Here is a 144,179-nt window from a genome sequence, read left to right on the forward strand (position 1 = left end):
GTCCCATAAACACAAATACTGGGATCAGTAAACAGATTGCAGCTCTGTTTACAGTGGAATGAAACGCTGCCCAGTCCGTTCTCTGGCTCATAACAACATAATGATGGTGTTTATGCGCAAGGCCTACATCTGCCTTACAAAATGTACCAAAGGTGGAATTATACTCTGATTTGTCACAGAGTTCATGTCTGTATTATATAATTTGAATGTAGAGGCTTGGACCTGAATGTACTATGTTCTTCATTTTTATCTTGATTAACGTCAGTAATTAATTCCTGCGTTCAGTCCGTCTAAGAACTGACAAGTACGAGGTGATGTGAGGAAAACATTTTACTTTTTGCAAATAAAAAATGAATTGTAATTGTGTGTAAATTACTATATGCAAGGATATAGAAAAAAATAAAGAACACATCTTTTGGTCGTATAAATGCAGCTAGTGATGATTAAGTTGAAATGTCCACCACAAACCAAAAAGCTGTGATCACAAACGACCAAAGGACTGCTAGAGTAGTAAGAAAGACTCAAAGTCCTTGTATGTGTACACATACTTAAAAAAATATATTGACCATGTGGAAGCTGAATTGGGAACACTTAAAATGATGTAACCGAGTGACATTTAACTTAGAGTGCAATATTTACTAACTGTTTACCTGTATAAGAAGTACTCCATAGATTGTAGTATAGTTAAGATGTGAGGTTAAGAGGAATAATATAACAATATTGGTCAGAATTGATTTAAGTATTTCTTACTACCAGGCTTGGCATGGCTTTTTGCTTGGTTTGCTCAGTTTTGGATGCTAGTAAATTGTTTTTAAAGTTAGTTAACCTTAACCAAAACGACTTTAACATACATACACACACTCATCATAAGGTGTTGAATATTGAACATGATTGCACGTAATGACATTAGGCTCATAGTAGATAGAGTTTAGTCGCCTCACAGCCGAAGGGGATTTCCAGCTCGACTCTTGTCATTCTATTCTCCCCGTCTGGTCGTTTCCCTTCAATAACTCCCTGTGCCACTCCCTCCAGACCTGCAGTGAAAGCCTGTTCCTCATCACCTGACTGCCCCACCCCGCTCACCTGTTCCCTCCTCCCACACCATGCCTTGCAGTGGAAACAACATATTAGCCCGTTTACACCTGTTCCCTATCAGGTTATATTATTTGTGTTCCATTGCATAGTTCGGGCTTGACTCTTCTCACCTTGGCACCAGGTCCCTTTTGGTTAATCTATGTTTGCTTTCTACTATAAATAGCACCGCTGGAACATCTGGCCCAGAGTCAATTGTAACAATTTGGATGCTTCATGCAGGATGTCATTTGATGGTGGTCAAGAAATGATTTCCTTTGACCAATCAGTGGTCTACGTGCCTGAAAAGCAAAAGGTACTATCCACAACTTTGCTGATGGAGTGAGTTGGGTTGAGCAGAGCCGCTTCGTGCAGTGGAAACAGAGCCTTGGCGTCTCTCTGATTTCCTAAAGTCTGCTTATTTTTGACAATGAGTAAAGACTAACTTTGGATATCTGCTTGTTCTCTGAGTCATGTAAACCTCAAATCATGTAAAATTGCTATTTTGATGTTCTCCCCTTGTCTGTACTCAGGTCAAATTATTTGAATGATATTGCTGTGGGGTAGAAAAATGGATATTTGTGATCATGGAAAGGATATCTCTTGTTATTTTCCCATATCTAAAAGCTCTTGATTCCGATTGAGGCTTGTAGATACTACCATCCCTTCATTAGGTGCTTCTGAAAACCATAAAGTGTTTTTATTTCAGACATCCTGAGAAACAATTCTAATCTTCATAAACACCGCCACCTGATGGAAGACCCGGACATTGCACTTTCAAATGACTTGAAACTGTGTTTTAAAAAAATCATGTATACTTTGAAAAAAGAAAGAAATTATTGGCCATTTTAATACTGCATTACATTTATTTAGAGAAAGTAGTACAATACAAAAAAGAAGTTCCTCTCTTCCATCCATATAATGTTTCATTTATAAACATGCATCACCTCAGGATGTAATAGGAGTCTATTGGGGAATTGATATCGCCAACATCAGTTCCCTTATAATAGGCCTTCTTTTAATTATAATACATGCGATACTATATAGGTTAATGAATCATTCCTGAATATGTATGATGTATTTAAAATGTCTTCAATTTAGAAAGTATTTTTTAAAGCAAAATTAGGCCTACTTCTCTAGTATATTTTTTTCTGATTACTTATTACAAGAGCGTTTAACATTAAAATGTGATCATTTGGAACGAGAGTATACAGAAACCTCCACGGTGCTTCAAACGAATCAGAAACGGAAAACATAACAACTCTAAAGGATGTTATAGGCGGTGACAACTACGTTTCCCATGATCCACTTCGGGGGAGCGACCGTAAACAAGAGGAAGCGGAAACAAAAGCAGTTTCACAAAAACCCAAACACGTCCCCGGCTGTCGAACTACTCTGGGAATAACCAAACAGCCATTGACTTCGTCCGCAACACCATAGCGGTTCAAGTGAAGAGCGTGAGCACGTGAGCTGAGGAGAAACCCGCACCTCCACCATGGCGCTGAAGAGAATACAGAAGGTAACTGTGACGGGCACTTCTGGCTGCCCGCTAACTGCAGCTGGCCCACCGGAGGCTAACCTAAGAGTTAATTTCCACAAAATATCTTCTTAACAACGAGTGTGACGCTCCCCCCACATTAATGTTACTCGTGGCTAACTTTTTGACGTTTTTGGACATAATTTGTACGTTGACACCTCCACCGGAAAGAAAACAGCGGCGAATGACAACTTCAAAGTTTGCTGCTAGCTCGCAAACCGCCTCCGCTAGCGCGGTGACAGACCTGGCAACCTGGCGCGGGCTCTGCGGCGCCTTGTCTTTCACTTGTTCAACAACCGGACAACAGCCCTGTCCTCGTATTTGTACGTGTGCTAGTCCTCGTGGCGGTAGACAAGTACTGCAGTGACCAGGAAAGTTACTTGTCGGCTCATAATATTGTTCGACTCTCGTCGTGTCTGTTACAGCCCCGCTAGTTGGCGTCAGGTCGTGCTGTCAGGCGAACGTGGAGGCTGAAACATTTTTGCCCACCACATCCAGACCTCTTTGCATCCTTATCCCAGTTGATTGTAATTAGGGGCATAACAATTTAACTTCCAGAATATTTACAACCATTCTTAACATATTTGCTATCTTGATTTATAAATGCTTAGTATTGGACTATTAACTATACACCTTACTTTGTATTTCCATTGAGGAATACCATAAGATGTGTTGGAGAGCACCAGTAAAGCTACTTGACCTTCAGTTTTCTTGCGTCAATTGTCTGCTGCTATTTGATGTATGTTGTACACATGACATTTGGTCTTTAGTTTGATAGTTTATGTGAAATAAAAACCAAACTGTGAGGATAAATATAATCAGCATCAGCCATAAAGAGAGCGGGGTCACATACAGAGGCTCAAACTTCAATCCTTCACAAAAATACCAGGAGAACACATCCCATTGGTGCTCACCAAGTCTGATTCTATGTGATCTTAAGTTTTCACTAAAGCAAAGCGTGCCCGTTTAGCCGAGTAATTGACTTGTGTCACATATTTCTGCTGCATTGAACAGGAGCTGCATGACCTACAGAGAGACCCTCCAGCACAGTGCTCCGCTGGACCAGTGGGTGACGACTGTGAGTATCGTTACACATGCACAATTTGTGTTAGAATTTCTCGTGCATCACATGAGCGATCACCTACTGTTTTTCACACTGAATGTCTTTGAACCATGATGCGTCCAATCACCGAGGCACATATTAAAGTACATTTGAGCCATGATACAACCTCTTGGCTTTGGGGGAAAAAGGGAGTCGTCCGTGACTGCGACTCCTTAAACTCAAATAACCCCATTGAGTACCTTCAGAATAAACAGGAATTACAATTCAAGTTCAAATCTTTTAAATGCAGCAACAACTTGGTCCAAACTTAAACAGGACTTAAAATGTCTTCATATAGTTTAATGGAATTGAATAGATTGGCCCCATTGTCATTAATAGCCCATCCAGCTATTTGAGTCCGTATTTGCCTGATATCCGATATATCGGTGTTCCCCTCAGGTTGGGGGACACCATTGGATTAGTTACATTTTAAATAATCCAGTGTGAAGGCGGCTCGCCCTGAGGTCATAGACAACTTTGTCCCAAGATCACTAACCTTTATGGTAGACCAGCTATTGTAATTGTAGTTGCACGTCGATTTTTACTCCACTTTAACTCTCAGACCCCTAGGGATAATTTTTAGTCAATTTTTTTTAAGTTGACATAATTTCTTGAATTGACCTTTTTTAAAAGAAAAAGAAGAAAACAACTTGACTCAAATGGCGTCATATACGGTACACCCCGGTGAAAATTAGATTCCGCCCGATCCCGGCACACAGGATTTCAAATTCACTGTCAGGCTGACATCTCTAAATGTCACAGTAGGACGAAGATTCTACAGATTATTTTTTTTTCAAAATCTTAAAGCTAAAAGAAAGTTGAAAAACCCATTAGTTGGTTTTATATGACCTGATCACCAATGGATACAAGCTTATGATGAACACATGTCTGTGACTTGCACTGCTGATATGTGTCTGTGTGTCTCTCTTTCTCCCTGAATTGCTTTTAGTGTTTCATTGGCAGGCGACCATAATGGGTCCGGTAAGTATGCCACCATCACTTAAGGCTTTCAGTCCTCTTAGACAGACTAGTAGACTAGTATTGACCTCTTAGTAGCTCTTAGTACACCATGATGTTACAGACAGGATATACTATAATCTAGAATATGTGTGTGTGTGTGTGTATGTATGTATGTGTGTATATATATATATATATATATATATATATATATATATATATATATATATATATATATATATATATATATATATATATATATATACATATTTTGTTTGTTTGTTGAGTGCACAGTGAATGTAAGCATGTAAACGAACAAAACACCTTCAAGCCTCCCAAACTGATTCTGCATAGGGATTAATGCTGCTGTGTAACAGTCTGGCTATCAAATTAGCTACATAACTGGTTTACCCATCACTGGAATTGATCACCGTAACTACTGGGATCTCAGAACATGATAACAAATACAATCCCAATATTGTGATTAGTAACACTGTCTAGATTCTCAAAAACACTCAGTTTGAATAGTTAAAGATTTGTGGCTCAGATTGCTCAAAAAAGTCGTGCTATGGTTTGGTTGTTACAGGTGATCAATGGAATTCCAGATCACACCTTCTGATTGCACTGAAACAAGAACGACTTTCTTTCACTTGGTGTGTTCTTTAAACGATGACAGTTTTCCAAAATTTTGAATAAATAAAAATATCACACCACATTCTGTTGCTTACAGAATCGAGTCAGAACCCACAGCCTTGGTCATCAGACAGATTATCTGAACCACCATCTAAAGTCCTTCTGTTTTTACTGATTCCAGCACCCACTTGTTGCCCATGTCCCGGCATCGTGGTCTCATTGTTTGTTGTTGGGTCGAGGCCTTATAGCGGCACTAGCTGGCCACAATGTAAACCTGTTGTGTGCTGAATGTTATTTGGGTCCTGCTAAAATGTTTTACTGTCTTTTTGTCAGGGGGACAGTCCTTATCAAGGAGGAGTTTTCTTTCTCACAATCCACTTCCCTACTGACTACCCATTCAAGCCACCAAAGGTAAGAGCTAGTTGTGTCTGTATTTAGGTTGTTTTGCTGCAGGAACCCTCTGATCCTGTAATCGTCTCCTGCCTCAGACGTTTGGTCAGGGATCACACCCGACAAGTTGTACATTCCATGATGGCAACACTCAAGCAGAGCAGGGTTTCCTTCAATCCATCATGAATCAGCTTGAAGGGTATTATCGAGAGAGTAAAAGATATGGATGCTCTCAGACCTTGAACATTCTGGAATAGGCCTATAAGAAAAGTGTGTCCCAGTGCCATACCACAGACAGATTCTCAGCAGGTCTGGCATATGCACACTACTCTCCCACACTTGGACCCAATACACTTTTGAGAATGCATCTTGGCCTATCGGATAATATATGGACAGCACTTGTGATCCGATCATTCAACCATTTGCAGAAGTGGACTGGGATGCGTTCGATGTCTTTTGAAGTGTGACCGGTCCTGAAACACAAACGCTGGTGGCAGGGGACCTGAAATGTCTACCTGCCACGTCTAACATTTTGCGTGTGTGTGCGTGTTCACAGGTAGCGTTTACAACTAAGATTTATCACCCAAATATCAACAGCAATGGGAGCATCTGTTTGGACATTCTACGGTCACAGTGGTCTCCAGCACTTACGGTGTCTAAAGGTAAGTACAGTCTCTTTGTGGGTGTGTCAACCTAATGGCAACACTACTCAATTTGAAAACAACCCTTCTCCTTCATCAACACAAGACTTTTCATAGACTCTTCTTTGCTTTCTGTTTCTTTTGTGGAAATTATTAATGAATGCAGTGCTGTTCAGAATTGAGACCTTTAGTTTGGTACAGTCCCCAGTCCATGCTGACAGGGTGCACAGGACATGGACCCCATCCCTCCTGGTGACTGAAATAGGGGTCTGTCTGGGGTAGGCTCATTTTTAAACAGCCTTTCTCTACGTGTCGACTAATGTGATCTTTTACATTCCTCTTCATTTCAGTTTTATTGTCCATATGTTCATTGCTTTGTGATCCAAACCCAGACGACCCTTTAGTTCCAGACATAGCACATATGTACAAGAACGACAAAGACAAGTAAGTACATGCTCTCAGGCTCAGATGTTGTCCACTTGTATAAATGTGCACCCAAGTTATCATCCACTAACTCCACTCTTCTTTTCTCTCCTCAGATACAACAAACTAGCAAAAGACTGGACCCAAAAGTATGCCATGTAAAAAGAAGAAAAAAAGATGAAGAAAAAACATGCTGAGAATCTTTCTTTTTCCTTCCTTTTTTGAAGTCACAACACACTGTAAATTATAGTAAGGAATCATTAGGTAATCGTGGGTAACTTCCATCAAACTGAACTGTCATTAACATAATTAATTGTCTGGCATTTACATTCTTTGTTCTTTTGAAAGGAAGCAGAGTTTTACCAGAGCAGAAGAGAAAGATTGCCTGTGATCATTTCACAGAGGCCGTGACATTTAAAAGTTTGGCATTGTTGTTTTTTTGCATCAAGGACATTTTATTTCTCACACAAGTTTATTACAAGTTGCTTTGCAGCATTTTTGAAGTAAAACTAGTGGATTGTAGGACATAATGTATGCCGCTCAACGACGAGCCTTTTGGCCGGAGGAGCCGACAGCGGCAGGGCGGCAAACATGTTAGACGAGCCGATCCCGGAGTCCCTGCTGCGCCCACCGGCAGCCAGCAAGGAGCACACCGAGCCGTGGAGTTGTGGGAGGGGGATGCCAAATATGTAAGCCCCTCATTCTGACATACGTCATGTAGTCAGTCGGTGAAGGAGTTTTGTTTTTTTATTTATTTTTTTAATTTATTTTTTGCGTCTTGTAGCAGATGAAGTGAAATGAAACAACGTACGGTTGCAGTTACCCTGAAAATGGGAGCAATGACAAGTAACATAATACTGTCTTTTTCCTATTATTATTGTTGCTATTATTATTATTATTATTATTATTGTGAATAATAATAATAATTGTATTGTATTAAAATCCTCTGGGATATTTCATTTAATTTGGATTTATCACAATGTAAATCTGTCATTAAAATGATGTGCTCTTTCCCCCTGAGAATAGCAGTAATGGCTTTACAAAGGCACACAGATCAGATTTTGAACCCATTCAAGCCTGTACCTAAAGAGTGAAATGTGTCCTTCTGTTTGACCTATTGATCTATCTTTGCTATTGAAATGATGAAAATCCAATGTTCTGCTTCTGTGTACAGAAGCCAGTGTGGCACCTTTTGTACTAAATTAAAAGAACGGTACAGTTTTTATCAACAAGGTTAATGTTGTGTGGAGGGCAGTTTGTCTTTGGTGATCTTGTTTTGTTCATATGTTAAGGCATATCAGAATCAATATGCTGACATGATATACTGGACATATCAGGGCTTTGCCTCGTCAATATTCTGGCAAAGCCTTTGCTCAAAATAGGGAAAAAGAAAGTTTTTCATGTGTGACAGTACAGGCTCTGAGAACAGAAACATGTCAGTCAGAGCTGTGAGCATTACCAACACAATGTGGTGGAAGACTAATACCCATATGAAGGTCAGTGAGTTCAGAAACATACAATTTATATTACAGCCTATTCAATTGTCTCTCAAAAATAAATGCATCCATGCACTGCACAAGCTCTGACTTAGTGGACTTTGATGTAATTATATAACTACAGCCAATCAGTACTGAAGTACTGGTTGAATAGTTTTTGTGTATTGAGAATGATATATTACAGACAATTGAGTGGATACCCTTCCCATTATGTAAGGGTGCAAGTGCATAACTACTTGTGTTTTGTAACACTAATAAAGCCCAAGCTGACATGCATGCATTGAAACAATATCCCCAACAAAAAAACATATCACAATGGCATGCACGGTGATTGATCTAAATCTCAGGAAACAACGGATCTGCTCAATTTGGCGAGTGTCAGGCTATTGTTGGCATGATGATTATTGTTTCGTTTTAGACATTTAGGGATATAAATCTTTATGCACAAAATGAGAAGATTTGAAATAAAGAAATCAAGAAACATATGTCCTATATATTAAGTACATATTACATAATATTTCTAAATTTTAATGGACTACATAACCCAAGAAAACACGGGTGTTTGTAACGTGCTAAGTTCACGCGACGTCTTGCTAAAACCACGCCCATCTGAGTGTTTGACCTGTTTCCCACAATCCACCGGGGGACACTGAAGGCGCCTTTTGCAGCCTGCAGACCAAACATATCAACAAGGAGGAGGGGAAGAAGAGTCTCGGTTTCTACTAAATGCGTGAATAAATAACACGCTGCTTTTGTGGGACAGTACGCGCGTCTCTCAGTCCTCTTGTTTAACGTCCTTTAACCTTTATCACCGCCGACATGGCTCCGTTCAGCCTGGTGACAGCGAGCGTTAGCTGGCTGGCTAAGTCCTTCAGTGCTCTCTCCAGCACAAGCACCCTGGCGAGGTAGCTACCGTAAAGTTCCTTTACCGTCTCAGAAAGCTAGCATTAGCTTGCTCTCTGCACTTTGTATGGCCTGTTAGCACGTTTTGTTATCATGAGAAGTTAGGTTTTACTTTAACGGAAAGTGTTTGAAAGGCTATCCTAGCATTAGTTGAGGTTAATAGCAGGCTACGTATGTTAATGTTGGGGTTTACTTTAAGCCGCGCGAACCAACGTTCGCCTGCCCCCGTGACCCTCAGACAACAGGCGTTAAGTTATACTAGGATTAGGACTTGTCAGAATTGTCTGCGCATTATATCATATTTATTTATTCACATCGATATGTGTGTTTGTGTGCAATTGCATGCTTTAGGTATACCAGTGTCCTCCCAGCTGCATACATCAACCCAGTGAGATGTCTGACCTCTCAGGCCAGCGGGGCCCCGAAGAGACCAATGAATGCATACCTGCGATATGCTGTGCAGCAGCGGCCGGTCATCCTCAGATACAACCCAGGTAGATCTGCAACACCTCGTGCCTGCTCGTAGGACTGTAAGCTTGGGAATAGCTTCAGTATTTGTTTGTTGGGAGTCAATGTGCAGATTTTGACTTTGGGTTTTGGATTTTTGTTGTCGTCTTTTACCCTTTGGAATAACAAACATGCATAAAATACATCTAACATTTGGGAAATTGTGTTTTATTCAATAATAATATAAATGATACTGTAGAATAACAGCATCCTTAAAAATGAACGTCTTTAAATAGACTGAAAGATGCACGTTGCAGCACTATGACAGAGTCCTTCCCGAGTCATGTCCCAGACACGAGACAAGCTAGAACTCCCCGCCCCCATTGTTTGTGAGTGATGGGGCATCATCCACACGAGGTGTAAACACAGCACTCCTGAATGTGTTTAAAGACTAAAGTCCATGCTGCCTGTCAACCGAGTTAATGCACATCTTTGATATTGGTGAGCTAAAGTCAGTGAAATGTCTCTCCAGAGCACGTGGCTGGGGATCAGTCTGAAGTTTTCCGTTGCAAGTCAAGGGTTCAAATGCTGCAGTTCTATTGTTAATAAATGTCTTTATTGTTGTCCTCAGAATTGAAAACAATAGATATCACCAGTCAAATTGCCCAGCAGTGGAGAACAATGGACCCAAAACAGAAAGAGGTATTCCTTTACTTTCTTTTCTGTGTTAAATAGTATAAACTGAATGTGTCTTCATGTTTTTAATAGTGTAGTAAGGCAATGGCTGCAAGTGTCAAATCCTCTCTCATTCCTTCTATTACGTATCTTCTGTATTTTTACAGTCTCTCCACATGTGGGTTCTGTCAGTCTGTTGTGACTAAAGTTTTGCTTGGTCTCCTTCACCCTTGTAGCCTTTTCAGGAAGCCTTTGCGCAGGCCAGGGAGCAGTATAAGGTGGACTACCAGCGCTACAAGGCCCAGCTGAGCCCAGCACAGGTTCAGCAGCAAGTCCTGGAGAAGACGCAAAGGTTGGCCAAGAGAAAGGCCATCCGCAAGAAAAGGGTAGAGACATGCAACGTCGTCAAGAGCTTCAAGAAACTTTTTTATTAGACATTATTGTAAAACTATTTAGAAGTTTTGACAAGTCCTAAACCTTTTGATATCGTCTGTTCAACAATACGTTTGCCTTCTCTGTGCTTTGTGTAATCCAGGAGAATACCACCATGGGGAAGCCCAAACGTCCTCGCAGTCCGTGGAACATTTTCATGTCGGAGCACTTTGGGGAGGCCACAGGAACCACCGCGCCGGTCAGTAACCACAGCTTCATGACATGTCCTCTAAAGAAACAGTGATGGCACATGATCAGAGGGAATAATATTGATGCATGGACTGTTGTTACACTTTGTACTTTAATTACAGAGAATTTGTTGTATTTGACCTTTATCTACTTGGAGAAAAACAGTTTGTACTTGTAAAATAATACTTAAATATTCTCTTCACTATATAAATGCACCATGGCTGCTAATTTACATAAAGGTTTATTGATCGGCTATATTGTAAATGAAGGGGAGAGACATAATGCTATGATATGCAGCAACGGTCCCCAGCTGGAAGGACAAGCAGCTGGGACACATGTTTATGTGCTTGAATTACAATATTGACCATTGCTGAGCACAACAGTTACTGATGTGTTTCTGTGGTTCATTCAGGTAAAGCTGAAGTCCCTGTATGAGGACTGGAAGAAGCTGTCCAGTCATCAGAAACAGGTTGGCAAAGCAACCATTAGGTCTCCTTTATTCTTAACAGTTTAAGCCCTTCATGTTGTCGCCGCTGTGTGTAAAACAAGAGATTCAGTGGTCATTGTCCATGTCGCAGGTCTACACGCAGCTGGCACAGGACGACAAAATCCGCTACAAGAATGAGATTACGGCGTGGGAAAACCACATGATTGAGATCGGACGAGAGGACCTGATCCGAGAGCGGACTCTGTCCTCCAAGATAAAAACTACTGCAAAAAAGTGGGCGGCCAAGGCAAACATGGCTAAAGTTTCATTTCAGACATTTAGGGATATAAAGCTTTCTGCACAAAATGAGAAGATTTGAAAGAAGACATATCAAGAAACGTCTGTTTTATATATTAGGTGCAGCACAACATCATCCGAGAAGATTTTATACAATGTCAAACTGTAAATTAAAGCTGTGAGCGGGTCCTCCCTCCACAGCACGTCGGGGACGCCTGCGGTTTGCCGGCTCGCCCGGCGCCATCGAGCCGAAGTGCCAGATTGAAGCGTTCAAATCCTATCCGGCAACTACGTCTTTCCCTTTAAGTGTGTGCTTAGTGCCTCAAAAGCACCTTCGCTTTTGACCGCGAAGGATGGATTGCCACGGCAACAGCATTACACAAAACAATAAAAACTTTGTGGGATGTCATCACAAAAGTCCTATGTGTACAAGTAATTTGATGTCAATCTGATTGTGACCTACTAGATAAGCAAAGTATAGAACATTTTACTTCCTGTTACCACTAGGTGGTGTATGACTAAAATAAAAAATTAGACTGCACATGTATTCAGGCCTGGCGTCTCAGACATTTAATCTGGAAAGGATCTAATGATGTGGAGTCGAGTTTCATCGGTGTATACGGTCATGGCGAAGGATCAAATTTGCGTGATGCTCCACCGTTCAATGGATACTTACAATCTTTAAGGTTATGCATTATTAATGTCTTAAGTCTCTTCTGACACATTTTGAGAGGGATCTGAATCTGTGAGGAGAGCGTACAAGTAGAAAACGTGTTACTTCCTGTTGCCACTAGGTGGTGCTATAACTAGGATTTAAAATTACCATTTGGATATCTTCAGGGTCTGGAGGTCATGACATGAGAAATATGGAGCAGATTGCATAATGTACGGGTGAGTTATAACTTCTTCCATTTTTATGTAAAATGACGTCTCTTTGGCGCTGCTCTGCGCTCACATAGTTCAATATTTTGAAAATCCTTTCATAACTTTTCCCTGCATTGGTGTCAACATCATATTCCCCAAATGTGAAATCAATCACGTTTAATCTCTTGGAGAAGTTTGTTAAATTATGACCCCTGGGAAACGAGAATGCCAAAATTGAGCGATTCACTACAGCACCCCCTAATGTTTAAATATTCTGAAAAAAAATGTGTACGGTAAGGGACACTTTTTTGACATATGCTATAAAGTTTGTGAGGATAGGCCAAGTGATTTGGAAGTTATGGGTAGCTTGACGTATTAAGGCCACGCCCCTAAGAGGTTAGTTGGTTTATATCTTCTAAACGCAATGAGATGTCAAAAAAGTTTAGGATGTCGTTTGATCACATTGAACCAGTAATGATCCACAGAAAGTTTCATAACAATCGGACCGAGCGTTTAGGAGAAGTTGGGAAAAAAGTGTGTTTCACACAACTCAAAATGGTGGAAAATCTAAGTAGGCGGAGCTTAATACTACGATTGACTTTTTTTGTAGAGAAGTCCCACCCGGACATGTGTGCAAAATTTCAAGTCAGTCAATTGGTGGAAAAAGATTGGTGTGTACATTTTGAAGAATTTACATTTAGCCCAAGCACCTGGTTTGTCTATGCAATGACAAACAATGAAAATGCGAAAATTGAGCAATTCACTACAGAGCCCCTTAGTGTTTAAAAATTCTGATAAAATGTGGGTACGTTAAGGGACACTATGTTGACATATGCTATAAAGTTTGTGAGGATCGGCCAAGTTAGTTGGACGTTATGGGTATTGATGTATTGAGCCACGCCCCCTAAGAGGTTAATTGGTTATATCTTCTAAACGCAATGAGATATCATGAAAGTTTAAAATATTGTTTGATCACGTTGACCCAACAATGAGCCACAGAAAGTTTTGTAAGAATCGGACCGGTCGTTTAGGAGGAGTTGGAAAAAAAGTGTTTTTCACAAAATTCAAAATGGCGGAAAATTAAGTAGGCGGAGCTTAAGGGTCCTATTCTGGTTTTTGTAGAGCAGGTCCACCTGGACATGTGTGCCAAATTTCAAGTCAATCAGACATAGGTTGCGAAAATGGATAGCTTTTACATCCAAAGGGGGCGCTAGCCAGCTAATTTTTGCAACTTTTTTCTGACACCCCAACCGGATTGGCATTTTCACCAATTTAGAGAGGTGTGGAAATTTTGAATGGTGGACGCTTATTCCAAGGACCTCATTTGTCCATGCAATGAGGAACAATAATAAGAAAAAGATGAACAAAATTAAACATTTCAGTTTCAATAAGTCCTCCGCTCTGACATATTCAGTGCTCGGGCCCTAAATTTATCAAAATTTTAATGGACTATGTAGTGGCCAATTGTCCCGTAAATAAAAAGAAAAATAAAAAATAAAATCAAAAAGCCACTGATGCACCATAGGTATAAGTAAATTACGCAGCTTAAAATAACGCAGGGTCCATGTGGGAGTTCCAGTTTTACTGATGTTTTATTGTAACTTAAACAAACAAAATAACTTCCCATGCTGCCTACCCTGTCCTGACCTGTCGTCGTGGCTGTTGTCGCTGTTGGCTGGCTGGTAAAAAGTCATAGGCCTACCCAGGTGCATCACGGTCCTATACCGGTCTACTCCTTTATATAATTGGGTGCCCATAGCAATTAACCAATTAACAAACTAGAAGACTAAGTAAACTAGCATGGAAAAAACTATCCTAATACGTCAACTAAATCTAATCTAAATAATCAAACGACTACAATTAAACAATATTACTTGAATAATATTATAATATATGTACGTGAATAAAATAAACTTATAATATGAGTAAATAGCTCCTACAGACTACATAACACAAGAAAACACGGGTGTTTGTAACGTGCTAAGTTCACGCGACGTCTTGCTAAAACCACGCCCATCTGAGTGTTTGACCTTTTTCCCACAATCCACCGGGGGGACACTGAAGGCGCCTTTTGCAGCCTGCAGACCATACATATCAACAAGGAGGAGGGGAAGAAGAGTCTCGGCTTCTACTAAATGCGTGAATAAATAACACGCTGCTTTTGTGGGACAGTACGCGCGTCTCTCAGTCCTCTTGTTTAACGTCCTTTAACCTTTATCACCGCCGACATGGCTCCGTTCAGCCTGGTGACAGCGAGCGTTAGCTGGCTGGCTAAGTCCTTCAGTGCTCTCCCCAGCACAAGCACCCTGGCGAGGTAGCTACCGTAAAGTTCCTTTACCGTCTCAGAAAGCTAGCATTAGCTTGCTCTCTGCACTTTGCATGGCCTGTTAGCACGTTTTTTATCATTAGAAGTTAGATTTTACTTTAACGGAAAGTGTTTAAAAAGGCTATCCTAGCATTAGTTAAGGTTAATAGCAGGCTACGTATGTTAATGTTGAGGTTTACTTAACTTTTTTGCGTTAGGTTATTCGAGTACAGTATTAGGACTGTTGTTGAACTAGTAACCTCTCTCTCTCTGACTTCAATAAAAAACTCCCATGTATTGCGGTGTCAGACCTTGATGTGAGCAGCTTTTAGGTGATCATATCCAACAGGAATATAGTGATAAAGACGACTCTGGTTAAGTCTCATTCAAAATGGATTAATTCCCCTGAAAGCAATGCACGTGCGGTTAGTTGAGGTTGCAGCTGGACAGAGGCTTTTTTAAGGGAGTTTTAGACCTCTTACGGTTTAATGCTGCTTTTTTAAAATTGTGTTATGACTTAAAGCCCTAACATGCAGATGGTCCACGACTAAGCAATAATTTACGTGAATAATAATAAAGTTACTCTTTTTACATTAATAAATGTCACAGCAAAGTCTCATTTAAGAAGTTTTTTTTGTCAAACTGCTATACTAATTGCCCAATCACATATACCATTCGTTCAAGGTAGTGTGTTCTGTGCCTCTTAAGTTTAAATGACCAGGTTCTTGAGTTGAGTTTGGTGTAAAGTTCACTCCATTAAAAATGTCAGAATTGTCTGCGCATTATATCATATTTATTTACATCTATTTGTGTGCAATTGCATGCTTTAGGTATACCAGTGTCCTCCCAGCTTCATACATCAACCCAGTGAGATGTCTGACCTCTCAGGCCAGCGGGGCCCCGAAGAGACCAATGAATGCATACCTGCGATATGCTGTGCAGCAGCGGCCGGTCATCTTCAGATACAACCCAGGTAGATCTGCAACACCTTGTGCCTGCTCGTAGGACTGTAAGCTTGAGAATGGCTTCAGTATTCGTTTGATGGGTGTAAATCTGCAGATTTTGACTTTGGGTTTTGGATTTTTGTTGTCTTTTACCCTTTGGAATAACAAACATACATAAAATACATCTAACATTTGGGAAATTGTGTTTTATTCAATAATAATATAAATGATACTGTAGAATAACAGCATCCTTAAAAATGAACGTCTTTAAATAGACTGAAAGATGCACGTTGCAGCACTATGACAGAGTCCTTCCCGAGTCATGTCCCAGACACGAGACAAGCTAGAACTCCCCGCCCCCATTGTTTGTGAGTGATGGGGCATCATCCACACGAGGTGTAAACACAGCACTCCTGAATGTGTTTAAAGACTAAAGTCCATGCTGCCTGTCAACCGAGTTAATGCACATCTTTGATATTGGTGAGCTAAAGTCAGTGAAATGTCTCTTCAGAGCTCGTGGCTGGGGATCAGTCTGAAGTTTTCCGTTGCAAGTCAAGGGTTCAAATGCTGCAGTTCTATTGTTAATACATGTCTTTTTATTGTTGTCCTCAGAATTAAAAGGAGTAGATGTCACCAGGCAAATCGCCCAGCAGTGGAGAACAATGGACCCAAAACAGAAACAGGTATTCCTTTAATTTCTTTTCTGTGTTAAATAGTATAAACTGAATGTGTCTTCATGTTTTTAATAGTGTAGTAAGGCAATGGCTGCAAGTGTCAAATCCTCTCATTCCTTCTATTACGTATCTTCTGTATTTTTACAGTCTCTCCACATGTGGGTTCTGTCAGTCTGTTGTGACTAAAGTTTTGCTCGGTCTCCTTCACCCTTGTAGCCTTTTCAGGAAGCCTTTGTGCAGGCCAGGGAGCAGTATAAGGTGGACCACCAGCGCTACAAGGCCCAGCTGAGCCCAGCACAGGTCCAGCAGCAAGTCCTGGAGAGGAAGCAGAGGTTGGCCAAGAGAAAGGCCATCCGCAAGAAAAGGGTAGAGACACTAGACATGCAATGTCGTCAAGAGCTTCAAGAAACTTTTTTATTAGACATTATTGTAAAACTATTTAGAAGTTTTGACAAGTCCTAAACCTTTTGATATCGGCTGTTCAACAATACGTTTGCCTTCTCTGTGCTTTGTGTAATCCAGGAGAATACCACCATGGGGAAGCCCAAACGTCCTCGCACTCCGTGGAACATTTTCATGTCGGAGCACTTTGAGGAGGCCAAAGGAACCACAGCGCCGGTCAGTAACCACAGCTTCATGACATGTCCTCTAGAGAAACAGTGATGGCACATGATCAGAGGGAATAATATTGATGCATGGACTGTTATTACACTTTATACTTTAATTAACAGAGAATGTGTTGTATTTGACCTTTATCTACTGGGAGAAAAACAGTTTGTACTTGTAAAATAATACTTAAATATTCTCTTTACTATATAAATGCACCATGGCTGCTAATTTCCATAGAGGTTTTTTGATCGGCTAAATGAAGGGGAGAGACATAATGCTATGATATGCAGCAACGGTCCCCAGCTGGAAGGACAAGCAGCTGGGACACATGTTTATGTGCTTGAATTATAATATTGACCAATGCTGAGCACAACAGTTACTGATGTGTTTCTGTTTCTGTGGTTCATTCAGGTAAAGCTGAAGTCCCTGCATGAGGACTGGAAGAAGCTGTCCAGTCATCAGAAACAGGTTGGCAAAGCAACCATTACGTCTCCTTTATTCTTAACAGTTTAAGCCCTTCATGTTGTCGCCGTTGTGTGTAAAACAAGAGATTCAGTGGTCATTGTCCATGTCGCAGGTCTACACGCAGCTGGCACAGGACGACAAAATCCGCTACAAGAATGAGATTACGGCGTGGGAAAACCACATGATCGAGATCGGACGAGAGGACCTGATCCGAGAGCGGACTCTGTCCTCCAAGATAAAAACTACTGCAAAAAAGTTGCCGACCGGGGCGAAGACGGCTAAAGCTAAAGTTGCAAAGAAGCCCTCTGGACTGGGGAAAAAGAAAACAACCAGGACGATCATAAAGCGCAGCGCCGTGAAAACTGTGAGCAAGTCATAAACTTGATGTCAGAAGTATACACACTGTTCCTACTCTACTCTCGGCAATCTTTTAAATGCTTCATTGTCCCGAGTGTACCCGCAATATTCTGGAGTATAGGTCACTGTTGCGATCCCGAAATCAACCACACATTTCTATTTTTGGTATCTCATAGAGTATTGTCTAAAAAAAAAGTCTTCTTAGTTTGCCTTGTCAGCAAATCTGTGTAAAGTGTCTAAATAGTGATCATGTGGCTGGTAGCCCCCTCCTGAAGGCATACATCTTCATAAGCCCGCCAATTAATACTTGGTTGTATTTTGTATTTTCATTGGATTTGTTGGCAATAAGAACTGAAAGCACAGCAGCCTGAAGCTGTGGGAGGGTTGACAGAGACGTCCTCTAAAGTCCAGCCTGCACTCTGGCTCCATGACTGACCTGACAACCTCAAACTGTGAATTACTGCAGTAACATTATTGACTGACTCTTTTTTTTTTTTTTTTTAAACAAATTAGTTATGAAGTTCTAAATTATGCATTGTTCCAGTCCAGCTTTATACGTTAAGTTTTCTGTTTGTTTCGTTAACCTGTTTAAAAAAAGCAGGTTTTTTTGGTAACAGCTTCTTCATCCAGGTGATTATGTGTCATAACTTTCTGCTCATCAGGGTCCTGAAGTCTCCAATCCTTCTGGCCTCCATTTTGATTGAACAGCTACTCTGTGTTGACGGTTGCTTTCTGCTTGTAGAAAGCATGTATAGAGCGACCAGCGTGCTGTGTATTTACTGAATAAAGATGTACATACACTTTTCTACAAAAGGAACTTTGCTGGTGACTGAAATACACTAAGACATCATTTGAAGAACACGCAGTCTGAACACAACGGCATGCTCTAAACGCTCCGGGCTCACTTTGTTTCTGCTATATCATGAAGTAGGATTTTTTTTACTGAAATTCAATCAACGCTCATCTCACATTATCACAGTCGCGGTCTGTGGTGTTGGCCATTAGGCCAGCTGTAATCGCAGCAAAAAAAAAAGTGTCACAGACCGACACACTCATACAGTCCGCTCCACCACGAGCATACGGGGCGAGGGGCCTGACCCGCGGACCTGCGAGGTGCGCGTTACGCACGCAGCCCCTCACTTTTATTGCGCAATTGGTTTTCAGAGACCCTTTGACTCGCGCGTGCGTTAAACTCCTTGGTCTGTGTTTCAAGACTGGTCGGGTGGGTTGCCGATATTGTCGCAGACCCCAGACGCCCTTCACGTGGGCCGGTCCCCACCCCGGGAAGCGGCGACGTCCGGGCGACCTGAAGCACGCGACCGGAGCCGGCGTGCCACCTTCGGCCTGAGCCTTTCAAGCCTACATAGAGCCGAATGTACAAAGCTGTAACATAACCAGTATTTCACTCACCAGACATACACAAACCTCTGTGGGAAAGGGGTCATCAGTAAGTCCTGAGATTCTAGCTTCTAGGTTTTGGCAGGGCCCCTTGTTGAAGTTTTCTGCAGCACCTGGCACAAAAATAAATGAAGCAAAAAGTGAAATTCTCTACATAAACTGGAGAGAGCCAGTGGAACACCTAGGCCCCAACAGAAAACAAGATCAAATCAAAATCTTACGAGTGCAAATAGGCAAGGAAATGGTTCGCTTAGAAGCAGCGCTAAGATACGAGTGTTTCCCAGACGCGCTCTTAACTGCCTTCTTAAGATCTCGCCAAAGAAGCTTCCTAAGACGCTCTTAGTGGGAGCTGTCCACCGCCGTGGTGATGAAACTAAATCAATCGATGCCAGGTTAATCGATCACCCACCACTTTATCAGCGCATAAACCACACACAACACGCTGTGGTCCCCACACACAGGTGCAATTACGGTAAGCGCGCGCGTGTGCGTGTGCGTGTGTGTGTGTGTGTGTGTGTGTGTGTGTGCCATCCACGACACCAATCACCCGGGATCTCAGCCATGGCATGAAATCCACGGTGGACCTGGTGGACCTCGTCCCGTGTGGTGGCATTCTGATGTGTGTCCGCATGGCGCAGGAGGATCGGTGTCACGCTGCCGCACTGCGTGAACCCGATGTCTTGCTGAGGCCGGTGCCGTCCCCCACCACCTCCAGGGAGCTCCCCATGCGTAAAGACCAGGCTGAGGGCAACACTGCAGCGGGTTGGCCTCTGGATGTGTGGCGACACTAGTGTGACGAGGCGTTGGATCTCCACACGGGGAAGCCGGTACTTGGACTGGACGGCCCGGTCCGACAGCACAGGGCGACGCTGTTGGTTAGCAGAGAGGTGATGCTGTATTGCAGCCGTGGTGTCTCTCACGTGGACTTCAGCAACGCCTTTAGACGTGGAGCCTCTCTTGATGAGGTTCAGCAGAGTTCAGTTCCACCTGTCAGTTTCCCTGATATCTACAGAATACCACAGGGTTGTTGATGTTTTTATAGCTAACGTAAACTCATATGCAGATGCAGAATGTGTGTGAAAACGCAATGAGTGATAGTAATGCTGATTCATTTTATTTATGTAGCTACAGGAACACAGGGGAAATTCTTTATTTTTATATGTTTTTTTTTTGTCTATTATTTTTTCTTGCGTCAGTGTCCTGCAGCTGTGTGCGCACATTCCTCATTACGCATGGTTTTAGTATCCTTTGAATGTTATAATAAATAAATAAATAAATAAAGATATAACTTTCCCTGACGCGGCTGCAGTGAGCATTTGTCGCTAAGAAGGCTGTTAAGAGTGGGTCAGACTGATCTTACGTTTCCTTCTTAGTTAAAGAGCGTCTTAAGCTAAGAACGACTCTGGGAAACGCGTCCTTCTTTCACAGCGCTCTTAAGACGCTCCTAAGACGCTCTTAGCGCTTAAGAGCGTCTTAACGAATCTGGGAAACGCGGCCAAAGACATCTATCAGCTGAGGTAATGAAATGGTGGGCTATCATTAACTGTGTAAAGGAGAGTCTATGGAAAGCAAGAAATGGGTTTTGAAAAAAATATTGCATGCCAGATGGAATTGTTACAAAGTCTCTGTTGAACATCTTTACTGATTGTATGTTAAAAGACAGGTCAACAAAAGAAAAGAAACATATCGCAGTGGAGAGTCCCTCACTCCCGCTATACTTGACCTTTTTTGAGAATGTATAATTTGTTGAAGTGGGAAAGATGATTTGGGAAAATATTGTGCACAATGTGTAATGGAAACCTGAAAAATGTTTTTGTTTTGTTTTTTCTTGAATGAACCTTGAAAATGTAACATGTACTGGACTCAATGAACGTCCAAAAAAAAAAAAAAGTAATTGACTCGGAGCATGAAGCTCTGATCCAGAGCCATGAGCGGACGTAGAAAAGATTTCGGCATTAGGTGGAAGTTTGGAACGGGATATGAAGTGAACATTAATACTTCTGTGTCAGTGTTTACTGTCAACTCCAACATCGGCATCGAACATTGACACTGAAAATACTTTGTCAAAGTTGGCTTAATACAACAAAAGTTACAAATTCCAGCTGTACATCAGAATTTGTATTACTATTTTTTATTAAAACAGAAATTCTTTGACCAAGATATCAAGGTTACAAAAATATAAAATGAAGCATGAGACAACAGATACAAAATATTAAATATATCTCAGGAATAGCAATTACACAACTCTGAAAGTTCTTTCCATGACTTAAAACGGGGAAAGCTGTTCTACCACGTTCTACGTTCTAGTGAGCCAACATGGCGGTGCCATCAGAGCAGTCCAGGAATGTCCGTCTACTGTGCACCACTTTGTCCATGGAACAAAACCCACATGGCGAGGGGCGGGTCTCAGGGAATGAATTAAGGAGCAGGGAGCTCATGGTCGGACTGCTGCACCGTCACGTACGACAAGCGAGTCGCCAAAGAACCGGTCCGTCAGAAGTAGAGTCGCTCGGTGGTTTTGATGGACGTTCCGATGTCTGGAACGTCCCCTAACTGGTTCCCAGTCATCAGAGAAATCAAAGCATAGACGTGATGAAAACAGGTTACTGAGCGACTGTGACTCAGTGGTGAGCAGGGTTGTCCTTTAATCAGAGGATCGGCGGTTCAATCCCCGTCTCTGATGTCGATGTGTCCCTGGGTACTTAACCCAACTTGCTCCTGTAGCTGCTTGTGGTGTGTGAATGTTGGCTACTCCTGATAGGCAGGTGGAAACGTAGCTCCTCCCATCAGTGTATGAATGATGTGGACTAGAAAAGCGCTCCACAAGTACAAGTCCATTACTGAGGGTAACGTATTGCTGCCTACATCAGATCAGCGGCCCCACAAAGAGTCGTTGAACTCTGCCGGGCCCCTGCTCAGTGGAGGAGGGGTCAGTGTCCTTGCTGCTGCGCTGCAGTCTGTCTCAGTAAAGCCTGGAAGTCAGGAGACAAGACCAGCTTGTGGTGGACGTTTCCCAACACCTTCATGTCTCCGGTCCGACCGTCAGACAGACGCACGGACACCAGTTGCTGCAGACAGAAAGGGGGACTTAATATTGTCGTGTAAAAAAAAAGAAGTGATTGGCTCACATGTTCTGGTCGTGTGATGATGAAGTACGGGAGAGAAATATACAACAGATAGATTGCTTTTTGCAACCAAACTTTGTATTGATTAAAATGTAAATGCTGCAATTTATTTGTGTTTAGATAGAATCAGTTGCTTGCTACGGTCTCTTCACAATAAAGGCTTAGAATGGTTACTTCAATGTTTCCTCCTACAAAATAAAAGGATAATGATTTAACTGAAATGTAGAAGTACAAATTTAAACAGTCAACTGTCTGCACACACACATGCACGCATGCACACACATCTACACACACACACATGCACACACACGCACACACACAAACAACCACACACACACGCCTACCTGCAGGAAGGAGAACGCAGTTCCCTCAGAGACGTCCATGACGATGTGACCCAGCTTCAGCTCCACCTTTCCTGACTTCCTGATCTGCAATTTACCCAGAAACCCCTCTGGGAGTTGTGAGAGCACAGGGCAGCCCTCCTGAGGACAGGCAGAGACACACACTGTGAGTGTTAGCACCGGTAACTGGCGTATACCAGCATTATGATGAGAGTCAAGCACCAAAAACCTCTGCAGCACATGTTCAGAACCACTTTAACTGGTGAAATCACTTGAGCGCTCTGAACACTTTAATTCATCTCCTGGTGCAATATCCATTATGTTTAAGTACTTTATACACATTTTTATTTCATTTGTATATTTAATATTTTTCTACTGTTAATTTTGTTTTATTACCGTTCTACTGTTTATTTACATTACTTGATTTTTTGATCTGTATTCACTTGTGAGCAGTGCTGCTGTAATCCTGTAATTTCCCCCCTGAGGGACTAATAAAGGATTATTTTATCTTATTCTCTCTACATATACTAGTGCTATTGTGGATTATTTTTGACTGTTTTACTACTGTTTACTTCTATTTATTACTCGTTTCACATTTTATTACCACCTCTTGCTGCTGTAATCCTGCTATTTCCCCAGTGCGGCGGGACTAATTGTATTTTATCTTAAACCTGGACTAGGACCATGCATGGTGATAACCAAAAGAATACATACACCACAAAATGCAGCGGCGTAAGCACAAGTGTGCTTAATATGGAATAGACGCAACGCACCACACATTGGGAAAAGCGACCCCAAACACGTTGCAGACGAAACTCACGTGTGCTTGTAGATGTGCAGGCCGCTTGTCTTCCTTCTTGGCAGCTTTCTCTGAGGAGGGGTCGGCCCTCTGTGCAGCATCTCTGCCCGGCATCGTGTCGGGCAGCTGCATGAAGAAGAGCTCCTCTCTGCCGGACAGGCTGAGGTCTCGCAGCAGCTCCACCAGGGACGGCTGCTCCGGTCTGGACGGCTCCGCTCGGCTGAGGCCCGGCGGCCTGAACGGAGGCGGGTTCTCCGGACCTGCCAACGCAAGAACCACAAACAAATTCAGCACTAAACGGGTTCAAAATGTCGACACGAGTGTCCCGATGAAATGAGCTCCCTGTTAAAATGCAACGGGACCCCGTGAGAAGCGGGGCAAAGAGCAGCAGTCCGATGGGGTTTCCTCACATGTTGCGGCGGCTGCCAGTGTTTGACTCAGAGGCAGCTGGATGGGCTTCAGCTTGGCATCGTTCCTCAGACCTGGGTCATCTATGAACTGTGGGTGCAATGTAGAACATTAGTCATCAGAGCCCATAATGAAACAGGCTGATTGTTAGCACGCTGGCAGACAGCGTGGATTTAAACTCTCTGGCTCACCGTCATTACAAACTAAACATTGTGCACAACCACGCAGCTATGAGACGCGACGGTAGCTACTGGGAAACTGCATTCTCATTGCACACCAGACAGGAAACAGATGGATTTCAACTGCTTATAAAAAAACATCCTCAACTTCTCCTCTGCCCTCCATGTCGAGGAAAAGATATTACCGTGAATGTCAATGTGTATCAAGCCGATGCTGAATAAGAAACAATGATTCTCAAATAAAAGACTGAGGAAAAAGGTTGTTTGGGATCTCTGCTCTATTGCATGTTATGATGTTGGAAGTTATATATTATTCTTATATTACCAACGGATCAAATGTCGACCTTTAATGTGAAAGGTGTCACTGGACTCGTAGCCAGATCCTGTTGTCAGATTCGTGGAGATTCAACCAAAGCTACAAGGAGAAGCTACAATGTTTGCAGTTATTTGTATTCTATTGTGTGTGTGTGTGTGTGTGTGTGTATATATATATATATATATGTTATATATATTTTTTATTTTTATTTTGTATATATCTGTTATCCCTGTTCCTAAAGTTTATTTTGTGTGTTTAGTTTATTCCATTTGGTGTCTATAAAGTGTTGGGCGCTACTCCGACAATAAATTTCCCCATTGGGATTAATAAAGTATATATCTATCTTGGACTCACCAGCATCAGGTGAACACAAGGAATGCTAATGTTGCTCTGCTAACCTCACAGCAACAACAACCTACAGGTAGTAACATGTCATGCGTTTCCAGCTTGTTGTGCTGCCCCCATGTGGCCGAGACAAATAAATGCAGCTTTAAAAGGGCAGGTTTACAATTGTTCTGGTGCGTCCTAAAACAACAATCAGGTTCCCACATGACCATCGGAACAGTTCCTAAATAAAATCATTGTTGCGCTTGTTCATACTGGCAGTGAAAAGATGGCCGACGCCATCTTGATGCATGAGTTCTTCATGTGCATGCTGAAAACAAACTAACTGCAGCCACGGCACATGTCCATGCATCAGACTGGTGGAGCAACTAAAGAGTCTATAAGAGAGGCAGACCAGCTCTTTATGCGTGCTGTGATCTTCTCCCACATTACATCCTGTTGGACAGGCTGGTCACCACTCTGCAACATTGACAGCCCTACAAACACACTAAGAACTCTGACGTCACCATTGTCATATGGTTCAAAAGTACAATCTGTTTCATTTGGATATTTTTTGGCAGACGCTTGGCCCGTCTTTAAGGTCCTTGCACCTCCCACACTGAGTCAGTTCATAATGCAGTCAGGTGGTACATCGGAGGGGACTGTGTTGAACCATACAGAACAATCCTCCTGTGGAGTTAAGAGAAGCACTCGACTTTGAAACATAAACTAAAGAGACGACAGAGCTGCTAAAAGTAATCAGACTACCTGGTCCTCTCTGGCACTGACGTCATATGCTCATAGATTTTACAAATCTGCTACTTTTGTTAAGTATTTATCTATTTTATTGTATTGTTGTGCAGTAACGTGTTGTTTATATCAGGCCACTAAATGAATTGTAATAAACTACACAGAGACTACAGACAAAAATGAGCAAAAATGACCAATCGCTTGGCCACCTGAAGCGTTTGTGCCTTAATGCTCATGGACTTCAGGAGAGCGAAGAGTTTTCAGCAGCTGGGAGTGTCCCTGGTTAAGACTTGACATCATCCAGTTTGATTGGTCAACTTTCCTAGAGTTCACTGATCATTGAATCATAACTTTTTTTGAGCTTTATGTATCTACAGTAGGGGTGTCACAATACCAAAAATTCAGTAGTCGGTGCCAATACCAGTAAAATAACACGATTGTCAATACCAAATACGATACCACGATAAAAAAAAAAAGATATTTGAAAAACACGCCACACGTTTGCTACACTACACTTCACTGAAAGTTTTAGTTTACTTTCCAGATTTAGAATTAGCTAAGGAGTGAGTCCTCCCGCCTCATTTTCATCTTTGTTGAGAGTTGCACATGCCCAGAACTGATGATGACAAGTCGCGTTGGGACATCTCTGTTTTCTGAATGTAAACGTCGACTGGACCACTGCAGCGTATACTGCCCCATTCTGGTGACCTCCCTGATCTATAGGAAAATAAGTAGTAACACAAAGAGGATATTCTGGACAAACAGACTCGCTTGTGAAGATTCCTAATTGATTTGACAAACTGAAGCCTCATACAGACCTCAGCGCTTTCGTAAGACATGTCTCTTCTTCATATTGGTGCCTGACCAGACTTTTAAAACAGACTTGAAAAGTTGTGAATCTTTATTCTTAAGATATAGCAGTTAGCAGGATGTACTCACGTCATCCCTCTGTAGTTTATTGAGTATCTCATCTTCATCCTCCTCCTTCCTCTCTTTCTTGACAAGTTTGCAGACGGGCGAGGCGGTGGAGTCCTGCAGGTCTGTGGCACCACGCCAGCCTGAACGGAGACAGAAGAAGACCTGTAAGGCGTCTGTGACGGACGTCTGGTGGTGCACGCTCACATCTCACCCAACAACAATGAAGGAAAGGATTCTTTTAAAAAGAAAAAGAAAGAAGCGACATAATTTGTGCACCTGCTTTGCGTACGGTGTCGGCAGGGCCCTGCTCAAAGATGGAGTGAGACTGGATGGTCGGAGGCCTCTCTCTCCTCTTCCCTCTGTTCTCTCTCCTCCTCTCGTCCCTCTGTCTTCTCTCCTTCTTTGGAGCCACGTGGATCTTTTCCTTTAACCTTGGGAAGAACCGGACACCATATTTATAATCGCCACACACGCTCGGCACTTACTGCGCAAAATGTGCAAAGCTTGAAACGTTCCCGAGTGAACAGGAGACCAGAACGTTCTCATTGACTCACTCGTCTTTGCTTTTTCTCACAGCGTGGACGTTTGGCTCAAAGGTTTTCTTTGGAGAAAAAGAAGAAGAAGAGAACAGAGAATAAAACCTTTTTAATACCACGTATTTCTAAAATGGGATTCAGAACAAAGGTGATGCAAATACATAGTATATTAAATATGCTATAAATCCTTTTCCAGCTGGAAATACGTTCTAGTTCAGGATTACAGGATAACTATGACTTACCTTCTTGAACTGAGAGCCAGCTTTTGGTTCCTGCGTTGCAGGAACCAAAAGCAGCAACTAAATCAAATGAGAGTTTCTAACTGAAGTTGACCTCTGGCCTCCTTTTGAAAAGAGTAAATGTGTAAACAGCGTCACACCGTTGCTTTACCAGCATGAAAGGAACAGGGTTTGTTCCTCCAGGGGCACACAGATGGGTGTCCCTCAGGTTCGGGTGGGGGTACAGGGTGGGGGTACATGGATCATGGGGGTCCATGGATCTAAACTGTCATGATGTGCAAGTGTGAGATTTGGATCACGTGAGGCTGTTGATGCTTTTAACTGAACACATGTCCATTACCTTTGTCTTTTTTAAGACTCCCCCTAGTGTTAGGTCCCGGGTCCTGAGCGACGTCAGTCTTGCAGGTGGAGGAGGAGAGGAGAGACTCCTGACCCGGCCCGGGAGTCCTCGGCCCGCGGGGAAGCCGAGGCCGGAGCAGCCGGGAAGGCTCGCTGCCTCTCCGGAGTCGCTCATGTCGCGTCACCTGGCCCTCCTCTGGACGCTCTGCGTATACATGGCTGTGTTTTACTAGTGCCGGGAAGAAAGGGCGTAACACACAACAGACGACCTGCGTTTGTTGCGCACTGAGCCCAAACAATAACGCTCACGTTACTTTTTGCGACTGACGTATCTATCTGACATCGCCCAGAAACAGCTCCTGATTCCCCGCAGCGAGATCCGAGCGCGGGTCCGCTCCACACAACAGACAGTTTAACGACGACTTAATAACCTCCATTTTGTTCGCAGTCGCGGTATCAAAACAGACTGCGGCCGGATGCAAAACTACACCGAGAAATACAGACATGTTTCCGTTAATGCGAACCGGAAAACTATGAGTGTTCGCGTTATATTGTGTTGCTGCAACGCACAGCCGCCGCATACCCGTCGCAAAAGAACAACTTATAGCATTGACAACTCACCAGTTTCTTCTTGGCGCCTGTTTAACTTGTCCAGTTTAAAAGGACCGTGTTAATTTCTTTCCGTGTCGCGCTGCCATTGTTTTGCTTAAACTGCACTGCATCGGTCAACCACAAGATGGCGCTGTTTGTCCTCCTGTGTGCGGGTGTCCCGTCGCTCTCTCTCCTATTCTCCTAGCTCTTTGCGCAGTGCAACCTGACTTCATACTCTTTCCCCAGACACAAAACAGCAAGTACTGTACTTTAGTACAATTTTGAGGAACTTAACTTGAATCTTCGTACTAGTTTATACTTCTTGTACCGTTCAGATAGAACCCCCCAACCACTTGTATGACTACTGACTATCACTATTACTACTTGTTGCCTAATTTGCAGACAATAGGACTAGAGGCCTGTTAGACCATCTATTTCCATCCTTTTGCTTCTATATGTCATTTTAAACATTCTTCTGGACTAGTTTTCTGTTATGTATAACTTGTGTTATACCTTTTGCCCAGAAGAGTAACGAACACATAAAAACAAGATGAAAAGAGGAAATACAGGCAGAGGGCAGGATCGTTGCAGATTCACACCCACACACACTTCCACTGGGTCAGAAGGGATTCTTTGTGTATTGTATTGTTTTGGAAAAATGTTGCATGTTATGTATCCCTTTGGATATTGTTGATAATGTTGGACATTTATCTTGAGGCCTAATTCAGTATTCTTTGAAACTAATTATAGGCTACTTAAATATCAAAGCAAAAGTATGGTCCTTTTAATACATTGTACTACTATAATTGCTAATGCATGTGTTTTAAATGTTGCTCATGGAAAAGGGGCAGTAGTTTACAATGCCATTTATTAGGTTAGGTTGTTTCATATCCAACAATGCCATAACATATTTCATATTTTAAATTATTCCAGCACATTAAGTATTTTTTAGTGATAAGACTAATACAGCGTTTCACTCAAAAGTATCACATGTAGATTTAATGGACAGGTACAATGTTATTTTTTGTTTTACAAGTTACTAAAACTTTTACAATGGTAAATCTTCATCTAAATATAACTATTAACCATGGTGGTCAAAATAAAAGTGTTGCAGTAAAAAGTACAGTATTTCTACTGTGAAAGAGTATAAGTATGAAGCATCGTAAGACTGAAATACTCAAATTTACTCAAGTACTACTCAAGTTTTTACTGCTGTCTGCTGTTGTTCAGAATGAAAGGCAGAAGTTATCCACCAGAATTTAAAGTGCTCCACTAATGGGCACATAGTGGTGCTGTAGCTCATCAATAACCCATGTTTCCTTCTTCGTGGTTTTTCTTTCTACCAAATCTTATCAAAGTCTGTCACGTGGTTTTCGAGATACCCTGATGAACAAAGGACAAACAAAGAAACAGGAGCAAATGAGTTTAATGTTATCTTAATACAATGTGAACAGTTTATGAGGAGCATCTTTGTGTGTCTTTTTTATGTTGATTTTGCATCCCTTGTCTGATGTCTGACAGTGTGTACATCCCAATTGGTCACCAAAAACACAGGATGTTCTACTACATTCGGTTACATTTTGCAGGATGTGAGCCAGCATATTCTAGCACTTTCATGCCATGGATTTTCTACCTGCGCTTTCAGTCTGAGTCGATCAGCTGTTGCGGCAGATCGAGAATGTAGTACATCCAAGTTGAACACATAAAACATTCAACAGGTTGTATTTTGTAAGGGCAGATGCAAGAGTCAAAAGAAAAAGTATGTGATTTGGAACTATGATGGTCTCTGAAGCTGAGCTAGCTTACAGCTAACTTATGCTAACATCTTTGGATGTTTTTGGGGCGAATAAAGAAATTACCCAGCATTTAAATCAACCCGAAGAATTCAAGGCGAAAATGAAAGATTATTGTGAGAAGGAACATAGTGTTTTACATTGCAATTGTTATGTTTTTATTAGTATTGCGTGTCAGAGGAAATCAACACCCGAGGATGGGCTGTTTTTTACTGAGTAATGAACAATCAGCAGGAAAGAGAAGTAAAGTGGCAGGAGGGCAACAGCTGATTTGTTAGTTAAGAAAAACTAATTCTGACTTGTACCCAGACTGTGCCAGCGGTCCCCATTCCAAAGATTAAAGAACAAACTAACAAAAACGACCAGAACAAAGTTGTATCCACTATTCTCCAAAAAGATCTTATACCATTCAAGGGACAACACTGTGACTCATTAATATATTAAAGCAGGAACATGAATGGAATCAATATTAAATATTAAACTCATATGTCATTATTAACATATTTCCATCTTATATAGATTATCCATGATTGTGCTAACAAGAACAATGTTACAGTATTCAAGCAGTTGGTAATGTCAGGCAATGAAGGAAATAATACAACTGATGCAAAACCTGTTCACACAACAGGTTATTTACCTTAACAAAACATAATTAAGCATAGTTTGTCACATTGTGGCAATTAACCGTGTATCTCACATCATCAATTACAGAAAATTGTCTTTTACTGGCCTGGTTCTTCTTCTTGTGTGAGTTTAATTTGTCTCTAAAGGAAGTAATACAGCAGATCATCTAATTTAAAAACAAAGGTAACAGACAGAAATACCATCAGTCTGTTTTGTCTTCATTTTGTTATGGAATAATGTAGCTGGGTCTGTTGTGCCGCTATTTAAAGCTAACGCTTGTAAAGTACAGCCCCTAATGAAGCTATTTTAAAGCTAACGCTTGTTGAAGTACAGCCCCTGATGAAGCTATTTTAAAGCTAACACTTAATGGAGTTAATGATCTTGAGAAGCTATTTTAAAACTAACACTTTAATGTTGCTGATGAAGCTATTCCCGCTGATGAAGCTATTTAAAGCAAACGATTGATGAAGTAACACCCCTGATGATGAAGCTGTTGCCCCTAATGAAGCTATTTTAAAGCTAACGCTAGATTATGTACTGCCCCTGGTGAAGCTATTTAATGCTCCTTATAAAGCTATTTCCTTATGAGGACCTGTTGTTTAGCTTTCACAGCAAAATACAGCGACACTACTTTGAAAATGTTGCCCTCGGTCACCTTCATTCCTTCTTAACTCGTCGTCACTAGCACTTCTTTTCTCAATTGTTATCAGTATAACCTTCATTTGGCATTTGTTTATTGTCGTCTTGCATCAAACAAATCATACCTGATTTTGTATTTCATCAAACCAGTTGGATGGAGCACAGGCAACTGTGAGCCTTGGGAGGGACTCTGACAAAGTGGAGGTGTTAGATGAAGTCATAGGGTAACCCACAAAACCACCACAGAATCCTTTGAAGTCTGAGCAACCTTCCTGGCCTCGCAGTGATGTACAACCTGTACTCCACAGGCACCAATCACCACTACTCTTGAGTCTCTCCAGTGGATCCAGAATGCTGCAGCTCGTGTACTAACGAGTACAAGGAAGAGAGGTCACATTACTCATGTACTAGCTGCTCTCCACTGGCTTCCTGTAAGATCAAGAATCCCATTTAAATCCGTCTGCTTACCTACAAAGCCTTAACTGGTGATGCACCATCATATCTTAAGAAGCTTATATTGCCATATTACCCCACTGGAGAGATGTGCTCACTGAATGTGCTACTTGCGGTGCCTAGAGTCTTATAAAGTAGGTTGGGGGCCAGAGCCTTCAGTTATCAAGATCCTCTTCTGTTGAACCAGCTTCCACTTACAGTCCTGGGGGCCAGACAGTCACCTCATTTAAGAGTAGATTTAAGACTTGCCTCTTTGATAGCGTTTATAGTTAGGGCTAGCTCAGGTCCAGCCCCTAGATATGCTGCTATAGGCCTAGACTGCTGGGGAAAATATTAGGATACACTGAGCTCCTCTCTCCTCTTCCCTTCTTTCTCTCCTTCTGGATGAATTCATGTCTTTTTCAATGCACAACTGACACATTACTACTTCTTCCTGGGAGCCACTGTGCTTCCTCGCCTCACGTTTCCATGGATCATGGCTGTCTAAAACCGGTCCTGCCTCCTGTCAAGGCCCTGCTGATGCCCCTTCTCTTTACCTCCTTCTGCTGACATGGATTGTTGTTATCTGGATCGTGGTTCATGCCTACTACTCATTATATGAACAATTTCTGTCATATTCATTGAATGTGCTCTAACTCTGTGAGGTTGTTTATTCTGGCGGTGATCTTCCTCTTTGCTCTCGACCCCACTGTTTCCAAACAATTTCCTAGTATATGGATATCAACCTCTGCAGAAGGCATTTGCTTAATATTTGTCTCAAGAGAGTGGGCAGGATGTAACTTCTTATATTGATTAGACAACGATACAGGGAGAGGGTTAAAGAGAATGAATCTACCGAATATCCCCATAACTCCCCATAACTATTCTTTATTAACACAATACAGTTTATTACCTCTGAGCTGACATAAAACTAGTATAACTTGTTATACTAAGCATTGAAAGCTGCTAGACACTTTATCAACGCTAAAAACTAAATGTTCCCAGACAACAACATCACTCAGTAAGCTGCATGTATGTAGAACACATGCAGAATCCGCTTGAGCTATAGCAAATGCAACATATAAATGATATGCTAGTTTGAGTTTGTCAGGTTGTTTTACATCATGGGATTAATTTACAACTAGGCTACATTTGGTTATAAAGCAGCCCTGGGATGCTGAATTCTCCATCATTTTGAACACATTAACTAATATGGAACGTTTTCTACTTTGCCTACTGTAAGCATCTCTTGAATAAATGTAAATGCTGAAAATTACTTAAGTCTTTTCCTTTTCTTTTTAGTTTTCTTTTTAGATATCAAAATGAATTATTCTCGGGTCCTTTTCCACACGTTTAAAGAAATGGTAATGATGAACACCAGCACCAGAAACCCCATTGCTGCTGAGAAGCCAATCAGCACCTCCATTCGCTTTTTCTTTTCTGCATCTGAAGACAATTGGCGAAAAGAACAAAAAACAGGATTAAACACAGATAGAAACACTCCCTTACTTGCTTCTCTGATAGCTTTGAAATAACAACGACCTTAACGTACTGATAAGATACTAATGATGTCAGGGTTGAAGTCCTGTTATAAACATGAACCTTGAGAGGCTAAGAATGTTTTTATTGAGACATGGTCAAAGTGTAGATGTCTTCACCATCAATCAACTTTAATGACAGTAGTAACATGTAGAGAAGAAAAAAACCATTTCCTATCTCAGAGTCTTGACCTGTCACACTGATTCCTGGTTGATGGCCTTTGACCTCTTTCAGGTTAAATCCCACATTTTCAATGAACGACTCCACTCCTTGTTCTCTTCGGTTTCCTGGTCCACCTTCGGGGCTGCTTTACTCAGTAGTGGTGTTTCTCACAGCTGTCACATGTGATGTCATAATGATGCCACTTCCCACATCCTCACAAAGAAGTAGAGAAACTAATAGATACCCTTAAATGAAGTAGAATAAAACCCATCCTTAAAGATATCTCTTTTTAAATGTTTAACTTCCAAAAAATGTTTTTGGGTTTATGTTTAAAATAGTGAAATAGTAAAAATGTAGGCTTTTCCGAATGAGACAGTGTCTGCCACATTGCTCTTGCATTAATGGAAATAATGATCAGAATGTCACCAGATTTAAACCAGATTTTTTTCTTAGACAGTACTTTTACTATTTTTGAAATGCTTAAACACACATTATTATTAATTACTCTGTACATCAGCTTTCTCTACGAGCCGCTCCCCACATTCACAGCTATTCCAGCCAGTGAACACTGTGGTTAAAATTCCCTGTGCTCAAATATATGCTGGAGCTGCTGAAGGAGCAAAATCATCACAGTTATGAATGATTCAATCTGACCAGCTGAGGTCCAACGTCGGCTTTCATCATTTTCTCTGTGGGGATTCTCGTATATCTGACTTTTCTCAATATGATCTTCTGTACGTCCCAACAAGTCCACACAGCTGAGCCTACCGACAACCAAGGAAACTCCATATGCTGATGTAAACCATGAGATACAGTTAAAAGCTTTGGTCTTGGGCCTGAGATGCTTTTGTCAAAGTAATTGTCGCATGGGCAAGAATGAACTGTCTCACTCACAATTCTCTCGCACTGTGTTAAAGGGAATATATCTATCTAAGTGGATACATTTTTACACTTACTGTCGTTTTCTTCATCTGTGTTTTTCTTGGGAACCAGCATGTGTTTGGTATTGTCCAGGTGTCCATCGTTGATCTCTGGGTGTATTCCCAGTAGATGGCACATCAGTGGGTAAACGTCAACCAGATCAAAGGGATCTACCATGTTGTTTTTATGGAAGTCAGGCCCCACTGCCCTGAAGAAGGCTTTCATGTCCATAACTTTGTTATCACAGCCGTGATCTCCTTTGTTGTCATTTAGTGGTAAGAACTATATGGACACAAAAATGTAATTTCTCATGAGAAACAGATCATTTAATCATGTTGGGGCTTCGTATATATTAAAGAAACTCACATGAGATGTAAGTTGGTGTCTTAGTGGTGACACCTAATAATCACGCAGAGCCTTTTAAATTAGATGCAGGGGTAACAGACAATTAAGGCATCTGCATGAAATCAATATTTGTCTTTAACCTTTGCGCAAGCACATCTAAACTGGAAGGTGAAGTGCACTCAGTGGTTGCCCTTGTTTCATCCCAATCAGAGCAAATCTAACTTTTCAACACTTCTATGGAACAATTCTTAAACATAATGAACTCTTTGAACTCCCACGCCACTGAATATGGGCTACATGCACCAAATGCTCTCACCCCATTAACAATGTATCCAGGGTCAGCGAAGAGGATGATGGGTAGGAGTCGAGGATGGTTACTGTAATGCAGTCTGGCTGGCATCTCCTCCTTTTTATACACATGTAGATGAGGATGGCTTCCTTTTAGGGCCTGGTAGACCTTCTCCAGCTTCCCCTCTTTAGGAAGCAGCATCCCAGTGGGACCATAATCCACCAGATGGAACTGGATATCCTTGAAGCTAAAGCCAGGGATCTTAGAGAGGATGATTTTCTCAACTAGTCCACCCCGCAGAATCGTAGTCATCCCGTGGTCGGCAGTGATGATAATGTTGACTCGCTCAGTAAGGTCATGGTCTTGGATCTTTTCCCGGAGGTAGCCCACCGTGCGATCCACTTGCTTGACCATCTCACGACGTTCTGGGGAATCTGGTCCATATTTGTGCCCAGCCAAATCTGGTTCTCCAAAGTACAAGGAGACAAAGTCCAGGTCCTGTTGGTGGAACCACTCTCCAATCACCTTGTCAATGTTTAGCTTCCAATCGGTCTCGTTAGAATGATCATAGAAACGAGGTTCCACTTGCCTAACCTTCACAGTCTCTCCTTCGTATGTTGCTGCTGTGCCAGGGAAATGCAGAGAACCTGTTTTTAGACCCTGGAAGGATACAAACCAAGTATTCATTAATTAAAAAAATACTTCTGTAATTGTGATCTCCCATAGAGTTGAAAAATCTTCCAGGTAAGGAAGTAGAAAACAGATGGTTAGATCTATATAACCTGTCTCTGTGCGGTTATCCAGATGGGTAAGCTGCCATTGTCCCAGTAGGAATCAACAAACTGAGTCATGTAGTACTGCTTCTTCTCCTGAGTGGTAGTGTTGAACCACACGTTGTGGATCACGCCGTGGTTCTCGATGTAACGTCCTGACGGAAGGGAAAGAAAATAAGTAAGAACCTGGTATATGTTTATAATACACTTTTAACTTTGCCCTGAATTCTGTCAAAAGTGAGATACTCGTCTTTGACACTGCGTGACCAATTTGATCAAGGAACAACTAAAAACTAACTTGACAGGCAAGATTACATGAATATATGAACATATATGAACATATCATTCTTCCCTCTCTTTTCGACAGCACATACAAAAATGACAAAGATTGCCCAAGAATGCTTTTGCTCACCCCCCCAAACTTGATTCTTGTAAAACAAAAATGGTCAGACTTAGTGGTAAAGTCTTCACACAATTCAGAATAAACAGGATTCCTCAGGGATAGCATTACATTGACAACATGTAGTTTGAAGACCTCATCAAGGTCCTGCAGTGTGTCGCCGGTCAATTGAGTAGCGAAAAACTCCAGATTGCAAGAATCGTTCAGAAGAAACTTCATTGTCTCGCTTGCCTTTTAACGTGGTTAGTTGCTAAATTGACATTGGAGCATGAACGCTGCACTTTAAAAGTTGTGGAGTAGGAATTTGGCTTGAATTGAATTCTTTCTTTTGCATAAATTTTACTAAATCTTTCAAAAACTAACTGACAGGAGAAGGCAATTGAGAGTAGCTGTAACAATCTTAGTAATTTCTGTTTCTAAATCAAGTTTTGTAACAGAAAAGTAAGTGTATTATCTGCGAATAGCTCTGGCAAGTAAGTGATCATGATCGTGATGGTTTTCCAGAAAACAAGTGGTGGAGGGGTTGCTTTTTACCACCCGAGAACACAGACATGAAGGTAGGCGTGTCTTAGTGAAGGCGGGCAGGTCTCTCTTCTCCAATCCCTGTTTTTTTCAACAGGAATGTGTTCGGGTGATTTTCCCCTGGCGTTGATTGATTGATTGATAGATAGATAGATAGATAGATAGATAGATAGATAGATAGATAGATAGACAGATAGACAGACAGACAGACAGACAGATAGACAGATAGATAGATAGATAGATAGATAGATAGATAGATAGATAGATAGATAGATAGATAGATACTTTATTGATCCCAAAGGGAAAGTCAGGGTCCAAGTACCTTAAGACATCACACAACATGATATATACATACACACACTATTAAAAAGGATTGTCCAAAGAAAAATTAAAAACAAGTTGGGTGAGAAGGAGTCCAGGCTGGGGTGGAGGTGGAGGCCGTGTTGTGCAGAGGGCTCACACAGCCAGTAGATAGTGAAGATTGTGTAAAGTTTAAACAGTGAGTGAGTGTGGGGCTGTGCATGTTTGAGGGGGTAGAGACTACACAGAGAAGTGTAACACAGTACCTTTGATAGACTTTTTGACAGATTGTACCGTTGTATGGCTCTAGGGATCAATGATTTACGCAGCCTATCGGTTTTGCATGGCAGCAGCGCAGTCTGCAGCTGATCACACTCTTCTGTTGCATGAAGGTACCGTAGAGTGGATGGTTTTTATTGTCCATGATGGTGAGCAGTTTGGTGAGGGTCTTTTTGTCGGCGACTGAAGTGATGCACTCCAGTTTAGCACCGACCACAGAGCCAGCTTTCTTCACCAGCCTGTCCAGTCGCCCTGCATCCTTCTTCTTCGTGCGTCCCTGATACACCCCCGCAATTGCAGTGTCATCCGAGAACTTCTGCATGCGGCAGGACTCTGTATTGTAGCTGAAATCTGAGTATGTGCAGTAGCGGTCTCTCCAAGGTTTCTATTATGTGTGATGTGAGTGCCACCGGGCGGAAGTCGTTGAGTTCAGTTGGGTGGGACTTCTTGGGGAGAGGGAGTTCAGTTGGGAGGGGGAAAGAATTTCGGAGGGGTTCAAACATTGAAGGGAGACTTTTAATTCACAGATTAAGGCTCACATGTCCAGGACCGGGTGGACAAAAAAACAAGTTCATTGCTTCATTATTTATATTTTTAATCATGTTTTATTGACGGTTTCCTAATTTTTCACCCAATTTTGAGCTTTTTTTTTAGTGACCCCCATGATACTTGTTTATCGTTTCATGAGAAGTTCTATTGGATAAAATAAAGCAAGAGTACTTCAACTTGCTTTGTATTGTTGTATTTAATTATATTTTGATGAGAAGTATATTTTATAAGGTACATTATGGGTGATACCTAGCGTTAGTGAGAGTGTGACTATTTTTAATGTTATCGTTCTATGGTTAAAGTAGGGGAACTAAGGTTTCTCTGATTCTAACGCTGGGTTATAAGGAGAAAAATCCCACGCATAGGAAATTATTGATAAAAATCACCCAAACCAAATATGTTTGTGGGCACACATCCCAGGCTTGGCTTTGGGAGTAGTGACCTGTTCCCACTATTCTGAAGATAAACTTTTCTTCTTTATGTAAAATGTATTAACACAAGCAAACACAGGCATTTCTAGAGATTTTTGAGAAGTTTGCACAATTCAATAATTGTTTGACAGTAGACCATGTAACTCTCCGGTCAGTGAGTATCCAGAAGGTGTGCATGAGATATTATGCATTTACACACCAAACTTTGAGACACTGGAGAAGGCTTGGCAGATTGCTGTACCTGTACTTGTTGCTTTTACCTGACAGCATTGTGAAGTGTGAAGGGCTGGTAATGGTGAGGAAGGGGGGAGTAACATATGCCGCCTTCACCCCGTCCTTAGCCATCTCATCCAGGTATGGGGTGTCAACATCTCGGTCATAGTCCCAGCGGAAGCCATCGAAGGAGATGAGCAGCAGCTTATTTCTCGTGGTCCCAGTGAATTCAGCCTTGTCACTTGGTGGGGCAGCATCACAGGGCGAGCTGGCCATTAGGCAGAGGACAGCAAGGCAGAGCCGCGCCGTGACGGAAGATTTGATCCTCATTGTATCTAAAAATCCAATGGTTTTCCTTTTTTCACCCAACTTTTTTCAGCTGTGTCTCAAAAAATGAAGACCATATTATTTCTCTGTCTTGCTATAGAATTATGACCGATATTACTCGGAGGCAAGTATGACATTGCATGGTGTAATTTGAATGGTTACACCCCTAGTCAATGTCTGTGCAAAATAAAAGCTATTAGTCTGCCCTTATCAAGCCATAAACTACAGTTGTATACCTTTATGTAAGACAGTGATATAATAGGAAGAACCCTTTGCAACTCTAATAGATAAGACCGTCATAACATGTCATAAATTCATATGACAGAAATACCTAATCATTACATTTCGTGTTGCTTTTTTGATCCCTACTGTAGATAGCTGGCTTTCACAGTCATCAGAAGTAGATGTCTCATGCGTCAACTTTTTTTATTGTGATCATCCACATTTATGCTGCTAATCTTATCACCTGGCTAGATACAAGACAGCCATGCAATCTAGTCGAGTATAATACCGTTCCTTGTAATCAGTCAGGAGCTGCACAACCAACAAACACCCTGGTGCATTTCACCAGTCCTGTGTCATTCCAGTGAGTTCAGAACCTGAAAAGGAGCCAGACCTGTCTTAAGGTTGAAACTGTAGGAATGGGCATTGCGACACCGATGCATGAAGAGTGTGCATGGACCACAGTGGGAGGGTCTCCTACTGCCTGCCTCGGCTTGGGAGACACACTCACAAAGCCATCCCACCAGGGTAGGGCTGTACACACCACACTATTGCCCATGCACAGCTGTTCAGTGCACCTGACGGTGTCCGGGTGAGGGACCTCTGTATATTGATGCAGTGGACAAAGAGAAGATATTGTTCTCATCATTTGGGCTCACCGTGAAGCATCACATCGAAGAGTTGGAGGCTGGTGGCTGCTGAACACCTTTCTTACCGATAGAGTCCATTAGGGGGCGGAGCCTGTGTAATAATACTCATGTAGTGAAAACTCCCTCTGTGGCCCAAAACACATTTTCTTCTTAGATCACCATTATAATGAACACACACGCATCAACAAGATAACATTGTAAATTTCCCCACTGCGGGACTGATAAAGGATTATCTTATCTTATAAAATAACCATCTGTAAAACTGTTATGACTCTTTCTACTTTATGATACATGGAGGTTTTATCCCTGAAAAGCTAAACACTTTTCATTGCATTAAATAGGCGCCATCTTAGGGTCCAGACACAGCCAATCACAGTCAGCCAAAGAGCAGACCCACCAACATGTTATATCAAAGCCCACGGTTAAATGTCACTTTACTGATGATGATGATGATGATTCAACAGATCTCTTTCTCTTCTGTCCACATGTTCTCCTCTCTTCTCATAATTAACATTAACTATGAACAAATATTCCCGTAACACAGAAACAATTTGTTAAAGGTATGGTCCAATATCTGTGTCACAGTTACTTTATGCAGGGAATAAATAATGCACATGTATGTGACATTTTCCATCAAGGCAACTGTATTTGTGATTGGTCTCATAAGAGAAACTAATACTGAACCAAACTATATCATTTTTGTTTTAAGGAATTTCACGTTATTTTAAAGGATATTATTATGGTTATTATTACATACTATAACCTTCTATTCACTTAGCTGAAATGGCAGGTGTGACTGGTAGCTTTTAGCAAATTTAATAAAAAGAAAGACAAAGTCATCATGAATCATAAGTCAACAATAAAGCATTCAAAAGGTTGCACATTAATCTGAATTTGTATTGTAATCTTTATGAAAATATACACATTTACATTCTTGGGATGCATTTACCTTATTGTGTCATTCGTGAGAAACTAGTACAATGTTAAATTATATAAAAACAGCCTATACCAAAAAAATACCTCTTTGATACCGAATAGAGATATTGTTCCAGCCCCCGAACAGCAGGCCATTGCCTCCATAGACATGACCTTAAGTATTCACACTGACATTTAATCAAGAGGTATGTTATTTTTATTTATTTATGGAACAATATTTCTTTAACGAGGAAAACCTTGTGTTTTTTCCCTAAACATCAATCTGAATTTCAAAAACTGCTTTGCCTCACGTCCTCTTCTTCACCAGCAGCATGTTTTGATTCAAAACTGAAGAAAGAGAAAAAAAAGACCACGGAGAGGTCAAGTGAGAAAGATAACAACACTGGGAATGAATAATTAGCAAACTCACCCTTTTTTTAATGAAAGAATAGCATTCTGACAAGAGTGTAATCTTGATCTGTATTGTATTCTATTCAATTATTCATTAATCTAAATCCTCCATATGTATAAAATCAGACCGACATGTTGAATGTCAACTTGCATAGTAATCACGGATACAGGTGACTTGGCCAGGAGAGCGCAAAAAATACATTATAATAAATGTTCATAACGTGATGACAGCTTGCTACCTCTTTTCTGTTCGGCTCCTTTTGAACAACGCGTAGGAAATGTTCACTGCGAACACCAGTACCAGAAACCCTGTCGCTGCCGATAAGCCGATAACCACTTGTGAATGCACATTTATTCCTGGATCTGCAGAGAGACAGAAACTAATTAGAAGAGCCGTAACCACACAGACACAAACAAAGAAGAAGATGCTTTTATCACAGTGTTTCAGGGTCCCAACACATCTTCCATTGTTATACAGAGACACCATTTTAATTTACTGGCGATAAATGGCATCTGGATGACATACAAGATGAGGGGATCAGTTACTGACGCTAACTTTTTTTGTAGTGTTGGTTATCTTGTGTTGTGCAGTATATTGCCTCTCTATCTGCTCTCTGAATCTGAGCGTCATGATAGCAGTGAGGTTTTCTATCAGGTCAAGTCAAAAGTCCATCAAATGGCTATTATGTGTTCCTTATCAATTTGTGTTACTTTAAGTCATGAGATACAAATAATGAGTTTGTTTTTGTAGGAAAAATGGAAACAATTGGCCATTCTATGTGGAGCTTTTAGCATATTATACGTAGGTGGGAGAAGCTATTTTGGGTACCACTAGTTCTGGATAATAAAAGTCTCATGTGTATTTTCCATTGACAGGGGGGTTGACGGACAGTTGCATCTGCTGCTTTGGTGGTCAATGAACTCTCCACTTTAAATCATGAGTACAGAAAAGCCCAAACTATTCTTGCATATAGACCAGCGATACTCGTTGGGGTTTTGACCATGACTTGCTAATATGGGGGGAAAACCTGCAGCAAGCTGAGCGATGAGCAAGTGTGACCATTCAAACTGTGCTGACAGTGTAAAAGGAGTGTCATGGCTCAACAGATGAAAGGCGTTAATGATGTGGTGTTCTTTTTTTCCTTTATTGTGTGCAGCATTCATAAAAATATATCTAGTGTACAAACAGGAAGACCAAGGTAACGCTAAAGTCCAAACCACAGTCACAACCCACAGTATGTGTGTGAGAGCTGATCACACGGAGACATTTAAAAAACAAACCAGCATCTGTGTGACAATACATGTAATGAAAAGTCAAAAAGGTACAACCTTGTGCACGAGAGACGTTCAGATTGTTGTTATCTCCTTGAGTATCGTGAGCTAACATGACAAGACATGGCTCATGAAAATAAACATTCTAATTAATAGCAGAAGAATAACAGCCAAAGTCTCTCAGAGCCACTCGTCTTCCAGGCTGCCTGGCTCTGCTCTCGAGGTCTCTCTGACAAGAATGGAGGTTGCAGCCTTTAGCTTAAATATGGGATTGTTCCAAAGGGGCAGAAGTTGCCTCTGGGGCAAATACCAATTGCCCCTGGTTCTTTCTCATGACAGACAAGGAAACGCCTGATAATGGATGCTTGAGCACACCAATGGCCCAACACACTACTCTAAAAGTAATGTGTTGAAAGTTGAACAGAGTCTGTCCCCGATTCAGGTGAACGTGTCTTTTCTGGTTGTCAGCGGGCCAGTCATCAAGGAGATCCTCCCATGCTGAGTGGTTGTAGTTTGGATGTGACAGTCTCTTCAGTGGTTCATTCTATCTTTGGGCTGTGTATATTATATATTATGCACTGGAGTGCTGGAGGTTTGATTGGTTCAGTGGCTGCTCTGCAGGGTGTGGACAGGTCCCTTACTATATTTGATGTTACAGAGTGAATGAACTGAGAGGGAAACTTTTTTTTTTGCCTATAACTTCTGTTGTAGGAACAAGGTTCTCCACCTGGTTGCCCCATTGCACATCTGAGCTCGGTAAAGAGCGGGCACCATACGGGGGGATGACAGGTGTATAAAGGCAAGGCCTCACTTACAGGTCATCTGCCCCAAAGTGACCCGCACGGGGCATGAGCTTCAAGAATTTAGCAGGTCTGTGTTCAAGTAGTGATATGGACCCCAAATGAGTTCTAATACTTGTGTTATTTTATATAATTTATTTTTAGAATTCTTTTGTGAAAAGATTTTTTAAAAAAAAGTTACTAAATCTAAAAATGGAAAAGTTAGAAGCTTTATGCCTAAACATGCTCTGATTGGTTGAAGCCTGTATTCAAAACCTGAACGAAACAGCCCGGTACTAATACAGTTACTAATACAGGTACTAATACAGGTACTAATACACATTCACTAAGCTTCTAACATACCTTGTTAGATTTGTACAGACTTGCAGAATAACATAGACGTGTTTCTGAAGTGTAGTTCCTAACAGAAAGATGAAAAGTAACTTTTGTTCGAAAAAGTGACGGCAAGGTTTTTTGAGGTTACGGGGTTTTATGTAATTAAATAAACTTAACAGTATTTTTTTCTGTTCGGATAGATCTCTTCTCACAAGTCTTTACTGTATTTTACTCATTTAAATGAAGTTAATCAACGTTGTGGTTCCAGAGATCTTGTAGGAAACGTCACTTGACCTTTTTTTTTTTATCATTTCCTTGATTTCTGGTAATGGGTGCAGCAGAGCTATAAAGCTATAAAGGTTACGAGCTGTGAATAGAGGTATATTCAGGAAGGTCACATGGGCCTGATATCACATATTATGTGTTGTATATCTTTTCTCGTTTTGATCTCTTAGTCATGAGATTTCAGAACAGAAGTTTTAGTCATAAGATTTTGTTTTGAGAATAGAGAAGATGTGAGACAACACAACATTTCTTACTGTTGTTTTTCTTCGGGACCAGCATGTGTTTGGTATTGTCCAGGTGTCCATCGTGGATTTCAGGGTTTATCCCGAGTAGATGGCACATCAGTGGATACACATTAACTGTCTCAAAGGGCCCAGACACCAGGTTCTTCTGGAAATCAGGCCCCACCACCCGGAAAAAAGGCTTCATGTCCATCTCATGATTGTCAAAGCCATGCTCTCCCTTGTTGGACTGCACGGGGAAAAACTATGTTTGGAGAGAAAACAAGCAAATTATGAAACACATTATTTTTCCTTTTTTCTTGGGGTTTTAATGCAGAATGCATTTTGAAAAAAAATCAAAGTTTAAATGTGGATACCACAATTAGGTTTTGAAATGCATTTGCAAGACTCTGGCCACAAAGTGGTTCTAAGCTTTAGGTTGGTTATAGTCTCAATGAATGTACTGACTCATGTGTGCATTTTCTTACTCCATTGATTACATATCCAGAGTCAGCGAAGAGGATGATGGGTAGGAGTCGAGGATGGTTACTGTAATGCAGTCTGGCTGGCATCTCCTCCTTTTTATACACATGTAGATGAGGATGGCTTCCTTTTAGGGCCTGGTAGACCTTCTCCAGCTTCCCCTCTTTAGGAAGCAGCATCCCAGTGGGACCATAATCCACCAGATGGAACTGGATATCCTTGAAGCTAAAGCCAGGGATCTTAGAGAGGATGATTTCCTCAACTAGTCCACCCTGCAGAATCGTAGTCATCCCGTGGTCGGCAGTGATGATAATGTTGACTCGCTCAGTAAGGTCATGGTCTTGGATCTTTTCCCGGAGGTAGCCCACCGTGCGGTCCACTTGCTTGACCATCTCACGACGTTCTGGGGAATCTGGTCCATATTTGTGCCCAGCCAAATCTGGTTCTCCAAAGTACAAGGAGACAAAGTCCAGGTCCTGTTGGTGGAACCACTCTCCAATCACCTTGTCAATGTTTAGCTTCCAATCGGTCTCGTTAGAATGATCATAGAAACGAGGTTCCACTTGCCTAACCTTCACAGTCTCTCCTTCATATGTTGCTGCTGTGCCAGGGAAATGCAGAGAACCTGCTTTTAGACCCTGGAAGGATACAAAACACAATATATATATAAACATGTACAAGCTCCTCAAAAACTATTTGTCAAAGAATAATATAAGAGTGCTTGTATCCAAATAACTTTTTTATCTTTTTAAAAAATACATTTCATATTCAAAAAAGTATTGGTGACATCACTGTAGAAAATGGAAGATACGTTTAGCATGGCCATGTTTGTCTATCTTGAGCTTTATAGTTCAGACAGTCACAATCATACCAAAGGCCGAAAATCCCATCTGTGGGAGTAGATCGACTGGGCATACAATGCTACAGACCAATGATGGGTTTTTCATCACGGCGTGTGTTGTATCAGATGGATTGTCCTCCTTGCTTTAATGTCACGGCTGTCGGATTGAGCGGTGACAAGCTTATTCTTTTATTGTGTGAGGGAAAGCATCCTCAGCTAGGTACTCTTTGTGTAAAAAAACAATGTCAAACAACTATAGTAGCCCAAATAGATAATAAAAAGCAAAGGGCCGTTGCTAATCAATGGAACAGCAGTGTTTAGAGTGGTGCTGTGCTAATTGTTAAGATATGTACATCAAAACATTAACAATATTTCAGAGCGTGTTTACGAACATGCTGGGATGAAGCGCCAGTCTTTCATACAGAAAATCTTTGAGCTGGGCAGCAGGTATACAAAGTTAGATGGATCTTAAGAACCTGTCTCTGTGCGGTTATCCAGATGGGTAAGCTGCCATTGTCCCAGTAGGAATCAACAAACTGAGTCATGTAGTACTGCTTCTTCTCCTGAGTGGTAGTGTTGAACCACATGTTGTGGATCACTCCGTGGTTCTCGATGTAACGTCCTTATGAAAAGACAAAATGTAAATGAAAAAATGTGAAAGAACAACAAGTCCTGCAGTAGTGAACAGATTGCACACGAGGGGACAACACACCAGAATACAGTTTATATGATGGTACAGCAAATTATTGGGTTCCACTAAAATATAAGAAAGGTCATGAGTCTGTCTTTTATATATCATAGCAAACACACACTTTTGTTGCACACTTTTAGGTAAGAGTAAATATGAATATGGTAGGACCTACGCTGGCTTTGCTGGTTAGTCAATTCGCCACTTTGATCAAGACTGAAGGACCTTGACAAACAGACGTATGACCATACCAATGTTTACAGACTTTTACAGTCCCTGAAGGATGCGTCTTGAAGACTTTGGTGATCCCCTGCCCTCTTCTCTAACACCACAAGGGAAATTTGTTTTCAATATTCCAGGTAATCTGCTGGATGGGTAAATGGTCCTGAGAAATGTGTTTGATTTCGTACTGCACTTTTCTAGTTTTCCGACCACTCAAAAGCGCTTTACTCATCATCAATTATCGATTCACACCCATTCACACACTGAGACCGAGTCTACATGCAACATGCCACCTGCCCATCAGGAGTGTTGCTTTAAAGTAGCCATGCTTTTAAGAGATAAGTTATCATTTGTGTCTTTTTGGACTGCTTATCTTCCCTTTCCCTATGTCTTGCACTGTGCACAGTAAATCAGTTTTACTTTCATTTTCTGTCAAAAATTGTAATTAAATTTGTAACAATGTCTGTCTCCTCTCAATGTCTAACTGAAATTGTATAACACAGGCTGCATGCATTCAGTTTATGACTCTTTCACATATTTACAGGTATTTCACAACCATACAGTTTATGACAATGTTGTAGTGACAGTGAAATCAGCAATTGGATTAAAGTTTTCTGAATAAATATATATTTTTGGACGATCCTGTGTATCCATAACCATTTAACAACCTTTTTTCGGGTTCAACTTAAACAAGTTAATAACATTTTTTTATTTACATGATACATTGTCATCCAGGTTAACAGCTGGAGATTATCTTTACGATACCTGTGAGCAGGGTGAAGTGTGTGGGGCTGGTGATGGTGAGGAAGGGGGGTGTAACATATTGAGCCTTCCCCCCGTCCCGAGCCATCTGATCCAGGTGAGGGGTGTCCACATCTCTGTCGTAGTCCCAGCGGAAACCGTCAAAGGAGATGAGCAGCAGCTTGTTCCTGGTGGTCCCGGATCCTGTGATGTCGCGCGGTGGAATAAGAGCACAGAATGAGTTGCCACTGAGGCAGAGGACCGCGAGGAAGAGCAGCATTACAGAGGATTTTCACACTGTACTCTAAACTGGTGTTTGTGCGGGCTGAAAGTTCCTGCTTCCTTAACCTTTCCTCCTGCAGTCCGCTCACTTTCAGTTGTGCAACTAACAGTGTTGAGCATTGAAATCTATACGATTGCTTTTCTGTTATCAGAGTATACAGCCCCCTGCCCTGAAGCACACCTGACTATGGCAGAGGCAGATAACCCCAGACTTTATCTGCTCTCACACCCATAGATGCACCATCTTATCTTATCAACTCATAAAAAATGAAAACTAAACTACATTGATGTAACTCCTTTCTTAGGTTTATTACTATTACTACTAGACTATAAATGTTACTATGTTAGGTTTAGTAAAAGATCATGCTCTAGTTTAAAATAAACATGTTACTCTTGCTTTCTCACAGTGGCATGTTTGAGCTGACTTGCAGGCTGTGATTTAAAGTATTTGTGATACAATAAATACAAACCTAGTTTTCCCTTCCACAGTACAGGACCAGAAGGCATTTTGTTGTACAGGAAGTGTGTCAGTTCATAGTTAAGCGCACAAGGTAATGTATAAATATGATAATATAGTATTTTAGAACTATATTTCCAGACAGGGCCTCTCAATAAGACAGCTTGCACAATATTACATAATCATCTGGAACCCCCATAATATTGGACTTCAAGTATATTTCTACTTGGGGCCATTTGAGTGTTTTGACTGACACAAGATTCATAAACACTCAGCTGGATGAGACTGCTCGACACTGCCGCTGCTGCAGGGAGGACATGCAGAATCAGAGCTGCTACCAACTTGCCCTCTGATGCCACCAGCAACACAATCACTCACAGCTTCTCGTCCAGCTGTGTGTGACACAATTTAAGAGGAGTGACTCCCTGTCCTGAACACAACCTACGCCTGGCTGAAAGTGGCTGACTGATGGGACAATACAGGGACTCATGCATGCATAAAGTTATCCATCCACATGAGATTCATCTCAACATTCATTTAACCCGTTGAAAACCGTGGAACCAATTTTGGCTCCAGACTTCCTTTCCCCTGTGTTTGAGTCGTCGTAGGAACCCCAAATTAATTCCAATACTTGTGTTTTTTGGATGTATATTTGTGTAAGTCTTAAGGAAAAAAAAGTTATAAAATCACTTTTAACCTTCCTCTTGTGTTAGCTTTCTAGTGCCATCCTCTGTGTTAGCGGGTCGGTTGCGACCCGTGTCTTTAATCAGCTGTAAAATACACTAAAAACAATTTTCTATCATCCAATTTGTGTCTCATTTCTTGGTTACTTTGTGAGGCTTCCTTATCCATAGAAATATTGGTTTAAATATTTTTGGTGGGGGCCTCTGGGCTTTTCTTTGTCAGTAAACCTTGATTTTTTTTTTTTTACATGGTCAAATGGCTGAGGAGGTTGCTGGCGCAGATGCTCTTTGTTTTGAGAAAATGAGAATCCACTAAAGCTCACATGATGGGAGAGGAGCTGGCTGTCAGTGTGTTGGCTGACAGTGCACTTATGATTTCAGTTTGGGCTTTAATTATTGCTTTATAATATTTTTATTAAAAAAAAAATAATTGTTAGGTCGGTCAAAACCCACCATGACAACACAAACGTCATAATTTTAATCAGATCATTTTATAATTTAGAGAAACTTTTTTTATTTTTTTTAAGTAAAATTCTTTTATGCCGTTAAAAACTAAAACGGGTCGGTGCCAACACTAACACAAGAGGAAGGTTAAAAGATATTTTGATCGTAACTGTGAGCCAGAATCCCCAAAAATGCCTCCTGGAGATGTCAATAAGACACCTTTTTGGAAAGATTAGGACCCAAAGAATCAGAATCTGAAACAATAAACAAAGCCTTGGCTTGTTAGGAAGAAGTTTCAGTCAAAAAAACTGTCGTTCAGTTAAAAAATTGTCTGAATGGGGCATGCTGGAACTTAAAATTGGAGCGGGAGGATTTTCGCGCATGGCTCCCAAAAGGTTTGATTGACTTTCAGGTTTTGGACATTCCTCTCAGTCAACATCAGCTTGAAGAGGCTTTATTGCAACTAAACCACCATGGCAACCAAACCATTTTAGTGACTTCTTTAGTGTTTATATCCGAGGAAATAACCATTTCCCAGCAGGACGTCTTCATTCACCAGCTGAAATCTTTGGCCAGAAAGATGGACTATCAGTGATCTGACGGATGAAATGTAGTGAGACCATCTCAGCTGACTTGTTGCCGCATCACTGATTCCAGAGTGAATCCATCTGCATTTCAAAATAACACAATTAACCCAATCTCTCAGTCAAAACCGATGCCAAAGCCAAGATTATCCACAACACATTTTAAATCCATCGAGCACAAAACAAGTCAGATAACAATAAGCTGTCAGGACCAGCAGGTGGAGACTGCACTCCATGGATCAGTCCTGAGGTCCAGGCCATCAGGAAAGTATTATACGCTGTCAGTATTCATTTCAGCCTCCAATCACCAAGTTCTCTCTGTCTCACTCTTTTTTTATCTCTCAGACAGGGACAACACTTTTTCAGGTGGCAGATTATTGAAATGATCAATATAATACACATGTTCACACAACACGTATAAACATTACTCACAATAGAATACATATTTACTACTTTAAAAATGCCATTTGTTCATATTCTTTTGCTGAGCAAAGGTAATGAAGATCAATACAAAGCAGGCTTATCTGCGTATATGAAAGCTCTTTAAACACGTTGCCACAAATCGTAATCTGTTAAATATTTTAAAGCTGTTTCTGAATCATAAAACATCAAACAAATGCAGACTTGGCGTCCCATGTTTTTTTTGCTCTCACATGGATAAATACAATCCCATATATTCAGAGCATTTTATTCAATATGTACTGCAGTGAAGGCTGTGATGGTTTGGGCCATCTCTCTCTCAACAGTCACACGGGAACGAGGTGCAGTATAACTGCCAGTCTCAGTGGAGAGAAATTTACAACAGTTTATTAGAATCACATTATGTTTGTACTCAAAATAAACAGGTTTATCCTCTGTTTCTACACAGTTCACCATTCAATAGCGTTTTTAACTAGACGGATATGTTTTATTGGTTGAATTGATAGTAAAACCAGATTGTTCTTCTGCCAAAAACCTGACACCGACGGTCAAACTGGATAGTGACACACAAGTTCTCCTTTGAAACCCGTAAGAATAGACAGAGTATTGTTATTTTGGATTCACTTTGGTCAAATGATTTGTCCAGTTCTGCAGCCCAGACCCACATGGACTCATTTGTCTTTGAGGGCTTTTAGAGCTTGAGGATCTTTAGGGCAGACATCAGGTCAACAGCACGTGCCACACCGAGCTGGGAACCTGAAGATTAATTTGAGATCCAGCTCAGGAGCGTGTGTCATAAATCAAAAATTAAATTAAAACTGAACGTTTCCAAGGGCTTTTAACATTATGACTCAAGTACATGATGGCCATCCCCATGTTACAATCTTTGGGTCGATGCCATTTGTCATACAGACTTGGCCCCAAATGTAACCAATTTTGATCACTGGAATTGATGGAACTATGAAATATCACTAGAAAATACAACATTGAAACAGCAAGTCCTTGAGGAACATCATAGAAAAAGTCATGCTGTGATTTAGTACCAACAACTTTTCACATTTAGACATTTCTTCAAACTTTCTCGGCAATTGCATGGTGAGAGTTTCTTGAAACTGCTCAGGAAGTTACTTATTGTCAACATAAATATGAAACATGAGGTCAAAGGTTTCATGAGCGTGCAATTAGACCAAAGATAATTGTAAACCAAGTTCCAAAAGATGGTCTAAATATGTACAATGTTATTATGGGAGCTAACATCATCACACATGAATATATTTTAGCTTACTGGATCCTCAGGGGTCTCAGGTTTCCAGTCAAAGCCAATTATTGTGTTTCCAAGGGAGGTCAAGGAACCCATGTGAAGCCTCTTAAAGACAAAAATGTCAGGGGGATCACCAGCGGTCTCACGGGTCTCAGAGAGCGGAGGCATCCACCTTATTGAGCCATCCTGATTCTTAAACACGAGAAAGAAACTTTGTATTTTAAAGCATTCATTTCTGTAACTTGGAAGGTCAGACCACATGGACTTTGCACACAAGATGAATGTATGTCTGCCTTTAGAAACTCAAAGACTTTAACGTGGACTCCTACGAAGTCCATGATGTCACGATTACGGGCTTCCAGGTTTTGACCCAAACACAGTCAACACTGATGAGGCGGCAGCAGGTTGTGTTCAAGAACTTATCGCAAACAAACCAGGATACAGTCCAAAAGCAGTTAGGCAGCAGAGGAAATATCCTCAAAAATAAACCAGGAACTCTAAAACACAGGTAATCTCACACTGCTTACAGGCTGAACTTCCTTTCTCAAGGACAGACGTCAAACTGACAACAACTCTGGAGAAACGTACAAGCAGAGTTGGAGGATTAGACACAGGTCAAACAAATCCAGGTGAAGGAGACCATCAGAGAGGAGGGAAAACACACACAGGAAGTAAAACCAGACGTGATAATAAACAAGCAAATGAATCAAGGAGCGTACCAGAAAACCCAAAACCGAGAAACTAAAACCCTCTTCAAAAATTAGAACTAGTATAAGCCTCTAAAAAGATACAATGAAAGAAGTCTTGACAAAAAGTCCAAGTGCCTCTGGGCACAGACACAGACTGTGACACAGACTGGCTCATTGTCCCAATGGGCAGTCCAACTCTGATTTCACAATGTTCACAGTGTTCACAGTGTTTCTGGGCCCCACTCCCTCTGTTTGAAACACTCCAAACAATCCCCAGCCTTTACTTTATGAACTTATTCTACCTTTTTCTGGTATTGTTTTTTTTTTTTCTGTACACACATGATTGTGAATGATAGTGTCTACACAGTCCTTGTTTAGTTGGATCAATTCATTTATAGGATTTGTTGACAATACAAATATCATCATACTTATTCTCAAATTAAATTATGCTAAATGAGATTTTTATTTTAATTTGAAGAAAAGGTGATCAACAGCTCAACCGAAGTTGAAAGTCCCATCTCTGTACAGCTCAGCTAACACCTGAGGGCTTCTTCATTAACCCATGTGAATGCATCCCTGTAGTTCAAATACATTTCCTCTACAGCTGTCCATCATGCAACCTGACAGAAGGAGCCTTCCATTTTTTCCGCAGCCTCGGTTCAAGGCTGATGTTTAATCTATAAGACGAGATCACCGCTGCTGTTCGTGCGACTGGAAGCATTCCCATCCATATGCATGAGATGTTCGTGGATCCAGGTTTGTTGTGAGGTCCTGTCTACTGGGACTGAGTGAGACTGGCACGGAGAGGACTGTTACCGAGACAAGAAAGACTCCTCTTGTTTTCGCAGTCAACACATTGTTGCGCCCATGCTAACAGTACCTCAATTTCCCTACTGCTGAATACTGCTTAAAGACTCTTTAATTGCATGTGTAAGAAATCGGCCACACGCCTTCAAGTGATGATCAAGTGGGATTCATTATTTAGCACAGAGACTTGACTGGTTGAGAACATTTGGTGCTTGTGGCGTTAACTTCCCTTATTTGTTCTCTTAACAGAACATTATGAGACAAAACAAGAGAATTTACAAAGACTGTTGCTTCATGAGGCCAAATGCTCCCGAACCTGGATGGTATGTAATGGTAGATTGTTAAATCAACAAACAGAACTTCATTCAGGACAGACAATTTAGATAAGGAAAAGATAATTGTTTATTATCAACAGAGGATATGTGATAATAAAGTCTTTGGTGCTTGGTTTCTCGAGAGTCTGATGGTGGTGGTGGTGCTGATGAGGCCGATCGAACGATGAGTTGAGGAAGCTGATGGAACTGCAGAGATTGGGCGGAGATGGGGAGGTGGAGGTGTGCGTAACGGCAGCATAAATATACTGAAGGTATAGAGACAATCATATTTAGAAAAAGACAGTGGATGGTAGGCTAACGATGTAATTGTTTAATTGTGATATCGGATATTAGGGGAGACCATGCAGCTGATCTAAACAGCTGATATCATGATTGACAACCCTGAACCATGACTGCAAGGACATTGGCTGCGTTTCCCAGATTCGATCGCTCTAAAGGACTTAAGAAGGCTCTTAAGAAGGGTTCGCTAAGAAGCAGCGCTAAGATACGAGTGTTTCCCAGATGCGCTCTTAACTGCCTTCTTAAGATCTCGCCAAAAAGCTTCCTAAGACGCTTTTAGTGGGAGCTGTCCACCGCCGTGGTGATGAAATTAAATCAATCGATGCCAGGCGAATCGATCACGCACCACTTTATCAGCGCATAAATCACACACAACACGCTGTGGTCCCCACACACAGGTGCAATTACGCTACGCGCTATTATTTTTCTTGCGTCAGTCTTCTGCAGCTGTGGGCGCACATTCCTCATTACACATGGTTTTAGTATCCTTTGAATATCAGATATAACTTTCCCTGACACGGCTGCAGTGAGTGTTTGACGCTAAGAAGGCTGTTAAGAGTGAGTCAGACTGATCTTACGTTTCCTTCTTAGTGAAAGAGCGTCTTAAGCTAAGAACGACTCTGGGAAACGCGTCGTTCTTTCACAGCGCTCTTAAGACGCTCCTAAGACGCTCTCAACGCTTAAGAGCGTCTTAACGAATCTGGGAAAGGCGGCCAATGACGCTACGCCATTACTGTCCCAGTCCTGGTTCCCCGATATGCAAGCTGTGTTCCAGTATTCAGGGGCCACACTGGATATGTGACAGCCAGCCAGACCTTCATTATCACAGATGTTTAAGCGCCAGGTCTATACTTATTCAGGAAGTTTGGGTTGAATCTCTTTGCCATAGATCAGCAGACTTCAATCATGCTGGAACCTTTTGCTCTAAAATATATCGATGAAAGGTGCAATATTCAGTATTCAGAGCTTTAGTATAGCAGTAAGTATTTCAATTGTAATTTGTATAAGTGCATGTAAGAGTGTCCCACTGGCTGGCTAATGGCTGCCTCTCTGCACTGTGCTCATACTTACAGCTGATACCGTCGACCCAAATGACAGCGTCGTCACGTTAGCTTAGCGCCAACCCTCAGCTTCCCCTTCAGGAAACACTGGTAACACTGTAAGTCCTGTCAGCACTTTTGCTGTACTTTGCATCATTGCACTGTTAGAATCATGATGCGGTTAGCATCGTTACGCTGTTAGCATTGTTACGCTGTTAGAAATGTGATGCTGTTAGCATCGTTACGCTGTTAGAAATGTGATGCTGTTAGCATCGTTACGCTGTTAGAAAGGTGATGCTGTTAGCATCGTTACGCTGTTTGAATCGTTACGCTGTTAGAATCGTTACACTGTTAGCATCGTTACGCTGTTAGCATCGTTACGCTGTTAGATTCATTCCGCTGTTAGATTCGTTACGCTGTTAGAATCATTATGCTGTTAGCATCAAAGAGCCGTCAAATTGCTCCTAATCTTGTATATACCACCTTTAAAAGTCAGAGTTAGTATAGGAACCAGCCCATTTAAATCAGTTTATTTTATATAGCTCAAAATCACAAATACAAATTTGCCCCCGTGGGCTATACGATCTGTACACATATGACATCCCTGTCCCAGGACCTCAAATCGGGTCAGGAAAAACTCCCCCAAGAAATAGAAAAAAAACTTTCACAGGGAAAAAAGGGAAGAAACCTTCAGGAAAGCATCTCCCCCCGATAGACAGACGCAATAGATGTGACCAGAGTTACAGCACTTTACATGAATATGACAGAAATGACTCATATACTAGCAGTAGCATGGACCACGATCCAGATAACCATGATCCATGTCAGCAGAAGGAGGAAGAGAGTAGGTAGGGCCGCCGTGGAATGTGGCAGGACTGGCTCCACACATGGCAAGGTGGTGGCTTGAATGAAGTATTAACTGATTAGTAAAGGGCCTGCAGCCTTTCTACTGTTCTGCCTAAGCAGGAGATTCCTAACCGTCTGGTTAGGGAATGGAAAATGGAAGCACAAGAGGATCTGATGCAGAAGGAGGATGGCAGTGCATTAGGAACTATCCTCATCTGTAAACAAGATTAGAGGGATACATCTTATGTAACAGTGTATATTGTGTTTCCTTCACTTTTCCAGAAGGCAGTATTTGTAAGGCATCAACCAGCCCTCCAGCGTCACAGCCAGTGCCTGTGCAGCAACACTGCTTTGCTCCTCCATCATTCCCAGTCCTCATCCTTCTGCTGCATATCAACTGCGGCAATCAAACACTTAGAACGTTTAAAGTCTGCTCAGATAGTGGCGTGTGCCGTTCACGTGGGTGTACGCATTTGCATGTTCACAGGTCGGGCGATCGGCTACGTTCAGCATCTTCTGAGGTTCTGATTACAACTTGAGTTAAGAAGAAGGACCAAAGAGATAACCAAAGCGACATCAATCCAGCGTTGACAATGTGTGGCCACTGCGAGCCATCTGAGGTCCAATGTCTCAGTGTTTCACTGCTCTGACTCATATGGGGTTAGCCCTTCTCTTGCTTTGTAAGCCATGAGCAGTTTAATTACCTGCAATTAAGATCCAGCTCGTTAGATGAGGAGGAGGAGAATACCAAGCAGAAAGGAATGAGAGGGTTGTGGAGAAAGTCTCACCAGCTGCTAATGGTTTGGCAGTTTCACTATATAGGACTTAGATGAGCATGTGTTTATGTCTATATTCAGTCTATGAATCAGGTATGTCTTTTTTACAGAAGTTGCTCCAGTGTTAGAGTGTTCAAGTTTCCACATTTTGCCTTTGTGCACGTTTATACACAAGTGTGTTCAGGTTTGTATTGCAAAGCTGTGTGTTTGCATGTCTGTAAACATGGGATTGAGTTTGTTGAGTGAGGAGGGGGAGCGAGACGAGGTGTGTGTGTGTGCGCACGTGTGTGTGTGTGTTCGTGTGCACGCGATCGCAGCACTGTCGCCTGAGTCTGTGCTGCGGTGACAGTGATGTATGGGTAATTTAAAAAGTCATTCTTTTCCACAGAGCGGTCTGCAGTCGGGCCAGCCAACCGCAGCCCATTCCCCCACAGCACTGAGAAAACTCATCTACATCCACTCCAGCACTCTCTCAAACACACACACACACACACACACACACACTCACACACACACACACACACACACACACACACACACACACACACACACACACACACACACATTTAAATTCTCACATTTCTAATTCAAACCAGTTTTGATCCATTTTAATTTATCAGACTTGTTATTCTCATTTGTGTTAATTGGTCTCCCCACCAGCACGTTCAGTGCCTTTACCATGAGACAGTAAGTTGTGTGTGCATTGTGTGTGAGTCGAGATGGCGCCATGTGATTCTAAGGGGACTGTTACAAGCCCTGACATGCAGACTAGACTCTCTCTCTCTCTCTCTCTCTCTCTCTCTCTCTCTCTCTCTCTCTCTCTCTCTCTCTCTGTCTCTCACTTACACACACACACACACACACACACACACACACACACACACACACACACACACACACACACACACGCCACGGATCTCTGAGTTCCTGAATTGCTACAATAACATGAGAAACCCTAATGTGGTGATTTTTGTTTCAGTCATCCTTTACCTGTGGTAACAAAACACAATATTTAATCAACATATGAAAAACACCTTTGGAGGAAAAACCTCGGCCCCACTTTCAAACTTGTAATTGGACAGTTGGTTAACAAATGAGTCTAAAAATTAGGGCTGGGCAAGTTAACTCTTTGTTAACGCAGCAACCTTTTAACGGCGTTAATTGTTTGATCATGCGTTAACTTTTCAATCATAAATGAAAAAAATAAATAAGATGCACACCATAAATGCAACACAACACCACGGCTTTTACTTTGAAGTGATTTATGTACGTGTGCGCGTTTCCGCAGCTTCACCGACAGGCAATGTTGACGACTTGCCGACTTGAGCCTGACGTCAAAGCACGTATTGTTCTGTAGTTTCTGTTCTCAGCGAGCAGCGGTGCTGCCGCGAGCCGCTCCGCCTCACAAAGAGAAACAGTCTGTCACGAGCCTCGAGCTGGACTTGGACCTACAGGCGCCGCGTCCAGATTGAAAGTGAATCGCGCAAAGCTCCTGACCCCGAGGTCTGATCCACTATGCAGAGCATCACTTCTGGATCTTTACTCTTCTCTCAAAGAGGAGAACTTTCCTCACATCACAAGATGTTCAGTGCACTTGTTCAAGACAACACAGACTGGACTTTATCACTGAGGAAGAAAAACTGAACTGAAAACATGAAAAGCACTTATTGCTTTTGTATAAAGTGAATCAACTGCTGGTCTTTAACATCTTTAAGGTAAGAAACAGACTGAACATGGACCAAAGAAGGAGTGGTTTGTCCCTCACAGGGACCCTTACTACTGAACATGGACCAAAGAAGGAGTGGTTTGTCCCTCACAGGGACCCTTACTACTGAATACCAACTGATTTACATACTATATGTATGTATGTATGTATGTATGTATGTATGTATGTATGTATGTATGTATGTATGTATGTATGTATGTATTTATGTATGTGTGTATGATAACTTGCTGTTGCTCCAGACTGCCTGTTATATTGTTCTGATAACATACATTTTAAATAAAAACACAGCAATACACTGGTTTTTAATTAATTATTAAATTTGGCGCTTTATGCGATTAATCGCAAAAATATCAATATCATATAATCCGTTACATTTTTTCAACTTTGCCCAGCTCTACTAAAAATGAAAAGAAAGCTCACCTGAGCCTCCTGGACCCTAAAAGACGTGTTGATAGGTCTATGCTGCTCTCTTCTGGACAACGCTGATATATGAACATATATCAGACATCTGTCATTGAACAGCAGCAGGGCCCGACAGTCTGTCGCTCAGTCCTGATTACAGTCTGGGTGTAAAAGTGGACGGAGACATTGAGACCAGGAGAGGGTGGAGCTAAGTACAACCAAAACTATTTGTCTTTAAAGTTACATGCAATGCAAAAAGTTCCACTGAACCTTCATCTATTAAAAAAACTGTGAAAAGGTTAAATATGAAAATACAGACAACTCTCAGCAATAAGACTTTACAATAGGTCACCTCTTGCCAGATCCTCCGTAGAATAAATTTCACAAATTAAGCTGTACATATCTTTCATCCCAGCTATTTTAATTTAATTTAATTTTGCATACATCTTTCATCCCTGTTGTTATTATACAGTATGCTGTTTTTATATTTTATTTTGTGCCTAAGGTGCTACTCCAATGAGATTGAGACATAAACTTGAGGGAAGACGTCATGAGAGAAGTAGTCACTTATATAGACATCTATACAACCACAGGAGTCGCCCCCTGGTGGCCAGAAGACAGCTTTGCGGCACTTACGCATTAACTTCAGTTTTTCATGAACCTGCGTGCCGTAAATCACCCAGCATTATGCAGAACTGAATCCCAGGAACAGGACTAGAAAGGTAACTGCTGGAATCCAAACTCCACGTTTTTTTTACATTTATTTTGCAGAAACAATTTAGAAAACTCCTGTTCCTGATTGTTTCTCGGGCCCCTCTCTTCCTCTCCATCTCTCTTTGGTGTCCTTGTGTCTCTCGGCTAGTAGCAGTGGAGTGGCCGATCAGACAGCAGGGCTTCCCTCCTGTTGGGTGTGTGATGGATGAGGCCTGTGTGTGATCACTCCACGATGACACACACCTAATCCTCTGCTCCCGTCTCCTCTCCCTCCCTGCTCCCCTCTGTTTCTCCTTTCCTCTCTTCTCCCCCTTTTCCTCTCCTCCATTCCCGACTCTTTGCATTGCTTCCCTTAGTCTCCATGTTTCCCCCAACTACCTTCCACCCTAGGCTCTCCTCTACCCTCTTTGGTTTCCATTTTTTCTTGTCTACCATCTGAGTCCCCTCTTTTGTACATCCCTTCTCCATCCACCTCATCTATCCTCTCCTTTTCTTCACTGTGTTTTCCTTACCTTTCTCCCTGTTTACATCCACTCCTCTACCCACTTCTTGCCTCCTGTCAGTCTCCTCCTCTCCTCTCCTGTCCAGAGGAGTGATAGGGGCTAAGTCTGGAGGTCAATGACTGGCGCTCTGTGGTGGCAGCCTTACCGCCGTGACAGATCCTGACAAAGCTGTTCACAGGAAATTCAGTATGTTTATGCTAATCTCTCCCTGCATCCTAACAACATGTCTGGGAAATAGAGGTGTCACGACACCAGGCAGATTACACACACACACACACACACACACACACACACACACACACACACACACACACACACAGCCATAGGCAATCCGACAATCGGCGATTTGGTCGTTGTGTCCTGCGGCAAAACACCTAAGCCCAAATTGCTACCATAGGCCATGCCTGCAGTGTGTGGATGGGTTTGGATGTTGGATAGCCGTGATGGGCAGGTGGCACCTTGCATGGTAGCCCCTCCCATCAGTATGTGAATTGGTGTGAATGGTGTGTTAAAGCGCTTTGAGTGGTTGGCCAGATGAGAAAAGCGCAATGTCCATCACGGATGACCATTTAAAGCGCGGAGAAGTAACGCTGCATCATACTGTGTTCACAGAATCCCTGCAGCATCGGCAGGTTGTTGTGGCTCATTATGTCGTCGGCCTCACCGGTCAATCAGGTTCCTGCTTGAATCCAAAAGGACAAAAAATCTGTCAACAATCTTTTTTTTGTCAAAATGATCAAACAGTTTAACTCCTTTGTTGTTGCATTTCCAGTTATACCACTTTAACTCTGAGCATTGATACCATGATGCTTCAAACTGACTGTGCTTTACATGTGAGTGATGAACTTCTTTGTCTGTCTATGATCACTGATTACCGTTAATGATTCCTCACAATCATTATCAATTATGTTTTCCCAAGTGGTTATTGGAAAACAGAGAAATTGATACTCAATAATGAATCTGTTTCAGCATTTAAAAGTCCTGCAATATCACAAAGTTGTCACATTTTTGCACAAAGTCGTGCGTCCACCAAAGCAGAAAATACCAGACGCCATTCTGACGATGCTCCGCTGACAACTCTCGAGGGGCGGAGCCTCTATCCAGCCGAGAGCTTTGGTTTCGTTCAATGGTATGACATGCAGTACCTGTGAATGGAAAAGGGTTGGCACGAGGTAGACTGCTGGCTCTTCCTCTTGCTCTGGATGATGGGAGGCCAAAAGCATGTGGTGGAGAGGATGGACTCTGTGTTCAGGAAATATTGTGGGCAAGGAAACAACAAGTTGGTCGGAGACAGGTTCAAGGAAAAGGCTACTTTCAATGTATTCATCCAGCACCTCCTCCATTGTGATTGGAAGGCCGGATTAGTGTTTCACCTGAAAGGTCAAGTTGCTTTATCACAAGGGATCAGAGATGAATTCAAACAGCTAGAGTTGAGGATAAATATTGACTGCTGTTAGTCAGCTTGAAGCTGCAGCTAACAGCTTAGCATTCACCCGGAGCTGTTGTAAAATGCCGTGGCAGCTATTTACATGACACGGTGTGTAAAGGGGATTAGGGTGTGTGGAAATGATAGTCCTCAATCATGGATTGTGGCAGCTGTTGAGGTCTTGTAAAGGGGTCTGTCCATGAATCAGGGGGCACCAGCTAGGCCGAGCCAGGCTGATTGAGGAGGGGGCTAACGCATGGTTAAGTCTCATTTCATTTACAAGCAAACGGCTAACCCACACACTGCGGTGTAAAGGGAGTGGGGGCATGGCTGACAGCTGTGTGTGGGTGTGTATGTGTGTGTCAGAGTAAGAGAGCGAGAGAGGCTCAGAGAGGGTCAAGTACCCCCTTTTTGACCGGCTGGTTTAATAGAAAAGTAAAATCCCCTCGGCCATAGGTGCTTTAATGAATAATAGGCGGGTTGACATGGATTGATTGCTGTCCACTGGCATGCTTGATCAGCAGAGCTTAAAAAGGCTTCCTCGAAACACCGTTTCCCAGAAGGCTGTGGGAAAATCCACATCTGGGAAGAGCCTGAAGGATTTGACAGTATGCTCACGTCCCGACAGAGTCAGGGGATCAACACATATACGAGAAGCGTTTCTACATTTCACTCAATCCTTTTCGCTCACAGCCAGAGCGACCCTCAAGGTACCAAGGGGACAAAGCAGTACAAACAATAGGCAAAGGACCACACAGAGTAAACACTTCTCCTTGCAGTATATTACGCCCTGCATGATATGACCGGTGCAGACCTAGATTCTGCTCAGGAATGGTCTGGAATGGCGTATCGAGAGTGTAGTTGAGAGAAAACAGTCTACAAGTTGGCTTTATAGCCCTTTACTCTCTGGCCAGACCGGGCCTCCTGTTTTCCTTTGTCTACCTCTGTGTGTGTGTGTGTGTGTGTGTGTGTGTGTGTGTGTTGTTGTGTGTGTCCCCTGTCTTTCTCCTGTTTACTCCTCATTCACCTCCCGTTTCCAGCTGCCTTCCATTTACTCAACAGCATTTTTACTTCGGCTTTCAAACCAAAACTAAAAGCAAAAGTGACAAAAGGTAACGTAAAAAAAAACTCTTTTCCTGAACCTAATTTGATTTATTTACCTTTATTTTGAAAGGACATTATGCATGGATCAGAGTATATTGACGCGCCGCCACCACACTTTAAAACTAATACTAGACAGGCTGTTCTCATGCAGCGTTTCCTGTGAGCCATCCATATATGTCTTCCAAAAATAATTTGTAGGATGTATACACAAATCACAAACAATGAAGTATAATGACTGCAAAAGCACACAGGAGGCAGGAGAGGTGGTGGCGTACAAACAGGGTTTTCAACCGGGAGAAGCAACGTAACTTCAGAAACAACACTTCCGCACGGCACTTGCTCATTTATTTAAACCCAATTTTTGAAGTACGTATTTCCTTCTCTTTTTTTTTTTAACGTGACCAAGTCATTTGTTGCCTAAACCTGAGTTTTTACCAGTTGTAGGAGCCATTACGTCTGTGTATTTGATTGTGTTAGTTTATATACGGTCACAGGTGAAACAGGCAGGTGGGTAACGATGCATATGTGACATGAAGATCACACTGTTTTTATTGCAACACTTCAGGAAATCAATGCAGTTTGTTTAATCAATAAATAATATCAAATGGGAACCTCACCCAACGATATACATGGACCGGGACTTTTATCTGAAAAAGTAACAGGAGGAAGAAACAGGAACTGCGTCCGCTCCCAGCCGAGTGACTGGACCGAGATCAGTAACTACACCAGTGAAGGAAGTTTATTTGGAAAAATGTACAAGTGTGTCTGGCTCTCGAAGCAAAACGCATAAAAAACCTAAACTTGGATTTGCTGTTTTTGGGCTGAAAGTGGACTTAAAATGGAAGTCCAACCATCGCTGCTTCCTGGACAGATCAACACCACCTTGGCATTTGGCTTCTTCCTCAGCTATTGCACTTCCGGCGCTCATCACCTACATGGCCTACAGAAGGCCAGACGCATTTTACTCGTTTGTTAGCTTGCTAAATAGAATAGAATCTCACAAGTAAAATTTTAAACTATGTATATTATACTTATATAAACTAGTAGAAACAAAAATAGAAGAAAAAAGAAGAAAAACAGGATCCTGTAGAAGAAAGTCACAGTGGTCCTAAACGATGGCATCACTCTTCTCATGGAGAGGCTGCAGCTGGTGGAGATCCACCATGTTGGTGCTTCTGCAACAAGGACCTGGACCAGCGGCCTCTATGGACCAAGGTTATCTGATAAGGCAATGATCATGCAGGTGAGTCAGAGCAGATCATCAGCTCACCCTCTCAAGAGCATTGATTGGGACAAACTAATTATGCGTGCAGAAGATCTGTTTCAATATTGATTTAGTTAATTTCACTATCGATAACTGTGAGACTATTTATGTATTCACAAGTCCCACATTCTTCTCACTCTTGAACTACAATTAATACAATTAATTTAGTTTCTTTACATTTCTCCACAGATTAAGCTGGCGTTTTGTCGTACATTCGCCTCACAGCTGTCTCCAAGACTTCTGTACCAACCTGACTGAAGCAGATCTTCAGATGGTCAGAAACTACTGTTTAACAGTTTTCTGTCTTGCTCTGCTTCGCTCTCTTTCTCTTGCTTTCACACACACACACACACACACACACACACACACACACACACACACACGCACACACACGCACACACACACGCACACACACACGCACACACACACGCACACACACGCACACACACACACAGTCTAGTCCTACTATTGAGTTGAGATGTGAGCCTCGCGGCTCCCCTGCAATCTACTGACATTGATCTGAGAGAAAGATCAAACTCTGGCCAGACACTCCCAGGAATCCTGCTTTTCATTAACTGTGTGAGTGTTTGTGTAGGAAAATGTTGAAGCATGCACGTGGCTGTGCATGTCTGTGACGTGCGTTTTTGATATTTTTTCAAGCATATGTAAATATTTTACCGTGCACCCCGAGCGAGCACGAGTGCAAAATCTGCTTTTGGTAATATTTCTGTGGGGCGCGGATGCATCAGAGTGTGACAGAGCCTCTCTCTCTTCTCGTGTGTGTCAGTGTGTCAAAGTGTGTGTGTGTGTGTGTGTGTGTGTGTGTGCATGGGTCTGCGCAAGTGGTTCCTGAGTGGCACCACCAAACCTGATAGTGGATTGGACCAGGGAGACGGGCAGGCAATCAGACTCCATCCAGACGACCTGCAGCCAGCAGTGTCTCCTTGTTTTATCAGTTAAAGGACAGTTGGACAGCTCCAGCACGCTCTCATATGCAGCAGGACGGCCAGCGCTTCAGCTGCGTCACAGTTTCTGAGTTTCTCCAGCCTCACGTTTCTATACAATATTATGCCTTGTCAATAAAGTTTAATTTGGGCAATTCAGAAATAGGTTCAAACAAAGTGGTGGGGGCAGAAGGTCGGCGTGTGGACGAGTCAAAATAACACAGGAGACACTTTCACCCAGGAGAGCGTGTTTGTGTCCTGTGTGACAGCAGAAGGAACTTATTGTAACCCAAAAACCTTTACTGAACATAACCAAGGAGCTTTGTTGCCTTTGCCTATTGCGAGGAACGCAGTTTAGAAATGGCAAAAGTGCAAAAAAGCTGTATAACACTTATGAAACATAATTGGTTCAAGACCCAACTTGTCCCTGGTTTTGTGAAATGTACAATACCAACATGTAATTCTGGTCATTCATCATTTTTGCAATTTTAAAATATGAAAAAAATAGGGATGCTTTATTATGCCTTGATTGTGTGTGCCACAGCATATTATATATCTAAAAAAATATATGTTCTTATATTATCTATAATGTTTTACTAGATATCTCTCACTTTTCGGTCACGCTTTGTGGTTCTGGTTCAATGAAGGACACGCCAGTCCTGATTACACCTGAGCACTGACTGTGATGTAATCATCACACCACTTCCTGCATCGCACTGAACATAAATGCTGGATGTGGATTATAGGAGCATATGAATGATATGACTTGGACCAGGGTATAACACTGCATAATGCAGAAGTCTGTTTGTGCGGGACGTGTCCTGTTGTCTCATTACGCTTCACCCCACATAACAAATTAAAGTAAAGCTGAAAGTGAAATTGATACTCAGTAGAATATTACAATTTAATTGAATTTATTACTCATTGCTTTGATTCATTATGAACACCAAAACCTTTCCAGTGTGGCGCTTTAATCTCTGTGTTCTTCTGTTTTAGATTGCAGGGAAACAAAGGTTCATATTAAGGAGAACAAAGAAGTACTGTGACAGAACAATCTGTGATGAGGTTCCCCGCCGCTGTCAGCAAGCGCCTGTGGTTCTAAAGGGATCCTCCATGTGTGCTGCGAACATGCCGGCAGTGAACCAACAATCCAGACCCACCAGTCCCTGCGCTTCCCAGAGGTTTCCTCAGGGGACACTGAATAAACTAAGTTTCATAAAGCGATTAAACTGGGATGAAAACAAATCAAGCAATCAGTACTGGAGTAGTGCGCATGAAAAGAGCAGGGCTCTGGAATGAAGAGGAAATGGCGGCATGAGGTAGCGTTTGAGAGTCAGGATGCTGCTTTTCCCCCCTGCATTCTCATTCTTCAGAGCTGTTCACTGAGACACGCTTCTTTCTCCACGACTTACAGATGAGAGACGAGATGCTTTTCAAGGTGGCAGAGGGAGAAAGAGAACTTGAAGCTCGGCGCACTGTCTAACTCTTTCATATCAGAGAAAAAATGAAGAGATCGATTTTCTGTCAGCTTCTCTCTCTGCTGGGAATATTAAAAACAGACAGTGAGTTTTCACACGGATACCCCCCCCCCCCACACCCCCACACACACACCCTCCTCTTCCTACCTGATCTCCCCGTGTGCAGACTCTTGGCCACCTCCCCCCCCCAAGTTTAACCCAGTGCCTTTCCATTTCATCTCTCCATTACTCAACATCCATGTTGTCCATTACTGCACTTCCATGGCCTTTGTTGATGTCCTCCTCCTCCATCACCTCACTACCTTTTCCGTTTCTGCTGAGAGACCCCACCAGAAGGTCGCCGTTTAAATGGACAGCCGGCCTCCTTCTCCCGGGTTGAAGGCTTTGATACGGGCACAGAGGGTAAAGATCTAGAGATTAGACTTTGAGGGAGGGGGGGTAAAGGAGAGGGGTGAAGGGGGTGGGGGGGGGGGGGGGGGCAGCAAGAGGAGGAGGAGGCTGCTAACTCGTTCTTAGCCCCAGGCAGTGGTCTGTCAAGTGTGGAGCTCCAAAGCACCGTTTCAGCTTCCCCTCCCAGCGCTTGGCTTCACATCCATACTGATCTGAGGAGCTGGGGAGGATGAGGAAAGGTCTGGGGAAATGGAAAGGTCTGTGTGTGTGTGTGTGTGTGTGTGTGTGTGTGTGTGTGTGTGTGTGCATGAAAGGGTATTTGCTATCCTTTTGAGAAACTATTTTAAGGCTCAAGACTTTAAGAATCGTCAGGTTCATTCACATTGTGGAACACTTTTATTTGGTACCTTCTACGACGGTGAGACTTTCCAACCATTGTGATGTGATGTGTCCAGCAGAGGGAATCCTGTACACACTTGCCTGAATGGCAATAGGAGTGACTGTGGCTCATTCGTAAAGCGGATTGTCCTTCAATCAGAAGAATCGGTGGTTTGATCCCTGGCTCCGATGGTCCATATCAATGTGTCCTCGGGCAAGACACTTAACCCAAAGCTGCTCCTGGAGCTGCTCATATATGTGTGAGCAGGTTGCATAAATAGTTTGTTAGTGAGTTAATCCTGATGTATGAATGAGTGAATGTCGTGTAAAAGCGCTTTAAGTGGTCGTAGGACCGTACAGTGCATTAACCTTTATTTAAAATAACACAAGAGACACTTTCGCAGAACTGGACATCGCCGCCTGGTGCTGCCGGTAGTGTTCAGAGGGAATAGTAAGCTAACGCTATGTATGTGTATGCTAACATTTGTTTGGATGCGTTATATTTCAATGCAGAAACGCAGCTAATGCATGTGAAATAAATACAATATAATATTCTGTGTGTTTTTCCCATGCCATGTGTTTGTGTTCTCATTTGTGTGTTTCAAAAACATTCTCTATTCCTAGTCCATCTGCATGCATATCTGTTCTCTTGTCAGTGGAACAAAACTTCAATCGGCAACAGGAGAGACGGGGAGGGAGAGTGAAGGTCGAGTGAGTGGCGAGGAAACAGCGAGGCAGAGAACAGCAACCCGGAGTGATTTTAGCTGGAGATCTGGAGGTTTTCTTTTCTCACTCCTGTGATAGATCTCTTCCACTGCAGACAGCACATCTCTGTGGTTCCTCGGCCTTTCTCTAATTGAGAATGTTGGTGCAGGTAGAAGAAGTACTCTGATCTTTATCTTAAGTAAAATATGCATCCCTTTGTAAAAGTAGCATACAAATATAGAAGTTTGAACAACAATTTACTTACATTTTGTCTCAAGTCTTCAAGGTGGAGCTTTAACGACTAAGTTTAACAACTTCATATCTTACTGGATAGTTGAATCTACAAGAAAACATTACATTCAATGTTTTGAAGTATAGTATGTGTATTCTGAACATGCAAGTAACCAATACCAAATTATCAGATAGATGAAGTGTACCACTGCACCTCGAAATACAAAGACACATTCAGGACATCACGTTTCCATGAGCTACTGTCACGGCCAACAGTCTCTCTTTCAGCAGTATTTCAGTTTTCAGTTGAGACGAGATGAATCCGTTTCAGTCGTTTACAGGAGACATTGAAAAACTTCTGATTATAACAAAGACACTTAACTGTTCTGCTGTTATTACAGACGTGTGAACTAACCACAGACACTCAACTGTCCTACTGCAATTACAGACACTTGAACTAACCACAGACACTCAACTGTCCTGCTGTTATTACAGAATGAGTGTCAATTATACATATGTGTAATTAAGACCAATTATTGGAACACTGATGTGGGGTTAAAGCTGATAAAAGGTTTTTGTTTTCATAAGTGAAAGTTTACGAACATTCCAAACTATCACACACTTCTGGCAATGTCAGCCACAAGGGCTCCCATGTTCAGCATTCGCCTGACAACACCAGACAGCGTATTCTTGTTTTAAACCTGCCAGTCCCAACTTCTCAGAACTCCAGCTAGCCTTGGCCTCTCTGCTCAAGGTCGTCCTGAGTCCTGCCTGACAGAAATACAACACTCAGTAACTATTTCAAATGATATCTGGGCCCTGCCGACACTTGAACAACTTTCTTCTTTCTTCCGTGTTGTCTTTTATTCCCCCCTCTCTCTTTTGTTCTTTGGGGCCGTAAATTGTTTTTCGTTGGGGCCACGGCTTCTCCTTGAGCTTGTCATTGGTTTTCCCATTAAAGGCGACTTATGATAAAGTTTGGTCTGTGGAGAGGGGTCGGCCAGCTCAAGCCTGCTAGTTTGTCTGTCTCTGATTGTGTGCGTGTGTGTGTGTGTGTGTGGATGTGTGTGTCCTAGCAGAGGCAGAGCTGAGTGGGACAGTACAGCACACTTTGTCTCTATTAAATTTCTTTACGTTTTCGGGAGTTTTGTTGATCGCATGAAATTGATCTGCTTCAGTGCTTAGGTGACATTTGTTGTCCACAGTAAATCAAGTTATATGTGTGTAAATGTAAAGTGTGTGTGTTTTTCAGTGGAAGCAATTTAACAATACATGAAGACAGATAAGCTTAGCAAATCCAAAATAGATTTTTGTAGCTGTTTGGGCCTCTGGTTGTGTTTTTCACACCAAAAAATTAACACTGCTCAAAAAAAATGAAGGGAAACACTTCAATCTCCCACCTCGATGTATATTAATATCTTTATGTTGTAATTCTTTAAGAACAAAATGACAAAAATCAATGGAAACCAAAATCCATTTTGGAATAAAAATCACTCGCAAAATCAGAGTGAAACCAAAATCAAGGCAGATCCAAGTTGCGTGAAATTTACCCTGACAACTCCTCATGTGGCTCAGCGTGTGTGCCGGGAGACACAGCAAACCTTCCTGCGATGTCTCGTATAGATGTGCCTTCCTGGAGGAGCTGGACGACCGGTGCCACCTGAATGGACTGCTCGTGCCGCCGCATGCTGCCAGTACAGACGAACAAAACACAAAACTAGAAACATTCAGGGCAAAACAGAGATTGTCTTGCTGTTGCCGCATTCATTTGCACCAAAGCAGGTGAAATTAATTCACAATCACATGGATAACGCAGAAGTTGATCTGAGTTAGTGTTATACTGTGATGATTAAGTGTTCCCTTAGGCCAGAGGTGGCCACACGTTTTGCATTTTGCAAAGAGGGCCACATTTGATTAAGTAGAGATACCGAGGAGCCAATAGTTCCTTTTGACATTTTTTTTAACCACAAAAGTTACATGAAAATACACACTTTCACTGTCACAATTAATTTTATTTTTCAAATGACAATGTAATCAAATATAATATAATGTAACCAATTCTGCATTTCATTGAGTCAGATAACAATGAACAAACTGTATAGAATACCTTACATTTCTATGAGTGAAATAACGTTGCCTCGTGAACATTTTAAACAGGAGTTCAAAGTAATGCAAAGTGGTCTGTTATCATTAAACTTTAAAAAAAAGTGAATTTTGCCCGTGTCTTTTACAAGATCTTTTTAGAAAAACAATTGTTTTCTCTGAGAATAGTGACATGTTACCATTCAAAACACTCAATTTTTCGATCACGTGTCGGTCAGGGGCCTCTCACTCTCTCCGGCCAATCACAGGGAAGCAGCGTGCTTGTTAGCAGGGTTGTGGCCTGTGATTGGTGGAGCAGAGGGGGGGGGGGGCGTGGCTTTGGAGGAAGTGCCGTGTATTGTTGTTGTAGTGAGTGTGGGGGATGCTACGTGAGCCTGCTAGCTGTTCCGCATTGAGCTACAGTTAGCAAAGAGCCCCGTTACGTGAATGTGAACATTGCTGCTATAAACCTGTGAGTTAAGGAGACCAACGTCGTCATTACTGCGGACGTTACAGCAGTTACGTGTCATCAACAGCTTCACAAACGAATACTTCTGTTCCTCTGGTTTGCCCTTTAATGATTTTAGGTCAAGCAGCTCCTCTGTCACGTTCATGTTGTCATCAACTCCTCTTAAAAATATCTGTTGTTGTGCAGTGTCCGATGCATCGGTGCTTTCATCGCAGGCTAATGAGAAATAATAATCAAAAGCTGCTGTCCGTCCCCCAGTTGCTCCTGAATATCTGACGCTACGTCCTCAACTCTCAGTGCCACGGTGTTGCGTTCCAGGCCCACTCAGAAATTCTAGCTTCTTCTCGGGGCAAATGTTCTCCACCATTATTTATCACGACACAGTCTTTAATAAACGCACCTTTATTAAAAGGTTTGCAATGTTTAGCAATTAATATGGCCCTCACCGTCAACTTTTCTCTTTTTTTTTGCCGTCTTCATGGCAGAAATAATTGGAAAAGGGTTCGGCGGCACAGATGCAGAGCCAGATGACATTAGAATGGTACGGCCACCGTGTGGTGAAAGAAGGAATTACATCTTTAAAGATTTATGATTTATTTATTCTGACGGAGCTGGCGGGCAATAAATAATATATTAAAAGATCGAAGCTGCGGGCTGCATAAAATCCGGCCACGGGCCGTAATTGGCCCGCGGGCCAGACTTTGGACACCCCTGCCTTCAGCTGTTTGAGCAGTTTAGATTGAAAGAAGTGTTAGAATCTAGTTTCACGGAGGAAAACACAACTTTTCAGGAAGTATGATACATTTCCTGATGGTAACACAGTGAGTAACGGCAATGTTAAAACATAATTTTAAAATAGTTATGGATATTAGTTTCATATCGTACAGAGTTGGAGTCAAGATATAGTTAGCCAAGCTTAGCACGAAGACTGGACTGGATCTGTCTGACGTTAATAAAAATAGCATCTTCGTCATCATGTTGTTTCTTACATCATGCAGAAAGACACATATTATACAAGTGACAGTTTAGGGAATTAATCAGAGGAGATACAATTTATTAGTGAGCTTTATAGATGTCTGGAGGCATATTTTTGACATTCAGGATTACTGTTTTGCCCTTTATGCTAAGCTAGGCTAACCATGTTCAGACTCCAGCTCTGTACTCAACATACAAACATGATATCAATATTCATTTGAACATATTAATGTTACAACTTTATTTTAAGAAAAACCTTAGGGCGTGTTCGTTTGATTGACAGGTCCTGTGCGCCTTGCCCCAGTACCGAAGCTCCACCCCTTTGCCCTGATTTGCTGTCAGGTATCATGCCTGCACTCTGGGTAGGAAAGAGCCCTGTTGGCCAGGTGTGTATGGAATCAATCAGGGTGCATTTCAGTAGTAGTTTCCACAATCCTCTTTGACTTCCCCTGGAACTACCTCTCGGGGGAATCCCCGCTGCCATTTTAAGTGGCACTCTATTCCTCTGAAAAGTCAAGTAGACTTTAGTGAGATCGACCCTGTGAGGGCTTAGAGAGAGAGAGTGAACTCCACCTGGAATGCTTTGTGGTCTATCATCACTTCCCCTGCACAATGCACCGTGGACGTTTCCGCGATAGTTAGGTTTAAGTACAAACAGGCTTTAGAATTAGTCCTGATAATGAAACAATGGGCCTGTGGCATGCAAACCACGGCCATGCAAAAGGCCCCGCCACGTCTCCTTCATAAGGCACGAGGAGCTGTTCAGTCTTTTTGTTTAGTGTCTGGTTCTTGTCTTTTCGTAACCCTCTCATCTGATGATCTGGTGTCTCATGAACAGCTCAGTCCCTCTATTATTCAGCTGTTCAACGTGTCAGTGGCCATCGAAGGGACCCCAATTTCCTTTTCCTTGAATTTCAAACAGAGAAACGTACGAGTGGATTTTGAAAGCCATAACCCTGAGCACATGGATATGCGACCACACTGATCAACAGATCTATCGAAGTGTTGGTGTGCATCCATCTTCAGGTACGTGCGGCAGAGAGAAACTCTGCTGGCAAGACTTTTTCACGGTGAGAGACTCTTACGCTGCAGAGTCACTCGGACGTCTCTGGAATGCAACATCTGCACATTTAAAAAAAGAAGCCGAGCGTGCACACGTGTAAAGTAAAGCCTGTGTGTGTGTGTGTGTGTGTGTGTGTGTGTGTGTGTGTGTGTGTGTGTGTGTGTGTGTGTGTGTTACTGCAGCATCCTTGTTAGTTATGCAGATTTGGCATGAGCTGCACTAATGATTGGGTTTTGATTCAATAATTGTTGTGGAAACATTAGTTGATGCTTCAGAAAGCCGTTTCTTCCTGTTTCAATATTTTTCCATTTGTTTCTCCTCACTTACTCTCTAACACCATGTCCACCTTTTCTTTACCAACCACTACCTTTCTCTTTTAGGCTTGTCAGTCTGTCACACACACACACACACACACACACACACACACACACACACACACACACACACACACACACCGAGGTCATTTAGTGAGATGGGAGTCCTCTCTCATCCAACCGGCTCCCGGGTTATTGATAAACACTTATTGCGCAGCCAGCCATTGTGAATTGTGGGTAAGTCCTGGCGGAACCTTCTGGTGGCAACATCATTTTTCTTGATGACAGCTCACATAGATGCTGTCCTGTTCTCTGCTTCACCCTTTCTTTCTTTTTAACTTTTGTATTTTTTATTTTTTTTAAACCTCTCATTCTTCCAGTTGCTGCACAGATGACATACAGAAAAATGTGCCATCTCATCTCTCAATACGCTTTGCTTTCCATTAATCAGAATTAGCTAAATATGTGATCAGTTCTGAATGAAGAGAGATTAATTGTTATGTCTAATTTCTGCATGAAACACCATTGAGGCCAGGTTTCTCTCAAAAGGATCTCAATCTACCACGAGGGGAAAGGGTCATATTTGAGTACAGACTTCATTTTCTGACTCAGTGCTCAAGGTTCCAATGACATGGTGCTGGTGGTAGTGTGGTGTGCATATATATATATATATATATATATATATATATATATATATATATATATATATATATATATATATATATATATGGCTTTAAAGAATAAAAATCACTTGAATTTACTAATGCAGAACCAATTTTGGCTCCAGACCTCCTTTTCACTGTTTGAGTGTTTTTCCCTGTGTTTTAGAGTCGTCGTAAAAACCCAAATTAATTCCAGTACTTGTCTTTATTGTATGTATTTGTTCAGAAAAGTCTTGGGTAAAAAATGTGTATGTATAAAAAAAATCCCTTTTAAAAGATATTTCGATCGTCACTATGAACATCCAGCATGATGTGAGCCAGAGTCCCCGAAAAAGCCTCCTGGAGCGTCAATAAGACACCTTTTTGGAAACATTAGGACCTAAAGAATCAGAATCTGCAACAAAAATCACAATAAAACAAAGCTTTGGTGTGTTAGGAAGGAGTTTCATTCAAAAAACTGTTGTTCGGTTCACAAATGGCAAAATTACATATTTTATGCCAAAATATGGTCTGAATGGGCATGCTGGGACTTGAAATGGGCGTGGGAAAGTTTTTGCGCACGGGTTCCAAAAGGTTAAATGCTCAATTATATTTTGAAGTTAATTTCCAACATTGATGCTCATTGAGTGGTGTGTCTACTGAGCGCCATTCAAACCTTGAGCTCCAGACACTTTAACAGAAACATTTTCAGATGTCACGCTGGACAGAATTCAGTTTGGAAGTTTTTTAGCGTCAGACACTTCTTTTCTTCCACTCTGGGCGACTGGTTAAGCATCCATTCATGTCTTTCATCGACCAGCCTTGGCTAAATATCTTGTAAACAAGCTTTGTAAAAGTGTTTGATGTCAATTCAAACTGGATTGCATTTTTAGTTTAGAAGATATGATTCAAATTCTTTTCATATTCATTGTCATTATCCCACAATCTTCCTTGCCGCCAGTGTTTTGGTAAAACAAATTTGTTTAATAAATTCTTAAGTAAAGAGGTAAAAATGTGGTACTGCCTCTTCATTTGCAAGTACCTTCATCATTTCATGTGTTGATTGTAAAAATAAATGTATTTTCTTTATGGTGGAAATGTTGTTTTCTTAAGGAAAATGACTTTCTTTCTAAACATCATGCTCTATAATGCAGTAAGGCTCGCAGGCATTCTGTATTCCATTCAAGTATTTATTCTGTAGATCTACTTTTCTCATTTTGTGTTATCTGTGCTGAGTCAGCACACATGCAGGCATTACTTACTCTTCTGCCCTCTTTTGTTTCCTTTGTTTGGGGAAGTCACCTCTCTGAATGCGCTCGTGGCACATTCAAACGATTCACACACATCTGTGTTCGCTGGTGGAGGAGTAACCTCACACACTTGCTCCTGCTGCTCGGTAGAACTCAGACAGAGGTTTGCAAAAGTTCACAAGCAAGTTTATTTAAGAAATGTATGGCGAGAGTAAATCCAGGGATTGTGGTAGAGCGGGGCAGGCAGAGAGACCTGAGCTGTCGGCTGGGAAGCAGAGCGAGGAGTGGACCTGAGCCGCGGGGAAATACAAGACTATACAGAGTTCAGGCAAACACCAGAAAGAGGAAACTGGACGCTGCGTCGGCACCACGTTGGCAAACTGAGCAATCTGCCTAAGGCCGGGGGCGGAGCCGCGGCAGGAGCCTGATGAGTGGATGGGCCACAGGTGTGCAGCTGGATTGGCAGCTGGAGAGAGATGATGTGCCACGCCGAGACAAACACACACAGACTGAGCGAGAGCAAACAGAGGACCAACGGGAAACACGAGGAAGGGAAACAACAGGGAACACGAGGAAGTAAAGGGGCAGCCGCTAGCAGAGCTCCGCCAGGTGCGTCTGCAAAGACTACCGCTGACAGAAAACAGCGTCTGCTCTATTTATTAACATCATCGCTGTATTGCTCATAGAAATCAAAACCAACGCCTCGTCAATAACTTTTGATTATTGTATCAAGACGTTTCTCATGGTATACTTAGCATACATACATTATACAGTACATTTGGCAAAACAAATGTGTTTTCTGTGAGTGCTTTTATGGTAATGTAGTTCTTTCTGATTAATGGAAGGAGTGTGTGTGGTTTGTGTGGGTCTCCTGCTGGTCTGGTCTGTTCTAGACTTGGTCTCGCCTTGGTTTGGTAATGACTAAATCCCTCTAAGTCTTGATCTTGTCTTGGTCTCTATACATGTCCTGATCATGACGTGGTCTCACTTTAGGTCTTGACGACAACACTGCAAATATTGAATTGTGCGTGTCCCCTGGGTCCTCTGGAAGCGTACTCTTCTGTATGCGTACAAATCATTTCCACGTTTAAAGATTCATGTGCATACATATGAGGGCTTGCAAACTAATTCCACTTTCACCACACAAATAACATTACCTCTGAATCGGTGCGATACGGCGTGCTGTCTATCACTGATGTTTGTGGATGCCTTTTATAGGTGCAGGTGCTCTGTCGTTGGGATTGACCAGCGGTCTGCCCAGGACACCCCATGAATCACCTTTGTCAGGACCCCTCCTTCAGGGCAGCGCCGGCCCTGAGCGAGGCACCGGGGACACATTTAACGGTGACACACAGCTCGTTAGATCAGAAGAGGTCAGACGCTCTGCGTTTGTTACCGGCCACTTCGTCCCCGTAATGGACACGGGGGCATTTGCAGGGTGGGCGGGTTGGAGAGATTTGTGCCGCCCTGCAAAGTCCTGTCAGTTTGCTGAGGCGCACTCCGATGGGAATGCCCGAGCTGTCTGGGATGTGATTGGAGGATGACCTTGAAGGGGTAGTTGGCGTTTTTTTGGGGGGGAAAGTGAGATTAATACAGAGCTGTTAATGTTTGTGCCTTCCATAGATCTCTTTCTCTGCCTCCCTTTCATTTCGCCGTGTTTGGCTTCCTCTATTTTCCCCCTCCGTTTCCCTGATTGATGGCAGAGCCTGGAAGTCCAGTCTGCTCAAAATCACTTTACCGCACCCCTTCTGCAAACTTCCAGCCAACCCGCTCACAGCTGAAAAACCCGCAGACACAAAGCAGACGCGGCTCAGTTAGTCGTCTTCAAGTTGAGCAGCTCGGAGTTAACTAACTCGCCTAATGAACCTCACAGATTAGCTTTGGTTGGCCAAGGCTTGTGCGGTGATTTATGATTGGCCAGCGAGGGATCCAGCAGTGATCCATCATGGTTGGAGATGGCGATCATTGAGATGAATGGATCCGCTCCGGATTCACTCATTATCTCAGCGGCGGGATTTATGCCCGACCCTTCATCTTCAATTACACCAGCACTTCCACACCATCAACGCTCGCATGGGCCGTGATGAATAATCATCAGTGGAGGGATTTCTAATTGCTCTTCTCAGAGTTTATTGAAGATTGTTGATGAGAGGAAGTTTTCATGGGGGCATACTGACATCAAGTTCTTTGGAGCTTATGTTTTTCTTTTTATGAATATGCATGCGGTGTTGGTTTCAGATTTATCGGCTGCTGTCAAGCTCAAATTTGAGGATGCACCCTAGCCAATGTATAATTATGAACCAGTTTAGAGTTCTAACTGGTGTAGTCGCAACTGGAGCTGAATAAGAGGACATCCATGATGGGATCACTGGATGTATTGGAAATCTTTAATATTGTAGAATGTAGGTAGGAAGAAGGTTTTCATATTCATAATTTGATTTCTAAGGAGACACGGGCGAGATCTTTTGTGTGCGCTATCTTTCTGTTGACAATATCTATTTCAGGATGGCAGTACCAGAAATAAAAAATGCATTTTTCATGCTGCGATTTAACCTCTTTTTCTGCAGTTTTGTGAAGAGGACCAGAACCCAAGTGAGACAGACTCCAGCCTCAGGAGGATCGGATGTTTATTTTGTTAACAAAGGCAGGTGGAACAATCACAAGACTTGGCAAAAAGAATAGACAAAAGGAGTATGGAGGCAATAAAGAACTTCCAGTCCACTAAAAGACCTCAGTCCGTTTAGGAAGAACGGTTCTAGCATGACACAGATGCATTTGATGCATGTGCCCGTGTAGTTAAAGAGAGCCCTTCAGATTTGTAGACCAGAATGCTTTACGTCCCATCTTAGCAGCACTAGAGACAATCAAGAGCTCGGTGTGATGAGAATGATGACTGTTGAGGACTCGGCAGGCTCTTTAAAGAAATGTATTTCTTCTCTTTTCTTCCCTCTAATCACAGAACACACATCAGAACCGTTTGAGAAAGCCGTCATTGGAAACAGTTTGGAAAAGTAAAAAGTAAAAAGTACTTAGATTTCACAGCTTTATCCAGATCATCCCGCTGCCCTCATGTTGGCGACTCCATCAGAATGTTGCACATCTTCATGACCCGTCCTCGACCAAGTACCATCTCCACCAGAATTGGAAAACAAAAGTGTGAGCATACTTTCTATGCTCACACTTTTTCTTTGAAAACCACAGGAAGATTAACATGTTCAACCCACGGTGAATTTGACCTGAAGCTGGAGTGATGATAAGATCCGGTGGCTGGTGGGCACCGAGGCGCTTTAATTCCAATCTGTCCTCCACATTAAAGGGTTTGAACCTGCGCTGGAGAATAGAATCCACTTCATTAATTTTCTCAAGTTTGCTGGTGAAAGAAAAGTCTCCCCTCTTTTTGCAGAGCAGTCAATTACAAGCTAGTGTTTGCACTGACAGATAGCCAATCAAAGTTGAAACGTGAAATGACGCCGTAGTGGGGCTACGGGCCGTCAGCCATCAAATGTGTCTTCATTTCAATTCCGTTTATTTTGTAGAGCCCAAAATCACAAATACAAGATTTGCCTCTGAGGACTTTACAATCTGTACACATTGGATCAGGAAAAACTCCCAAATAAAGACAGTAAAACCCTTCCACAGATCAACAGAGGAGGATCCCTCTCCCTGATGGACAGAAGCAATAGATGTCATGTGTGTATGATCTGCATTAAATACAGATACACTCTATGCATGCATATTCATACTTACCACGTACATTACACATTGCATTGCAGAGGGCTAGCCACGCAGGCTTTGGACACCATCAGCATAATTTGTATTAAAAAAGTTCCTGATGAGCAGTTGCCCCTGTATACCACTAAAAGCAATACAAATACTAATAAAAGTATTATTAATAATAATCTCAGGGGCACTCCAGAATGGGGGGAAAAAAATAACATTTCTATTTAATTCTGATTTCTAGAACTCCAGAAACGTTTTTTTTGCGACGAATCCTGAAGTGCAAGTCCTGACTCAGAACCCGTGTGTCTCTTTTCTGTGACGGCTCCTGCTGATGCCACAAACACAGCCTGTTGTGTACACGGCAGTGCCGGGTCAAGTCGGAGGCAGTGCTGTCAGGAGTTGAACCGGTGTCTCTTTGGCGATGGGTGAGTGTTTTTACCTCAACACAACCCGCATGTCTGCCTGTCGTCATATCGATTTCCACTGTTTTGTCCAAGGACACAGCATGTGTAAAGCACAAGACCTTGACGAGTCCGGCCTGCTCCAGTTTACACTGGATCTGTAGGTGATTGCTTACACTCTGTGCGTCTGACTGTTTACCAACTGTGTGTGTGTGTGTGTGTGTGTGTGTGTGTGTGTGTGTGTGTACGTGTACGTGTGTGTGTGTGTGTACGTACGTGTGTATACGTGTGTGTACGTGTGTGTACGTGTTAGCTCAGTAATCTTTATATTTCCACAATTTACTATGAGTATATCTGTGTTTGAGCATGTGTGCAACGGTCTTGTCTTTGTGTGTGTCTGCGTGTGTGTGTGTGTGTGTGTGTGTGTGTGTGTGTGTGTGTTTATCTCCTGCCACTGCTGTCACTTCTGTAATCCACAAAACGTCTGGCCGGCTGAGGAAGAAGAAAAAAAGAAAAAACAGAAGGAAGGGAGCTGCGTGTCAGGCCAAAGAGTGAAAGGTGCTATTAATCATATAGACTTGTCAGAAAATGAGCAACCTGGTGATGAGCACACACACAGACACACAGTGGAACAATTTATTTATGTCCGCAGGGAGAAGAACGATACAAGGACACGAATATTAAAAGTGCTGTAGGATACATTCATAAAATGGGTGACCAGGGACAGGTCTCCTAAAGGTTTGAGTAGCAGCGTCCAATGATAGCAGAGACAGAATAGTACGTCCCATGTTGTGAATGTGTCCTCGGCCGTTAAATATAAAGTAAGTAATCTGCCCCTATAACCCAACTCTAATGTGTGTTCATTGACCACAACATCTGTTGCATTGGCAGACAGATGTGGACAAAGTATCTGGGCAACTACCGCAGGGCTACACAGCAATGCTAGTATATTCTCACTCAGGGGTTAGCATGGGTTAATATCAGAATCACAATCAGTGATTTGCTACACTTACAAGGAATTTGGCTTGGTGATTGGTGCATCTCAATTAACACAGTGCAATTATGTAAAGCTTGCGAATGGTTGCAAAAAAAGTGTTGCGAATATTCGCTTTTTCGCCAAAGTTAAAATATTTCAACTTTAGCGAAAAATTCGACCAATGCTGACTGAGTTGCGAAAGCCAATCGGCGTAGAGAAGCTCCGCCCGACGTCACCGCCGTCCTGCTGTAGCAGAATTCAACTGGTTGCCGGTCCGCCTGAATGAGCGCTGGAAGCGGCTTCATCCAGACACTCGTCCTGGAGTCACAGCTGTGAGTGACTACGGATAACACAGAGCCACCAACTCTCCCGGTTTCGCCGTGTGACACACGCTTTTTCATGTTTTTACCCGCTCACACGCCACACAATCAATATCTCACGGCAAAAAAAAAAGTCTGAGGCGCGTTGGTTTCTTTTCAAACTCCCTGACAATAGATGGCGCTAAGGAGCGCATCTGTAAACCTAGTCGCTGCATAGACATCCTGTTTACCCCAAACAGACACAGTCGTGCGACTCGGCAGAGGAGCAGAGAGACTGAGGTATCGGGGCTCCCAAGTCTCACGCATTGAACGTGACCGTCACTCATTTCGGTCTTAAGTCACGCCCTTCTGGCACACAGCTGTTCGTCAGCGCGTATTTCTCGTTTTACAGGAACGTGACCGGGTAAATTTAAGTTGGCTAGTAAGGCTATGTGCTGCTAACTAGGGGTAACGGGGCTCAAGCCGCGCCCCCTGTCCGCTGCAACTGGTTGCGAAAAAGCAAATTAACCACATAAAGTGTCGAGCGAGTAAAATCAGGCGAAAAAGCAGGCGCTTTTGGTGTGAACACAGCATATGACATCATTTCAAAATAGAAAGTATCTAGTATATATTAGAAGTTGTGAAAGGATGTGTAAACGGTAAGAACATGTCCTGAGTCAGAGTCAGGGTGGGCGTGGAGGTGGAGGGGGGGCGTCCTAGTCTTTGTTGATGAACCTGACTACAGCTGGAAAGAAACTGTCCTCGTGGCGACTCAGCAGAGCGGATCATGCGCTGCAGTCTGCCCTTGTCCTTGGCAGTGGCTGCAGCGTACCAGACGCTGATGGAGGAGCAGAGGATGGACTCAATAATGGCGGCATAGAAGTGCAACATCCTGGTCTTTGGCAGGTTGAAAGAACATCCTCTCCTGAGCATTCTGGGTGATGGAGCTAAAGTTCAGCTCCTCTTGAGGTCTTCTGGTTCTTCTGGGTTCTGGTGGAAACCAGGAAGCGTAAGGACTCCACAGCGCTGATCTGGGAGTCACACCCCTGTGGACTCATCCCCAGCAGATATATGTCAGAAACAGAATTTTTTATTTTAAAAGGCACAGACACACAATATTGTTGTGCTCGGGGCCTACAGATGAAGCAATGCACTTCCAATAATTTAAACATTTTAAAAATGTTCATAAACTGAACTGGCCTCTTTACTAATATTAAATCATTCCTGCAGAGATGCAAGATAAACTGTAAAAGAAAGTTATGTAATGAGAGAAAAGCTGTTTGATATGGCAGGAGAGGCAGGAGGGTGGGATTACACACAACTATGTGATGGGATTAGATGTTGTGTACACACCTGCTCGAGCTGGATCATGTCACCATTACAGATTCATAGTTTTCAAGGGAGTTAATTTATTGCGTCTTTAAATTCAATTACCGCCGAAAAACCAAAAGCCTGACTCGTCTCATTACGAGACTCTTAACTCCGAGCGATGAGCAGTCGGAAGGGTTCCCTCTGCCTTCTCACCCCAAAGCGCATCGCGATCCCTCCCTGCTGTTCATTTGGTCCAATACAGAAATAATTACGAGATAATAAAAACATTTCAAACTTATGGGAATGAAGTGGTACCTGTTAGGCTCTAACAGACAGTGCAGAGAGGCAGAGGAGTCTGAAGTGAGGGAAAAAAACAACCTTAACGAGAGTGTGAGCTGAAAGCCATCAGCACTGAGAGGCCATGCTGTTTACTTCCCAAGGAGAGACGAGGCTCAGCTGCATTTCCTTCATTACAGCAAACATTACTATTACTAAACACATATTTTACAATATTTTTAAATGCCATTACAAACTTTGCAACGTTTCATATCTTGTTTGTGTGTTTTTTCAGTCAATCATTATAATGCAGGAGCTTGGTTCCAGAGCCCTTGCTGTGCGTGGAGGTGAGCCCAACTATTTCTAGCGGGTAGCGCTCCACCTCCTGCACCAGCTCCGGCTCTTTCCCTGCTACGAGGAGACGTTCCACGTCTCTAGAGCTGGTCCATGCTGCCGGTGATCGGCCCTCCCAGGTCTTCTGCTTGGCCTGACACCCGGTCTGCATTGCACCCGACCCCGATGATCCCCCCCGCGGGTAGTGCATCCACGGAGTGGCTGCGACACCATGTTGTTCCTTCGGGCTGAGCCCGACCGGGCCCCATGACGCTCTCCATTTACTGGTCGGTCTACGTTCCAACCCTCACCTATGGTCACGAACTCTGGGTCGTGAACGAAAGAACGAGGTGGCCGAAATGGGCTTCCTCCGTGGCCGGGCTCAGCCTTAGAGATAGGGTAAAGAGCTTGGACATCAGGAGGGAGCTTGGAGTTGATGAGCCGCTGCTCCTTCGTATCGAAAGGAGTCAGCTGAGGTGGTTCGGGCATCTAATCCGGATGCCTCCTGGACGCCTCCCATTAGAGGTTTTCCAGGCACGTCCAACTGGGAAGAGGCACCGGGGAAGACCCAGGACACGCTGGAGGGATTATATCTCCCCGCTGGCCTGGGAACGTCTCGGGGTCCCCCAGAACGAGCTGGGAAATGTTGGCAAAGAATGCTTATATATTCCTATCCTAAATTATTATCAATTAAATCAGATGACTCATTTGAAATAAAGAAGAAAAAATATTTAAAAAAAAATCTTTTTATATATATATATATATATATATATATATATATATATATATATATATATATATATATATATATATACACAAATACAAGCATCTTTACTTTGTCATTAGATACTAAGACCAAATGAGTGGATCACGTTTGTCCACTTTTCTGATCTATGCTGCCTGAAAATGTCCATGCACAGCCCCCAAAATATATTTCTGATTGTTGTGTTGTGTGTGGAGAAGTAGCATCACACTTCTGGAACCAGAAGACGTTCTGCTCCAACTCTCAGCTCTTTGAAATGTTTTAATCAAGGCTTAAAGACTTTGCAGATATTCTTCTGTTTATTGTTTCCCTTTTAGCTTTGTATCCTGTTCTTTTCCAGTGCTTTTAAAACCATCATTTTTTTTTTTTTTTTTTTTACTGCGTTCTGTATCCACCAGCAGAGCTTTCCAATTTAGCCAAGCAAGACAAAGGTTATAATTATGATCACACAAAGGTTCTGATATATATTAATGGTTCTGTTTCTTTGAAATAATTTCTTTATACACACACGGATGTTTTAATGTTGGCAGCAGAGCTTGCACTTTGAGGGGTTTATACTACAATACTCTTCTTTATTCCAGCCGTTGTTGTGCTGAACTCCATCAGAGGAACTGTACTGGAGAACACTCTCATCTGTTGTGTCTGCACTTTATGACCCATTGCTTCAGCATTTTACAGTAGAACTGGCGTCCTTTTTAACCAGAGCGTGTACTGTCTGATTTGTAATTAGGTTTTTAGAATTGATGCTTGTCGTGGCTGCAAACCTAATTTACCCGAGTGGGACAATAAAGCTGAACTGCAGGGGTCAAATCAATTCTCCCAGGGCAGGAGTCATGGGCTGCACTGATGATAACAGCCTGATAAAAAGGCGAGGTTGAGCACATCTGTTAACATCTACAGTACTGCAGGCCTTCGCCTTTGGACCTGCCTTGTTTATCAGAAGCCTGGCCTCACTGCTGAGATATGATACTGACACACTGCAGCAGTACTCCTAGTATCCTATGATGTGCTTGCAGCTATTAAAAAGCACCCTGAGTGGGAGATGAATAAGCGTACCTCACACCTGTGCAAGTGCACACACACACATGCAAAGATGTATGCTGCATGCATACGCTGTGTTTTCCCTCCGCCCCTCCAGCAGGTCAGGGTCTGTTATGTAAGGTTAAGCAGGCATCAGTACTCTGTCTCCCCGCAGCCTCCTCTGAAGGCCTGTGGAGCAACTCATCTACATAGTATGAATACGAATGACTGGGACTGTATGCTGAGAGCTATTAGATCCAAGGCCGGCGGTGTGTAATCAGCATAGAAAGAACAGTGATAGGAAGAGTGACCTAGGTCACCGCGCGGTCGGGCGGTGGAAATGGGTTCGGAGCGATGACTTATGCATACAGGTATTGTCTGTTTGAACCTCACACTTCTGTGAGAAGAGGAGAGGCGTCCTCGGGACGGTATTCCTTACTACACACATGAACTAGCCAGTTCCCACGCATGCACAAACTCTCACACTGTGAGAGAGAGAGAGAGATTTTATTGGCTGCTTTAATACCACTTAACACAATATTGCATGGCAACATTATTCATCACCCTTCAATGGACAGAGACAAATGGAATACAGATTTTGAAACATGAAAATTCCAAATCTAAATTTGAACCGTTTCTTTCTAATCTATGTGTATTTTTTATATATATAATTTTTATTTTTGTATATATCTTTCATCCCTGTTTTTATGTTTTATTTCATTTTGTGTGTTTAGTTTGTTAATTTAGTTTATTTCATTCGATGTCTGAAAATTGTTGGACACTACTCTGACAACAAATTTCCTCTTAGGGATTAATAAAGTATATATTTATATTGATCTGTCTAAAGCTGCTATTTCTGCACAGTTGCAAAAAACTATATCTAAAAATGTTACTATTTGTAGAATTAGATAAGTAGGACTGTTACTGACTTGTGTGATCCAAATATTTTCAATAACTCCTAAGACAATGTAATAATTTGTTTTTAAATTCATATTTATATTTTTTGGCGTTCGACCTTGCTAAATAAAGATGCATTCAGGCTCTATGTGTGTGTGTGATTGTTTCTGAATCGTGTGATCTTCACCAAGAGGCAAAGGTCCAAATGCACCAATCACAGGCCTTCAAATGTATTTGCATCTAAATGGTCGAACAACAGCACATTATTAAATACAAAAGAAATGAAATGACAGGATCTGTTGTTACTACAAAGTCATTATCAAGATAAATACAAAACAAATAAAATCCCAAAGCAACAGAATGATTTAATAAAAAGGATTACAGGCTGGTGCGACTCCATAAAAGCATCCGTAGATTGAACCGTCTCTGGTATAAGTGTCCAATAGACATTTTCTCGAGATGAAATTAGATCCAGTGAAGTTAGAGCAGTGACAGCTCTAATTATTCCCCCAAGATAATTTATCGAGTGTTTGTTCTCTGGAAACTGCAATTCTTGCCCGACTCACCTGATTTAGATGCAGCATCTGTTCTTTTAATTTCAGGATCTATCCAGTAGCATTTGCTGATAGCAACCTTCAACCGAGACTCCAGCAGGATACGGTCTGGAATGAATGCCGGTGTCACTGCAGATCATTCACCTGAGAGGCCTGAGCGGCGCTGGTTCACACGTCGGCTGCGAGTCATTGGAGAGGCAGGAGTTTCTACTTTAGAGACGCCTGTCCAATTCGCTCATTGTCATGCGGCCTGTCAGCCGCTGCTCACTTCTGACATCTCACATGCAGGAGCTGCTGGCGGGTTATGCTGATATTCTCTTTTACTGTTTTCATGACAAAATAGAAACATGAACATACACGTTGTGTGTGTACGGTTTCACCAGTCTAGTTTTGTTGTGGACAGCAAACCAAATGTCACGATCCAAAGTTCTGCACATGCTGCTTGTTAGAGCTCCATTGTAATGTTTGAATGTTGCGATTGGATGTTAAAACATGTCAAGGTTCATCTTGAGATGGGCTTGCATGGAAGATGGAATGTATGCATACAAACAAATCAAAGAAAATAACGTTACATAACATGTTTACTGTGGTACATGTGGCACCTCCTCATGTAAACATGTGACAGGGCTTTGTCTTGACTGATGGCAGCTCTGTGCAGCTGCTCTGTTCTGGCCAAACAATACACCTCTTCACTTTCCTCTGTGCCGTGATGTGATTTGACTGTGGCATGTCAAAATAGAAAACAAACCATTCAATGATGTCAAAACAGCAAATTAATTGTCATTTTTCATTTATATAAATACATGCATAAAAGAGTCACACACATAGGAATGCTAATTGCAATGTTTACATTTCTGTAGGTAATCTGTAGGTATTTTGATTTCAGCATCTTTAATCTTCCAACAGTCTGCTCGTCTTAACACTAGAGCCAACATCCATCCATCCATCCATCCATCCATCCATCCATCCATCCATCCATCCATCCATTCATCTATTCATCCATCTATCCATCCACCCATTCATCCATCTGCCCATCAATCCATCCATGCATGCATCCAGCCATCCATACATGCATCCATCCATCCATCCATCCATTCATCATCCATCTATCCATCTATCCATTCATCCATCCATCCATCTATCCATCCATCCATCCATCCATCCATCCATCCATCCATCCATCCATCCATCCATCCATCCATCCATCCATCCATTCATCTATTCATCCATCTATCCATCCACCCATTCATCCATCTGCCCATCAATCCATACATGCATCCATCCAGCCATCCATCCATCCATTCATCATCCATCTATCCATCTATCCATTCATCCATCCATCCATTTATCCATCCAGCCACCCATTCATCCATCTACCCATCAATCCATCCCTGCATCCATCCATCCATCCATCCATTTATCCATCCACCGATCAAACCATCAATACATCCATTCATCCAGCCATCCATTGATTATTCATCAATTTATTCATTCGTCCACATTCTATAATGGCAGTGTTCAAATAATACAGATGAACACACAGCACAACTTCCATGATATTTGAGATAAACACTGAAAAGGTCCGTTTGTGACTTTTAGTGAAAGCTCAGGAGAGGTTGACCCATTTACTGCTCTGATCTCTGTGGAACACTTCCCCCTTTGTGAAGACCATATGGAGGCAACTCATTTCCTGTCTTTATTACATGACACTGGTGTGTGTGTGTGTGTGTGTGTGTGTGTGTGTGTGTGTGTGTGTGTGTGTGTGTCTGTGTGTGTGTAATGCTAACGCATGGCTCCCACACCAGCACCCTTCCTCTCCGTCAGTGAGTGTCGTAACCTGTAAAGACTTCTACTAGAGATGAAAACAACATGATCTGGGAAAATATTGAATAATCAATAGATGGTAATTCTCTCTGATTACCCGAGTACGTGTGTGGAGGGCCGAAATGGGAGTCAGGCCTTGTAAAGCCCCCCCCTTCGCCCCACTGACACCGCCCCCACCCCTTTTGCTCTAGCTGCTTTCACAAGGCAAAAATCCATACCCAGCAAATACAATCTAATTCCTCCCTGCCCTGCCAGTTTAAATAGCCTGCATTGAATTAAGTCGGTAAAAACAGAAATCGATCTTTCCGTTAGCCATCTCGCTGCGGCGCGACGCACCGCTGGGCCCGTAATCACCGCTGATCCCTGGGAGAAATTAACCCTCAGGGAGGGACACCAGTGTATATATAGAGCTGCATGTGAGGGAGAGACACACACTTGTCGGGGAGAAAGAAGATATTGCTCCATTGGTTTGCAATAAGTTTTTATTAGCAGTCGCAATGGTCTTTGAGAGGCATTAAAGATATTAAAACCTTGATTTATATAAAGTGCACTGTATTCCCCCGCCGTTAATATGAGCAGATCAATTCCACTGTTGGAATTCACTTTGTTCAACTGAAATGCAGGAGAGTCGTCTTCGATTCTCATTCACTCTCCTCATACACTGATGGAACACACACACACACACACACACACACACACACACACACACACACACACCCCTCGTCTCTCCTTCTCCTCCTCCACCCTCTCAAACACTCATTAACTCTCTACTCTATCTTTTCTCACCAAACACTGTGTAGGAACACGGATCAATACAAGTTTGTGATGTGATTCCCCGCTTTGAGTGCCTTGCTCTCTGCTGATTTTCTACTTCTCCCCCCTCTCTCTCTCTCCTCTCTCTCTCCTCCCTCTCCCACCGATCCTTCTCTTCTTTTAGACAAAAACAGGAGGCAGAAGCTGACACCGTTCAGCTGTCAGTAGACGTCAGCTGTTTGTTTTGGGTCAAAGTTAAAAGGACTCAAATGACATGGTGACCAACTCCTTATTGTTCTGTTGCATTATGGGGATTTTTCTGAAAAATGCGAAACAGAAGAAGCGCAAGAGAGAAATGATTAATATTGGACCATGTAAATATTGATTCTACATTAGATGAAATGCCTGATTGCTCTGGTATTGGATATTGATTTGCTTTAAATCACGTGGGCTTTATGGAATGATCATTTTCACACCATGAGATTTATTAAATCTAATAAATATACTGAAAATAATGTAATTGGCAAATTATTTGGTTAAAATAGTAGATGAGAAAAAAAGAGACCACACTTTAAACTGTGCTTCTGAAACATGAAGCGCTCCTTAAAGCTGCATAATCGTCACTGACCAGCAGGGGGCGACTCCTCTGGCTGGAAAAAAAAAAAGCCCCTGGTTGTATAGAAGTCTACTTCTCTCTTGGTTTATTACCTGCTTTCTCAAAGAGGTTTTCCTGTTCTGATGTGAGGTCCCGGGACAGAGGATGTCGTATGTGTGCAGATTGTAACGCCCGGTGAGGATAATTAGTAAGTTGTGATTTTGGGCTCTAAAAAATAAATTGAATTGAACTTCCTCGGTAAACATTGTAAACATGAGTTTATGTCTCAGTCTCGCATTATGTTCATTTAGTAAATTATGCTCCATTTGAAATCAAACAGACCATGAAGCAGGGGATGCTTTGGGGCGGGGCTACAAGGTTAATCCTTAAAAGAAAATCTCAATTTCATCTGTTTATGTTGATCGTGTCAAAGCTGACGTTTCACCCCAACTGGAGGGAAAATGGAAGTCATGTCATGAGATATGATACGAGCGCTGCCTCCTTCTACCGAGCAGATTTAGGAAGTTAATAGAAGTGAGACTGTAAATTCTCCAAAATATTACATATTACATAAAAACATATTTTGTGTGAACAAACAAGTGTCAAATGAGTCAAATTGGTGATGATGATTTTTTTTATTTAACCCCTTACCGTTCGATGAACATTTGCAGAAAGAAAAACGACTAAATAAAATCCAAAGTAAATTGCAAGCTGTACTTGAACCATTTGGAGTAAATTCATGGGCTTGGTATCATTTGAAAGCAAAAACTCTGAAGTTTTTCCCCCTCAATAGTCTTAATCACTTTAAGTGCTGCTGACACTGAGTTATATAAGTTTGAAAATAATAAATATAAGATTTTATATTTTCGCCTAAACATTTATTGGCAAATATATGCCTGCAGATGACCATGACTGGGACTTAGAAACTAAAAAACACAATGGAACCATATCCTGAAGCCTAATCCAGACTAATCTAAAAGAATATCCAGAAAATGCAGACAATTTATATTTTGCACATGTTTTTCTAATAAAATATTTAGACGTTTTTCCATTTTGAGAATAAAAATGAAGTAGCTTGTCAGTCAGGACATGAAGCTCCTATTGGCTCAAGTGAGAATTCATTGGAAAGGTTAGACTTCAGCCTCCATTTGGAGTACATGTTGACATCTGTGCTCCAAAGGAGACGGGAGTTACAGCCATAAACACGGCGATATTGTTTCATATCTCCAGCTGAATTGACACGAAGTAGTTTTGAACTAGTATCGTAAAATGGAGAAAACACTCTCACAACGTGACTGCAGGTCAGTTGTTAGTAGTCGGGGTCACCGCTTCAAATAACTTTCCTTGTTTTCCTTCTTCATGACGATACAGATGTTTCGCTTCCGGTATAAACTAGAAGCTTATGATGCAACATGTTAAGATCTCTGTCAATACCACACACATGCACACACACACACACACACACACACACACACACACACACACACACACACACACACACACACACACACACACACACACACACACACACACACACACACACACACACACATATATACACACACATTCACACATCAACCTCTGTTTCCTTAAAACAGCTCAACATGGAGCATGGGCTCTGTGTTGAGTCAGAACTCAGCCACTGATACTGATACAACCTGATGCTCACACATCTGCACTCGCCCTGTTTAGTTTCTCACAGATTGGACGTTATTGTTACTATCTTGAAACGATATTCAGCGCAAAACAGATTAATTTGAGGTGCAAAAAGAAACTTTGTCTGCCAATTATTAGTTACATAACTTTATTTGCATTGTTTGGACAACATGATTGCATATTTTACTAATTTTTGTATGATGGAGTGATCTGGTTTACTTGAAAGTGATTAAAATTTTCTTTATTCTACTTTTTGAAAAAGCACAGATGGAGGAGTCACAAAAAGTTATTTCAGTAAAAATTCAGCATGGACCATTTTGCTATAATTATGTTGGGGCGGTGGGCTTGAACATTATTCTTCCTCCAAAGTGAGGCATGACCAAAACAGTTTGAGTACTACTGGTCCGACTGAGACATTTGTTCAAAAGCATTGTGTGTCTCATCTCTGTCTGTCTACATCCCTGTGAATAAAAGAAAGTTCCAAATTAAAAGTCATGGTAGACTAATGCAGTTTATATCTAGGTTTTTCTAAAGTATATATAAAGTAGTTTGAACGTGTATCTTTCATGAACGAGAGTCCACCGTAAAACCCTCTTACCCCTTCTCACTCTACACACAGGTAGACCTTTACACGTTTACCTGCAAGAATAACCGTAAAAAACAATTATAATATGATAATATAATTATTTAGAAACCAATTAAATTCATTCTTTCATTTCCACGTCATTGATATCCAAAGGGTGGTCTTCTCTTAGTGGCTCCAGGCCATAGTGATAAGAGCCTCACACACACACACACACACACACACACACACACACACACACACACACACACACACACACACACACACACACACACACACACACGGTTGATTCAAAGCACACAGAACTAATTGAAAGCCAGATGACAGTATTTATTATTCATGTTCAGGCCTTTGTGTTGCTGGTGCATTTATTTACTGCCTTAATTTGACGTGCTGCCATTGCATGGGCGCTGGATAATCCTGTAACACTCGGCTGGCAATCGCCACGGCTTTTAGCATGTTGTTAACTGTTGGTACAGGTATTGTGTGCTTATCCGTGCACACGGAATGAATGGAACCAACACAGTGATGATTATTTCCTTTTTTTCCCCCGTTGCAGTTTAGTGCCACAAAGTGCAGCCCACGCTACAGGGACTCGCTCTGTAATCAGGTTGGTGTGTGCTTTGTGTATCTTGTTTCTTATTAAGAGAAGCTGACTTCAGGACAGACTGGGAACAAGTAATGATCGTTTGATGGGTGGAGAGTGAGCGCTCATATATTCGCACAAATGCCGAGGCAGTTACTCAGCCGATATGAGAGTCATACTGGGAGTGGGTGTCGACTTGAGGAAGATCTAATGGTAAGTTCTCTGACAGAAGCCTCACATAGAGCCGATCCCCCCCTTCCTGGGAAAGCCAGCTCTCTTATTATCAACGCTGACTTTCATTTACCAGCCAGCAACTGTCCTACTTTTAAAATATATATTTATTGCTTTGCCGTGGCAGAAGATTGCCCAAATTTGATGAGAACGCGCACTTGCACTCAATTTTCCACGCGTCCGTCATCCAGGAGCTATCAAAGCGACGTCAATTAGGAAGAATGCGAAGCGAAGGCATCATTTATAATCGAAAAAATAATCACAAAACATTCAGCCCTAGAGGGATCCGCAACACAATTTGGTCGTGCCACAGATCTTTCATCGGGCCCCCCCTCCATCCACTTGCCTGTCACTCCCAGTATCCATTTCCCACTCACATCTGGGAGCTATCAGGGGCTAATTAGCAGATAATCAATGTTTAATTAAAATGGGGTTGTTAATTAAAATGACTGGTGGAGGGGTTTGGGACCCTGTCTCACACCTCAGGCCTTAATGTGGCGGCGCTCGGGGGGGAAACACGAAGAGATCTGCTCAACTGTAACTTTGGGAACTTCAAAAAGAGAGTTGGCAAAGCTATTAAAAGCAAATTGAATTAAAACTCCCGCATCAAGTTGACAAGTGAAGGATTGTAGAGCCGGTGTTTTCATAAAACCCCGAGGTATCAGCGCACTCCGTTGTATTCATGGACCTGACCTCAGACTTTGTTCCACTAGTGATATGTGATGGGCTCGGTGCAAGATAGAGAACAGAGCAGGGGCTTCAGCTCAGCGGAAGACAATATACTATAAATGACCTCACGGTGGAGATATTTTCTTCTGGGCGCAGTTAATCCATACTTGTAGAGGATGACGGATGGCCTTTTGACTTGTTTTTAGTGGCTGTGATTGAATACCAGCCTCGACTGTCTTGTTTCCAGTTGAACAAATGAGTTTCAGTGTGAGTAGCCACCAGCGCTGGGGCTGCTCCTTCAAAATGAGGTATTTTTATCCGCTGCCTCTGCTGGGAGTAAATGGAAGTTTGGTGAGAGAGGGAGAGAGAAGAGGTTTTGAAGTGACACACAAATAGAGCAGTGTGTGTGTGTGCGTGTGTGTGTGTGTGTGTGCGCATCCCCCGGCCATGCCAAGAAGCTGTATTTTTAAACCGGAGCTAATTGGAAACATAGTACAACAGGTCCCTCATAAGAAAAATATCCCCTTTATTGCAGCCAGTGATTAACATTGACCTTTAGCTAAGGAGGACAAGTGCTTAAGCTGAGAGGAAGGCAGACGGAGAGCGAGAGAAGAGAGAGAATGACAGAGAGAGAATGACAGAGAGAGAGAGCGGCGCGACAGATCACAGTAATTAAAGTCTACGGCAGACCTTAAGGCATTATGCAAATACAAGATGAATTCCAAAGTTCAACACATTGGTTCATGCATGTACACACACACGCACATGCACGCGTGCACACACACACACACACACACACACGCACACACACACCCACACCCAGACGCGCACACACACACACACACACACACACACACACACACACACACACACACACACACACACACACACACATCCACAGAAACTATAAAGGAATTAAAAGTTGTTCACTCGTTCTAATATACAAATATTAAAACACTTTTCCATCTTCTACCACTATATTCCTAACAGCTGCTCCACTTTACACAATTTTCTTTTCTTTTTCTATCTCTACACACATGTAAACAATGTTGAATACAAAATATTTACAAACTCGGCTTTGCAAATGTTTTAGTGAAGAAATGCACCCGACATGTTTGTTGGACGCACACATCGACCACGACGAGGAGAACTGAGAACGCTTCATGTCAAAGGTTGACAGACAGAGACAGTCGTAGAGTTTCACATGTGATGATGCTTCAGAGACACAGAAACTCATTAACACAGCAGAATCCTCTCCAGCTACTGGCTGCGGGGTACTGGATGGACATTTTAAACATCATGGACATTTCGACTATCATAGTCCAAATTTACCAATTATAATTATAACCATTGAGAGTGCATGACCTCTAAAAAAGTTATATATTTCAAAGAGAAATGTAAAAAGCACTAAACTAAAATATAATACTGATGGACACTCGTGGATGGCTTGGCTTATTCAAGCTGGCACTGTAGTTCACACTCTCATCTCAAATTGTGGAGAAATTCTTTCAGGACATTTTTGGATTCACAAATGGAGCCAGATCCTCAGCATCTTTAGTATCTGCTTGTTCTTTGGACCATAATCTAAACTCACATTGTTTTAGACAATGCTAATGCTAGTGCTAATCCTCAAAACGAATGCGCATCATAAAGAAAGAGCTAACAAATGGAGAAAACTGAACAAAATAAACAATCTGCACACGAAGAAAACATAACTGGTGTTTGTTTTTTCTACCCACAGTGCACAGAGCTCTCCGGGTCTCCGTATATATTTTGCTTAAACTGAAATCTGAATCCTAAACTAAAAGTGAGGACTGCACAAAACTACAGGAAACTAACTTGCAGCTTGTAGAAGCCAAAGTTCTCACACAGACAGCAACAGAACGCCGTCACACACCACACAAGCACATTGGTCGGAGTGGACGTCTGCCCGTCTCCTGTTCTGTCTCCAGCGCGGTGCTGTTGTGTGCAGCGGCAGCTCTGCTGTGACAGCAACATGAGCGCTGATTGTTTTATTGTATGAAGTGGAGGCCCGGCCCGCCGCGCGGCGCCGCTCGGCCGAGCCTAGCGTGAAGAGGATGGCAGAGGAAGCAGATTGACTGTGGCAGCCGGGCTAACTTTGAGGGCTAGTCTGTGTGACACTGAGAAATCATTATTTTGGCTTTTCCTCGCCATCATCACATTCCTGCTCGGCTCACAGCTCTCAGACACGGTGGCAGGAAGCCGGGGCCAAGCGTGGCTTTCTTCACACTTTTCAGTTTTTTCATTGTCTTCTTTCCAACTTTTCCCCCTCCTGCCTTTCTTCTGCATTCAGCACCCTCCGTCTCTCCGCGGGTCTGCGAACGCTTCAAAGAGTCAGACAGAAATCTTGATTGTCATCCTGACACTAAAGTACTATGGTATAATGTTTACATGTCTGATTTTCACTGTTGACACAGTGGTGTGCCTCATGGTAACTTTACATTTGTCTGGTGGGTCTTTGCAAAAGTCCTTTGTCCAGCAGAAAGTGATAACAATTATTTTGTTCTGTTTAATAAGTCCCCTGTCAATGACAGTCCATGCATATTAATGTATCACAACCCACACATTTCTATATTACTGCACATGGCTTCTTTTCCATCAATTAATACAAGTAGTCAGATAAATCAGAACTCCCTTTTTATTTAGAAAGTGTTTAAATAAAATTAGATTACAACAGTCTATATTATTATTATTATAAATCGGCATTTTTTTCAATACCATTATCTGTGGGATGAGGGAGGGGGTCGGGGGGGGGGGGGGGTCTGGGGAGTACCAGCTTAAAAGTTACTGAAAACCGCATTGAGCTCAAGTGAACACAAACTCAGCACTCTGCTTCGTCTGTGCATCGACGCAGAATCGTGCGCTTCCTCGGATGTAAACATTTCCACACCTCTGCAGCATTTATATGGCGACGTTAGCGACGACTTAAAGTGCTTCACAACACTAATCACATGTAGTGGCGGCTGCACAAGGTGCCACTTGCTCATCAGGAGTGTCAAACATTCAGACGCACATGTGGGGTTCAGTATCTTGCCCCGGAACAGGTCGACACCGGTCTTGTGATTAGTGGAGGCCCTGCTCTACAACCACAGCCTCCTGGGATGACCTGTCAGGTCCACTCTCCCGTTTCCTGGGCTCCACCAGGACCCAGGACTGCAAAAGGGAGCTTAACTTCAGCTCCATCACCAAGAAGGCTCAGCAGAGGAGTTCAACTTGTCAAAGATCATTGAGTCCATCCTCTGCTCCTCCGTCAGCATCTGGTACGCTGCAGCCACTGTCAAGGACAAGGGCAGACTGCAGCGCCTCATCCGCTCTGCTGAGAGGTGATTGGCTGCAATCTGCCGTCACTCCATGACTTCTTCTTCTCCATGAACCTGAAATGGATATGGAAGATTGTAGCCAGTGTAGCAGGAGACTAAGGCCCATCAGGACCAAGATCTCATGCCACAAGACCAGTTCTTTCCAGCTGCAGTCGGGTTCATCAACAAAGACCAGTTGGACTCTTACATCTGACATCCACTGTTACACACCTTGCACAACTCTTCTCTATTACACATGGCACCTTAATAAAATACTTGTTTCAAATCATGCGTTTGTTTGTTTCCCTTATTTTATTGTACATTTTCCAAGTTTCTATTTTGAAATGATGTTGGTGTTTATTGTTATTCACCAATCACCAAGCCAAATTTCTTATGTATTTATCCTATTTTTAAAATCCTTTCTGATTCTCAGTAGGTAAATAACCTGGGAAAACGAAAGACAAACTCTTGTTTCACTAAACCGGATGCAACTTTGTCCCATAGCAATCATGAAATATTAAAGAACTGAATAAATAAGTAAATGTTCAGGTACCATACATAACAGCAATAACTCTTTGGTCACCAAACCTTCATACAACCCCCCATGTCACCAGAGATTTAGAAAAGACCTGTCATCAGAATTTCCATATTAACTGCACAGCGCCAGATACTTGCATAATAACTCCCATAATACATGTCCCCATTAACTCATTCAGCCATAGTTTTCCATGTAAATATAATGTACATAGAACGTATGAAATATGATCGTACAAAAACTCTCGATATGATATGATGCATGGCCAGCTCCTATATGAACGACATTTGCATCAATCTCACGTCACCATAGATTAGCGTAAAACTCCCACATGGCCGAACCACCGAGGCGTAATATGCAAATGTTTGCATTAAAAGTTGTATGTTTACTACATTTGATTAAAATTTTTATCAACCTTGCGTCACAAAAAATTGATACTTGATAGTTTTTTAAATGACCAAGTCAATAAAACTTCTGTACGTCGAAAGGATTCTCATGAAAAGCTTTGACTGCCATCCTGCAGGAAGCATCTAAAACCCCCACACCTGTAATTCTTGGATAATATCCCAACAGCGACAGCTAACTTTGGCATTCAAAAATAAAATGTGGCATTGAAAACGAGACCTGAACCGAAAAGGAAAACATTGGCATTGAATCAAGTATTTTCATTGACTTTTGTTCCATTTCATGCTGATGGTGGTTACGACTGTCTGTCAGTGTTTTGGCATGTACATGGAGGGGTTTGAGGGGAGAGCATGCTTATATTTACATCTAATCTGCATAATAATAAGAAAACGCTCTTTTCGACCCGCGGTTCGCTTCGAAGCCTCTGAACCAGCACACAGCCAGCAGGCCGTCCGGCCGTTGCTTTAATCCACAATGACGTGCAGCCTCATAACAATTTTATGAAAGCTCATATATGAGGAATGGACATTGTGTTGCAATGTCGGCGACTATGAGGTGAATTACAGTGAGAGTATGAAGGCCTTCAGTGAAAATGCAGCACGTTTTATATCAACATAGAAACATCTGGAGCAGAAACCCATTGCAACTATGTTTAATATATATATATATATATATATATATATATATATATATATATATATATATATATATATATATATATATATATATATATATATATTAGGGCTGGGCAAATTAACGCGTACATTTTGTGTTAATCTGGCAATCCTTTAACAGCGTCAACTATTTGATCATGAGTTAACTGCATGTTTTTGTTTTGCTTTTTTTTTTGCAGTGGGAGGGGCTTATCGCTTTAAATCCCTCTAGACGGCGTCGTTCAGACCTGGTGTCTCACGGCTCTCCCAGTCCGGCCCGCGTGAGGTCAATCAAACATGAAACATAAATAAAGAAGATAAGCCCCATGAACGCATTACAGCGACACTGCTTTTACTTTGAAGGCGCGCACTTCCGCAGCCTCGACGACCGTTAAAGAAGATATTGTTCTGTAGCTTCTGTTCTCAACAAGCAGCGCTGCTGCAAAGAGCAGCGTCGCAGCAGTAAAAGCTACCGGCAGCCACCGCGTCCAGATTGAAAGTTAATTGCACATGTGCAGAGCTCCTGACCCCGAGGTCTCATCCACTATGCAGAGCATCACTTCTGGATCTTTACTCTTCTCTCAAAGAGGAGAACTTTCCTCACATCACAAAATGTTCAGTGCACTTGTTCAAGACAACACAGACTGGACTTCATCACTGAGGAAGAAAAAGTGAACTGAAAACATGAAAAGCACTTATTGCTTTTGTATAAAGTGAATCAACTGCTGGTCTTTAACATCTTTAAGGTAAGAAACAGACTGAACATGGACCAAAGAAGGAGTGGTTTGTCCCTCACAGGGACCCTTACTACTGAACATGGACCAAAGAAGGAGTGGTTTGTCCCTCACAGGGACCCTTACTACTGAACATGGACCAAAGAAGGAGTGGTTTGTCCCTCACAGGGACCCTTACTACTGGACATGGACCAAAGAAGGAGTGGTTTGTCCCTCACAGGGACCCTTACTACTGAACATGGACCAAAGAAGGAGTGGCTTGTCCCTCACAGGGACCCTTACTACTGAACAGTACCTGTTCAAGAAAACAGATGTATAATCTATATATGTATGTATGTTAACTTGTTGTTGCTCCAGAGTGCTGTTATATTGTTCTGATAACATTACTTTAAAATAAAAGCTGCATTACACTAGTTTTTACTTCATGATTGTATTTGCCGCATAATGCGATTAATCTTTCACATATTATGACTTATTTGGCAATATATGTGTAATAAAATATATTTTTCTTTGGTTTATAAAACGTGAGAGTTGATTGCTAAAATAATGTTTTTTCTCATTTGTCCTTTTGGCACTCATCAAAGTCCAATCGGCTCGACTGCAGGAAGCCCTCTTCACCTCTTTTTGACCACCGTAGTATTTCTAAAGTTGCCCCAGGAGCAATTTATTATTATTACACTTTTGACACAGTGACACATTTTTCTGCATCAATTTATGAAATAAATGTTGATTGGACAATTGAATGCTGTTAGTTTCCTGCCACCGTGAGTTTAGAGTAGTTCTTCTCAGAGCTTTCACCTCGCCTGTCTGTTCACCATCAGGTACCATCTAACTTCATAAGTTTCCTTCCACTTCAAAATATGTTTTCCCTCTGTAATCCACAAAGGAGCTCCACAATGCATCAACAGATTAGCAGGTATTTTCTTGTTATGTTTATGCTCTGTCGGTGTCTCACTGTTTTCATATTTGCAACTCTGCACGTCTCAGATGAGATCATTATTTTCCTCTTAGGAAAACTCTTCAGTGCATCACCAAATTGTGTCTACGTCATGGTGATAATGGATGCTCACTAATCCCACCCAGTATAAATGCAAACTATTTACACAGCGAAAATGCCAAACAGTGATGAACACACGTGGGTCTTTTTCTCTGCTGGTGATCAGTTCTCTACCTCCATTCTGTCTTTTCCTCCTCATCCTCATCCCTCCTCAAGTTTTCTCCTGTGTCTCCTCATCCATCTATTTGTAACATCATGTAAACGCTTGCTTGCATACTAAAGGAACAATACAATGTGCATCGTTTTGCATTGCTGGTGTGAGATGGAGCTCCGCTCAGACGAGGCATGTTCAGCACACAAACGCTCCCTCTGGAATGATGTTTGCATCTACTGTCACTATTGAAAAGACAAATAAAGTCACCGCTAAATGGACTCCTATTCTCTCGCCAACTTATTTACAAACAATGAGAACTGAAATGTGAATTTACAAACAGCAGTCGCTGTTTCAATGAGCCAGCAGATGAATCAGAGACGCTAACTGGAATTCTATCATCAATAATTTATTCTTTACTTAATGCTTTCCTTATTGTGACAAGTCCGAATATCCACTGCGAAAAAAGGTCTATTAAAGTTATTTCAAAATAAATAAAGACAGTATTCACGCTCTGATCTGCCTCGTTTGTGACCTGAATCCTGTGTGTGTCGTCATTTTTAGCTCAACCAGGCCATTCACATAACCTTATGTGTGTTCTTTTCAAATAAATACAATTTGGTGCTGATTCATGATTCTGATTCACTTCCTCCTCTGATGAGTTACTTGCGCTGACCTCCTTTCCCTCCGTGGCTGAAGGAAGTCGTCTTATCTCAGGACACACATGTGCTTTGGCAGTTTATAAGCATGTGCACTTCATTAAAAATAAAATACTAATAAAAATAAATAAAACAGGCTGTTCTTTACAAGGGTAAGCTCATCCAAAAGACTGGGAAACCAAAAGGAGGGAGGGAGAACAGGGGAGAAGACGGAGCATGACTAAGAGATAGAGACGGAAGGAATGAAAGAGGACGGAATTAAAAGGGAGACAGAGGCAGACATGGAGAGAGGAGATGAAGGGGAAGCCAGCGCACTTCAAACAGCTCTCAGCTTGTTCCATGTGCAGTAATAATAAATAGGGCTTCATTATTTAGTTGTGTGTGTCTGAAGTGTTGTTGCCGCCAGTTGCATTGCAAACCCCCTTGCCTATTTATCACTCCGTTATTTGCCTATTTACTAATCCAGGAGAGAGAAAACCTGTCTGAAGAGTGTGTGTGTGTGTGTGTGTGTGTGTGTGTGTGTGGGCACACACACAATCCTGCCCCGTGCATGTGAGGATGTGCATATGTGTCAGTGTGTGTGTGTGTGTCTGTATGCCTATTTTGCCAAGGGAGATGATTATCTATTTACAGACGCCACCCACAAAATCCCATGACCCTTTATTGTGGGGGCTGGCTGAGAGGTAAAGAGAACGAGAGAGAAGCAGAGAGAACGATATCATCGGGTAGCATTGCTGTTCCTCATGTGAGGCGCCGCTATTAGTGGCGTCTCGGAAGCTCCTTAAGAATTGAGACCTCACCCTCTTCATGTCACCCTGCTTGGTGCTAAAGATGGGGTCCAGGTCCAGGGTGGGAGTCACTTTCTTGATGCCGGTACGGTTGTTAGTCGGTTCCCACAATCAAAAACTTGTTTGAAATTAATCTAAATCATCATCTAAATGTGGGGCTGTTTTTTTTTGTTTTACTTAATTCAAACTATACTAGTTTATTTTAAATGTGTATCTGTTGTGTAAATGAGATACACATGGTACTTTGACATTTTTACAAATAGTCAAACTGGCCTGTAAAAAGTAATTACCCCGGTGAATGAAATGTGCTGTACAATTAAAGTTGCATTACTTATTTGCTTGTTCTCCCTTTTTATATTTGTTTTTATAGTCTTTTTAAAGCAATTATATCGTTTCATTAAAGTCTCATTTTTTATACACTTTGAATTGCCTTAAAGTCTGAATAGTGCTCTATAAATAAAATGCCTCTGCTTGCCTGGCAGCCCTGAGCCTCCAGGGGGAGAGGGTGTGAGGTGAGATTGGTAGCCTGTAGAGGGAGCACTTAGGTGGGCTGCAGCGCGTCTCACCTCAGCCTGTGTGGAGCTGAGGTGCTAACTGGCTGTGATGGGCGACCCTCTGGGACTTCCTCTACAGAAGGAATTACACTCCCTATGTGTGCACAAAGCCGTCTGATATTGACGCCTCATGCCCGTTTTGTTGTCAGGCCATTATTGCATTGCACATAGAAATGGACATCACAACGCATTGCATTTTGGGTATTTAAGAGGCCGTCTAAGTTGCACTGGGTCTAGCAAGAACACGGCCACTGTAGTGTATTTAGTCAGTTTCACGTTCAAGCAGTACGATGAATACACTGCTAAAAATAGTCTCCAACAAATGCACCGTGTCCGAACATAACACATTTCTTACAGTTGTAAAAGAAAATGAATTATCTACATGAAACTCCCCTAGCATTGTTATGTTTACATATGCAAAAGAGGCCCATCTTAAGCGATTATTTGCCTGTCAAACATTTTTACAGAGGGGATTTTTTTATATCTCTATGTACCACTCTATAAATCATAACATATACAAAATATGGTCAACAGCCAAATAAAAATGTATCCATGTTTTTAGGAATAAAATGTTGTATAAACCAGCTATGAATGATATATGAACAAACCCTTCAGTAGAAACCTTCAGAATATCAAGAGGAATGAAAGTGGAAAGTTTGGTGGATGTAAGAGCTGTGGAGATGTGGTTTTGTAAAATATCATACATTTTGATGACACTACAGCTGCAGTTATCCCAGCGATACCACCATGGTCCCCAGTTGATCACAACAGTGACCATAAAAACTGTTTTTAATTAAAAGGCACTAAAAATGTTAATGAACAATGTACCAGTGAATTTATTCTTCTTCATCAGTTTTTTATTTTAGTTTATCTGGAAAAAACAACCTGAGGTCAGAGGACAATGGACGGACTGGTTTGAGCTGATTGAAAGGAAACGAACAAAAACCCACAACCGAAGTGTGCAGGGGAGCATCTCTGAACGCACAACACGTTGAATCTGGAAGCAGCTGGGCTACAGGAGCACAACACTCCTGTCAGCTAACAACAGGACACGGAGGCTACGATTGTGAAAGGCTGACCAGAATAGGACAATAGAAGACTGCTGCTTGGTTGGATGAGTCTCGATTTCTGCAGGAACATTCGGATGGTAGGGTCAAAATGTGTGTTGTGTAACACAAACCACTGGCCCTACGCCATTTTCCTGGAGAGTGAAAAACACGGACCAATCAGGGCCTTTTACACCTGGTCACCTGTTGTCTGTGGCCAATCAGGGAGCCACTTTAACCCAGTTGATCAAGCTCCACTCATTGGGAGCCAACGCCAAAATGCACCTTGACATAAATATTATTAAAACATGCCCTCTCAAGAGACATAATCAAAACATTATTATTGTTTGTAAAGTAGAATTAACAAGTAAACATTTCACAATTTAGAATCAACCAACATTACAGCAGGAACATTCCCCCACAAAGATATTTAAAGGGGAAGCGCACTCCTTCCTTTTAAGTCCTCCCAAAAAACCTGCATGAGCAGAAAGACTGAACACGAGTGAACAAGCGTTTCTCAAACATCCCTCGTGGCTCAGATAAATGTGGAACAGATGAGTGAGAGGAACGTGTACCTTACTCTCAGCATACACTACTCACTTTTTATTGGTAATGGAGACAATATCCTGGGGTCTTTTTTTCTTTGTGCAATGAATTGTTGTTTTCTGGAGCAAGTTTGATGTTTCTGAGTATTTGCACAGTGAATAAAGCCATCGAACAATTAGGTTATGCAAAACAGACAAACTTATGTTGTACATCAGCGAGGAGGCTCTGCAGTCCAACCAGGACGGCACATTCTTTCAACCTTAACAAAGGCAGAGCAGATCCACTCCTTCTGGTTTTGCCTTTCCGACCACGGTCTGTAAGCTGAAACAGGAGAGTCTCCCTGTTACATTTTAACTTTTGAAACTAAAAATCAAGCCTCCTTCTTTGTTCATAAACTGTCATTAAGCACTGTTTTGTTACATTAGGTCAGCCTACACAACAATTTCAGAACAAGCTAATTTAATCAGAAGATACTAAAATTAACAGCATGGATTTTGGTCTTATTGCTAAACATGCATGAGCACTAACTTGTTGACTCTTTATGCACCAATCTCTGCAGTTCCCATAAAGGAGAAACACACTGTTGACATTAGGTTCGTTCGAGATGAGCCAGTTCTGTGCAGAATCGATCGGCGGCGATCGACGTGCAATGCATGCCGGTTAGATTTGTGTCCGACTTGCTCTGACGTCATGCACACGTGGTCAACTATACTCTCACGAGAACCAGGCAGCCGTCGATTTTAGAGCAAAGCGCTGCAGCAGCTCTCCATCGACTGCCTGGCCCAGTGCATGATGGGAGACGCCTGGCTGTCGCCACATCAGAGAGCTGATTGGCTCTTCGATCTGACAGCAAAGACCACGTGTTGAAGAAAATCCTTATTTTATGTGTAGTTGTACTACGTAACGCTCGATTGTTGACCATTGGTTTCAGGTTTATTATAAAAGCATATTTTGTGTGGTTTATAATACAAAATTGTATTCATACAACACACATCTAAACCAGTAGTAATGTATTTTACAGGCAGACATAAAAACAACAAAGGATGCAGCTACACACACCTTTCTCCATAAATATATATTTATAATCACATATAAATAAATCCAAACATGATCTCTAAACTGCAAGAAGTCTAAAGATCGGAACTAACAGGAAGTCATTTTTTTCTGTCTGACTTGATCGCAGTTTTTTGTCAATGCCTCTTGCAGCGACTGCCTGCTCTCGTCTGGATTCCAGGCGAGGCGCAGCTCTAACGAACAAGTCTAACGTCAGCATCATCACCACGAAGGCTCAGCAGAGGATGTTCTTCCTAAGGAAGCTGAATAAGGTCAACCTGCCAAAGACCAGGACGGTGCACTTTGACACTGCCATTATTGAGTCTAATCTCTGCTCCTCTATCAGCGTCCTGTATGCTGCAGCCACTGCCAAAGACAAGGACAGCGTATCATTCGCTAAGAGGGTGATTGGCTGCAATCTGACATCTCTCCACGAGTTGTTTGCCTCCAGGACTTTGAGGTGAGCAAGAAATATTGTAGCCGACATGTTTTTCATGCTTTTTGATGGGTTAAAGAGTTAAAACAACACCGTCTACTAACCCCTACCAAACAACACAAACAAAGAAAAATAAGACACAGAAAATAAATGGAAAGTACAATAAGAACGTTTTTGATTTAAAGAGCGGGTGCATTAAGAATGAGATGTGGTAATAGGCAATTTATGTTTTTGAAATTGGTAAAAGACAATTTTTTAACGAGAGAAAACACATCACATCATTTAGGCAAGATGTGTTAGGAAGCAGACCTAGGCTAATCCACTGGCTGGTAAAACAATAGTAATAGTATCAACATATAATTTTGTGTTCAGGGATTGACGTTTTTTTTTGTTTCCCTCGAAACAACTTTCTTTCGGGGATAATTTCATGTTTAGCCCAAAGATGACTCAGCTCTAACACTGAGGGCTTTGCCTAACATATTAAAGAAATAAGCTTAGCATTCAGCCTGTTTTGAAACCAAGAAAAACAAACAAGTATGATCCACTGGTAACGAGTCACATCCACCATGCCTCACTTTTAACCACGGAAAATGTTTCTCAGCCCACCTTTTGTGGGCTGAATTGTTCTACTCTACAATTCAGCCCACCTGAATTGTAGAGTAGACCCTGTCTAGAAGGGGTGGGAATCAGTCCCGATTCGACACTTTCACGATATTGCAATATATTAAATATTGCAATTTATTCCCTTTTTCCACCGCAAATTGTCTCCAATGGAAAACGTTGTCAACATATTGCAACAAAACGAAAGAGCTGAAAAAGCAATTGATTTTATTATTCGAGGACCAAAACGCTCATAATTGATTCAATAAAAGATCGATACTTGGCTTCCGTGTATCCTTTTTCCCAATTACCCATAACCCCCTGCAAGAGAGGATGATATCAGGTTATATACATTTAAGATCCTTAGAGAGAGAAAGCGGGAGGTGATGTAACGCAATAATGAGCTTGAGAGTACATCACCGGACAAGTGTAAGCCCGTAAGGGGCCACCGAGGGGCCACCGAGGGGCCACCGAGGAGGCACCGAGGAGACACCGAGGAGACACCGAGGGGCCACCGAGGGGCCACCGAGGAGACACAGAGGGGCCACCGAGGAGACACAGAGGGGCCACCGAGGTGACACGAAGGGCCACCGAGGAGACACCGAGGAGACACCGAGGGACCACCGAGGGGCCACCGAGGAGACACCGAGGTGACACCGAGGGGCCACCGAGGTGACACCGAGGGGCCACCGAGGAGACACCGAGGGACCACCGAGGGGCCACCGAGGAGACACAGAGGGGCCACCGAGGAGACACCGAGGAGACACCGAGGAGCCGCAACGAGCTGTCCATTGAGAGACCTGAGAGTCAGTGATATGTACAAACATTGTGAATGTCACCGGTGAACACACACCTACACACACACACACCAACACACGCACACCAACACACGCACACCAACACACACACACACACACACACACACACACACACACACACACACACACACACACACACACACACACACACGCACACACGCACACACACACACGTACTTTGGTCCAGACAGTTGTTGGTGAAACAGCCACCTCATCATCGCCTCTCTTCCCCACGGAGCAGGACAGGACCGGTGTAGCTGCTTCGCGCTCGTCTGATAGCTAATTTCACCTTTTAATTAAATGTGCCGGGGAGCAGCGGTGGCATCGTGAGGCCTGACTGAGAGACACTGATAAAATAACTCAGGACCAAGCCCTGGGGACAAGTCTACATGAGCTCGCTGTGGCGCTTTTAATGTCCACTAGAAAAGAAAGTAGCACTTGTGCAAATTCTATCCCCCAAAAATGCATTATAATTCATTGTTTCAGTGTCTCATTGTTCCATTGCAATGTGATTGGGAGAAATACATTTTGGTATGCACAAATGGGTTATGCTCTGGCTAATTTTATTAATTTTTGGGCTATTTTGCAACCATAACATCCAAAACCTTGGTGTACTAATGTCACCATTAGATTATGGCTCACTAATATATTTACACACAACATTACACGCAACAACGTAACACAAAATAAGTAGTGTAAATAAATGTACGTTTCATGATGATATCTGTTGGTTAAATGTTTTACCCTATTCATAACCATATTGTCTTGAAAATATATGTCATTTTACGATACATATCTTGGAATGACATTTTTTCAAAAATAATGTCTGAGCCACAAATCTTCCCTTCAGCAGCAGCAACATCCAGCAAACTTTCTGGCTTCATTCCTTTCTACATTCTGAAGGTCTTTCCAGAGAAGGTTTGTTCATATATCATTCAGAGCCCGATTCATACAGCATTTTATTGCTAAAAACACTCCTAAAAAATGATTTTCTTTATTGCCGTTGACAGTATTTTCTGATTTATGTAGTGATACAAAGAGAAACCCCAAAATGCCTTTTGTAAAAAGCAGCGACTCGAACATGTCAACAAAATGAAAGAAGAATTTCAAACCTGTATTCATCCAATCTTCAGAGTTTCATCAGGTAATGTACGGCAATTAGCTCATATTTGAAAAGAGAATGCCTCATTTGCATATTTAACCGTATATATTTTGAATAACTGGTCTGAATGTCAGTAATGAAGTTGAATGGTTGATGTCTATTAGTTGAAAAATGCATTATGTAAGTGCATCTCCACCACGGCATGTATAGTGCAGCGTGTACGCGTGTGTTTCCACCAGCTCCCCCTCAACCCACGCCAAACACACACACACACACACACACACACACACACACACACACACACACACACACACACACACACACACACACACACACACACACACACACACACACACAGCATCCATCTCCTCTCTCTAATGCTCCCTGCTCCTCCTCTATCTCTCTCTTTCACTCCCTCTCTCTGTCTTTCTCTCTCTCTCTCTCTCTCTCTCTCTCTCTCTCTCTCTCTCTCTCTCTCTCTCTTGCTCTCTCTCTCTCTCTCTTGCTCTCTCTCTCTCTCTCTCTCTCTCTCTCTCTCTCTCTCTCTCTCTCTCTCTCTCCCTCTCTCTCTCTCCATCTCAATCTCTCGCTCAGAGCAGTCCGTTCGGCAGAGCGGTACAACAGAGTAGAGTGTGTGTTTGCCGTGGCGTGTGTGCGAGTGTGTGTGCGCCCAGAGCAGCGATCGCAGAGAAAACGGAGAAAGAGAGAGACAGAGAGATAGACAGATAGGAAAAAGAAAGAGAGGTAGAGAGAGAGAGAGAAAGAGACGTCCAGAGGCAGGACTGAGCAGACTGACAGAGAGCAACACTCCTCACCACCGTGAGTACTGTACTGTACATACATGCTTGTCTCCACTGTCGTAGGGAGCTGTTCCCTAACTCACTGAACTGCTGCTGTGCTGCACAGCAGGTGGACGCTCAGCCTCCAGCAGCAGAACAGTGGCAATGCACGGGAGGATGCACTTTCAAATTGTTGGCCGGAGTCACAATGTGTCCCCTGCGTGTGCCGCGTGTGAAAGTGTGTGATTCTCCTGCGTGTACTTGGGCGTTTACATGTGCAAAAGTGTCGGCGTGCAAATGTGTGTTGTAGGGGACCGAGTCGCCCGCCGTGGAGGTGCAGATGAGAGGAGTTGGTGGCGCCTCAGCAAAACCTGCACCAAAACTCACCGATGCGCCTGTAATGCAAATGTCTTCATCCGTGTATTCGTGTTTTTCTAGTTGCAACTTTGATGTACGTGGTTGTGGTTACACTTCATGGCTTTTATCACAGGCGCTGCTCGACATGGTGTGGAACAGAACGCGTTGTGATTGAACTTCAGTCCTTCATGTGCATGAGGTCTCTCTTCGTAGACCTTCATCACTGACTGTGTGCTGGGTTTGACTGTTTGTCCTGAGGGCTGCATGCTCCTCCACTCCCCCTCTTAAAAACCACAATCATTCTCATGTTTTTGCACATGATCTATATTCTGAAGTGAAGCAACGCCACGCTCTCTTGAGTGGTATTTCCCAGCACTCGTGTAGAAATGTATCTTCACTCCCCCCGCTCTCCTCCACCGAGAGCTCTGCTGCACAGTAAGATACGGTTTGTTCATTTTAGTGTTTCCACTTCTCTCTGGGAGGACTGGAGAATATACCAGAGGCGTATTGTAAAGTGCAGTGTTGATGCTGAGGACAGCAGAGAAAAGGGGGTTGGAGGATGGGGAGGGAAGAGAGAACTAAAAAGAGGGATTACGATAACCTCTTAAAAAGAGGGATTATGATAACTGCTGCCATGCCTCTCCCCCCCTCACTCAAAGTAATTATTTCTGGAAAGCCACTTTCTTTCTGTGGCTTCTCCGTGGCTTTTGTCGGCTCTGTTTTCCTTCATCACGCGCCACAAAGTCAAAATGCCGCTGCAGAATTGAGAAAATTGTTTTAGGACGCCATGTTCCAACGTCTGCTGGGAGACATTTGTTGAAGCTCTTTTTTTTGTTCTTGTTCTTTTCAAAGAGTATTTTTGCCGTTGTTAAAGTGCAGCCGAAGATGGACAAGAAAAAGAAGGGCGAGCGAGGGGGAGAGGGTCTCAGGGCTCGCCCTACATGGGACCCCGTGCTCTCTGGAGCTACTGCTCCAGCTCTGTTCATAACTACAGCCAGGGATTATATTCATAACATTTACAGATGTGTTCCACACTCACACATTCATGTTGTCTCTATTGTCACCGTATTGAACGCGTTCATATCTCCTGCGTGAGAATGACATCTCTGCTCATGTAAAAAAGAACATTTCTGTCAAATGTGTTTCCAGCAGCAAAGAAGTGTCTGTACGATATTTGAAATACAGAGCAAGTAGGAGGCACACGCACCGCTGGTTCCATGAGGATCTGTACTGACACGAGTGTGTTTGTTCCACAAACGTGTGTGTGTGTGTGTGTGTGTGTGAGGGTGTGTGTGTGTGTGAGAGAGGGTGTCGTCCTGGAGGATCAAGGAATGCATGTTGGAGGCCAGCAGGCTCTGGAGCGGCGAGGATATCTGTGGCTTTTGTCAGGATTTACTCTCACAATAAGGATTTAGTGGGTGACACTTGGGCAGGGTGTGTCTACATCAAAGGGCTTCCCAGCAGGCAGCGCATCAGGAAGCTCTGCTGCTGCTGCTGTGTGGAGGCAGAGCCGGCAGGAAGTTGGCTTCATTCTTTTCTCTGTGAAAAGGGAGACAAAGTCCTGGCAGTGTGTGCCATTAGTGTGTGTATACTCCTGAGGTCCACGCGAGTCTGTGTGTTTTTTCATAATGCAGCGTATGTGCAGGTGTAAGGTCTGGAAGTCTCTACACAGCAGAGGGCATAAACAACACAACATTGCAAATAACCGCTGTGGATATTATAGGTATTGTGCTTTTATTGTGAAAAGTAAGAACGGAAGGAGAGGATCTTTCTTTGTCAAGGTGCAGAGTAAGAGTTTACCTCTTGATTCTGACTCTGGCGCTCGCATGTTGTTGTTTCATTAATGTGATCACAGCCCAGCACACAACGATGTTTTTATTTGTTGGGTGAAAGCTCCGAAAAAATACGTCTGAAAGAGATAATGCTGCCTTTTTCGTCGCGTCATTTTCACGTTCATGACAAAAAAACAGCACTTTAAAAATATATATTAACATATGAACATGTGGACTAATTGTAACACAAGAAAAGAAAAGAAAGCGCCCCGGGTGTGTAGAGGCCTTTCGCGTGGGGAGCTCACCGAGGGTCCGTGGGTGTTGACATGTGAACACATGAACACGTGTGCTCTGCAGACATGTTTGCCCACAACGTACACATCACGTGAGGAACGCAGGAAACACAAAGCTGAACAGAGTTTGATGCTAAATGAAAGATGAGGCTGTCCGCCCACAAATGAAAACTAATGGAGAATAAACCTCCACAGTCTAAATGCCGACTGTTTCATCATCATCACCCGATAATTTCTACAATAACAATTCATTCTGAATGACATATTCCATTAACATCTTTCTTTTTCCTCATAAACATCCATTTTCATTAGAGAACATTACACTTTACCCTTCAACTGCTTTTGTGATTCATCACACACACTTTCCGGACTGTCAGACGCCATTCAGAAAGTTTCCCCCCTCCGCAGCTCCTCCATGCATCCCAAACCCACACGTTTGGAGCTCTTCTAAAGATTCCTCTGCATCCTTTATGGTGGCGTTGGTACAGTAATTCACACGCCGCCTAATCTCTTTAAGCACAGTTGTTATCCTCGCCCAGGATGAATTGTATCACCACTGTAGCTTGTTGCACCTACAAGCTGTTTTTAGGGAGCATCTTTGTTGCTTTTTAGAAGTGAGTGTACGGTAGTGCGTGTGTGTGTGTGTGTGTGTGTGTGTGTGTGTGTGTGTGTGTGTGTGTGTGTGTGTGTGTGTGTGTGTGTGTGTGTGTGTGTGTGTGTGTGTGTGTGTTGCTGTCGTCTGGAGTGCTGCACTGACAGTGCAGATAAGTCTTTTGTCCTGAGGCCTAATCCCTCCTCTACACAAGAATGAGCGATGCATAGAGGGAAAGATGAGAGAGAGAGAGAGAGAGAGAGACACTGATGGTGAGTCCCCGGGAAAACATGTGTGTGTGTGTGTGTGTGTGTGTGTTGTTGTTGTTGATGCGTGTGTCGGTGGCTGACGGAGGCTTTCAAAAAGGGAGCGGGAGTGGGATTTGCATGTGAACAAGAGCTTTAACGGAGCCGTGAACCGTTAGCGCTCTCGGAGAAGGGCTTTGTAGCGAGTGGCCGGAGTTATTCGAGAACAGGTGTTCACACAAACACTCTTTCAAGAAATATTCTCCTCAGCAGCTCTGCCAGCGCTCTGCCAGCGCTTTCAGGAGGACTTGGGCTCTTGTTCAGGGGGGAAATTATTTGGGAGATGGAATAAAAAAGAGAAGACAAAAAAGAGACTGCATCCATGTTGTGTTCTGTCCTTTTCTTTAAATCCATGTGGACACAATGCAGAACAAAGGTCCACATGCATCTCATTCTGTTACTCTGGACACGTGATTGCAATAAAACACAGGGGTCAAATGTGCCTGAACACATCAGTTCAATAAATTCAATATTTATTAGTATAAATGTAACGGGGCGAAGATGTCGAAGCATCCAGTAAGGATGACATTTTAAAGAACATTTTAAAGATCCAGTAAAACAATCACACATCACCCCTTACTCTCACTGTATGTGTGTGTGTGTGTGTGTGTGTGTGTGTGTGTGTGTGTGTGTGTGTATTTAGCTCAGCTATCAGTATCAGTTGTGCAAAAAGACATAAACCATATGATTAGCAGGAATCATTCCATATATATATGAATATATACTGATATTCATCACATTATTTGTATATATATATTCATCACATTATTCATCACATTATTTGTATATATATATATATATATATATATATATATATATATATATATATATATATACAAATAATGTGATGAATATCAGTCAGGTTTCATTCCACCAGATATGAATATGGGCCGACAGAAAGTCGTCGGTTTGTTGCCTCTTTCCTGTCACATTGGGGCTTTGGGGTTCATATGTTATCTATTATGTTTTTTAAATGCAGAGGATTTTCAAGACACGGGGGAAATGTTTGCTTCTCAGGATCGGGGATGACGTGAGGCGATGTAGCTCAGACTCTACCTCATCATGTCAGATTGTCGCTGCCATTACCTCAAACGCTAAAAGTCGGAGCGTCTGCAGCGGAGGAGAGCCGAGCGGCGGAGGGCCGAGTCGGACGAGCTGTTCCAGCGATGAAAAGGGAGCATGGAAAATATGGCTGTAAATTGTAAGCTGAACATTTCACAGCTCAGCTCATTTTCCCAAGTCATGTTCCCGTCGTATATTATAGAGATTTACTGAAAGTCACTTTCCGTGCAGGAGGGCACTCTGATACGCCGAAGGGGTCAGCGGAGAATCTCACAGTACGCTTTATTTTAAAGCTCCGCATTTGATTCACTCCGACTGAGATTGTTCCAGAATAATTTGTCGGCGCGCGCGATGGCAGGTAGCCGGCGCGTGTGTGTCCGCCACGTCCTCTGCATGGACGCCGAGCGAGGCGACTCACGGCGGCCGCCGCGCTCTAATCCTTTCCTTTTAGGAGGAAAGTCTGCAAAGTCCCAGACTCCTCTGCGGCGCCGTTAAGGAGATCATTTACCACCTCCTGCTTTGCATTCTTATGTTCTCAGTTCATCCGAGGTCAGTCGACGACACGTTCGCTGAGTTTTGTGTGTTTCAGATTGTCTCTCGTGTTGCTGCGGTTCAGGCCGGTCAGCTCAACTCAGGCCTTTGATTATAAATGAAGCATTAGTCAATTATCTTTCTGCTATCATTCAGCTTGGTTGGACTGAACATGTATGTACATGTATAAGCATATGCTTTTTAAGTTATTTTCACAAAATAATACTGAGAGAATAATTCCAGCGATGCCTGAAGCTCTGAAGTGTAATAAATCATGAGCAGAATTGCTGGCTTTTGATCACGTCTGTGGACAGACCCGTCGGCCGTGTTACTCACTTTATTAGCATTCCTGATCTGAGCGCACATCTGATATTCTGCCGTCTAAATGACTTCTGTTGCTTCTGTTGCTTTCTTTGTGGAAGCTAAAGAGTGGTGGGAGGCTGTGACGCTTATACTTTTTCATTTGTAGAAAAAGGCACTCAGATAAGAAGGTCATCAGAGCCGTTCATGCTCGACGGTGTTTTCTGGTATCATTACGTCTGCAGCACGAGCACTAACAGGTACTGAGCGCTGCTCTGGCTCCAGCAGAAATACACTCCAAGTGAACGTAAAAGAAAGAAACAGTAGAAAGTGAAGTAAGAGTCTGTCTGTGTTCTCCTGCTGCTGTTTATTCTACGACCACAGGAACAGAGGCATCTGTTGCAGACGCACATTGCAATACACGTCGTGTCCCTTCCTCAGTTAACGGCCTTTTGTTTGGGAGCTCTGGTCATGTGACGATTTACACCAAACATGCACTCCACACATTTCATTTCATTCATTCAGATTATTTATTATACCAATATTGACATCGTTCAGTAACATTTTTAGTGCCTATACAACTAAAAGCTTTCACTATTGTGACCCAATGAAATGTCAGTAATCAACTGGGGAATATATATATATATATATATATATATATATATATATATATATATATATATATATATATATATATTGACAAACACAAAGAGATAATCAAAACTCCTCCTGTAGGACACTTTGACTCTTTGAGTCAATACAATGAAACGCTTTGTCCAGTGTTCAGATTTCTGTTCTGGGAATGTATGCAAATCAGCACATATTTACATATTTCATATATATATATATATATATATATATATATATATATATATATATATATATATATATATATATATATATATATATATATATATATACCTCATTTCACATTTAAACAAAACATTTGATAGAAAACTTGAAACCGGAAACAAATTGTCTAATAAACTAATTAACCAGCTGTTTTATATGAATATCTGTTAGTTCATTTACCTTCTTCCCCTGTAACGTCTGCCTTAAATAATACTTTTATTAACGTTAGATTATTTCATATTTAGTAAGTCATTGCAGCTTCTTGTGTTTTGACAACAAACTGAAATATTTATGAGTATGATGGAACATTAACATGTGTGTCATGCTTCATGCCGTCAGGACGGAGTGAGGTATCTCTATATGCAGACTTAATAATACATCTAAATTACATAATTAATGATAGTATTTATTGATGTCAAACTGTTTAAATTTGTCAAAATGAACATGATAAATGAATGTATCATCGTGTATTTGTGATGTGTTTCTCATTTCTGAATAATATAATTGAAATATATGATATTTAATCAGCGGTTTTAAATCCAAGATGAGATGGGTCATAACTAAACATTAATAAAACAAATAGTGAAACCAATGAACCAGTTCATGAATGAATGATTTTAATATGTAGCAAATTACTATGAAAGTGCAGTTTTTTTCCCGTCCTATTTATTTCATGACGTCCTCACTTCAGGGCGACGCCCTCCACCTTCGTGGTGCGACGCAGCGATTGGTCGCTCAGCCACTCGAGTTACGACGACTCGACCGCGCTTTGACCGTCGCCGTTTACTCGTTGTGATTTCTCAGTTCCAGTTCTGGGTTCTCAGTAAGTATAAGTGTGTGAAGATGAAAGGAAAACTCACTGAATGAATCATGTGTGTGTGTGTGTGTGTGTGTGTGTGTGTGTGTGTGTGTGTGTGTGTGTGTGTGTGTGTGAGAGAGTCTGACTCCCTGGTAAGAGACGTTTGGCTCTCAGCCACAGACATGCTCATTAGGCTGCCTCACATTTTGCTCCATATTTAAATGTTTGTGTGTACGCTGTTATTACTGCACACACACACACACACACACACACACACACACACACACACACACACACACACACACACACACACACACACACACACACACACAGTGCCAAAGTAAAGCAAAGGCAATGGAGGTTGACATTAGAGGTGCTGACCTTTCCTTGTGTGTGTGTGTGTGTGTGTGTGTGTGTGTGTGTGTGTGTGTGTGTGTGTGTGAGGGAGATGAATGGCACTCTGAAGGATCCACTTGATTATGTTCAATGGAAAGCTTTCTCCCCTCAGCCTTATTTATGTCCCCATACTGCAGGCGGGACACAAACCTATAAATCTGGTCCTGCCGCAGACCACACACACACACACACACACACACACATGCACACGCACGCACACACACGCACGCACACGCACGCACACGCACACGCACGCACACACACACACGCGCGCACACACACACACACACACCTTCAACATCTCTGACACCCATATTTGCTCTCTTCTGCTTCACCATCCGTTTAAAGGTATTTTTCCTCAGACACCTTCAAACGTTCATCTTCTTTTCAAATCATGAAGTGTGGCGTCGGGAGTTTTAGCCTCCCCGCGGTACTATGCACCCTCTGACTTCCTCTGGCCCACCGATACCAACCCGCAAACTGATGCCCTCGGGGTTTCACTCACGCACATCTTCCTCATACACCCTTCTCTTCCTGTAGCTGCAGCCCGAGGCCACAACTGCAGGGCTCCGTGACTCCTGCCCTCTAAATGCTTCACCTTTGTATGTTTAAAGGTTCTTCTCAAACAGAGACTCCTGGGGAGAAGGGTGGAGAGGAAGGGGGCGGAGGGCTTTGAGAGATTGAAAATCAATCATGTGGACTGAAAGGAGGAGAAAAAGTTGAGCGAGCGGAAAGAGACATTTTTAAGAAAAAAATGAAAAAAGGAATGGCAGGTTGTATCGAGAGAAGCTGACTGTATTAATGCAGGCCGACAGGATACAGGACCTCATCCTTTAATCGGTGGACTGTGCTACACAAACCCTTTTTATTGGAATGGGAATTCATGAATTAGTATCAAGAAAAAAAACTGAAAGCAAACATAACTGCGTTCTGATATCGTCCATGTATGGATTCACTGCTGGCTGTCATCTCGGTTAATGACTGGAAGAAGAAGAAGAAGAAGAAGAAGAAGAAGAAGAAGAAGAAGAAGAAGAAGAAGAAGAAGAAGAAGAAGAAGAAGAAGAAGAAGAAGAAGAAGAAGAAGAAGTGATGGCCATATGAATGTTGTCACGTGTTCTGACATGTGTTGCAGGTAACATTATCGTGGTGAGCAGGTGGGCAGCCGGTCACTTAACTTAACCTCTCGACCGCGTTTGAAGTGTTTGCAGCTTTTGGAGAATTTCCCATGCACATTTGGGACAAACAGTATGGCGGCTGTGCAGTGGTGGTGGTTGACCTCCACATGGCAGGGCTGAGAAACCTGAGCCCAATTCTGAAAGACCTCTTGTTCTATATCCCATCACGTCAAACAGAAGTCTGGCAAGGAGATGAAGGGTTTGATCTGGAATCCAGAGTCTTTGGCCATGGAGTCTGCTGTTCCTCAAACAAGGATGAAATCTCTGTTGAGGACTCATGCCGAGGACACAGACGGATTCTTGGATATTGCACATCCATTTGGTTTAAAGCAACTTTCTGATCCTGTAAGTTGTAGCTGTGGTACAGGAAACTCCAGCTTCTCCAACTATCTAGATCTCACATTCCCTGTAGAAACACACAGATGTGCACACCAGTGGCACACACACACTCCTGTTGGCATATTGTGAATGTGCTGTCTGACACTACGAAGCAAAGATGGAGAAAAGAGAGTGCGTAACAATGCTTTAATTCAGTGCTTTAATTCAGTGCTTTCAATTGTTACGGAACATTTCAGCTTGTACAGGATGACATTTTTCAGGAGGTGATGGAAGACGTGCTGAATAAAACAATGTTTGAGGCAATTAATTAGTCATTGTTTGACACAGAAAACATGATATGTATTATTGTAGAGAGTGCAACGGTTAGCAACAGAAACAGGGAAACGTGTTCGTTGTCGACGTGTAGACAGTTATCTGTCTTCCATCGGGGCCGGAAAGTCAAGTCAAGACCCAGAGAGCATTTCCACTGAGCAATGGATACGTTCCAATTAAATAACTGAGCAATGACTATCGGCATATTGAGAATATATCAAAGCTCTGATACTGAGTATGTAGTCGTGTCGTATTCTGCATTCAGCAGTGAAAAAACACTTTAAGAGGCCGATCACACAGTTCACACCAGACGCGACTCTTAAAAATGCGTCACTAGCAAAACCATCAGCTGGGAATTTAAAAGAAAATACCTACCTACGACGAGGCGCTAATCTTACGAAGAGCTTTACAATTCTCGATCGAACTGACTCCTGCTCAGCTGAAAGTACGACTGAAAGCACTCGTCATCCAGACACAATTCGCGGAATGGATGCTGGTATTCGCCGTACTCTTTCCTTTTTGCTTTTTCCTCCTTCTCATCCCACAACACAGAAAGGGCAAGAGCGCGACGTCTGCTTGAATCCGTTTTGTAAATTAAGTTTCATCGTCCGGTTGCGTGCGCAGGCTTTGCTCCACAGGCGCTCCGGGCTGTATTGTTTTGTGCGTTTTTGTCAAGGCGTTTTTGAAGCGGCTGCGCTTTTAAAAGTCGTTGTTGAATGTTGTAATGATGGACTCAACAAACAAATGGAAATGTTCCCAGTTGAGAAAGCAAAATATGTATGAAAACCATTAAAAGAACACATTTACTTAATAATTGTTAGGTTTTGGAAAGAAGTGGCGTTTTAAGGTCAGCTGCCCTCTGTTGGCACGTAGCTATGTATCATAGAGACAGAGCGCAATCAAGTGTCGGCCACACCGGAGGGGAAAACCATCCATTGACTTTGTATTATGTGAAGGTGCCTCTTCTGGGTGGTGCGATACACCAGCAACCGGGTAGAGAACCCAGAACTTAGGTTTTATAAGCTGCCAAAATCATGCACCAGCAGGAAGAACCAGACACTGTGGGCTGCTTACGTTTCATACTCACTCAGTGGTTCTCAAACTTTTTCTGTCACGCCCCGCTTTGAGGAAGCAAAGTGTTCGGGCCCCACCGCCCCAACAACACTGGAACCAAATGGTCCAACTTTCTGAGACTCCTCCAGGCGTGCATTTTTAATTAATAGAGTAAAGAAAATGGAAATCCCTTTCAAGTACACCAGACTGCTCCATCTGACAAAAACTAATAACATGTGAAATCACTTTGTTAAAACAATACAAATAAAGTTATACATGAGCAAAAAAAAAGTAAAATTTGGCAAAAAGATTACAAAGGAAGCCGATTGGATCCCTGTTTTCTCCCCATAGTTTCATGTTGAAGTGTCCTTGAGCAAGGCACTGAAGCCCCAGAGCTTCACAGCAGCACAAAGCTCCTTCATTACTAAGGATGGTGACATGCAGAGAATCATTCCCCACTGTGGGATTAATAAAGGATTCTTAATATATATATATATATATATATATATATATATATATATATATATATATATATATATATATATATATATATATATTTCAAGAATATGCATCCCCGCGCCCCACCTGTAATACCTCTGCGCCCCACTAGAGGGTCGCGCCTCACAGTTTGAGAACCACTGTACTAACTCCAGTATATCTGAACGTGATGATCTTCAACAGCAGGTTCTACTCCAAAGAACGCAAAAGAATCGTTGTGTTTTTCTTTGCACTAATGTTACAAATACAACACAACTTGAATAATATGAGTCTGCCGTGCTCCTTTCAAAGCCCGAAAAACAGCAACATCTATGTAAATAATAGGCTACAACATAGCTTGTCTTCATATTACTTCAGGCCCCGGGGCTACAGGCGTGCTGGAGGCCTTTCCTTCCCTTCACAACATTTCTTCCACTGCCCCTTAATGGGGAGCAACACAAAGTGCTACACAGCATAAGAAACCCATCAATATAAGAACATACTTTGCATCTGTTCCACCAAGAGACCACAGTGAAAACATTTAAGCAGACAATAATTCATATACAATCCAACACATAACTCAACCTGCATGTCTATTAATTGTGTTTAAAGTTATTATTTCTGCACAGTTGCAGAAAAAGATGAGGCTACACCAACAATATTAGTATCATACTATTTATAGAATGAGATTCTACGGGTGGATGCTTTGGATGTTTTCTGACAGTGTGTGATTGAAATATATATTGTCAAATGTATTGAAAAAGATGAGTCATCTTTATGTTTTTATCCCATAAAACATTCTGCTTAAATCCATATTTGTTGGCATCTCGCTTTTCAAAAGCTGCATTGTTCCTGCTGGGGCTTCAGCTTCAGGATGTACTGCATAGAGCTATAACAACAAATGCAAATGGTCATTAAGCGCAAAGCAATGGATTCCCTAATATAGCACCATCATCATAATAACAGTTAAGCAGTTACAATAATATATAACTGCAAGAAAACCTCAAAAGATGTTCACACATACATACAGGTGTACAGGTGTTCGGCTGCCGGCGCCGCTAAACAGAAGTCTTTTGACAGGAGAGTTGTGATGAAGAGGAACGTGGGCTGACCGAGTGATTCAATAATCCTTTGACAAGCTGAAAGGTGACGTTGTTGTTCAGACATTCTGGTGACCTCTCAGTCCTTTATTGCATATTCCTGTGAGCTAGGCATGTTCTTACAGTACGACGTGTTGCGCCCTGTTTCAATGTCAGCCGTACAAAACTGTATATGGGCCCTGTTACAGCCGACAAATTGAATTAAAACAGTTAGCAGCATCAACATGTCTGGTTGTCTCGTGTTTAGTCATCAGAAGTGAATCTAACAGCAACAGGATCACGGAGGTCTCGGAGCTGAGCAGCGGATGCGTTCCAGCGGTTACTGGAACGCGTCCGCTGTCGCTCAAAGGGACTATTGTGAAGGGTTGGTGACGATAATAAACTCACGTTACATGCTAAGTTTCTCTCTCATTGTCACTTTGTTGGGCTTACATTCACCATCTTTGCTGGTGAATGTTGAGCTTGATGAGCTTCTGTTTTCTGCTAGAATTTGGAGCCAAAATTTCGTGCACACGATGCTTCCTCATTTATTACAGTCTATATGCATTTGTCTATTCCTGTTGGCACAGAAAAGTTAATACATGTTATGTACACTAACTGTTGTTGTACTGTCAACATACTTTAAGGTATTACATATGCAATTGGGACCCAGACATGATTTTGGGGCTCTTTGTGAGTCTGTGGCACAGTGTAGTACTCAAAGCTATCAAAGAGTAACGCAACAAAAACTGCATTTTGAAGTTTTATATGTAGAATAAATCCTATTTGTTCCTAAAGTATGCAGCTGATTATGATTATAAATGAATGATGACAAGAAGAACAATTTAACACCTTCTTAACTTCAAGGGGAACTACACCATTTTACACATCCATGCATGTTATGATGAATTGGGAGAGATGTTCAAGAAAGATGACACAGAGAACCAGAGAAGGTTCTGAGTTTATGCTCCATTTTCTGTTTCACAAAACTACAATAGGATAAAAACAGGAAACAGACATCCTGTGGGTCCACCATTCATTGTGTATGGAGCTCCTCCACACGGTAAATCTGACTTACCTACCTTGAGAGAGAGAGAGAGAGAGAGAGAGAGAGAGAGAGAGAGAGAGAGAGAGAGAGAGAGAGAGAGAGAGAGAGAGAGAGAGAGAGAGAGAGGGAGAGAGAGAGGGAGAGAGAGTAGCTCATGTTCAGTATTATTGACTGAACTTAACATATTGGACTTCTTATTTCAGGCGGTGTTTCCTCTAATGGGACTAGATTCCTAGAGGCGTCGACCTGACTCCTTCTTTTAGATCAACTGAGGGATCGTTTTGAGACATAATTCTTTACTACGAGGTTGAATTCTGTCATAAGTTAAAGCTCGCGGTTCCAGTGAATGTGCTTTTCTTTCGCTGTGAGTTGCACTAAAGCGTACACAGGCTCATATTATACATCAATGCCACTTATACCACAGCTATGAACCACGAGTGCCTGATTAGAGCAACCCATTGGACTATAAATCACCTCAGATATAGTTTTTTTGTTCTCAGCTTATTCCACTGCTGTTATTCATGACTGAGATTGTGTTCATTGTATCACACATTTATTTCGGTCACAGCAGGTCACTCGTAGATGATGAACAGAGAGAAAGTGCCCCGGTAGTTCAGACTCAGACTGCGGCACACAATAACAGCTTATACTCACCCAAACCAGGCAGGGTGACAAGCCACGGGGAGGAGGGAGGGGGGATGAAGGTGGAAGGGAGGAAGTGATCCTTCTTGGACCAATGCTATATGAATTCTCATCAATTGTCACCTTTTCCTCTCTTTGCCATCCCCTCTCGGTTTCAGCTCTCCCTCTATTCGTTCACCCTCCACCTCTCCGTTCATCCACTCACGCCTTTAGTCTCATCCCTTCCTCCCTTGAATTCTTTCACCTTGTCCTCACTGTTGTCCACTTCATCCCTCTCTTCCTGTTTTTGCAGTCTTACCATTTCCTTTCCCCCCTTACTCCCTCCAGCATCACATCCCCCTCTTTTCTCCCATCCATGTCTCTTTCTCTCTCACCGTGGTCAGCCTCAACCTCCCTCCCCCTCCCCTCCACCCTCTCCAGGCCGATTTGCCTCGCTCGATGGCGGGGTATTTGACAGGCCTGCTGCGGGAAGATAGCGCGATTGAATGCGAGTCCTCGGGGTGGGAGGAGGAGGATGGTAAAAAAGGGTGAAGTGGTATTAGCTGGTGAAAAGGGGTTGGCACCAGGCGGTGACAAGGAGAGGACGAGAGGGGGTGGTTGGGATCTGGGCTGTAGGGGAGAGAGAGAGAGAGAGAGAGAGAGAGAGAGAGAGAGAGAGAGAGAGAGAGAGAGAGAGAGAGAGAGAGAGAGAGAGAGCCAGGCATGGGGCTTAGGGTGAGCCAGACACACTGACATCACTACTCCAGAGAGAGAATGAGTTGGAGCAGAGATGGAGACGGGGTGAACGGCTTCTCTCTCCAAAATGTCAACTATCCACGAACTTTGGGCATGATATGCAGTCTTTTTCTCCAGGGTTCCTCTAGCAAAAGGAGATCAGTAGCCATGTTTAATGGAAGATGGTTTTACACAGGTGTTACCCAGAATCCTGCTGTGTTAGAGTCCAAATCATAGACCCTGCTTGTTTGGTTCATTTGATGTTTCCTTGTTTCCTGCACATGTATCTCATATGCCAGCCTGTTTCTGGAGGGCTGTGTGAGGGAACCAGCCTGTTTCTGGAGGGCTGTGTGAGGGAACCAGCCTGTTTCTGGAGGGCTGTGTGAGGGAACCAGCCTCAATAACAACTTAGAACGTAAGCGTCTACTGACATTGTCTGAGGCCATGGTTACGGGTACATTTCAAGTGGCCATTTCTCACGTGAATGTGGTCCTTAGACTTGTTCTTACTGACAACTCTTACTTTTTTTTAGTCACTGAACCTGACCACCACAGCTGTATTTCAGCCCGCATGCCCAAAGTGATTGAAACAGAGCAGCTTGCGTTGAGGTCGTGAGAGCAATGAGACCGCCGAGTGTCTGAATCCCGTCTCTCTGCTCCACGCGTAACGGTTAACACATACATGTGTGTAAGCCCCACCGTGGATGGAGGAAATCAAGAAATGTTGACACTTTCAGAACCATTTCAAATCATGCATACAGAAAAATAGCTCTCTGCAATGGCCATGGTGGCTACCGGCATGGTAGCCACCATGGCCATTGCACGGGGCTACTTTTCATTTTTTTATGAATATGCACAGAGAACTTCCTCGTGGACTACTCTGCCAACCCAATTGTAACTTTTTCTCTCGCTGTAATGGACAATAGGTCGCAATCTGTAACAAACCACAAGATGTCGCAAAATCTTACACACTGTTCCTGTAAATTTCTTAAAACAATATTTCGCATCCTCTTCAGCACCATGGACAGCGACACTGTGGAGCTTTGAGCAGTTGTGTGTTCAGCCACATGAGGCATGTGTTCAGGAGGGGTGGGAATCACCACAGGTCCCACGATTTGATTTTACCACAATACTGGAGTCCCCATTTCATACTATCTTGATGCTGCGATATATTAAATATTGTTTTTTCCCCTTTTTTCCACCGCAAATTGTCTCCAAAAGAAAACTTTTGCAGCAAAATGAAAAAGCAGAAAAAACAATTGATAATATTATTTGAGGACCAAAATGTTTATAATCGATTTAATAAAAGATTGATACTTGGTTTCTGTGTATCGATACAATATCGGCACACAAAATATCGCAATACTATGCTGTATTGATTTCCCCCATCCCTAGTGTTCAGTCACAGCGAGACATCTGTGAGCCCTCTGAACCTGTGAGGTTGATACGTATCAGGTAAGGGGACCCTCGTCCTGATCAGTAATCCCGCATCGTGTGGTGTACTCTGCCAACAACACAGTTGGCAGCAGTCGTGAAATAAACAGCAATCACATCTCGAGCTGTGCAATTAATTACATTTCAACTTCAATCACTTCACACAACAGGTGAACAAGGCGTGCTCGGTGGTGACTCATCAGACCAAAGAGTGCTCAAAATAACTTGGAAGCCAGCACGATGCAACGTCTACCCAACAACGTCAAACCAGGCGGCAAAGTCGCTGAAGAATAGAAACCGGGGGTTTTCTTGTGCGATGAACTCATCAGAAGTCTCTTAGCAGAAGGAAGGCAGTGGTGGTCTCAGCATCCGTGCTCTGAGAATATAAAAAACGCATCAGAGAATAAATTAGGAGAAAGGCAGACGCTAGTAACACAGACTAACGGTGTGACAGTAAAAGAAATGCCCAAGAAGAAATACTATCAGACTCACTGGGGGGAGGATTGTGCTGACGCAGGGGACCTGGATTCCCAAACAAACTCTTCCCATATACTCTGGCCTTTGTAGCAAATATGCGCCACCATAGTGTCCCGGATTGGACATGAAGGCCCCTCCAGGCAGCGTTGTTTTCATACTTTGTCTTTGCCATTTGCCATGGTGTGTGTTGTGCTGTCTTGAGTTCATGCTATACATGTCCACCTTTTAATCTAGTCCAAGACCCCCAATAGAGAGGAGGCGCTACCATGCCACCATGCCAATAGACATACCACCATCAAGTCCCTGAGAGAGTTGTTGGACTCACTGGCATGTTGTGTAGTCAGCGATTCCTGACCCCTGTGAACATACATTGTGTTTCAGATACAAGACTCCGATTCTACAATTTACCACCTTTTAATATCCAACTCTCTTTTTGGAAATGTAATCAATGTGTAGCATAGTATAGTAGTGTTGGATTATGGCCCCCATCCGTTACTTTTTGCTTAATTCTAACCAAAATAAAACAATAGAGATTCAATTATTCACTGTTAAACAATGTTGTGTTTATCTCTCTTATTGAGAGGAAAATAGAAGCATTACAAGCAGAGATGTTTTCTCTATTCAAACAGGGAAGCTTTTAAGGCCACCTGCCGAGGTTGGATAATTAGTAATTATCCAAGCCGAGCGCAGGAGAGCCATTGAAAAGAAAGACAAAACGGTGAAATTACAACATATTCAAGATCTTAAATATTTTAAAAATCAGCTATTTCAAAATGCTCTACTCGCAGTAAGGGCCGACTTGCTGGCACTTTTCCTGGAGACAGTCATGTTTTCCCTTTATCGACTCATCCAAAACCTTTTGATTGTGGTGGCAAAGCAGGAGAGATGGCTGTTCGTCAGCTTCTACAGTTGGAGAGCAAAGGGTCAATTCAGCTATGAGCGACTCAGAAGATGCCATTTAAATGATCACAAGTTATTTAACATGGAGTCAAAGATTTCTTCCAATTTATATCAAGCTGAGTGCAAAATACAAGACCACAGCCTGGATCACTTCTGGAAGAATTTTCCACTTCCTGTATTAAATATATTTGAGAGAGATGAGACGGAGGCTCCAGTTACACCTAACGGAATAGAGTGTGCTGTACAATCTCTTTCATCGGGAAGACTCGTGGAGGCCACAGCTCCACTGGATGTGTTTAAGTCTCCACTGCTGGTTAAAAGCTACAATGAGATGGTAGAAAATCAGTCAATGCTCACAATGCGTACTTCCACAATATGTCTCGTTGAAAGAACACCAGCTAATGAGCAATTACCAACTTTAATTCTGAATCTGGACCAGGTGGATTCATAGCTGCAATATCTCTGGAGGTAGAACAACTTACAACTTTTACATGATTGAATGACCATATATATATATATATATATATATATATATATATATATATAAAATGTAATATCTTAGATATATATATAGAGCACTTTACCATGAACCTCCTCAGTCAGGAGCAACAGCATTGTTCCACCTCGTGGTTGGGACGCAGAGGGGAAACACCATTCATCTTCTCCTTTTAGCATCAAAGTGGTTTTGATACATTGATACAATGTTCATCACCATGGAAACCTCTCTTCCTTTATGTCTCATGTGGAAAAATCAGCTCTTTTGAGCCGGCAGTGACACGGTGATCGACACACCAATGCAAGGGCATAGCACACATTAGGTGGGTCAAGTTGTGAAGGACAACACTATAATCCCTTTTAATAAAAATGATAACATGAATCGAGTTGAAACCCTCACTTACCTCGTATCAGCAGTAACAATCTATTACTACAAAATAACCTCCGGCCTCCATTGAAACACGGACCCGCCTTGTTCACCATGTGAATTAGCAAAGTAATCGCGTTTACTAGTCGTCAGCTAACTATGGACCAAAATATGCATAAACGAGCAGCCCTGACCACACCCTTCTTTCTGAACGAGTATCACCGGTTAGCTCATGAGACGGCATGAATCTGTGCTCCTGTGAAGCTCCTGACTGACAGCTGACGGACCGGCTGGAGGCTTGGCGTGTGTCATGTTGATCCATGTCAGTGGCATATTGCAGCGCTCTTGTTTTTTGTTTTTTTTATAAATATGTTTTATTGATTTTTCCAGTTTGTTTCCCACCAGGGAAGAGGATTCACACATGTCTGAGGACGATTACAGATTGAAATTTGAAACCTCATTCCCTACCCACACCACCAACCCCACCTAATGTAGGGTTACAGGTTATGGAATTCATACCTATAGGTACATTCAGGTACATTCAGGTGACAGACATAGTATCAATCAAAACAATTGCATTGATCTTTAAATAATAAAGTGAGAGAAATAAATGAAGTGCTCTTGTAACGTTACATTGGCCTTTGTGCCAGTGATGGCCCTTTGGGCTACGGCCACCAGTTGGTTAAAGGACACTTCTCCTCTGACAGGAAGGGGCTGACCTTAAATCCTCAGAGACAGATAAAGTCACTAAACAGTTGTACACGAGGAGACTAAAAAACAAATCAATTAAAAATGTCTGTTTTTGCTGTTTTTCTTCCTCCAGATCGTTCTCATTCTGTCTATCTCCCTGCTTCACTCCTGTATCCCCCCTCTCCTCCCAGTCTCATACTGTGGGTAGTTATTTAGCCCAGCCTGTCATTGTCCATAAAGGATGATCCGGTCTCAGCCCTCATGCACTGTTCTCCCTTCTTGCGCTACCATCTCCATCTCCATCCTCTTCTCCTTACATCATTTCTCTAGCTCTATTCTTTTTTCCCCCTTCTTCTCCACCCTTCCACCCGCTCACCTCCAATCACCCTCCGTGCATCTGACAGCCGAGCGAGACACACAGAGAGAGAGTAGAGGAAGGAGTACAGGGGGTCGTCAGGATGCTGTAAAGGGCCTGAGAGTTGACAGCTATGGGAAAGGACAGCTGACCCCTCTTATGCAGGAAAAGAGAGCAGAGATGGTGGTGGAATGCGGGAGGGAGGAGAGACGAGTGCGTGAGATGGACTGGAGCAATATCAGTGCCATAAAAACTCCATTCAATTTAACCATTTCAAGCTCCGTCTCCAGTTCAATCTTCTGCCTCTCTGCCTGTGTGCTTGTGGGTGTCTGCTTATGACAAAGCGTTGCTTAGAGGTGACATTTTATTGGGTGGCTTTGTTCTGTGTCGGTGTTGCTTTATTGTGCAGCATTATATTTTGCATAAGTTTCACTTGTATTAATGTGTGTGTAAATGTGAGTAAAGTCAACCCATATAGCGCTTTTCTAGTCTTCCGACCGCTCAAAGCACTTTAACACTATATGACATCATTCACGCATCGAGAGGAGCCACCGTGCAAGGTGCCACATCAGGATGATCAACTATTCATACACTGTAGGCTCAGCTATGGGAGCAATTTAGGGTTAAGTGTCTCACTATAGGACTCATCGACATGGGCTAGAGGAGCCAGGGATCGAACCACCGATCCCCTGATTGAAGGACGACACTGCGCACCACTGAGCCACAGACGCACTTAATGACTACAATGACGGATGGAAAGTAAAAATGACACCTGGACAGCCGTAACGAATTGGAAGCAGGTTCAGGTTTTCACATATTGGTGTTGGGGTGCATTCGTAAAATGTAAAAATGTGAGTGAAGTCAGAAAGAAAAAAAGAAAGAAAGAAACTCCATCCGCACAGAGAATTAGCGACTGCACCACTGTGACTAAATGTGTTGGGCATGTGATGACCAGCAGGCTGTTCCAATACCGCTCACGCAGCCTTTAACATCCCGTCACCCGGCCCCCGCTGCCATCCGTCAGGCTCAAGGTTTGTGGCGCCGCTGGGTTGCTGTTGTGTGTCGGCGTTGCGGCCCCCTGTTGTCCAATCAGGACGCATTAGCTCGCAGCCCCTCGACCTGCCAGAGCTGCACCTGAGGGAGCCCGGGGGAAATGTCCCATACTGTATCTAAATGCTAAACAGTAATCGTGCCATTAATGAACACAAAAAAATGTGCACCCGGCACGCTGTCAGTGAAGCGGCGGGTCAAGGACGGAGCAGCCGGAGCTCATCGGCTCTGAATACACTTAGTGGTCAGTATCTGCACATTTGATCATATTCCTGCTTTTTATTTTTTTCGATTTACTATTATTCCATTGGTCCTTTATGCACTTAAAACAATAAATAATAATTTTCTTTTGAAGCTAAATACTGGATTATGGTAGATTATAGTCAAATTGCGCTTTGTAGTTTTCAAGAGGCCGAGGCCGAGTCTTCAAATCTTCAGATTTCGAAAACCCCAAAATATGAAATGTATATATATATATATATATATATATATATATATATATATATATATATATATATATATATATATATATATATAAGCAATGCAAAGACATTTCTCATCAGATCTGAGGTAGTGAGGGGGATGTTAGGAGTTGCTCAGTGACCGATTACAGGGCATCAGCATTATTTTTCATAATGCCATTAAAAATTTCATGACAAAGATTTGTCCCAACCGGGTGACTCTGTCAGCATCGGCCTTGAAGGTTCAGGGTCGATTTAAAACTAAATAAAATACCTAAACTTTATTACAATCCTCACATAAGTACAGGTACATCCATGAAATCTGACCTCTGCTTTTCACCCCTCCAACAGGGGGCAGCCGTCAGGCGGCCGGGTAGCAACTCCACGTCATCTCAGTGTAGTCATCACAGTGTGGTCCTCTCAGTGTAGTCCTCTCAGTGTAGTCATCAGAGTGTAGTCATCACAGTGTCGTCATCACAGTGTAGTCATCACAGTGTAGTCCTCTCAGTGTGGTCCTCTCAGTGTAGTCATCACAGTGTAGTCATCACAGTGTAGTCATCACAGTGTAGTCATCACAGTGTCGTCCTCTCAGTGTGGTCCTCTCAGTGTAGTCATCACAGTGTAGTCATCACAGTGTAGTCATCACAGTGTAGTCATCACAGTGTCGTCCTCTCAGTGTCGTTCTCTCAGTCAGTGCAGTCCTTTTTAGTTAATTCAGTGTGCAGTCCATCGGAGAACTTTTGTACAAATCCTCCACAACAGCAGCTTTACACGAGCCGATGGTCTGAGGACCGACTGCAGCGGTGATGCAGCGGTGATGCAGCGGTGATGCAGCGGTGATGCAGCGGTGATGCAGCGGTGATGCAGCGGTGATGCAGCAGGCGGTGTTCAGCTCAAGTGACAACGTCATTAGGAGCTGAATGGAGTGAGATCCAAGTGAGAGTGAAGAGACTGAGCTAATCGGGAAAAGTTGAGGTGAAGGACGCAGAGAAGGCGGAAGTGTGTGTGTGTGTGTGTGTGTGTGTGTGTGCCTTCACACTGCATATGGCACATATGGCAGACAGTGGGATACTTCCTGTTCTGGATGGCATGCAAGGGTCTTGCTCTTATCTTGGAGCATTAGAGGATTAGTGTGTCATAGATTTCATATATGGTGAGTGTGTTGATCATGAGTCATATATATATATATATATATATATATATATATATATATATATATATATATATATATATATATATATATATATATATATATATATATACACCAGTGGCGTGCCGTGGATACCTACACCTAAGTTAACAGCGAGCGCTAGTTAGCTCACAATCTAACAGCGAGCAAGCACAAACCTGCTTTCCATCGTGCATGGTCAAGCAGGGTGAGATGCACCGCAGGTCTGAGAGGACAGCAGTTCTTAGTGTTATACACAGCGTCCACAGGGAGTCTGCAACATGCTGTTGCTTCTTCTTCTTAAAGAAATGGTGGCTTTCAAACCAACTTGACGAGGTGCAGAAGCCGCCTGCTGTACTGGGGTGCTACTGCTGCGGAGAGTCCTCGTCTCTTCGAGGAATCAGACACATAGAACGCTGCTAGCAGACCTGTCTATTGCACAGAGAAACAGGTGTGATTGCATGAGCGGTCTTAACCCTTCACCAGCGGCAGCAGCCTGGCAGCAGCCGGCGGACGCAGAGCAACAGAGGGAGGCAGAAGCTGTGCAATGAGAAAATAAGCTGAGAGGGAAAAATAATTACAATACATGTAGCGTATTTGTGAACAATTCAATCATAAAATAGCTATAACGTTTAATATAAAAATAAAAAAAACATATATTTTTTATTTAACAAAAGTTTGTGATTCTGTTTCGGCCCGCAGAGAAAGCTTAGCAGGCCCTGACGGCCACCACTGAGGTATACATATAGGTCCTGTTTGCTGGAAGGTGGACACTACTTTAGCACCTTTGTTTGCTTTTCTGTTTTTGTCATTTCCAATTTCTTCCCTCAGAAGGCTTTTCTCTGCAGCGTTCATACATAGTTATACCTCCTAAAGTAAATGAGCTGTCACACATAGATATACCCGGATATCAATTCTTATGTAATCCACATAATCATGAAGCAGAAGGCATGCAGACTGCAAACACCCACACAGAGGGTGAGAAAGGGAAGTGAAGGGTCCAGACAGGAAGTTTGAAACAATATGTCAAGATTAACTTATTAGTCACGCAACGAACGTACTTAAGTAACATCACTTCTGTAGTTATTTTGACCCTAACCACAATCTTTTATGTCACAATCCTTTCCTAAACCTAACCAGGTTATATAGAAGTATACTTTTGAAAAGACTGTATTTATGTGAGTAAATATTGATGCATGTTGCTAGATTTGAACAACGTAAGGTAACTTCCTAATGAGATATAATACATATCTGTATGAGGTTGCCTACAGATGGCAGTCGGTACTGCAACAAGTTTGGAGAGGCAGACAGGAGTTACCGCACAGAAGCAAAGAAATGTACATCAGTATTAAGTGCACATTATATTTAGAATATTTTCACATGCTAGATGGCCGTTTCCCACTGGGAAATGACGCCACTGAAACAATTCACCAACTCCAGCTCACAGAACACCAAAACACAAACTAACGGTTGAGGCGGCGATGGACAAACATCCGCTGTGTTCTGTGAGGCCACATTGTCTTTTTCACTGGAGTCTGGTGTCCATGACGTGAGCACAGATGGATCTTAGTTCCCCGTCTGAAGCGTTGGCTGTAAAGCTGCCTCACGGCACGATAATACCGGTGGAAATATTTTAGATATATAGTGTTCATTTCAACTGATCTGCATTTTTTTTCTAATGCAGCTGCTCTTCAAAACATACATTTGACTCAGCGGGTACAATGTTACCGATGAAAACACAGTACAGATGCTGTGCCTGTTCATTCTGTGTGTGTGTGTGTGTGTGTGTGTGTTGCATGAGGATAAATGAGTCTCTCCCTCTCATTTCGGCTTCCAAGAGGTGCTCCAAGTGCTGTGTGAAAGTGATATTACAGCAACACGTAGGTTGGTTTTTGCTGTCAGCTTTGGGTTTTTGATTTTCCTCATCTGGGGCACCGTGGGATGACAGCTGACTAAGAAGTACGCTCAGTGCCCGATTGGGTGTGTTTGTGTGTGTGTTTGAGGGACAAATGGTGTGATTATGTGTGCAAGGTTGTGTCACAGTTTATATTAACATAGTTGCGCATGTCTCTTGTGTGTATTTTTATCCGGTGAGAGTGTGTGTGTGTTCTGCACGACTGCGTCCGTGTACTCTCCAGCTCTGACGATAAATGAAATAATCAAATGTTTATGGTGCGTAACATGGCAATTGGCAGCAGTGGTGACCCTGCGTGCGTGCGCGTGTGAGTGTGTGTGTGTGTGTGCGCGTGCCACACTGTCAGATGCAAGGTTGTTATTAACAACTCTCTACACAGAGAAATGGAGCAGAGGCAATACAGGGTCTGTCAGCCAGCAGAGAGGGCGAGAACAAGCAGTAAAAGTGAGAAATATGCATATGATTTCTTTTTTTCCCTCGTCTATTACTACACACACTTGTGCAAACAGGCAAAAAAAAGTAGAAGATTATTTAAGCAAAGGGTTCAGTTGAAGGTCAGAGGCAATGCGTAGCAGGTTGCTTAGCTACACCCGGAATGAAAAAGGTTAAAATTAGACAGGGATTTCGAATACGCTTCGACTTCCACCAAAAAAACCCTCTAATAACTGCAACCTAACCTTTTCCGAAGACTATTACATTTAATCATTTCTGGTTGTATGTGGTGGAGACGGCATGAATGACTCACAAAACCACATTAGCTCTGACAGGCATTTGAGTAAACAGAGAGCACATTTAAACAGGACGGCGTTCCAGTTCAATCAAATCATTGACAGCTAAATTACCCACTCTGTGCGGCTACACCTTCCTCTGCTTTTTCTTTTTTTTATCAATCTAAGTGTTTACGGGAAAACTTGGATTGAAGTGTGAAAAAGCCCTTATGGGACAGAGCCACGGCTTCATGGCGACTGGGACTGTTATAGAAATGGAAATAACACACATGTCTGGAGTCAGCAAAAATGCACATAACAAATCACTCCGAGTCTTGTTTTTGCTGCGGAGAAACTTTTTTTTATGTGCTTTTGCGACAATTTCCGAAGTCTACATGGAATATTGAGTCCATCGCTGAAAACCAATCTGCTTTTTTGAGCTGCTTTCTAATGTAGGCCACTGCATGAATTAACATTATACTTCAGTAATTTCTGGTAATTTTGATGCTAAACTCTGAGTAAAATATTTGAACGACACCTCCAATGATATTCAACATCAGGGGTTAAAATGGGATGTAACAGCTGGGGGAACGTAACCTGAGCCGGCAGATTTGTGACGCAGAACCATCTGAGAAAGCGTCTCCAGAAACAGTTTGAAAATGGGCAGATACTTCAAAAAAAGATTGGATGAACAATCTGTCAGTCAAACTTACTAAAGCCAGTCAGGAGAAGAGAGAAAACATCCGTCTAGAACGGCTTCAGTGTTGTTCTCTTCTCTCCTTTCAACGTAGAAATACTCTCTCAAGCAGCAGCTACGCTAACCTCTTCATTGTAGTTTAGCAGCGAGCGTCTCCTCTCTGCCTTCCCTGAAACGCATTACTTAAAGCCGACACGGTGGATGTTTGTGGGATATGTGATACGGTAATCTCGCATGATCACGCCACATCCAGAGAACTAAGATCGAGTTGTTTTGCAAGTCATATCCCAACGACCAAACCACATCAATGAGACATAATGGCATTAAAATGAAGAAATGAACTTGCTTGTCATTATTACGTATGAAATCCCCGGTCACACTTTAACCCCTAAACATAAAATAATGTTTATAAGACGATGGAGAGTCGTTCATTTGAGTTTCATCTCAAGATTTAAGATGCTTTTACTGTCAAATGCACAGATAACAGACAGTTATTCTATAAAATGAAAAGCTTATTTTGCTCAGTCTTTATAACACAGAATTACAATAAACTTAAGCTAAAAAAATAAAAAAATAAAAATAAGGCACACATACTGTATCACATACTGTACACATACTGTACACATACTGTACACATATTGTACACATACTATATCACATACTGTACACATATTGTATCACATACTGTACACATACTGTACACATACTGTACACATACTGTACACATACAGTATCACATACTGTACACATACTGTACACATACTGTATCACATGCTGTATGCCGACTGGATCACAGAAGGATTGTGTAAAAAGAAAAAGCGCAAGGCCACAGCTTTCTTTTTTGCGAGTGGAACATGTTTGTGTTTGCGATGTGGAGACATGGTGAAGGCCGCTGCATGCCGTCCTGCTCCTAATGTTTATTTAGCGCTTAAGAAACTTATGGATGTGCTGAAAGCACTCATAATTATATGACAGTGTTATTGGTACACCATGTGTATCATTAATGTAGAACATGATGAATGTGGACTCGTGATAAGAATACAGAGATCACACACAATTTATATTCACTGCTTCAATTGATTGAATTTCTGATTATGAATAATACATACAAACTGATCTGCCCATATATTCAAACTCATCGTTATATGGTAATCTACATACACACACACATATATGACTACACACACACACACACACACACACACATATATATATATATGCATACATATATACATATATATATATATATATATATATATATATATATATATATATATATATATATATATATATATATATATATATATGAATACACACACACACACACACACACACACATATATATATATATATATATATATATATATATATATATATATATATATATGTATATATATATATATATACATATAAATAAATAAATTAGCCGATACATTTCCCAACACTGACACATTTACTTGATATTTTGCGATGCTTATGTGACTTCAGAATATTCGCAACGCTTTGAATGTGAACGCACCATTAGACTTTGCCATCATTATGGATTTAAATGCATCATATGTAGTCGTGATCATCTCCTGCTCGTCAGCAGAGACAAGAGACGCTCTTTATCTGATCTTATTTGCTATTGTAGCGCGAGAACATCAAGAATGTGCTGTTTGATTTGACTGGTGTTGGTTGGATTGGATTGAACATTGCAACCATTATCAGACCTTATGATTGTGATAGAAGGAATTTCGTGTTATGTTTAATAAGTATAAGAAAAGATTCCCTTCAAAGAAGTTCATGATATATCAGTTATCATCAGGTACGACTAAAACAGCCCATATATTTAAAAAATGTCTTGTGAGTCTGTGTTGTTGTGTCTGTAGGGTGGATGTGGGATGTGTCAATTCAGAAACTCATTTGACTCGACATGCACCAATTACATTTACTAAAAATATAGTTTTGGGTGAGTAAAAACAGTCTATGCTGTCTAATTGAAGTACTGGCAGCAGGAAGCAAATCTCCACGCAGCAGTGGCTGCATCCTGTTCACTTGATGAAAACACTTCTAGTGGGCTGGATGTGAATGAAGGAAAACAAAGACCTGTCTGCTGCTTTTAACTAAATAAAGTCTGGACCTTCTCCCATGTCAAAGGTCGCCATACCGCTTAAGTTAGTCCTGAGCATCAGTACTACCTGTGGCCCTCTCGTAATTTGTAATAACAGAGTTTTTCTGTGATCTTAATCCTCTGCAATGATGCCATGGCCGTAATTTGACAAGTCTAAATTCCATGGAAAAAGACCTCCCATAGCTTGCCAAACACAGCGGTTATATGAAAATATGAATGCCTTTCATCTCAGCATATCGGTGATCAGAAGTTACATCTTTTAAGGACTTTTTCATTTTCGGATGTTACACAGAGCCTTAACATTCATACACCCTTAGTTAATAGGAAACTATGCTTATGTGCAGTAAACACAGACGTGAGGCTCCTCTGTCATCGGTAGATATGAATGCAGTTCATTCATTTACGTTACCGGTGCTTTAGCTATGTGCATGTACGACATGTATGTCTACTGCAGTTTTGGGGTCATGGTAATAAAATAATTATATCCTAATTGAGCACCCGCAGCGAGCACTCCCTGCCATTATGAATCCATATTTAATGTGTTTTGGGTCATATGTCCTCACCACACACTTTGGAGCATTTACAGGTGCAGGATTGCCTCCCACATATATTTTTATTTCTAAAACTGTTATGACATGCATTTTTATATGCAATTTTTTCTTATTATTTGTGTGAATTCTTGAGCACATTTGGATTTAGCCGCATCTCACTAGATGGTGTTTTAAGGGCCCTCAGTGGTCCCCAGATCAGAGGTTTATAACATGTTTACTCCAGTCCTGCTAGTCAGCCACTATCACAACTCTTTATCCAGGAGGAGCCTCTCGCTGACAAATCACCATCATTCTCTGTTTTGATGAGGTTCTGAATTATTATCCTCTCCACAGTGATCCATGTTGCTATCTTAGATTCACAGCCTTATCTGCTGCACCATCAGCAGCTGAAGCACAGCAGATCCATCATGGCAGCGTTGTTAATCTACTAATCCATCATTAGCATATGGAAATGAAATCCAGGGCACCTGTTCATGTGATATTAAAATAAGGTGCCATATATGTATTTTTTCCCCTAAATGTAAGGAACACGATGTTCAGTATTTGAGCGGTTTATTTGCCAGGACATTGTTGACGACTTAGGTGTTGAGTCATCTCTGGTAAATTTGAAAGCTGTAAAATGTGACACTGTTGAGGTGTACTTCCTGGGAATCAGAAGTCTCACTGACAGTGGACATGATAAGCTTCATTTGGGCAGGGTGACTTGCAGGGCTGCGGTAATGGACTGCTAGATTAGCTCAGTGCACAGGAAAAAAGTGTCCTATATACATGTTTTCTTGCATGTATGCTTCCAATCGTATTGGATTGGGTTGGCGGATTAGGAAGTCAAAAAGGTGCCTAAAAGCAAAAAATCTGTGCTAAGAAGATGGGCTCGTAATCCTCTAATCTGCTCTCAGGGATGGTGCGTCTACATTGTGAGTGTGCTGGCTGGTGGGTGGTGGGAACATCGGACCCTCACATGTATAGAGAAATATCCTCTGCCCTTGAAAGGTTTCAGTGAGACGGCAGAAAGGACCACTCATACTGTTTGCATCCACAGCAACATCTGCAACATCTTCTGTTAAAACCACACACTGAGTTTGAGGAGTGAGTCAGTGGGACATCACCCGTTGGTTTGTGGACTGACCTTTTCAAGCTTCAAGTTTGGTAAATTCGCTGCCGTCGTGGATTACGTCCGTCACCATGTCGTCTTTTCTGTTCATCCGTTACCACCAACAGTTACCATATTGAGACCGCAGAGGAGTGACACAGAGACGCTGTATGTTTCTCTGGCAGCGACAGCGACCTGTCAATCACAGTCAGCCAAGATCACAAAATGGTTTGCGGACAACTGTTTTTGAGGCTTAAATTTGGCATTTTGGCCACTTTGTTGTTTTGGAACCAGGCTTAAGTACAACAGAACGCTGAATGAAATGAGCAGCCGAAACAGTCTCTGTTTATCCTGGAAAGTTTCCAGGGAAATAAAATAACTGATAAATGATGTTAATAAAAACAGGTCTGACCTATGAAACAGGCCTGGCCTGTAAGAACTACACAGAAACTTGGTGGCACAACATGAGGAACAGATATGAAGTGCTATTCTAAGGTAACGGAAACACACAAATCTCACACTGATGAAAACAAGGCTACGTTCCATTAAACCAGCAGCTGCTTGACAGTCCCTGTGAATGATAAAATGAAGTGCAGTGAAAACGCCAGCAAAAGTTAGTTTGAAGCAAAGAAAAAGCACATAACACACCGGTTATCACTTCAATGTGTGTCGTTGTTCTGTGTAGCATGCAGACACATGTGTACATGCACACCTGATAGGTTTACAAACCAATGAGAGTGGGAACCCCTCTCATCCGGCCCATCCTTTCATTTCCTCCCGCTCCATCCCTCCATCTCTCACGCACGTCCACACACCTTGATCTCCCATCGAGTTTTAAAGCTCCAAGGAGAGACTGAGCTGCCTGCAAACTCAAAGAGACAATACATTCCTTTTAATTAAGCAATTAATATTGGTTGACAACTTTGTTGGGTGCATCAGTTATTCTAATGTGCCGGAGAGGGCAAATGACTCATGAGGAGAGAGGAACGCTGTCACACACACACACGGAGGCTTTATTCCCACTTAGAGAGCCCATTATGTGCAGCTGCTGGGGTGGGAGACAAACTCATGGAAGTGTAGTTATGTTTCATGGAGTGTTAGATTCATCATTCAAGTTGAGTGTGTGACGACCCCTCCCTTCCACCAGAATCTCTTTCCTGTTACTTTACTTGGGGGACTTTTTCCTGATCCGATGTGAGGTCCTGGGACAGGATGTTGTGTCTACAGATTGTAAAGCTCTCCGAGGCAAATCTTGTATTTGTGATTTTAGGCTATACAAAATAAAGTGAATTGAATTGTGCCGGCTTTAAAAGGCCCACCACCTGAACACGGAGGCTGGTCGCTCCATCGTCCGGCTGGCTGACCTGCTGCTCGTCTGTTTAGTTTAAACCAGGAACTAGCCACCGACCTGCAGCCTCGGACGTGGGCCCGAGAAACCGCTTTTATCACCACACCATCGAAACCCACCGACGAACTCCAGAGGGAAAGCTCTTAAACCCTAACAGAGGCAATTTACTGCCTTTGTATCGAGGACTACCCGACCTGGTACAGCTCAGTGACACAAACAGGGAAAGAAGCTGCTCACATGAACTGACAACAGGAAGCGAGGTGCACATGCACACAGTGTCGGGCTGTGGATTTTATACCCACGCCTTCAGTCTGAGTCGATCAGCTGTTGGATGATACATCTGATTGGATAAAACTCTCCTTTAAACCAGCTGCACAAAGCAGTGCTGCAGAGAACGACAGGAGCTCTGCAGAATACAAGTATTTGTAAAAACACAATTAAATTATAAAGTAGCTAAAACTTTGTGATTCTGTTTAGTTTTATTTGTGTAGCCAGAAATCACAAATACATCAGCAGTTTATTGGAAATGTAACACGGCTGCATATTTGTTCTGTTTGTTTTAATTAGTTCTTTTCTTCTTTACATTGATGTCTGTTTATGACTTTTACACTCGTCTGGTGTGTTTTACATGTTCTATGGATAAAAATATGCAAATGTCTTCAATGTGACACATTCAGCGTATTGGTGTTTTCCAATCTACACACAAATACCAAACCATTTAAAGACATGTAAAACAGCTCTATAAATGCAAACATGAATACATATTTCATATTTAATATCTAATAATGCATGTCATTTCACCAAATACCCAGATGTCCCAGTTTTCCACTTGTATTTAAATTTAGCATGCATGTGGATCTGTTTAGAGCTTGAGACTCAGAAATTAGTCTCAAAACTTCAAACGCAAAGGCAACTTTTTTACGAAAAGAACTATTAATAAGTCACAATTTTGCACATCAAATGTTAATATTAATTTAGGTCATGTGTGGATTTGTAAAACCGGTTGAAAATGCTTGGTTTGTTTGTTGATTGCAACATGCATTTGTGAATACCTCCAATTACGCACATATTGCTATTTTATATTTGCAGATCCTACACATTACTGATCATTTGGAGATCAATTTCATTCCATATTACATCCAACGATATCCACCTATTGCGGCTGAGAGGAATGAGGGCAAACACTGTGCTCATAGGTGATCCTCAGTGTCGAGGAGGGGTACTATACTGAGACGTCCTGGCCCCGTGGAAATGCTGGCTAAATGCACATTTATGGGGAATATGTATTTGTTTGTGGACTTTGCTCTCAGATAACGGCATTCCAGACAATCTTTCACACATACATGATGAATGAGATACGGATCGCCGAATGCTCTCAAAACATTATTCTGCAAACCGACAAAATATGCATAAAATATGCAGCAGCATGCATAATGCGGGAGGTGCTCATGTGGGAGCCCTTGACCTTCGCTCTCCTCCATCTGCCCTTGGATGTCTCTTTGACCTCCGATATCTGCCCCTCCCCTCCCGCCTCACCCCTCCTCACCCAGCGCCGGCTCTCCCTCCCTCCCTCCCTTCTTCCTCACTGACATGACCCCCCCCCCCCCCCCCTCTTGTCCCAGGCAGGCCTGCAGCCTTCGCTAGTAGCTCGTCTGAGCAGCATCGCTGCTGTTACTTAACTTAATTGGTTGCTAGAAAGTAGCAGATTACACACACACACACACATATGCACACACACGCACACACACTGGCATTTTTTAATTAGGGCGGGGTCTGTGTTCACTAATCCAAGTGTGTATGCATGTCCACAGCTGTGTGTGTTGGTGTCTCTGTTCTCTCTATTTTAATGGGCTTGCTGGACTTTCAGAAATTAAATCGTGGACAGTATAGATTCAGTGTAGTTTAACCAAGTCCATCACACTGCCTCGATTTTCTCCCTGTTCCAGCTTGCTGGCTCCCAATAATGAAGCAGGGAGCCAAACATAGAGTGGTCATCTCTCTCCCTCCGTCTCTCTCCGTCTCTCTCCGTCTCTCTCCTTCACCGTAGATGGCACTTGTGAAGTGAGTGAGTAATCTAATTCAATTCTTATTATACAGCGATGGTTCATGGTAATTGCAGCTGTTCTAATGTCCTCCATTACATGTGACCACAGCACGAGCGCTGGCTTTAATTTCCTGGCCGGGGAGAGAGCGAGACTTGAAATTAAAGCTGGACGGGGGTCACAGCGGGTGACGGGGGACAGAGAGAGGAGCCAATCAAAGCCAGGCAGGCGGATGGAATTAACAGGGAATCGAGGTCCTCGCGTTTTAGCGCTTTCTCCTTCCTCTCATTGAGGATATCACAAGTGTTTAAGTGCTAGAGTGAAGAGCTGACACCGAAGCGTGATATCCTTATTATGATTATGCTTGATAGCTTTAACGCGACCTTTCTTTTCATCCGTCAGCACAGCCATTCACACATCTCGGAAGTGACGGCGTAATCAGAAATGAATGGTGTTCTTCGAAGTGAGCAATTGCTATTTTTGAATGGAGTGGAAAGTTTTGGAGTTTGGAGTTTTGCTCTTGAGGCGGTTTCTGTGGCGCCTCGGAGAATTAAATTGCTCATCTCTACATGCGTGAGAACATATTTGCTCCGAGCTAGTCGACAAGCTGAACATTCGCCAACTTGTATTCAAGTCTTGTCTCCGGCGCTCAGAGTGTACCTGTGTTTGCTATTTGGATTCGCAGCAATCAAAGCTGTGATTTTCTGGATGTGCTCCCCCATGGCTCCTACCTAGGCTTCCCTCATATCTCCATGGGGAACTGTGAAATCCATTTAGAGCGTATGAAGGAGCTACAGGTCCGCGCCATTCTGCCTTAAGCTTCAGGGAACACACAACAGCATTAATAATCCATACACAGCAGAGGTTCGGCACTTTGGTATTCCACGTGACAAAGTGTCTTTGATACCTGTTAGTTCCACCATGAAATGAAGAAACAAAATAGCAGCAAAGCCGCATTGTGAACAACTGTAGGAAACTGTAGCCAAATTCCAATACACTGTTTGGTTGTTGTGCAAATGTAGTATGTCTCATTTCATTCGTGGTGTCTCTACACACAAACACAACTGAAGATCTCTCTTTTCTACATCTCCCTCCCCCTTTTGGGTCGCTGATGAGGAAACTTTTGTCTAAGGTTTGAGAGAATTCTTCCAGAATGGACTTCTAAAGAAGTATCTGATGCTCAAGAGGTTAACGTTTCCTTGGCAGGACATCACAGCCGTTGTTACAGTAAACCTGTGCCTATCTGGCGGGTAGACTGCCAGCCAGTGGGTTGTCGCGAGCTGACATGACGGCAGTGTTATTGTACCCGATCTGCCTAATCGCGGCTTAATCTTTTCCAAGGTAACGCCTGGCGTCGTGTTTGTCGGGGATGACAAAAGCCTTGGCGTGGTTTTAATCTTGGTAACTGAGGCGCCGCGAGTTGAGCAAATGAACCTAATCTCTAGTCAGATGAAAGGAGGGATCCCCAGCTAACACCGAGATGATGTTGTTTATTGTTTTGCCGCACTTATCGGCTTAACATGTAAAGATTTCACAGGGAACAGCTCAGTGGTTTTGAACAGATACAGGCGGCTTAGTGCCAAAGCTGTTTTCCTCACACAGCTCACCTCCCTTTGGTGTCATCAGGAGAAAGGAACAGAAATCTAGAGTGAGAGAGGAGAGAAAGGCCAAATGTAGGTTCTGTTGAGTAAACTGATGGAGGTGTCGTGTGTATTTACTGTTTTCTCTCTGCTAACTCTTTTATTAATTCTGCACGTGTTATGTAAAACAACTACAGGCTGTTGACAAAGACGTTTTATCTAATTAATGCATTAATTAGACTAATTAGTTTCCTCATTACAACAGGTGCTTACGTGAGACATACTGACGTGATTATGGCATTTTCAGAGAGAAATATGACTGATCCAGTGTCGGTAGTCTCCACACATCCTCTGAAAGTGTGTGAGAACTAGGTGGAGAACACAGACTGCTTTTTGGAGAGGCTGTGTCACTGTTTTGACTTTTCATCTGCACATTCGGATCTGAAAAACTCTGAAATCCCTGAGTCTGTCACGTCTCCTAACTGGCTGTTAGTGCTAATTAATTGTGTGCTTATTGTTGCAAACGGGCAATGCTTTGGGATGGAAATGGTACTTAGAGAAATCTCATCTCAGTGTTGGATGGATCTGGTGGTAAATTGAATTAACCCCATAAGTTATGCATTAGCAGAGCATACAGCATGCATACAGATAGGGTATCTCTGATGTATGGTGTCAGCTTATAGGCGGCCTGGTTTCACAAAGCCTATTTTCTTTTTGTCAACAAATCCCATTACAGGCTAACACCAACAATGTGTTAGTCCATCTCTTAATACTCTCAGACTTTCTTTTCTTGCCTGTTGCAGCACCGAGCTGTTTCTACTTAAAGGTTCAATACACAGATTAATAAAGCAGCAAAGGACTGTATATGTAAAGCTATCCTGAAGTAATGTCTGGCTCAGCAGAGAATGTGCGTGTGTTTTAATCTGAGGTGCTCTGTGCATGTTAGCACATTTGCGTCTCTCCGTTGTGTCCCAGTGGCTAGCTAATGGTCGCCGCCCTGCACTGGGCTCCTACAACGGTTACCGCTGGTAGCGCCGTCCTGACACATGACGTTAAACACCACCAGCACTGTTTGGGTTGTTAGCACTGTTAGCCGCTAGCCTCTAGCTTCTAGCCTGCCGTCTTAGCTGTCGCCGTGTTGAGAGCCGCGTTCTGAATTTCGAAGTGAAAACCAGCTCGAAAAGAAGGAAATGTTACCCAGTGTCACAGCGGGGCTCACCGATGTGTTTCTGATTAAACTCAACTGCATCCACAATGAGGACACATCTCTCTCTCTCTCTCTCTCTCTCTCTCTCTCTCTCTCTCTCTCTCTCTCTCTCTCTCTCTCTCTCTCTCTTTCTCTCTCTCACACCCTGCAGTAGAGATGATCATTGATAAACACTGAAGATGGAAAGGGGATGGATGGAGTCTTGTGTGTGTGTGTGTGTGTGTGTGTGTGTGTGTGTGTGTGTGTGTGTGTGTGTGTGTGTGTGTGTGTGTGTGTTGTGTAGCAAGGTTAAAGCTGGCAAACCTCAAGCTCTGTGCCGGCTAAGAGGCAGCAGGCTAATAACTTCAATTATCTCAGCACTCAGCTTCAGGCCACAGCTGATAGGACTGCAGCAGCGAGCATTATCTGCCTTTGATAGAAAACTTGGGGCAAACACCAGAAGTCAAATGCTGAATATAAGTCTGCAAATTTGTGATCACCTCTACTCTAAGGTACACAGGATCGGAGAGGACAATGTCCAAAACACACACACGCGCGCACGCACGCATGCACACACACACACACACACACACACACACAGACACACACACACACACACACACACACATTAAGTCGCTGGTAAATTCAGCACTGTCAGGGTGATTATGCTCCAGTCTCCTTTCAGAATAAAAGTCTAAAGTTAACGACAAATCGAAGCTGGGACAATAGTTAGACTGCCCCCCCCCCCTCCTCCTTTTCCTGTAGCTCGGCAATAAAACATTCCATTGTGCCATTTAGGACGGCAATAAATTGCAACAGGGGAAGAGTGAGAGTGACTGTTGGAGATGCAGGGTTAATGGCTGCTGTCATTAACTCTCTATAACCGGCTGTGTTAGAGAGACTATGGACTGTTTGCTTGCTGTGTACTTATGCAGTTATACTTTTACAAGGCCAGGGGCTGTACGACTAACTTGATGTGATCTATGTGTTTAGTTTGAACTCCTCTGGTTGTATAGAAGTCTATATAAGTGACTCTACTTCTCTCTTGATGTATTCCCTCAGTAAACATTGTAAACATGAGTTTATGTCTCAATCTCTAGTTTCAAGTCTTCTTCAGTACAGCATGATGTTCATTTAGTAAATGATGCTCATTTAGAGTCAAACAGACCATAAAGCAGGAGACGCTTCAGGACGTAGCGATACAGTGATTGACTGTCTGAGCTGGGAGTTTTTGTCTCACAACTTTAACCCTTTCACGGTGTGTTTTTACTTCATGATGGTTCCTTGCAACATGTTGGTCGCCTAAACACATCTGGTTGAGCGTTCAGTCTGAAGGGCACTAGTCTTTAGAGTTAATCCCAGGAAAGAGGATGTCCTGTACCGAAGTCCTCTGAGGCAAATTTGTAATTTACGATTTTGGATCATACTAAATTAATTTAATTGATTTGAATGTAGTCTTCTGGGCAATGTAGTAATTTGTACAAACTGTCTATTGGATTGCATATTTCAGTCTGGACCAGTGACGCAGCAGCTAACTGACAGATGGACTGGTTGACTTGGAGCCACGGTGCTAGCAAGGCTAACAAGCTAACCTTCATCTTAACTTGTATCCGTCTTATTATTTTGTTGTCTTTAAGGAGAAGAGATCTCTGTGGTAAGTTTACTGGAGCTAAAATTCAAATAATTGTTTGTTATTCTACGGAGTCACTTTATTCCCTTCGCTACATACTTCACAAGTACGCAAGTAGTGGAAGTGGAGCCCCTGATCAGTCATACATATAGTTATTTAAAAATATTAGGAAAGAAGATAACAAAAAAAAATAAGAACATAGCAAAAAATAACACATATATATATGTTCATCTCTGTCGTCAGAGTGGAGCGTAAGATTTGTTGGAACAGAAGTGTGTCTGTCCCGTGAGATTCAGGACACCTTGCTGATCAATTGGCCTCCAGCTGTGTTGCGCTTTAGCCCCCAGGGCGGAGGGCGAAGTGGGTGGATGCTTTCAGAAAGAAACCCGACGCCATGAGATGTTCTGCTCTCTTCTCTTGGTGACGGAGTGACCAGTGTGCTCCTGAATGAAGGCCTTGTAGTTGCAAAAAGAAAAAGAAAGAGTTGAGAAAGAAAAAGAGGGAGAGAAGGGAGGGGGGGGAGAAAGTGTGTGCATCAGAAAAAGGTGTTGCAACAAGATGAGACAACTGATGAGGCGCCCGGAAAACCAATCCGCTAGGGTTTGAACTCCTCATCCCGTCCTCCTCCCTTCATCATCTCCATCCCCCTGCTTTTTCTTCTCCCGCATGAAATCCCTTCAGTCTGCGCACACAAAGTGGGTCCGCTGTCCCGTCAGCGGCGGAGCAGACGCCATCCTGATGTTTAATTCATTGTCGGGGAGTCAGAGAGGACAACAGGAAATAAAGAAAGGGGGGAAGGAGAGATTACCATTTCTTTCTTTGGCTGCTTTTGTTTCCAGCCGTGATTGTGAAAGTGAGATGAAATACGTGTGTGGGAGGCAGAGACTGAGGGGAAGACAAAGAGAGACGGATACAGAGAGAAAAGGCACAAAGCTGTGTGGAAGAAACGAGAGGAGTGTTTGGTGATTATGGAGGTTGTCTGCTGTCTGTAGAGACGTACTGACAGAGACAGAGGTGTGTGTGTGTGTGTGTGTGTGTGTGTGTGTGTGTGTGTGTATACACACAGTAGCCCTGACACTGTTCTGTCGCCCCTCGTTAATCAAAGCCTGTTTAAATATAAAGCAGGATTAGAGGGAGTCCCATTAGACCTAGACCTGCTGGTACGTGTGTGTAGGTGTGTGTGTGTGTGTGTGTGTGTGTGTGTGTGTGTGTGTGTGTGTGTGTGTGTGTGTGTGTGTGTGTGTGTGTGTGGTGTCACTCACAAGTTCGCTGTGTTTGATTCTTTCTCTTGAGACAGAACACAGGTGTGGATGCTCTCGCTGAGCTCTGACTTGCTAAGCGTCGTCTGTTGAGCTGATTTGGGCCTTTTATTAAAAAGCATCCAGAAACGACGTGAATCTGAAATGATGAGTCACTGTATCTGGTCTCCAGAGCGTGCGTGCGCGGGGGAAGTCCTCTCCATACCTAATCTTGTCTACATGTGCACACATTAGTTGCCTCGGACTGACCTTTGCTTTTGAAACATATTCAATCTGT

At 42.5% G+C, this 144,179-nt stretch overlaps 7 protein-coding genes across 10 annotated transcripts in view; 4 read left to right on the forward strand and 3 right to left on the reverse strand.

Annotated features, from left to right (window-relative positions):
- The first annotated feature begins 2,385 nt into the window (after positions 1–2,385).
- ube2d1b (ubiquitin-conjugating enzyme E2D 1b) lies at positions 2,386–7,992 on the forward strand. 2 transcript variants are annotated; one of them, XM_068583276.1, is made up of 8 exons: positions 2,386–2,590; positions 3,623–3,686; positions 4,660–4,691; positions 5,634–5,711; positions 6,247–6,352; positions 6,498–6,583; positions 6,682–6,775; positions 6,871–7,992. In XM_068583276.1, the coding sequence occupies exons 1-7, from the start codon at positions 2,567–2,569 to the stop codon at positions 6,733–6,735; spliced, it is 444 nt and encodes a 147-aa protein (XP_068439377.1). In that variant the 5' UTR covers positions 2,386–2,566; the 3' UTR covers positions 6,736–6,775; positions 6,871–7,992. The 2 variants fall into 2 exon arrangements, with proteins under 2 accessions (XP_068439377.1, XP_068439376.1); XM_068583275.1 differs by lacking the exon at positions 6,498–6,583.
- A 908-nt stretch (positions 7,993–8,900) lies between these two features.
- LOC137789646 (transcription factor A, mitochondrial-like) lies at positions 8,901–11,929 on the forward strand. Its single transcript, XM_068583386.1, has 7 exons — positions 8,901–9,155; positions 9,505–9,647; positions 10,232–10,302; positions 10,512–10,661; positions 10,811–10,906; positions 11,309–11,365; positions 11,475–11,929. The coding sequence occupies exons 1-7, from the start codon at positions 9,070–9,072 to the stop codon at positions 11,700–11,702; spliced, it is 831 nt and encodes a 276-aa protein (XP_068439487.1). The 5' UTR covers positions 8,901–9,069; the 3' UTR covers positions 11,703–11,929.
- A 2,611-nt stretch (positions 11,930–14,540) lies between these two features.
- LOC137789575 (transcription factor A, mitochondrial-like) lies at positions 14,541–18,645 on the forward strand. Its single transcript, XM_068583287.1, has 7 exons — positions 14,541–14,798; positions 15,620–15,762; positions 16,346–16,416; positions 16,624–16,773; positions 16,930–17,025; positions 17,428–17,484; positions 17,594–18,645. Exons 1-7 carry the CDS (start codon positions 14,713–14,715, stop codon positions 17,858–17,860), a joined length of 870 nt encoding a protein of 289 aa, XP_068439388.1. The 5' UTR covers positions 14,541–14,712; the 3' UTR covers positions 17,861–18,645.
- A 2,706-nt stretch (positions 18,646–21,351) lies between these two features.
- Positions 21,352–28,222, reverse strand: zgc:171971 (uncharacterized protein LOC569690 homolog). The gene is made up of 9 exons (XM_068583828.1): positions 28,132–28,222; positions 27,512–27,715; positions 26,951–26,997; positions 26,673–26,827; positions 26,418–26,536; positions 23,912–23,999; positions 23,523–23,761; positions 22,706–22,843; positions 21,352–22,304 (listed from the first exon to the last, which is right to left on the reverse strand). The coding sequence occupies exons 2-9, from the start codon at positions 27,683–27,685 to the stop codon at positions 22,167–22,169; spliced, it is 1,098 nt and encodes a 365-aa protein (XP_068439929.1). The 5' UTR covers positions 27,686–27,715; positions 28,132–28,222; the 3' UTR covers positions 21,352–22,166.
- A 4,694-nt stretch (positions 28,223–32,916) lies between these two features.
- LOC137789744 (ectonucleotide pyrophosphatase/phosphodiesterase family member 7-like) lies at positions 32,917–38,642 on the reverse strand. The gene is made up of 5 exons (XM_068583512.1): positions 38,360–38,642; positions 35,628–35,773; positions 34,873–35,505; positions 34,247–34,493; positions 32,917–33,029 (listed from the first exon to the last, which is right to left on the reverse strand). Exons 1-5 carry the CDS (start codon positions 38,640–38,642, stop codon positions 32,917–32,919), a joined length of 1,422 nt encoding a protein of 473 aa, XP_068439613.1.
- Positions 38,643–40,733: 2,091 nt separating this feature from the next.
- LOC137789745 (ectonucleotide pyrophosphatase/phosphodiesterase family member 7-like) lies at positions 40,734–81,155 on the reverse strand. The gene is made up of 6 exons (XM_068583513.1): positions 80,987–81,155; positions 46,730–46,909; positions 45,531–45,676; positions 44,219–44,851; positions 43,764–43,995; positions 40,734–40,774 (listed from the first exon to the last, which is right to left on the reverse strand). The coding sequence occupies exons 1-6, from the start codon at positions 81,153–81,155 to the stop codon at positions 40,734–40,736; spliced, it is 1,401 nt and encodes a 466-aa protein (XP_068439614.1).
- A 24,959-nt stretch (positions 81,156–106,114) lies between these two features.
- The window catches only part of rbfox3a (RNA binding fox-1 homolog 3a), a 482,822-nt gene continuing 444,757 nt past the window's right edge, over positions 106,115–144,179 (forward strand). For all 3 annotated transcript variants that reach the window (XM_068582492.1, XM_068582490.1, XM_068582491.1), the window contains exon 1: positions 106,115–106,330. The gene's annotated coding sequence lies outside the window, so the exon portion shown is untranslated. The remainder of the gene's footprint in view (positions 106,331–144,179) is intronic.

The sequence above is a fragment of the Clinocottus analis genome, unplaced genomic scaffold, assembly GCF_023055335.1.
Source record: "Clinocottus analis isolate CAN_PGR_092001 unplaced genomic scaffold, fCliAna1.0.p SCAF_19, whole genome shotgun sequence".
Taxonomy (NCBI): domain Eukaryota; kingdom Metazoa; phylum Chordata; class Actinopteri; order Perciformes; family Cottidae; genus Clinocottus; species Clinocottus analis.

What these genes read in the sequence shown, in the direction of transcription:
- LOC137789744 (XM_068583512.1), bottom strand. Translation starts at nt 38,642, where the DNA reads ATGAGGATCAAATCTTCCGTCACGGCGCGGCTCTGCCTTGCTGTCCTC. An exon ending in ACACTTCACAATGCTGTCAG is followed by an intron (nt 35,774 to 38,359) that starts GTAAAAGCAACA and finishes CCCTTCCGTCAG; the next exon opens with GACGTTACATCGAGAACCAC. An exon ending in CACAGATGAAGAAAACGACA is followed by an intron (nt 33,030 to 34,246) that starts GTAAGTGTAAAA and finishes CTTCAGATGCAG; the next exon opens with AAAAGAAAAAGCGAATGGAG.
- ube2d1b (XM_068583276.1), top strand. Translation starts at nt 2,567, where the DNA reads ATGGCGCTGAAGAGAATACAGAAG. An exon ending in ACCCATTCAAGCCACCAAAG is followed by an intron (nt 5,712 to 6,246) that starts GTAAGAGCTAGT and finishes GCGTGTTCACAG; the next exon opens with GTAGCGTTTACAACTAAGAT. An exon ending in AGCACTTACGGTGTCTAAAG is followed by an intron (nt 6,353 to 6,497) that starts GTAAGTACAGTC and finishes TAATGAATGCAG; the next exon opens with TGCTGTTCAGAATTGAGACC.
- LOC137789646 (XM_068583386.1), top strand. Translation starts at nt 9,070, where the DNA reads ATGGCTCCGTTCAGCCTGGTGACAGCGAGCGTTAGCTGGCTGGCTAAG. An exon ending in AGCACAAGCACCCTGGCGAG is followed by an intron (nt 9,156 to 9,504) that starts GTAGCTACCGTA and finishes TGCATGCTTTAG; the next exon opens with GTATACCAGTGTCCTCCCAG. An exon ending in CCACAGGAACCACCGCGCCG is followed by an intron (nt 10,907 to 11,308) that starts GTCAGTAACCAC and finishes TGGTTCATTCAG; the next exon opens with GTAAAGCTGAAGTCCCTGTA.
- LOC137789575 (XM_068583287.1), top strand. Translation starts at nt 14,713, where the DNA reads ATGGCTCCGTTCAGCCTGGTGACAGCGAGCGTTAGCTGGCTGGCTAAG. An exon ending in CATCTTCAGATACAACCCAG is followed by an intron (nt 15,763 to 16,345) that starts GTAGATCTGCAA and finishes TGTTGTCCTCAG; the next exon opens with AATTAAAAGGAGTAGATGTC. An exon ending in TGTCCAGTCATCAGAAACAG is followed by an intron (nt 17,485 to 17,593) that starts GTTGGCAAAGCA and finishes TCCATGTCGCAG; the next exon opens with GTCTACACGCAGCTGGCACA.
- LOC137789745 (XM_068583513.1), bottom strand. Translation starts at nt 81,155, where the DNA reads ATGCAGACCGGGTGTCAGGCCAAGCAGAAGACCTGGGAGGGCCGATCA. An exon ending in TGGGCTCACCTCCACGCACA is followed by an intron (nt 46,910 to 80,986) that starts GCAAGGGCTCTG and finishes GCGACATCACAG; the next exon opens with GATCCGGGACCACCAGGAAC. An exon ending in GGTCCCGAAGAAAAACAACA is followed by an intron (nt 40,775 to 43,763) that starts GTAAGAAATGTT and finishes CTCTTTCTTCAG; the next exon opens with TTTTGAATCAAAACATGCTG.
- zgc:171971 (XM_068583828.1), bottom strand. Translation starts at nt 27,685, where the DNA reads ATGAGCGACTCCGGAGAGGCAGCGAGCCTTCCCGGCTGCTCCGGCCTC. An exon ending in GAGTCTTAAAAAAGACAAAG is followed by an intron (nt 26,998 to 27,511) that starts GTAATGGACATG and finishes TTTTCTCCAAAG; the next exon opens with AAAACCTTTGAGCCAAACGT. An exon ending in CTGCGTTCTCCTTCCTGCAG is followed by an intron (nt 22,305 to 22,705) that starts GTAGGCGTGTGT and finishes TTCTGTCTGCAG; the next exon opens with CAACTGGTGTCCGTGCGTCT.